Source organism: Pristiophorus japonicus, chromosome 11 (assembly GCF_044704955.1).
Source record: "Pristiophorus japonicus isolate sPriJap1 chromosome 11, sPriJap1.hap1, whole genome shotgun sequence".
NCBI lineage: Eukaryota > Metazoa > Chordata > Chondrichthyes > Pristiophoridae > Pristiophorus > Pristiophorus japonicus.
Genome location: NC_091987.1, coordinates 168,670,193 through 168,814,371, shown reverse-complemented (window position 1 = coordinate 168,814,371; position 144,179 = coordinate 168,670,193).

Here is a 144,179-nt window from a genome sequence, read left to right as displayed (position 1 = left end):
ATAGAACTACTGTACACAGGGAATGGAGTGATCAGATAGAACTACTGTACACACGGAATAGAGAGATCAGATAGAACTACTTTACAGAGAATGAAGAGATCAGATAGAACTACTGTACACAGGGGAATGGAGAGATATGATAGAACTACTGTACACAGGAAATGGAGAGATCAGATAGAACTACTGTACACAGGGAATGGACAGATCAGATAGAACTACTGTACATAGGGAATGGAAAGATCAGATACAACTACTGAACACAGGGAATGGACAGAACAGATAGAACAACTCTACACAGGAAATGGAATGATCAGATAGAACTAATTTACACAGAGAATGAAGAGATCAGATAGAACTAATGCACACAGGGGAATGGAGAGATATGATAGAACTACTGTACACAGGGAATGGACAGATCAGATAGAAATTAAGTACACAGGGAATGGAGAGATCAGATAGAACTACTGTACACAGGGGAATTGGAGGTCACATAGAACTACTGTACACAAGGAATGGAGAGATCAGATGGAACCAATGTACACAAGGAATGGACAGATCAGATAGAACTACTGCACACAGAGAATGGACTGATCAGATAGAAGTAATGTACACAGGGAATAGAGAGATCAGATAAAACTACTGCACACAGGGAATGGAGAGATCAGATTGAACGAATGTACATAGGGAATGGAAGAATAGATAGAACTACTGTACGCAGGGGAATGGACAGATCAGATAGAACTACTGTAAACAGAGAATGGAGAGATCAGATAGAACTACTCAACACAGGGGAATGGATAGATCAGATACAACTACTGTACACAGGGAATGGAGAGATCAGATAGAACTACTGTTCACACGGAATGGAGAGATCAGATAGAACTACTGTACACAGGGAATGGACAGATCAGAAAGAACTACTGTACACAGCGAAAAGACAGATCAGATAGAACTACTGTACACAGAGAATGGAGAGAGCAGATAAAACTACTGTACACACAGAATGGACAGATCAGATAGAACTACTGTACACAGAGAATGGACTGATCAGATAGAACTACTGCACACAGGGAATAGAGAGTTCAGATGAAACTACTGCACACAGGGAATGGAGAGATCAGATAGAACGAATGTACATAGGGAATGGAACAATAGATAGAACTACTGTACACAGGGGAATGGACAGATCAGATAGAACTACTGTAAACAGAGAATGGAGAGATCAGATAGAACTACTCAACACAGGGGAATGGATAGATCAGATAGAACTACTGTACACAGGGAATGGACAGATCAGATAGAACTACTGTACACAGCGAAAAGACAGATCAGATAGAACTACTGTACACAGAGAATGGAGAGAGCAGATAAAACTACTGTACACACAGAATGGAGAGATCAGATAGAACTACTGAACACAGGGGAATTGATAGATCAGATAGAACTACTGAACACAGGGAATGGAGACATCAGATCGAACTACTGCACACAGGGAATGGAGAGATCAGATAGAACTACTGTACACAGGGAATGGAAGAATAGATATAACTACTGTACACAGGCGAATTGACAGATCAGATAGAACTACTGGACACAGGGGAATGGAGAGATCAGATAGAACTACTGTACACAATGAATGGAGAGAACACATAGAACCACTGTACACAGGGAATGGACAGATCAGATAGAACGACTGTAAACAGGGGATTGGACAGATGAGATAGAACTACTGTACACAGGGAATGGAGAGATCAGATAGGACTACTGTGCACAGGGAATGGACAGATCAGATAGAACTACTGTACATAGGGAATGGAAAGATCAGATACAACTACTGAAACCAGGGAATGGACAGAACAGATAGAACAACTCCACACAGGAAATGGAATGATCAGATAGAACTACTGTAAACAGGGGAATGGACAGATGAGATAGAACTACTGGAGACAGGGAATGGAGAGATCAGATAGAACTACTGTACACAGGGAATGGAGAGATCAGATTGAACTACTGCACAAAGGGAATGGAGAGATCAGATAGAACTACTGTACAAATGGAATGGACAGATCAGATAGAACTACTGAACACAGGAAATGGACAGATCAGATACAACTACTGCATGCAGGGAATGGACAGATCAGATAGAACTACTGTACACAGAGGAATGGGAAGATCAGATAGAACTATTGTGCACAGAGAATGGACAGATCAGATAGAACTACTGTACACAAAGAATGGACAGATAATATAGAACTACATTACACAGGGAATGGAGAGATCAGATAGAACTACTGCATGCAGGGAATGGACAGATGAGATAGAACTACTGTACACAGGGAATGGAGAGATCAGATAGAACTACTGTACACAGGGAATGGACAGATCAGATAGAACTACTGTACACAGGGAATGGACAGATCAGATAGAACTAATGTAAACAGAGAATGGAGAGATCAGATAGAACTACTGAACACAGGGGAATGGATAGATCAGATAGAACTACTGAACACAGAGAATGGACAGATCAGATAGAACTACTGTACACAGGGGAACGGAGAGATCAGTTAGAACTAATGTACACAGGGAATGGACAGATCAGATACAACTACTGTACACAGGGAATGGAGAGATCAGATAGAACTACTGTTCACACGGAATGGAGAGATCAGATAGAACTACTGTACACAGGGAATGGACAGATCAGAAAGAACTACTGTACACAGCGAAAAGACAGATCAGATAGAACTACTGTACACAGAGAATGAAGAGATCAGATAGAACTACTGAACACAGGGGAATGGATAGATCAGATAGAACTACTGTACACAGGGAATGGAGAGATCAGATAGAACTAATGTAAACAGAGAATGGAGAGATCAGATAGAACTACTGAACACAGGGGAATGGATAGATCAGATAGAACTACTGAACACAGAGAATGGACAGATCAGATAGAACTACTGTACACAGGGGAATGGACAGATCAGATAGAACTACTGTAAACAGAGAATGGAGAGATCAGATAGAACTACTGTAAACAGAGAATGGAGAGATCAGATAGAACTACTGTACACAGGGAATGGACAGATCAGAAAGAACTACTGTACACAGCGAAAAGACAGATCAGATAGAACTACTGTACACAGAGAATGGAGAGAGCAGATAAAACTACTGTACACACAGAATGGACAGATCAGATAGAACTACTGTACACAGAGAATGGACTGATCAGATAGAACTACTGCACACAGGGAATAGAGAGTTCAGATGAAACTACTGCACACAGGGAATGGAGAGATCAGATAGAACGAATGTACATAGGGAATGGAACAATAGATAGAACTACTGTACACAGGGGAATGGACAGATCAGATAGAACTACTGTACACAGGGAATGGACAGATCAGATAGAACTACTGTACACAGCGAAAAGACAGATCAGATAGAACTACTGTACACAGAGAATGGAGAGAGCAGATAAAACTACTGTACACACAGAATGGAGAGATCAGATAGAACTACTGAACACAGGGGAATTGATAGATCAGATAGAACTACTGAACACAGGGAATGGAGACATCAGATCGAACTACTGCACACAGGGAATGGAGAGATCAGATAGAACTACTGTACACAGGGAATGGAAGAATAGATATAACTACTGTACACAGGCGAATTGACAGATCAGATAGAACTACTGGACACAGGGGAATGGAGAGATCAGATAGAACTACTGTACACAATGAATGGAGAGAACACATAGAACCACTGTACACAGGGAATGGACAGATCAGATAGAACGACTGTAAACAGGGGATTGGACAGATGAGATAGAACTACTGTACACAGGGAATGGAGAGATCAGATAGGACTACTGTGCACAGGGAATGGACAGATCAGATAGAACTACTGTACATAGGGAATGGAAAGATCAGATACAACTACTGAAACCAGGGAATGGACAGAACAGATAGAACAACTCCACACAGGAAATGGAATGATCAGATAGAACTACTGTAAACAGGGGAATGGACAGATGAGATAGAACTACTGGAGACAGGGAATGGAGAGATCAGATAGAACTACTGTACACAGGGAATGGAGAGATCAGATTGAACTACTGCACAAAGGGAATGGAGAGATCAGATAGAACTACTGTACAAATGGAATGGACAGATCAGATAGAACTACTGAACACAGGAAATGGACAGATCAGATACAACTACTGCATGCAGGGAATGGACAGATCAGATAGAACTACTGTACACAGAGGAATGGGAAGATCAGATAGAACTATTGTGCACAGAGAATGGACAGATCAGATAGAACTACTGTACACAAAGAATGGACAGATAATATAGAACTACATTACACAGGGAATGGAGAGATCAGATAGAACGACAGTACACAGAGAATGGAGAGATCAGACAGAACAACTGTACACAGGGGAATGGATATATCAGATAGAACTCCTGTACACAAGGAATGGAGAGCTCAGATAGAACTACTGTACACAGGGAATGGAGAGATCAGATAGAACTACTGTACACACGGAATGGAGAGATCAGATAGAACTACTGTATGCAGGGAATGGACAGATCAGGTAGAACTACTTTACACAGAGAATGAAGAGATCAGATAGAACTACTGTACACAGGGGAACGGAGAGATCAGTTAGAACTAATGTACACAGGGAATGGACAGATCAGATAGAACTAATGTACACAGGGAATGAAGAGATCAGATAGAACTACTGTACACAGGGGAATGGGCAGGTCAGATAGAAATACTGTACACAAGGAATGGAGAGATCAGATAGAACTACTGTACACAGGGAATGGACAGATCAGATAGAACTACTGTACACAGCGAAATGACAGATCAGATAGAACGACTGTACACAGCGAATGGAGAGAGCAGATAAAACTACTGTACACACAGAATGGAGACATCAGATAGAACTACTGCACACAGGGAATGGAGAGATCAGATTGAACTACTGCACAAAGGGAATGGAGAGATCAGATAGAACTACTGTACAAATGGAATGGACAGATCAGATAGAACTACTGAACACAGGAAATGGACAGATCAGATACAACTACTGCATGCAGGGAATGGACAGATCAGATAGAACTACTGTACACAGAGGAATGGGAAGATCAGATAGAACTATTGTGCACAGAGAATGGACAGATCAGATAGAACTACTGTACACAAAGAATGGACAGATAATATAGAACTACATTACACAGGGAATGGAGAGATCAGATAGAACGACAGTACACAGAGAATGGAGAGATCAGACAGAACAACTGTACACAGGGGAATGGATATATCAGATAGAACTCCTGTACACAAGGAATGGAGAGCTCAGATAGAACTACTGTACACAGGGAATGGAGAGATCAGATAGAACTACTGTACACACGGAATGGAGAGATCAGATAGAACTACTGTATGCAGGGAATGGACAGATCAGGTAGAACTACTTTACACAGAGAATGAAGAGATCAGATAGAACTACTGTACACAGGGGAACGGAGAGATCAGTTAGAACTAATGTACACAGGGAATGGACAGATCAGATAGAACTAATGTACACAGGGAATGAAGAGATCAGATAGAACTACTGTACACAGGGGAATGGGCAGGTCAGATAGAAATACTGTACACAAGGAATGGAGAGATCAGATAGAACTACTGTACACAGGGAATGGACAGATCAGATAGAACTACTGTACACAGCGAAATGACAGATCAGATAGAACGACTGTACACAGCGAATGGAGAGAGCAGATAAAACTACTGTACACACAGAATGGAGACATCAGATAGAACTACTGCACACAGGGAATGGAGAGATCAGATAGAACTACTGTACACAGGGAATGGAAGAATAGATATAACTACTGTACACAGGGGAATTGACAGATCAGATAGAACTACTGTACACAGGGGAATGGAGAGATCAAATAGAACTACTGTACACAGGGAATGGAGAGATCAGATAGGACTACTGTGCACAGGGAATGGACAGATCAGATAGAACTACTGTACATAGGGAATGGAAAGATCAGATACAACGACTGAACACAGGGAATGGACAGAACAGATAGAACAACTCTACACAGGAAATGGAATGATCAGATAGAACTACTGTAAACAGGGGAATGGACAGATGAGATAGAACTACTGTACACAGGGAATGGAGAGATCAGAGAGAACTACTGTACACAGGGAATGGAGAGATCAGATAGAACTACTGTACAAAGGGAATGGACAGATCAGATAGAACTATTGTACGGGGGGGATGGACAGATCAGCTAGAACTACTGTACATAAGGCAATGGAGAGAACAGATAGAAATATGGCACACAGGGAATGGACAGATCAGATAGAACTACTGTACACAGGAAATGGAGAGATCAGATAGAACTATTGTACACAGAGAATGGAGAAATCAGATAGAACTACTGTACACAGAGAATGGAGAGATCAGATAGAACTACTGTACACAGGAAATGGAGAGATCAGATAGAACTACTGTACACTGGGAATGGAGAGATCAGATAGAACTACTGTACACAGGGAATGGAGAGATCAGATAGAACTACTGTACACAGGGAATGGACAGATCAGATAGAACTACTGTACACAGGGAATGGACAGATTAGATAGAACTACTGTACACAGAGAATGAAGAGATCAGATAGAACTACTGAACACAGGGGAATGGATAGATCAGATAGAACTACTGTACACAGGGAATGGAGAGATCAGATAGAACTAATGTAAACAGAGAATGGAGAGATCAGATAGAACTACTGAACACAGGGGAATGGATAGATCAGATAGAACTACTGAACACAGAGAATGGACAGATCAGATAGAACTACTGTACACAGGGGAATGGACAGATCAGATAGAACTACTGTAAACAGAGAATGGAGAGATCAGATAGAACTACTCAACACAGGGGAATGGATAGATCAGATAGAACTACTGTACACAGGGAATGGACAGATCAGATAGAACTACTGTACACAGCGAAAAGACAGATCAGATAGAACTACTGTACACAGAGAATGGAGAGAGCAGATAAAACTACTGTACACACAGAATGGAGAGATCAGATAGAACTACTGAACACAGGGGAATTGATAGATCAGATAGAACTACTGAACACAGGGAATGGAGACATCAGATCGAACTACTGCACACAGGGAATGGAGAGATCAGATAGAACTACTGTACACAGGGAATGGAAGAATAGATATAACTACTGTACACAGGCGAATTGACAGATCAGATAGAACTACTGGACACAGGGGAATGGAGAGATCAGATAGAACTACTGTACACAATGAATGGAGAGAACACATAGAACCACTGTACACAGGGAATGGACAGATCAGATAGAACGACTGTAAACAGGGGATTGGACAGATGAGATAGAACTACTGTACACAGGGAATGGAGAGATCAGATAGGACTACTGTGCACAGGGAATGGACAGATCAGATAGAACTACTGTACATAGGGAATGGAAAGATCAGATACAACTACTGAAACCAGGGAATGGACAGAACAGATAGAACAACTCCACACAGGAAATGGAATGATCAGATAGAACTACTGTAAACAGGGGAATGGACAGATGAGATAGAACTACTGGAGACAGGGAATGGAGAGATCAGATAGAACTACTGTACACAGGGAATGGAGAGATCAGATTGAACTACTGCACAAAGGGAATGGAGAGATCAGATAGAACTACTGTACAAATGGAATGGACAGATCAGATAGAACTACTGAACACAGGAAATGGACAGATCAGATACAACTACTGCATGCAGGGAATGGACAGATCAGATAGAACTACTGTACACAGAGGAATGGGAAGATCAGATAGAACTATTGTGCACAGAGAATGGACAGATCAGATAGAACTACTGTACACAAAGAATGGACAGATAATATAGAACTACATTACACAGGGAATGGAGAGATCAGATAGAACTACTGCATGCAGGGAATGGACAGATGAGATAGAACTACTGTACACAGGGAATGGAGAGATCAGATAGAACTACTGTACACAGGGAATGGACAGATCAGATAGAACTACTGTACACAGGGAATGGACAGATCAGATAGAACTAATGTACACAGGGAATGGACAGATCAGATACAACTACTGAACACAGGCAATGGACAGAACCGATCGAACTACTCTACAAAGGAAATGGAATGATCAGATAGAACTACTGTAAACAGGGGAATGGGCAGATGAGATAGAACTACTGTACACAGAGAATGGAGAGTTCAGATAAAACTTCTTCACACAATGAATGGTGAGATCAGATAGAACTACTGTACACAGGGAATGGACAGATCAGATAGAACTACTGTACATCGAGAATGAAGAGATCAGACAGAACTACTGTACACAGAGGAATGGTGAGATCAGATAGAACTACTGTACACAAGGAATTGAGAGATCAGAAAGAACTACTGTACACAAGGAATTGAGAGATCAGAAAGAACTACTGTACACAGGGAATGGAGAGATCAGATAGAACGACTGTGCACAGGGAACTGACAGATCAGATAGAACTGTACACAGGGAATGGACAGATCAGATAGAACTAATGTACACAAAGAATGGACAGATCATATGGAACTACTTTGCACAGGGAATGGACAGATCTGATAGAACTACTGTACACAGGGATTGGAGAGAGCAGATAGAACCACTGTACACAGGGGAATGGATATATCAGATAGAACTACTGTACACAGGGAATGGACAGATGAGATAGAACTACTGTACACAGCTAATAGAGAGATCAGATAGAACTACTGTACACAGAGAATGGAGAGATCAGATATAACTACTGTACACAGGGAATGGAGAGATCAGATAGAACGACTGTACACAGAGAATGGAGAGATCAGATAAAACTACTGTACGCAGGAAATGGAGAGATCAGATAGAACTACTGTACACAGGAAATGGAGAGATCAGATATAACCACTGTACACAGGGAATGGCAGATCAGATAGAACTACTTTGAACAGAGAATGAAGAGATCAGATAGAACTACTGTGCACAAGGGAATGGAGAGATCAGATAGAACTACTGCACACAGGGAATGGACAGATCAGACAGAACTAATGTACAGAGGGAATGGAGAGATCAGATCGAACTACTGTACACAGCAGAATGGGCAGATCAGATAGAACTACTGTAAACAGAGAATGGAGAGATCAGATAGTACTACTGAACACAGGGGAATGGATAGATCAGATAGAACTACTGTACACAGGGAATGGACAGATCAGATAGAACTACTGTCCTCAGAGAATGGACAGATCAGATAGAACTACTGTACACAGAGAATGGAGAGAGCAGATAAAACTACTATACACACAGAATGGAGAGATCAGATAGAACTGCTGAACACAGGGAAATTGATAGATCAGATAGATCTACTGTACACAGGGAATGGACAGATCACATAGAACTACTGTACACAGGGAATGGTCAGATCAGATAGAACTACGGTACACAAAGAATGGACAGATCAGATAGATCTACTGTACACAGTGAATGGACAGGTCAGATAGAACTTCTGCACCCAGAGAATGGAGAGATCAGATAGATCTACTGTACACAGGGAATGGACATATCAAATAGAACTACTGTACACAGGGAATGGACAGATCAGATAGAACTACGGTACCCAGGGGAATGGACAGATCAGATGGAACTACAGTACACAGGGGAATGGACAGATCAGATTGAACTACTGCACACAGGGAATGAAGAGATCAGATTGAACTACTGTACACAGAGAATGAAGAGGTCAGATACAACTATTGTACACAGAGAATGGAGAGATAAGACAGAACTATTGTACACGGAGAATGGAGAGATCAGATAGAACAACTGTGCACAGGGGAATGGATATATCAGATAGAACTACTGTACAAAGGAAATGGAGAGATCAGATAGAACGACTGCACACAGAGAATGGAGAGATCAGATAGAGTGACTGTACACAGGGAATGGAGAGATCAGATAGAACTACTGTACACATGGAATGGAGAGATCAGATAGAACTATTGTACACAGGGAATGGACAGATCAGGTAGAACTACTTTGCACAGAGATTGCAGAGATCATGTAGAACTACTGTACACAGGGGAACGGAGAGATCAGATAGAACTACTGTACACAGGGAATGTACAGATCAGATAGAACTAATGTACACAGGGAATTCAGAGATCAGATAGAACTACTGTACACAGAGGAATGGGCATGTCATATAGAAATACTGTACACAAGAAATGGAGAGATCAGATAGAACTAATGTACACAAGGAATGGACAGATCAGATAGAACTACTGTACACAGAGAATGGAGAGACCAGATAGAACTACTGAACACAAGGGAATGGAGAGATCAGATAGAACGACTGAACACAGGGGAATGGATAGATCAGATAGAACTACTGTACACAGGGAATGGACACATCAGATAGAACTACAGCACACAGAGAATGGAGAGATCAGAGAGAACAACTGTACACAGGGGATCTGAGAGTTCAGATGGAAATACTGTACACAGAGAATGGAGAGTTCAGATAGAACTTCTGTACACAATGAATGGTGAGATCAGATAGAACTACTGTACACAAGGAATTGAGAGATCAGAAAGAACTACTGTACACAAGGAATTGAGAGATCAGAAAGAACTACTGTACACAGGGAATGGAGAGATCAGATAGAACCACTGTACACAGGGGAATGGAGAGGTCAGATAGAACGACTGTACACAGGGAACTGACAGATCAGATAGAACTGTACACAGGGAATGGACAGATCAGATAGAACTAATGTACACAAAGAATGGACAGATCATATGGAACTACTTTACACAGGGAATGGACAGATCTGATAGAACTACTGTACACAGGGATTGGACAGAGCAGATAGAACCACTGTACACAGGGGAATGGATATATCAGATAGAACTACTGTACACAGGGAATGGACAGATGAGATAGAACTACTGTACACAGCTAATAGAGAGCTCAGATAGAACTACTGTACACAGAGAATGAAGAGATCAGATAGAACTACTGTGCACAAGGGAATGGAGAGATCAGATAGAACAACTGTACACAGGGAATGGTCAGATCAGACAGAACTAATGTACAGAGGAAATGGAGAGATCAGATAGAACTACTGTACACAGGGGAATGGGCAGATCAGATAGAACTACTGTAAACAGAGAATGGAGAGATCAGATAGTACTACTGAACACAGGGGAATGGATAGATCAGATAGAATTACTGTACACAGGGAATGGACAGATCAGATAGAACTACTGTCCTCAGAGAATGGACAGATCAGATAGAACTACTGTACACAGAGAATGGAGAGAGCAGATAAAACTACTATACACACAGAATGGAGAGATCAGATAGAACTGCTGAACACAGTGAAATTGATAGAGCAGATAGAACTACTGTACACAGGGAATGGAGAGATCAGATAGAACTACTGTACACAGGGAATGGACAGATCAGATTGAACTACTGCACACAGGGAATGAAGAGATCAGATTGAACTACTGTACACAGAGAATGAAGAGGTCAGATACAACTATTGTACACAGAGAATGGAGAGATAAGACAGAACTATTGTACACGGAGAATGGAGAGATCAGATAGAACAACTGTGCACAGGGGAATGGATATATCAGATAGAACTACTGTACAAAGGAAATGGAGAGATCAGATAGAACTACTGCACACAGAGAATGGAGAGATCAGATAGAGCGACTGTACACAGGGAATGGAGAGATCAGATAGAACTACTGTACACATGGAATGGAGAGATCAGATAGAACTATTGTACACAGGGAATGGACAGATCAGGTAGAACTACTTTGCACAGAGATTGCAGAGATCATGTAGAACTACTGTACACAGGGGAACGGAGAGATCAGATAGAACTACTGTACACAGGGAATGTACAGATCAGATAGAACTAATGTACACAGGGAATTCAGAGATCAGATAGAACTACTGTACACAGAGGAATGGGCATGTCATATAGAAATACTGTACACAAGAAATGGAGAGATCAGATAGAACTAATGTACACAAGGAATGGACAGATCAGATAGAACTACTGTACACAGAGAATGGAGAGACCAGATAGAACTACTGAACACAAGGGAATGGAGAGATCAGATAGAACGACTGAACACAGGGGAATGGATAGATCAGATAGAACTACTGTACACAGGGAATGGACACATCAGATAGAACTACAGCACACAGAGAATGGAGAGATCAGAGAGAACAACTGTACACAGGGGAATGGAGAGTTCAGATGGAAATACTGTACACAGAGAATGGAGAGTTCAGATAGAACTTCTGTACACAATGAATGGTGAGATCAGATAGAACTACTGTACACAAGGAATTGAGAGATCAGAAAGAACTACTGTACACAAGGAATTGAGAGATCAGAAAGAACTACTGTACACAGGGAATGGAGAGATCAGATAGAACCACTGTACACAGGGGAATGGAGAGGTCAGATAGAACGACTGTACACAGGGAACTGACAGATCAGATAGAACTGTACACAGGGAATGGACAGATCAGATAGAACTAATGTACACAAAGAATGGACAGATCATATGGAACTACTTTACACAGGGAATGGACAGATCTGATAGAACTACTGTACACAGGGATTGGACAGAGCAGATAGAACCACTGTACACAGGGGAATGGATATATCAGATAGAACTACTGTACACAGGGAATGGACAGATGAGATAGAACTACTGTACACAGCTAATAGAGAGCTCAGATAGAACTACTGTACACAGAGAATGAAGAGATCAGATAGAACTACTGTGCACAAGGGAATGGAGAGATCAGATAGAACAACTGTACACAGGGAATGGTCAGATCAGACAGAACTAATGTACAGAGGAAATGGAGAGATCAGATAGAACTACTGTACACAGGGGAATGGGCAGATCAGATAGAACTACTGTAAACAGAGAATGGAGAGATCAGATAGTACTACTGAACACAGGGGAATGGATAGATCAGATAGAATTACTGTACACAGGGAATGGACAGATCAGATAGAACTACTGTCCTCAGAGAATGGACAGATCAGATAGAACTACTGTACACAGAGAATGGAGAGAGCAGATAAAACTACTATACACACAGAATGGAGAGATCAGATAGAACTGCTGAACACAGTGAAATTGATAGAGCAGATAGAACTACTGTACACAGGGAATGGACAGATCACATAGAACTACTGTACACAGGGAATGGTCAGATCAGATAGAACTACTGTACACAGGGATTGGACAGAGCAGATAGAACCACTGTACACAGAGAATGAAGAGGTCAGATCGAACTGCTGTACACAGAGAATGGAGAGATCAGATAGAACTACTGTACACAGAGAATGGAGAGATCAGATAGAACAACTGTACACAGGGAATGGACAGATCAGATAGAACTACGGTACCCAGGGGAATGGACAGATCAGATGGAACTACAGTACACAGGGGAATGGAGAAATTGATAGAGCAGATAGAACTACTGTACACAGGGAATGGACAGATCACATAGAACTACTGTACACAGGGAATGGTCAGATCAGATAGAACTACTGTACACAGGGAATGGACAGATCAGATAGCACTTCTGCAAACAGAGAATGGAGAGATCAGATAGATCTACTGTACACAGGGAATGGACATATCAAATAGAACTACTGTACACAGGGAATGGACAGATCAGATAGAACTACGGTACCCAGGGGAATGGACAGATCAGATGGAACTACAGTACACAGGGGAATGGACAGATCAGATTGAACTACTGTACACAGGGAATGAAGAGATCAGATTGAACTACTGTACACAGAGAATGAAGAGGTCAGATACAACTATTGTACACAGAGAATGGAGAGATCACACAGAACTATTGTACACGGAGAATGGAGAGATCAGATAGAACAACTGTGCACAGCGGAATGGATATATCAGATAGAACGACTGTACACAGGGAATGGAGAGATCAGATAGAACTACTGCACACAGAGAATGGAGAGATCAGATAGAGCGACTGTACACAGGAAATGGAGAGATCAGATAGAACTACTGTACGCAGGGAATGGAGAGCTCAGATAGAACTACTGAACACAGGGAATGGAGAGATCAGATAGAACTACTGTACACAGGGGAACGGAGAGATCAGATAGAACTACTGTACACAGGGGAATGGGCAGGTCAGATAGAAATACTGTACACAAGAAATGGAGAGATCAGATAGAACTAATGTACACAGGGAATGGACAGATCAGATAGAACTACTGTACACAGAGAATGGAGAGACCAGATAGAACTACTGAACACAGGGGAATGGATAGATCAGATAGAACTACTGCACACAGGGAATGGACAGATCAGATAGAACTACTGTAAACAGAGAATGGAGAGATCAGATAGAATGACTGAGCACAGGGGAATGGATAGATCAGATAGAACTACTGTACACAGGGAATGGACACATCAGATAGAACTACTGCACACAGAGAATGGAGAGATCAGAGAGAACAACTGTACACAGGGGAATGGATATATCAGATAGAACTACTGTACACAGGGAATGGACAGATCAGATAGAACTACTGGACACAGCGAATCGAGAGATCACATAGAACTACTGTCCACAGAGAATGGAGAGATCAGATAGAACTACTGTACACAGAGAATGGACAGATCAGATAGTACACAGTGAATAGAGAGATCACATAGAACTACTGTACACAGAGAATGGAGAGATCAGATAGAACTACTGTACACAGGAAATGGAGAGATCTTATAGAACTACTGTACACAGGGAATGGAGAGATCAGATAGAACTACTGTACCCAGAGAATGGAGAGATCAGATAGAGCTACTGTACACAGGAAATGGAGAGATCAGATAGAACTACTGTACACAGGGAATGGACAGATCAGATAGAACTACTGTACACAGCGAATGGAGAGATCAGATAGAACTACTGTACACACGGAATGGAGAGATCAGATAGAACTACTGTACACAGGGAATGGACAGATCAGATAGAACTACTTTACACAGGGAATGCAGAGATCAGATAGAACTACTGTACACAGGGGAATGGGCAGGTCAGATAGAAATACTGTACACAAGAAATGGAGAGATCAGATAGAACTAATGTACACAGGGAATGGACAGATCAGATAGAACTACTGTACACAGAGAATGGAGAGACCAGATAGAACTACTGAACACAGGGGAATGGATAGATCAGATAGAACTACTGCACACAGGGAATAGACAGATCAAATAGAACTAATGTAAACAGAGAATGGAGAGATCAGATAGAACGACTGAACACAGGGGAATGGATAGATCAGATAGAACTACTGTACACAGGAAATGGACACATCAGATAGAACTACTGCACACAGAGAATGGAGAGATCAGAGAGAACAACTGTACACAGGGGAATGGATATATCAGATAGAACTACTGTACACAGGGAATGGACAGATCAGATAGAACTACTGGACACAGCGAATCGAGAGATCACATAGATCTACTGTCCACAGAGAATGGAGAGATCAGATAGAACTACTGTACACAGGAAATGGAGAGATCAGATAGAACTACTGTACACACGGAATGGAGAGATCAGATAGAACTACTGTACACAGGGAATGGACAGATCAGATAGATCTACTTTACACAGAGAATGAAAAGATCAGATAGGACTACTGTACACAGGGAATGGAGAGATCAGATAGAACTACTGGACACAGCGAATTGAGAGATCACATAGATCTACTGTCCACAGAGAATGGAGAGATCAGATAGAACTACTGTACACAGGAAATGGAGAGATCTTATAGAACTACTGTACACAGGGAATGGAGAGATCAGATAGAACTACTGTACACAGAGAATGGAGAGATCAGATAGAGCTACTGTACACAGGAAATGGAGAGATCAGATAGAACTACTGTACACAGGGAATGGACAGATCAGATAGAACTACTGTACACAGGGAATGGAGAGATCAGATAGAACTACTGTACACAGGGAATGGACAGATCAGATAGAACTACTGTACACAGGGAATGGACAGATCAGATAGATCTACTTTACACAGAGAATGAAAAGATCAGATAGGACTACTGTACACAGGGAATGGACAGATCAGATAGAAATACTTTACGCAGGGAATGGACAGATCAGATCGAACGACGGTACACAGAGAATGGAGAGATCAGATAGAACTACTGGACACAGAGAATGGAGAGATCAGATAGAACTACTGTACACAGAGAATGGACAGATCAGATAGAACTACTGAACACAGGGGAATGGACAGATCAGATAGAACTACTGTACACAGGGAATGGACAGATCAGATAGAACTACTGTACACAGAGAATGGAGAGATCAGATAGAACTACTGTACACAGGGAATGAACAGATCAGATAGAAATACTTTACACAGGGAATGGAGAGATCAGATAGAACGACTGTAGACAGAGAATGGATAGATCAGATAGAACTACTGTACACAGGGAATGGACAGATCAGATAGAACTACTGTACACAGGGAATGGAGAGATCAGATAGAACTAATGTACACAGGGAATGGACAGATCAGATAGAAATACTGTACGCAGGGAATGGACAGATCAGATCGAACGACTGTATACAGAGAATGGAGAGATCAGATAGAACTACTGGACACAGAGAATGGAAAGATCAGATAGAACTACGGTACACAGTGGAATGGACAGATCAGAAAGAAGTCCTGTACACAGGGAATGGACAGATCAGATAGAACTAATGTACACAGGGAATGGACAGATCAGATAGAACTACTGTACACAGGGAATGGACAGGTCAGATAGAACTACTGTGCACAGGGAATGGACAGATCAGATAGAACTAGTGTGCTCTGGGAATGGAGAGATCAGATAGAACTACTGTACACAGGGGAATGGACAGATCAAATAGAACTACTGTACACAGGGAATGGAGAGATCAGATAGAACTACTGTACACAGAGAATGGACAGATCAGATAGAACCACTGTACACAGAGAATGGAGAGATCAGATAGAACTACTGAATATATGGAAATGAAGAGATCAGATAGAACTACTGTACACATGGAATGGACTGATCAGATAGAACTACTGTACACAGTGAATGGACAGATCAGATAGAACTACTGTAGACAGGGAATGGACAGATCAGATAGAACTATGATACACTGGGGAATGGACAGATCAGATAGAACTACTGTACACAGGGGAATGGACAGATCAAATAGAACTACTGTACACAGGGAATGGAGAGATCAGATAGAACTACTGTACACAGAAAATGGTGAGATCAGATAGAGCGACTGAACACAGGGAATGGAGAGATCAGATAGAACTACTGAACACAGGGGAGTGGACAGATCAGATAGAACTACTGTAAACAGGGAATGGACAGATCAGATACAACAACTACTTACACAGGGAATGGACAGATCAGATAGAACTACAGTACACAGAGTATGGCCAGATCAGATAGAACTACTGTACACAGGGAATGGACAGATCAGATAGAACTACTGTACTCAGAGAATGGAGAGATCAGATAGATGTACACTACGGAGGGAATGGACAGGTCAGATAGAACTACTTTACACAGGGAATGGAGAGATCAAATAGAACTACTGTAGACAGATAATGGAGTGATCAGATAGAACTACTGTACACAGGGAATGGAGAGATCAGATAGAACTACTGTACACAGGGAATGGAGAGATCAGATAGAACTAATGTACACAGGGAATGGACCGATCAGATAGAAATACTTTACGCAGGGAATGGACAGATCAGATAGAACTTCAGTACACAGTGGAATGGAAAGATCAGATAGAACTACTGTACACAGGGGAATGGACAGATCTAATAGAACTACTGTACACAGGGAATGGAGAGATCAGATAGAACTACTGTACACAGAGAATGGACAGATCAGATAGAACTACTGTACACAGAGAATGGAGAGATCAGATAGAACTACTGAATATATGGGAATGAAGAGATCATATAGAACTACTGTACACATGGAATGGACAGATCAGATAGAACTCTGCACACAGGGAATGGACAGATCAGATAGAACTACTGTAGACAGGGAATGGACAGGTCAGATAGAACTATGATACACTGGGGAATGGACAGATCAGATAGAACTACTGTACACAGGGGAATGGACAGATCAAATAGAACTACTGTACACAGGGAATGGAGAGATCAGATAGAACTACTGTGCACAGAAAATGGTGAGATCAGATAGAACGACTGAACACAGGGAATGGAGAGATCAGATAGAACTACTGAACACAGGGGAGTGGATAGATCAGATAGAACTACTGTACACAGCGAATGGACAGATCAGATACAACAACTACTTACACAGGGAATGGACAGATCAGATAGAACTACAGTACACAGAGTATGGCCAGATCAGATAGAACTACTGTACACAGGGAATGGACAGATCAGATAGAATTACTGTACACAGAGAATGGAGAGATCAGATAGAGCTATTGTACGGAGGGAATGGACAGGTCAGATAGAACGACTTTACACAGGGAATGGAGAGATCAGATAGAACTACTGTAGACAGAGAATGGAGAGATCAGATAGAACTACTGTGCACAGGGAATGGACAGATCAGATAGAACTACTGTACACAGGGAATGGAGTGATCAGATAGAACTACTGTGCACAGGGAATGGACAGATCAGATAGAACTACTGTACACAGAGAATGGAGAGATCAAATGGAACTACTGAATATATGGGAATGAAGAGATCAGATAGAACTACTGTACACATGGAATGGACAGATCAAATAGAACTACTGCACATAGGGAATGGAGAGATCAGATAGAACTACTGTACACAGAGAATGGACAGATCAGATAGAACTCCTGTACACAGAGAATGGAGAGATCAGTTAGAACTACTGAATATATGGGAATGAAGAGATCAGATAGAACTACTGTACACATGGAATGGACAGATCAGATAGAACTACTGTAAACAGGGAATGGACAGATCAGATAGAACTACTGTAGACAGGGAATGGACAGACCAGATAGAACTATGATACACTGGGGAATGAACAGATCAGATAGAACTACTGTACACAGGGGAATGGACAGATCAGATAGAACTACTGTACACAGAGAATGGACAGATCAGATAGAACTACTGTACACAGAGAATAGAGAGGTCAGATAGAACTACTGAATATATGGATATGAAGAGATCAGATAGAACTGTACACATGGAATGGACAGATCAGATAGAACTACTGTAAACAGAGAATGGAGAGATCAGATAGAACTACTGTAGACAGGGAATGGACAGATCAGATAGAACTAATGTACACAGGGAATGGACAGATCAGATAGAACTACTGTACACAGGGAACGGACAGGTCAGATAGAACGACTGTGCACAGGGAATGGACAGATCAGATAGAACTATTGTACACAGGGAATGGAGAGATCAGATAGAACGACTGTACATAGAGAATGGACAGATCAGATAGAACTACTGTACACAGAGAATGGAGAGATCAGATAGAACTACTGAATATATGGGAATGAAGAGATCAGATAGAACTACTGTACACATGGAATGGACAGATCAGATAGAACTACTGTACACAGGGAATGGACAAATTAGATAGAACTACTGTACACAGGGAATGGACAGATCAGATAGAACTATGATGCACTGGGGAATGGACAGATCAGATAGAACTACTGTACACAGGGGAATGGACAGATCAAATAGAACGACTGTACACAGGGAATGGAGAGATCAGATAGAACTACTGTACACAGGGAATGGACAAATCAGATAGAACTACTGTACACAGAGAATGGAGAGATCAGATAGAACTACCGAACATATGGGAATGAAGAGATCAGATAGAACTACTGTACACAGGGAATGGACAGATCAGATAGAACTACTGTACACAGGGGATTGGACAGATCAAATAGAACTACTGTACACAGGGAATGGACAGATCAGATAGAACTACTGTACACAGGGAATGGACAGATCAGATAGAACTATGGTACACTGGGGAATGGACAGATCAGGTAGAACTACGGTGCACAGGGAATGGACAGATCAGATGGAACTACTGTACACAGGGAATGGAGAGATCAGATAGAACTCCTGTACACAGGGAATGGACAGATTAGATAGAACTACTGTACACAGAGAATGGAGAGATCAGATAGAACTACTGAACATATGGGAATGAAGAGATCAGATTGAACTACTGTACACAGGGAATGGACAGATCAGATAGAACTACTGTACACAGGGAATGGAGAGATCAGATAGAACTACTGTACACAGACAATGGTGAGATCAGATAGAACGACTGAACACAGGGAATGGAGAGATCAGATAGAACTACTGAACACAGGGGAGTGGATAAATCAGATAGAACTACTGTACACAGGGAATGGACAGATCATATACAACAACTACTTGCACAGGGAATGGACAGATCAGATAGAACTACAGTACACAGAGTATGGCCAGATCAGATAGAACTACTGTACACAGGGAATGGACAGATCAGATAGAACTAATGTACACAGAGAATGGAGAGATCAGATAGAACTACTGTACGGAGGGAATGGACAGGTCAGATAGAACTACTTTACACAGGGAATCGAGAGATCAGATAGAACTACTGTAGACAGAGAATGGAGAGATCAGATAGAACTACTGTACACAGGGAATGGACAGACCAGATCGAACGACTGTACACAGAGAATGGAGAGATCAGATAGAACTACTGAACACAGGGGAATGGACAGATCAGATAGAACTGCTGTACACGGGGAATAGACAGATCAGATAGAACTACTGGACACAGGGAATGGAGAGATCAGATAGAACTACTGTACACAGGGAATGGAGAGATCAGATAGAACTAATGTACACAGGGAATGGACAGATCAGATAGAAATACTGTACGCAGGGAATGGACAGATCAGATCGAACGACTGTACACAGAGAATGGAGAGATCAGATAGAACTGCTGGACACAGAGAATGGAGAGATCAGATAGAACTACTGTACACAGGGAATGGACAGTTCAGATAGAACTACTTTACACAGTGAATGGACAGATCAGATAGAACTACGGTACACAGTGGAATGGACAGATCAGAAAGAACTACTGTACATAGGGAATGGACAGATCAGATAGAACTAATGTACACAGGGAATGGACAGATCAGATAGAACTACTGTACACAGGGAATGGACAGGTCAGATATAACTACTGTGCACAGGGAATGGACAGATCAGATAGAACTACTGTACACAGAGAATGGAGAGATCAGATAGAACTACTGAACATATGGGAATGAAGAGATCAGATAGAACTACTGTGCACATGGAATGGACAGATCAAATAGAACTACTGCACAAAGGGAATGGAGAGATCAGATAGAACTACTGTACACAGAGAATGGACAGATCAGATAGATATGGTGGAATTCTGCATTGGGATGGTGAATGAAACAGTTAATTCAGAGACCATGGTCCAGAACTTAAAGAAGGCTAACTTTGAAGGTATGAGGCGTGAATTGGCTGGGATGGATTGGCGAATGATACTTAAGGGGTTGACTGTGGATGGGCAATGGCAGACATTTAGAGACCGCATGGATGAACTACAACAATTGTACATTCCTGTCTGGCATAGAAATAAAAAAGGGAAGGTGGCTCAACCGTGGCTATCAAGGGAAATCAGGGATAGTATTAAAGCCAAGGAAGTGGCATACAAATTGGCCAGAAATAGCAGCGAACCTGGGGACTGGGAGAAATTTAGAACTCAGCAGAGGAGGACAAAGGGTTTGATTCGGGCAGGGAAAATGGAGTATGAGAAGAAGCTTGCAGGGAACATTCAGACGGATTGCAAAAGTTTCTATAGATATGTAAAGAGAAAAAGGTTAGTAAAGACAAACGTAGGTCCCCTGCAGTCAGAATCAGGGGAAGTCATAACGGGGAACAAAGAAATGGCGGACCAATTGAACAAGTACTTTGGTTCGGTATTCACGAAGGAGGACACGAACAACCTTCCGGTTATAAAAGAGGTCGGGGGGTCTAGTAAGGTGGAGGAACTGAGGGAAATCCTTATTAGCCGGGAAATTGTGTTGGGGAAATTGATGGGATTGAAGGCCGATAAATCCCCAGGGCCTGATGGACTGCATCCCAGAGTACTTAGGGAGGTGGCCTTGGAAATAGTGGATGCGTTGACAGTCATTTTCCAACATTCCATTGACTCTGGATCAGTTCCTATGGAGTGGAGGGTAGCCAATGTAACCCCACTTTTTAAAAAAGGAGGGAGAGAGAAAACAGGGAATTATAGACCGGTCAGCCTGACATCGGTAGTGGGTAAAATGATGGAATCAATTATTAAGGATGTCATAGCAGTGCATTTGGAAAGAGGTGACATGATAGGTCCAAGTCAGCATGGATTTGTGAAAGGGAAATCATGCTTGACAAATCTTCTGGAATTTTTTGAGGATGTTTGCAGTAGAGTGGACAAGGGAGAACCAGTTGATGTGGTATATTTGGACTTTCAGAAGGCGTTCGACAAGGTCCCACACAAGAGATTGATGTGCAAAGTTAGAGCACATGGGATTGGGGGTAGTGTACTGACATGGATTGAGAACTGGTTGTCAGACAGGAAGCAAAGAGTAGGAGTAAATGGGTACTTTTCAGAATGGCAGGCAGTGACTAGTGGGGTACCGCAAGGTTCTGTGCTAAGGCCCCAGCTGTTTACACTGTACATTAATGATTTAGATGAGGGGATTAAATGTAGTATCTCCAAATTTGCGGATGACACTAAGTTGGGTGGCAGTGTGAGCTTCGAGGAGGATGCTGTGAGGCTGCAGAGCGACTTGGATAGGTTAGGTGAGTGGCCAAATGCATGGCAGATGAAGTATAATGTGGATAAATGTGAGGTTATCCACTTTGGTGGTAAAAACAGAGAGACAGACTATTATCTGAATGGTGACCAATTAGGAAAAGGGGAGGTGCAAAGAGACCTGGGTGTCATGGTACATCAGTCATTGAAGGTTGGCATGCAGGTGCAGCAGGCGGTTAAGAAAGCAAATGGCATGTTGGCCTTCATAGCAAGGGGATTTGAGTACAGGGGCAGGGAGGTGTTGCTACAGTTGTACAGGGCATTGGTGAGGCCACACCTGGAGTATTGTGTACAGTTTTGGTCTCCTAACCTGAGGAAGGACATTCTTGCTATTGAGGGAGTGCAGCGAAGGTTCACCAGACTGATTCCCGGGATGGCAGGACTGACCTATCAAGAAAGACTGGATCAACTGGGCTTGTATTCACTGGAGTTCAGAAGAATGAGAGGGGACCTCATAGAAACATTTAAAATTCTGACGGGGTTAGACAGGTTAGATGCAGGAAGAATGTTCCCAATGTTGGGGAAGTCCAGAACCAGAGGTCACAGTCTAAGGATAAGGGGTAAGCCATTTAGGACCGAGATGCGGAGGAACTTCTTCACCCAGAGAGTGGTGAACCTGTGGAATTCTCTACCACAGAAAGTTGTTGAGGCCAATTCACTAAATATATTCAAAAAGGAGTTAGATGAGGTCCTTACTACTAGGGGGATCAAGGGGTATGGCAATAAAGCAGGAATGGGGTACTGAAGTTGAATGTTCAGCCATGAACTCATTGAATGGCGGTGCAGGCTAGAAGGGCCGAATGGCCTACTCCTGCACCTATTTTCTATGTTTCTATGTTTCTATGTTTCTAACTACTGTACACAGAAAATGGAGAGATCAGATAGAACTACTGAATATATGGGAATGAAGAGATCAGATAGAACTACTGTACACATGGAATGGACAGATCAGATAGAACTACTGTAAACAGGGAATGGACAGATCAGATAGAACTACTGGAGACAGAGAATGGACAGATCAGATAGAACTATGATACACTGGGGAATGGACAGATCAGATAGAACTACTGTACACAGGGGAATGGACAGATCAGATAGAACTACTGTGCACAGAGAATGGACAGATCAGATAGAACTACTGTACACAGAGAATGGAGAGATCAGATAGAACTACTGAATATATGGGAATGAAGAGATCAGATAGAACTACTGTACACATGGAATGGACAGATCAGATAGAACTACTGTAAACAGGGAATGGACAGATCAGATAGAACTACTGTAGACAGGGAATGGACAGATCAGATAGAACTAATGTACACAGGGAATGGACAGATCAGATAGAACTACTGTACACAGGGAACGGACAGGTCAGATAGAACGAGTGTGCACAGAGAATGGACAGATCAGATAGAACTATTGTACACAGGGAATGGAGAGATCAGATAGAACTACTGTACACAGGGGAATGGACAGATCAAATAGAACTACTGTACACAGGGAATGGAGAGATCAGATAGAACTACTGTACACAGAGAATGGACAGATCAGATAGAACTACTGTACACAGAGAATGGAGAGATCAGATAGAACTACTGAATATATGGGAATGAAGAGATCAGATAGAACTACTGTACACATGGAATGGACAGATCAGATAGAACTACTGTACACAGGGAATGGACAAATCAGATAGAACTATGGTACACAGGGGAATGGACAGATCAAATAGAACGACTGTACACAGGGAATGGAGAGATCAGATGGAACTACTGTACACAGGGAATGGACAGATCAGATAGAACTACTGTACACAGGGGAATGGACAGATCAAATAGAACGACTGTACACAGGGAATGGAGAGATCAGATAGAACTACTGTACACAGGGAATGGACAGATCAGATAGAACTACTGTACACAGAGAATGGAGAGATCAGATAGAACTACTGAATATATGGGAATGAAGAGATCAGCTAGAACTACTGTACACAGGGAATGGACTGATCAGATAGAACTACTGTACACAGGGGAATGGACAGATCAAATAGAACTACTGTACACAGGGAATGGACAGATCAGATAGAACTACTGTACACAGGGAATGGACAGATCAGATAGAACTATGGTACACTGGGGAATGGACAGATCAGGTAGAACTACTGTACACAGGGAATGGACAGATCAGATGGAACTACTGTACACAGGGAATGGAGAGATCAGATAGAACTACTGTATACAGGGAATGGACAGATTAGATTGAACTACTGTACACAGAGAATGGAGAGATCAGATAGAACTACTGAACATATGGGAATGAAGAGATCAGATTGAACGACTGTACACAGGGAATGGAGAGATCAGATGGAACTACTGTACACAGGGAATGGACAGATCAGATAGAACTACTGTACACAGGGGAATGGACAGATCAAATAGAACGACTGTACACAGGGAATGGAGAGATCAGATAGAACTACTGTACACAGGGAATGGACAGATCAGATAGAACTACTGTACACAGAGAATGGAGAGATCAGATAGAACTACTGAATATATGGGAATGAAGAGATCAGCTAGAACTACTGTACACAGGGAATGGACAGATCAGATAGAACTACTGTACACAGGGGAATGGACAGATCAAATAGAACTACTGTACACAGGGAATGGACAGTTCAGATAGAACTACTGTACACAGGGAATGGACAGATCAGATAGAACTATGGTACACTGGGGAATGGACAGATCAGGTAGAACTACTGTACACAGGGAATGGACAGATCAGATGGAACTACTGTACACAGGGAATGGAGAGATCAGATAGAACTACTGTATACAGGGAATGGACAGATTAGATTGAACTACTGTACACAGAGAATGGAGAGATCAGATAGAACTACTGAACATATGGGAATGAAGAGATCAGATTGAACTACTGTACACAGGGAATGGACAGATCAGATAGAACTACTGTACACAGGGAATTGACAGATCAGATAGAACTATGGTACACTGGGGAATGGACAGATCAGGTAGAACTATTGTAAACAGGGAATGGACAGATCAGATAGAACTACTGTGCACAGGGAATGTAGAGATCAGATAGAACAACTGTACACAGGGAATGGACAGATCAGATAGAGCAAACCGGACGATCTGCACCTGGGCAGGACCGGATCCAATGTCCTCGGAGGAGTGTTTGCTAGTGCTGTTGGGGAGGAGTTAAACTAATATGGCAGGGGAATGAGATCCAATGGAGGGAGACAGAGGGAAAAAAAAGGAGACAAAGCAAAAAACAGAAAGGAGATGAGAAAAAGTGGAGGGCAGAGAAAGGCAAGACAAAGAACAAAAAGGGCCACTGTACAACAAAATTCTAAAAGGACAAAGAGTGTTAAAACAAGCCTGAAGGCTTTGTGTCTTAATGCAAGGATTATCCGTAATAAGGTGGATGAATTAACTGTGCAAATAGATGTTAACAAATATGATGTGATTGGGATTACGGAGACGTGGCTCCAGAATGATCAGGGCTGGGAACTCAACATCCAGGAGTATTCAACATTCAGGAAGGATAAAATAAATGGAAAAGAAGGTGGGGTAGCATTGCTGGTTAAAGAGGAGATTAATACAATAGTTAGGAATTACATTAGCTTGAATGATGTGGAATCTATATGGGTAGAGCTGCAGAACACCAAAGGGCAAAAAACGTTAGTGGGAGTTGTGTACAGACCTCCAAACAGTAGTAGTGATGTTGGGGAGGGCATCAAACAAGAAATTATGGGTGCATGCAATAAGGGTGCAGCAGTTATAATGGGTGACTTTAATATGCACATAGATTGGGCTAACCAAACTGGAAGCAATACGGTGGAGGAGGATTTCCTGGTGTGCATAAGGGATGGTTTTCTAGTCCAATATGTTGAGGAACCAACTAGGGGAGAGGCCATCTTAGACTGGGTGTTGCGTAATGAGAGAGGATTAATTAGCAATCTCGTTGTGCGAGTCCGCTTGGGGAAGAGTGACCATAATATGGTGGAATTCTGCATTAGGATGGAGAATGAAACAGTAAATTCAGAGACCATGGTCCAGAACTTAAAGAAGGGTAACTTTGAAGGTATGAGGCGTGAATTGGCTAGGATTGATTGGCGAATGATACTTGAGGGATTGACTGTGGATGGGCAATGGCAGACATTTAGAGACCGCATGGATGAACTACAACAATTGTACATTCCTGTCTGGCATAAAAATTAAAAAGCGAAGGTGGGTCAACCGTGGCTATCAAGGGAAATCAGGGATAGTATTAAAGCCAAGGAAGTGGCATACAAATTGGCCAGAAATAGCAGCGAACCCGGAGACTGAGAGAAATTGAGAACTCAGCAGAGGAGGACAAACGGTTTGATTAGGGCAGGGAAAATGGAGTACGAGAAGAAGCTTGCAGGGAACATTAAGGCGGATTGCAAACGTTTCTATAGATATGTAAAGAGAAAAAGGTTAGTAAAGACAAATGTAGGTCCCCTGCAGTCAGAATCAAGGGAAGTCATAACGGGGAACAAAGAAATGGCGGACCAATTGAACAAGTACTTTGGTTCGGTATTCACTAAGGAGGACACGAACAACATTCCGGATATAAGATGGGTCAGAGGGTCTAGTAAGGAAGAGGAACTAAGGGAAATCCTTATTAGTCAGGAAATTGTGTTGGGGAAATTGATGGGATTGAAGGCCGATAAATCCCCAGGGCCTGATGGACTGCATCACAGAGTACTTAAGGAGGTGGCCTTGGAAATAGCGGATGCATTGACAGTCATATTCCAACATTCCATTGACTCTGGATCAGTTCCTATCGAATGGAGGGTAGCCAATGCAACCCCACTTTTTAAAAAAGGAGGGAGAGAGTAAACAGGGAATTATAGACCGGTCAGCCTGACATCGGTACTGGGTAAGATGATGGAATCAAATATTAAGGATGTCATCGCAGCGCATTTGGAAAGAGGTGACATGATAGGTCCAAGTCAGCATGCATTTTTGAAAGGGAAATCATGCTTGACAAATCTTCTGGAATTTTTTGAGGATGTTTCCAGTAGAGTGGAAAAGGGAGAACCATTTGATGTGGTATATTTAGACTTTCAGAAGGCTTTCGACAAAGTTCCACACAAGAGATTAATGTGCAAAGTTAAAGCACATGGGATTGGGGGTAGTGTGCTGACATGGATTGAGAACTGGTTGTCAGACAGGAAGCAAAGAGTAGGAGTAAATGGGTACTTTTGGCAGGCGGTGAGTCGTGAGGAATCGCAAGGTTCTGTGCTGGGGCTTCAGCTGTTTACACTGTATATTAATGATTTAGACAAGGGGATTAAATGTAGTATCTCCAAATTTGCGGATGACACTAAGTTCGGTGGCAGTGTGAGCTGCGAGGAGGATGCTATGAGGCTGCAGAGCGACTTGGATAGGTTAGGTGAGTGGGCAAATGCATGGCAGATGAAGTATAATGTGGATAAATGTGAGAGAACTACTGTACACAGAGGGCGGTGAACATGTGGAATGGATTGCATGGGCAAATTATAATATTTACATGATTATGTGATCTGCTTTTCAGATGTATCAATGTGCAACTTGAGGTAGAAATGCAAGTTTTCTACCAATTATTCCCTGATATTTACACGGTTCAGACATGATAAGAATGAGGGAAGTTCAGATAATAATATTATAAAACTTGTTGATGGCACCAAGCTGTGTGGCCAGTTAATGCGAGAAAAGAGAGATGTGTAACATCCAAAGGGTGAGGATGGGCTAAAGACTGAGATAGATTTGACTAGGAAGAACACTGAAGAGTCCATAGCTGAATGCTTGCACTCATTTTTCCAGGGCTTCTTATGTTGGAACCTGGGTGTCATGGTTCATCTGTCATTGAAAGTTGGCATACAGGTACAGGTACAGCAGGTGGTGAAGAAGGCAAATGGTATGTTGGCCTTCATAGCTAGGGGATTTGAGTATAGGAGCAGGGAGGTCTTACTGCAGTTGTACAGGGCATTAGTGAGGCCTCATCTGGAATATTGTGTTCAGTTTTGGTCTCCTAATCTGAGGAAGGACGTTCTTGTTATTGAGGGAGTGCAACGAAGGTTCACCAGACTGATTCCAGGGATGGCAGGACTGACATATGAGGAGAGACTGGATCGACTGGGCCTGTATTCACTGGAGTTTAGAAGGATGAGAGTGGATCTCATAGAAGCATATAAAATTCTGACGGGACGGGACAAGTTAGAGGCAGGAAGAATGTTCCCGATGTTGGGGAAGTCTAGAACCAGGTGATTCAATCTAAGGATAAGGAGTAAGCCATTTAGGACTGAGATGAGGAAAAATGTCTTCACTCAGAAAGTTGTTAACCTGTGGAATTCCCTACCGCAGGGAGTTATTGATGCCTGTTCATTGGATATATTCAAGAGGGAATTAGATATGGCCCTTGCGGCTAAAGGTATCAAGGGGTATGGAGCGAAAGCAGGAAAGGGGTACTGAGGTGAATGTTCAGCCATGATCTTATTGAATGGTGGTACGGGCTCGAAGGGCCGAATGGCCTACTCCTACACTTATTTTCTATATTTCTATGTTTCTATGGAAGAAAAAAAATGTCTATTTATATAGCACCTTTCATGACCTCAGGACATCCCAAATCATTTCACAGCCAATGAAGTATCTTTTGAAGTGCAGTCACAGTTTTAATGTAGGAAACATGGCAGCCAATTTGCAATTTGTGCATAGCAAGCTCCCACAAACAGCAATGAGATAAATGACCAGATAAACTGTTCTGGTGATGTTGGTTGAAGGATAAATATTGGCCAGGACACTGGGGACACAGGACAGTGCTCTTCTTCAAAATAGTGCCAAGGGACATTTTACATCCACCTGAGAGAGCAGATGTGCCCTCGACTTAATGTCAGTACTGCACTGGAAGTGTCAGCCAAGATTTTGTGCTCAGGTTTCAGGAGTGGGACTTGAACCCACGACCATTGGACTCAGAGGCAGGAGTGCTACCCACTGAGTCACAGCTGACACATGACAAAAGGTTGAACCCCATTTCATGACAGTAGGTCCATATTGACAGAGCTCCAATGTTCCCTTCGTTACAGAACCAGTACATACTCCTAAAGATGAAGGCTACATTTGCGAAGTTAAGCAACCATGGCCAATAAACAAGATAAGAGACAGTATCAAGCTAAATTATGCTCCTATTTCTTAACTTCTTATGTTTTAACAGATTGGATAGGCTGGGTAAGTTCTCCTTGGAACAGAGGAGGCTGAGGGGAGACCTCATTGAGGTGTATAAAATTTTGCGAGGCCTGCCTATATTGGTTAGCAAGCGCCTATTTCCCTTAGTGGAGGGGTCAATTACAAGGGGGCATAATTTTAAGGTGGTTGGTGGAAGGTTCAGAGGGGATTTGAGGGGAGGCTTCTTCATGCAGAGGGTTGTGGGGGTCTGGAACTCACTGCCTGGAAGGGTGGTGGATGCAGGAACCCTTACTACATTTAAAAGGTGCTTAGATGGGCACTTAAAGTGACGTAACCTTCAGGGATATGGACCTCGAGCTGGTAATTGGGATTAGACTTGATAACCTCTTGTTGGCTAGCGCAGATACGATAGTAAGTATTGCAGGGAATCGAATAAGGCCAAGGTGATCACCTGGACTAGTTTCGATCGCCTGGATGGGTCGGTGAGTAATTTTCACAGATTTTTTTTCCCCCCAATTGGCCTGGTTTTTTAATCTGGTTTTTGCCTCTCCCTTCGGTTTCGGTTGGGGTGGAGTGTAAAATGTTTCGGTGCAAGGGGTGTCGCAGTTATGTGGGGCGGACTGGTTGGGCAGGATGCTCTTTACCTGGCTGCCATTATTCATTGTTCATAGGTTTATATGTAACCTTCAGGGCTGCAGACCGAGGGCCGTGTGGCTCTTTGTCGGCCGGCGCGGACACGATGGACCGAAATGGCCTCTTTCTGCGCTGTAAATTTCTATGTTTCTATGTTTCTAAAAGTGGATGTGGTGTATTTGGACTTCCAGAAGGCATTTGACAAGGTGCCACATAAAAGGTTACTGCACAAGATAAAAGTTCACGGGGTTGGGGCTAACATATTAGCATGGATAGAGAATTGGCTAACTAGTAGAAAACAGAGAGTCGGGATAAATGGTTCATTCTCTGGTTGGCAAACAGTAACTAGTGGGGTGCTACAGGGATCAGTGCTGGGACAATGTATATTAACGACTTGGAAGAAGGGACTGTGTAATATAGCCTAGTTTGCTGATGATACAAAGATGAGAGAAAAAGCAATATGTGAGAAAAAATCTGCAAAAGGACACAGACAGGCTAAGTGAATGGGCAAAAATTTGATAGATGGAGTATAATGTTGGAAAGTGTGAGGTCATTCACTTTGGCAGAAAAAATCAAAGAGCAAGTTATTATTTAAATGGAGAAAGATTGCAAAGTGCCGCAGTACAGCGGAACCTGGGGGTACTTGTGCATGAAACACAAAAGGATAGTATGCAGGTACAGTAAGTGATCAGGAAGTCCAATGGAATCTTGGCTTTTATTGCAAAGGGGATGGAGTATAAAAGCAGGGAAGTCCTTGCTACAGCTATACAGGGTATTGGTGAGGTCACACCTGGAATACTGCGTGCAGTTTTGATTTCCATATTTACGAAAGGATATACTTGCTTTGGAGGCAGTTCAGAGAAGGTTCACTAGGTTGTTTCCGGAGATGAGGGAGTTGACTTATGAGGAAAGGGTGAGTAGATTGGGCCTCTACTCATTGGCATTCAGACAAATGAGAGGTAATCTTATTGAAACGAAATGATTATGAGGGGGCTTGACAAGGTGGATGCAGAGAGGGTGTTTCCACTGATGGGGGAGACTAGAACTAGAGGGCATGATCTTCGAATAAGGGGCCGCCCATTTAAAACTGAGATGAGGAGAAATTTCTTCTCTCAGAGGGTTGTAAATCTGTGGAATTTGCTGCCTCAGAGAGCTGTGGAAGCTGGGACATTGAATACATTTAAGACAGAGATAGACAGTTTCTTAAACGATAAGGGGTTGTAGGGAGTGAGCAGGGAAGTGGAGCTGAGTCCATGATCGGATCAGCCATGATTTTATTGAATGGCGGAGCAGGCTCGAGGGGCTGTATGGCCTACTCCTGTTCCTATTTCTTATGTTCTTATGTTCTTATGAAAGTGGAGAACCAGTGGACTGAGAGATTTATTAAAACCAACAAAGGGATACGAAGAAGTCACAGAAAAAAAATTGCAAGGGATTTCAAAGCTAACAGAAGAAGGTTTATATAAATATATTAAGTTAAAGAAAGGGGTAAAAGGGAATGCGGGCCCATTACAGATGGATGCAGAGACTATGATGGCCATCAATCAAATACAGACTTGTTAAATGAGTATTTTATATCTGTTTTCACAGCGGAGGAACAGAAAAATAACAGCAGTATAAGGGAATCTAAAAATAAGTCAAAAGATGGAACTTAGTGGATTTAATATAAGAGAGCAAATGGTAATGGAGAAAATAATGGAACTTAAAATAAACAAACCTCTGGAACCTGATGGTTTCCCCCAGGGTACAAAAATAAAGGGGAAGAATTGCACATGCGTTAGCCATAATTTTCCAAAACTCTGTAGATTCAGGAATTGTGCCTCTGGAAAATTGCAAATGCCGATCCATTCTTTAAGAAAGCAGGAAGATAGAAACCAGAAAACTACAGACCTGTCAGTTTAGCAACAACTGTGGGGAAGTTACTGAAAGCTATCGTCAGGGAGAGAGCGACTGAGCACCTGGACAGGTATGATCTGATCAAAGAGCTAGCAAGAATTTGTATGAGCATGGTGAAGGCATTTGATAATGTTGCACTCAAGAGATTATTAACAAAGATGAATCACCTGGAATTAGCAATAACCTGGTGAGAGACAGAGTAGGGATAAAGGGAACGTCCACTGATTGGCACGATGTAACAGGGATCTATATTGAGCGCTCAGCTTAAATGACTTGGATGAAGGAATAGAGAGTTGTATATTCAAATCTGCAGATGACACTAAGGGCCCAATTTTCCCCAACCCTTTTTTCGGCGCACTTAACTTAACTGCGGCGACTTTGCACGCTGAAAATGGCGCTGAAAAAAAGTGGCCCCATCCCCCACTCTGTCGAGTCTCCGGTGTTCCACTGTGGCATACATAGTGCAGTGGGGGGCGGAGCAACAGCCCAGCGCAGAAAACACTTCCGGCAGCTGCGCGCATATGCAGTGGAGTCTGCGTGCATGCTCCTTGCCCTTCCAGCATGTCCTGCGGGCTGTGAGCAGGACCCGATGCTCGCAGCCTCTATCCCCGGCCGAGTGACCTCCCGCACCGGCCAGCCGGCCCGCTGACTTCCCGCGCCAAGGTAGGAATTGAGTTTTATTTTTTATTTATTGATGATTGTGCTTTGTTTAGTGAGGAGAGTTTTGATTGGGTGGGAAGAGGAGGAGAGTTTTGATGGGGGGGTGGCAGGGTGGGGGGGAGACTTTAAAAAAAACTTGTTTCTGGAATAAAGGTAGGACATGTATTTTTTATTTGTTATTGATTGATTGTTTATTACTTTTTGTATTAGCTCTTTGTAAGTCTTGGTGCAGGTCCTCTCAGCTTCCTTGTATTTTTTATTTGTTATTGAATGCTTATTTTTGTGCTTTGTTTAGTGTTTTGGTCTTTGGTGCTTTAAATGTACTAACCTGCGCCAAATTCTTAACTGCCTGCAATGTTTTTCAGAGCTGGCCACATACGTTGACCCAAGTCGATTTGGAGTAAGTTTTAACTGGCCAAAGTGGCATAAATGGCCAAAACTGGCGTAAGTGTCTGGGAACGCTCCCTTTTGAAAAAAAAACTCAACTAAAAACAATCGTACCTAACTGAGTTTTACTCTGGAGCAAGTTTATTGGAGAAAATGCCGTTTTTTAACTTACGCCAGAAAAACCAATTTACTCCAAAAAAATTGGAGCAAGTCATGGCCAAAATTGGGCCCAAAGTAAGGAGGCCCAATCAGATGTGTAGACAGAAGCAGGAAGTTAGAAAAGGAAGTAGACAGGTTAAGTGAGTGGGAAAAGCTATAGCAGATGGAGTTCAATGTTGGGAAGTATGAGGTTAGCCACTTTGGATCCAAGAAAGACAGATGGAATATTTCCTTATTGAGGAGAGACGAGGAGCGGTGGAGTAGCAAAGCGATTTAGGTGGCCATGTGATAGAGAATTCAAACAGGCTTCATTTAGACAGGCTGAGAAAACACAGACTCCAATGACTATGTGCAGTTCAACATGTTGCATGAAGTCATCAATCAACTTGACATTTTAGGACCTTGGGTAGCGAGCCAATTAAAAGGTTAAAAGACTATTAATTGAGCCAATAAGGTCAAAGAAGGCGAGTTCTTTTCTGTAAATTGATCCAGGTATAAGTACAGCCATTTTGACCATGTGGTCTCAGAAGGACAAAGACAAGAGCTTGTTACTGCTGTCTGCCAAAATAAAGAAATTAAAACTACAATCGGAGTTCGTATTTCATTGGAAATTAAGAGATCTATCAATTTTGGCGTCACGAACAGGATCGCTGAGGAAAGAAACTGAATTTTGGACATCGGACCTACTACATACTGAGGTAAGGACACGTCTTTATTAAAAAGTCCTCGGTCAAAAGTCTAAATTCGCCTCTCCTTCTACGCGATTCCGAAAGCCTCCGGTTTGCGAACCCTCCGGTTGGTAGTCGGCTCGAGGTCCCATAGACGTCTAAACTTCGGCGGTGTGTTACTTAATTAATCACCGACCTATTGATCGGCTGGAAAGCCTACGACTCGAGACCCCAGGAAAGAAATCAGTATTATGGCAGCAGGAGATAAGAGCAAAGAATTGGCTACAACTGTTAAAGGTGGGCAGGCACCACCTGAAGTTTCACTAGATTTAATTCTCGAACAGTTGAAATAATACATAGAGCAACAATTCAATTTATCTAAAACCTATATAAAGATCAAACAAAAGTACGGAACCTCCAAAGGACAATGGTCATGGGACGAGATTAAAAAGGTCTGGGGAAAAACGACCCGTATGAAAAATAAAGAGCAAACTAGATGGTCCCTAGCAGTTATGGGAAAGATCCGAAACCAGAATGAAATTATAATGCGTTCCCAACATGATCGAGAACTGACCAGTACAAAGGATCAATTGCAAGCTGTTTGTGCACAGCTGCAACAGAAAAAACTTGAACTTGAAAAGCTGGAAGCGGAAGTTAAAGATCTTAAAGGTGAAATTAAAGAATGGAAAAAATCATTAGGTCAAGAGACAGTAATAGGAAAAGGAAAATGTATCAGTCAATTCCCAGGGTACCCATGTTTGGATAAATTAACAGTGCAAACCTGAAGACACGACCGAGGAATAGATACGAATTCTGAATCCTCCGACGATACAGGGTCGGAGGATGAAGAATTAGGGGTGCGCTTTGCCCCATTTAAAAAAAGACGAGTTGTAGTCAAATCAGAAGAGACTGCGGATGAGGGCGGAACCAAAAAAAACAAAGAAAAGGGTGTATGCAGAATACTTATTTCATGATCCGGCAGACCCAGAGAAAATTGACAAATGGTCCAAGGAATTGCCCAATCCAAAGAAAGGGGGAGTAAAAACATGGGACCAATTGGACCGCTTAAGAAATATATATCAACTTCATCCCTGGGACGGAGTGCAAATTTTGACCATAATGGTGCCAAAAACACAGGGAAGAAAATTGCACGACAAGGTAGATGAAGCTTTGGGGCAGGATGAGCAAGATTTAGATGCAGGATGGGAGGCGATTAAACACTGGCTGTAAGCCTTCAGTCCAGCTAAGACAGACTGGGGAAAAATTGCAGCCTGCCAATAGAAAGGAACAGAGGAGGTCCTGGAGTATGACGAGCGGTTTAGATGCACGAGGCTAGAACATTCGGGTATGAATAATACGGATGAGGAAATGGATGAACAAGTGTTTGGACCCCTGAAAGCAGCTTTCGTGGCAGGTCTAAAGCCAGAACTGTCCAAAATGCTTAAGGTAGTGTTACCGGACTGGGAAGGTAGAGGAACGACCTTTGCAGCATTGGTGGATCGATGTAACCAATTAGATCGGGATATGGGAGCTAAAGTCCGAGCTGTACAGGCTATGGGATGGAAATCCCAAGATTCAGATAAACAGTCATTTGGAAAATTACCCAGAAAATGTCATTATTGTGGGAAAGAAGGTCACTGGGCCAAGACGTGCAGGGCAAAACAGCAAGGTCGCGGCCGGGGAAGAGGACGCAGCCAGGGATACAATTCAGCCAACAAACCAGACTTGTCACAAGATAACAAACTCATAGAAGCATTTAAGCGACTGACAATACAACAACAGAAGGAGTTACTTGGGATAGCAAAAAACGGTTAGAGCCCACCCTGGCCCCACTCCTCGCACTAATACAACAAAGGGGAGATGGGCTATATATAACTGTGAGGGTGGGTGATAAGGATGTGGACTGTCTTTTAGACACAGTGGCGGAATTAACATGCTTACCCCTACAATATGGAGACTTTTTGCCATTGGATGCTAGGGCACGTACAGCCTATGGAGTTGGGGGCCATAAAATGGAAATTAAAAGGACAACACCAGTACTTATAGGGCTGGGTTCACATGAACTAATCACGCTGGTCTGGATAGGCCCAGTAGATCAACCCGTTTTGGGAATGGACGTTCTAATCCAAATAGATTCATCATTACATTTCGAGGATGGTCGGGTGACATGGTCAATTAGAACTTTAAAGAAAGAAGAATTGAAGGAACACCCGATATGGGCTAAAGATAAGAACAATTGTGGCCTACTCCAGATGGAGCCTGCGTCATTTACTGGGACCAAGCCTCCATGCACTAAACAGTATCCCATCAGTCCAACTGCCATCGTGGGAATCTTGCCGGTTATTCATCAATTGGAGAAACAAGGGGTGCTTATTAAAACGCATAGCTCCTCCAATAGCCTCGTGTGGCCGGTGCAGAAATCTAATGAGATTTGGCGTTTGATTGTCGATTATAGGAAAGCTAACCAGTGTATTGATCATAAAGCTCCTTTGGTCGCAGACCCCTCCACCATTTTTAATGCCCTCAAACCGGAACATAAATATTTCTCGGTTATAGATATGGCCAACGGATTTTGGTCGGTGCCTCTGGCACCGGAGGTTCAACAGTGGTTTGCTTTCATGGTCCAAGGACAACAGTATACTTGGACCCGGTTACCGCAGGGTTTCCACAACAGCCCTACGGTATTCCACATGGCTTTACAAAGCCATTTGCGAGAATTACCTCCCCTGTCATCCACAGTCATCCAATATGTAGACGATATCCTGCTAGCTTCAAACACGGAAGAACAGCATGAAAAAGATTTACGAGCTTTGCTGGATCACATTTGGCTGAAAGGACATGTTGTAGGAGGTAGGCACCTTTAGAATATACCAGAATACTAGGCATTAGGCACCTGCTAGATATATCTAAATGCATATAAGTTTAAAGTGGACACACACATAAAATGGCTGCCCAGGCATGATGGGAAATCAGGTAGTCAAGCTGTGAACTGTTGAACGTTCAATGACCAAGCAATAACCCTGTGAGGCCCACTGTAGGAATGCCTGGGATGCGGGAAGACAGAGATAAGAAGGAAACCATCTCCTGTGAACAAGGTCATAAACCAATTAATTCCCCAGGAAGAAAGATAAGAGGGTAACCATCTCCTGTAAACAAGGTTATAAACCAATTATTTCTCCCAGATGAAAGAACTAGGGAGAGAACCTATAAAGTCATCGATCAGCCCAAGCTGACAATAACCGAACATATGGTTCCCTGGATACTAGGGGAATTCTATTGGGTTAAAAGAATCTATATGTAATCTATAATCATTGTGATTGGCTTGTGTCCAGCCGTGATGGGCTGTGTAGCTGTAGTAAACTGTTTTGTAACTGTTGTGAAACATATAAAGGTGCATGTAACCCTTTGTTCGGTGGAGAGAAACCTGGATACGGTCCTGAGTTTTTCCTCCCCGCTGAGCGTAATAAAAGCCGCATCAGCATTGGAACCGACTCTGAGTGTTGAGTGATTCTTCTGAGAAAACACTAACGCTAACAATGGCGTAGTCGACGGGATTTCCCGGAGTCGCTGGACGCCCTTGGAAAAAACCCGGGTGAGTATAAAAAACAATTTTTAAGTATAAAGGGTGCGGAAGGTGGAAGCTGGTTGATTGACATGAAGAGATGGTCTAATATCTCAAACCCCTAGCCTGAGCCTGAATTAAGAGGACTTTTGTCCCACGTTTTGTCCCACGTGACGGCCAGGAACCAAGTAGGCGTAGGGAACACATTTAGACCGTGGGATCGTGATACCGAGAGACATCTTCCGGACCCAGTAGTGTAATTTGAAATACCCCGGGGTAGAACCAAGCGGTGTACAGCGGCTAACGGAATCCAAACCTGTGAACAGGGTCGGACCAACGGGCTGAGCGGTGGTAGGTAGTCGTTAAGGATACGTAGAGCACTGCGGGAATTGCTTAAACGCGTTTTTAAGAATTGTATAAGTTTGTGTAACAGCAGAACTTGTGACCTGACAGTAGCCAAGAGACAGTTTACTACAAGTCGCGCTAGAAAGAAAGCGGACCTCTGAGAGTAGATTCCTAACGGTACTAGTCCTACCCAGGAATGGCCATGAAAACAAGTAAACTCGAGTGGGGACCAGAAGGGTCGCTTACCCGCCACCTGGCGGAAAAACAAAAGAAGGTAATTGAAAAAATGATTAAAGCAGGGTGGAATCCTCAGGAACTAGTTATGGATAAAACTACGAATTCCCTGAAAGGTCATGGATCCAAAAATAGAGCCGGCCAAAACAAGAAGAGAGACTGTTGTAAATGTCTGATCGTTGAGTGAGAAGTGTCTGTGTGATTTTTGACTGCAGAATGAATTTTTTTATGTTTTCATGTTCCGAAAGCCTGGTTGGAAGAGGAATGCAAGTGTCTGTTTATTTTAGAAACAGAGTGAAAGTCTTTTTTTAACCCTTTGTAATGTTGTCCTGTATGTGGGAAGTTTTAAGACATTTAAGTTAGAAACGCAGGTGTGGATTTATTCGGATGATAAGTTACGGAGCTAGGAAAATAAACAAATAAAGGATAGGTTTGTTGAGCAAAATATTTATTTGACACGCTCACTTACTTGCCGAAAGAAAACATGCAATGATTGATTGGGTTGAAAGACATAAATTTAGTCTCGGAATGAGATAAAGAATGCTTTAAAAAAAAAAAAAATCTAAAAAAAAAAGTTTTAAATAAAGATTGAAATTACAAAGTTTGAATTAGGATTTTGAGATATTCAGAGAAGGCACAGGAAATACTGAGGTGGATTTAAAAAAAAAGAAAAAGATTAAATTAAATCTGATCAGGTCAAACTCCTGGGCAAGTGGCGAGCTATCTGCGAAGGTGTAAAAGGAACTTTTGGAAAATGTTAAAAAACAGCAAGCTTTAGTAACGACTTTGAAACTGGAGCATTTTGAGATAACGAAAGGCAGCACTCAAACTCTCAAAGCTGGACTCCATTCCAGTTATGAAAAAAAAGAAAAAGATAAAGACGCCACTTTGAAAGTAAACAAATGATTTTAAATTAACAACTTTATGGAGTTACGAACCCTCCGTGTAAAATACAAAACCTAATTTGAAGAAAGAAAAAAAAGATGTAACGGACTAAATGGAAAAAGACATAACTTACTAAATACTAGTTGATGTTTGCTGTGAAAAAGATATTGGTTTAATTAGAAGGAAAAAAAAAAATTGGAATAAGTAAAAAACACTCTACATGGATTCGAATTTTCAATTATGAAAAAGTTTCAATGCAGTTTGAAAAGATTTCCAAAATGGACAGTGTTTATCAAAAATGTCCCGAACAGTCTAAACAAGCAGGAGGGTTTTGAAGATAACGAGGAGAAAGAGAGAAATAAAAAAAAAACAGAATTGAATTTCAGTAAACAAAATTGCTATTGTATGTGTGGTCTTGTTTTAAAACAATTTAAAAAAAAAAATTCTTTGGCAATACTTGAATTAGAAGTTAAGAAAACATTGGAGTTTACTCTAATGATTTATGCTGTTTTTAACGGATTCCTAATTTCGAAGCCAGTTTTGAAGGCACAAAGACTTTTTTTTCAGATGATTACGTGAAGTCACGTAATCACATCAGGTCTTCTTACAAACCTGGAAAGGAGTTAACCCTTTCCATTGACAGCCGTTTTATACTGAACATTATTAATTTGGATTTCTTAATAGGAAAAAAAAGACTCACCTAACAGAGGAAACAAAAATAAAAACAGAACTAGCTTATGTAATAATACTTGCCTGATACAATAAAGAAATAGATATTCAATAAAACAAATTGAAGAGTTAAAAGCTAAGATAAACAGGCTGGAAGAAATAACGGGACTAGACGGATAGTGCAGTGCGCAGCCATAGCACCATCACCTCTGGCAATAGAGCCAATGTACCCCACGGTGGGTAGGTGTAGTCCACAAACCCAACCTAACGGTAAAGCAGACAGCGATGTTTGGAGGAATAGCTTTGGCCTTGGTCATAGGAGTTTGGGTAATATTTAAGTGGGTAAAGACACGGGCGCACACCCTACAGATTCAGCTCGAAATGGTTCGATTATAACATTGTGCTTCTGATTTTGCAGGGTGACAGGGACACTCGTAGAGCAAAAAACTTAACCCCTGGTGACGACCAGGACGTCTGTTTAAAATTACAGTTAATACTTACCGGAATGGGAATACGAAAGGCGCTGCTCGTAATATGGATAGCCCTACGACATGCACGTACCCTGGGCAACACCGACGGACAGCAGAGCACGCTGGAAATAAACAACTACGTGAACTATGGAGTCTTGTTTAACTTAACGGACGGAATGTGCATCCCAGCAGCCAAGGACTGGAGCAAGGACAGGACTTATTTTAATGTATGGTTACAAGTGAATCCTAATAAGAATCCTAATAAGAATAAGAGTATGTGTACAGTGCTCCACGGGTATAAGGAGCAGATGCATTAAACGGAGGGATGTCAAAGGGCCTGATGAATGTACTTTCGTCATAATTTGCGCGCCTCCGGAACAATCCCAGCAATCAGTCATCCGCAAGAAGGGAATGGGGCTGTGTGAGTATTACGAGGAGGCGGGGGCGGCTGCAATATCATTGTATGTATGTTTCTCACCCCCTCCGACACCGCGCCCCATAAGAATCACTACATTGCCCGAGGAACTGCCTTGCCCCATAACTACGAAGGGACCAGAGAATGGGATTGTAATGTACAACGAGGGGGAACTGTTGTATGATAATGTTAAACATGAAATTGTGCCTGTTCTGATCAATATTTCAGGCATCCAGATGCCGGAATACTGTACAGAACAGTCAAGGAAGATGTACAATGTATTAAGTAAAGTTGTAATGCAGCAGGCTGCCGATGCAATGGGTGCCAGTAGGTTCCGGGGACAGAGGTTAGCCCCCAGGATGAAGAGGGAAATAGTTAATGATGTTGCTACCATTTTCAATACAGGGACCTCCGTAGTGAACTCGATAGACATACAAGGATTAAATGAGAGGGTGGAACAGCTTAGAGGGGTGATGAAGGGATTATTGGAGAGGGTGGAGCAAAACCAGGAAGACCAAGCCAACCTAGGAAAGGAGGGTGCCAAAATCCAGCTGGATGGCATCTCAGTCCTGGAAGCTCACGCCAGAACCATCAATCACCTCATTGATAGAGAACAGGAAGATACAGGGAAAGCAAAGACAGGGGCAACTCTGTCTCGCTTATGGTCTGTGGATGGTGGGACAGATCCACCACAATCTCGACCAGATCCAACGCGGGGAAATACCCGATTGGATAGACAGTTCACATTTAGCTCAGTTGGCTAACCAAAGGGGGACACTGGATAATTGTACTCTGAAGGGACTGACCAGAGTATACCCAGCAATTCCAGATTGCCAGATGGGTAGGACTACCGGGATAGGGATAGTCCTGATGATCCCTATAGCCACGCCGGACTCAGGGCCGTGCCCCCTATACCAACGAGAGAATATCGGAATAATACGGGAAAATGTCTCCATACGCTACTACCTGACCACCACCTCTGCCGTTCGTCGAAACAACATACTTACCGGGATTTTCCTAGCAGATTGCAAGCAAAAGGGGGAAATCACAGTATGCCCTCACCCGGTGGGCAGAGGGGAGCGAGACGAGTGCGGGTTTAACCGAACCGACGGGTGTGTACTTGAAATAGTGCCCGCACACATGCACTTCGCGAGGGCAGGCTACGGAGGGAAGGGAAGATACTGCGTCTCTACTACTGAGCGTTCATTCCAGTATAATGACCTGCAGTGCCCTATACCATAGCCAAACTTTTGCTTTACACCACTACGACCTGTCGCGATCGGGCAAGCGCATATCACCCAGGTTAGGCGCCGGAAGTCCGAAGTTATTGAGGTAACCGATCAGCTCCATGATCATTTACAGGCTTATGATGAACCAGATCAGGTCCTTATCCCACATCTAACCGAAGTATTACGAGAGTTGAGGCTCAGAGTGGGTCAATCCGTAAAGCTCTACCACCAACTACAAACTAAAATCAAAGTACTGGAAGAAGATACCGAGGTAGACTTACAAAGTCAGAGTTAGTGGAGAAAGGTCTGGGACTGGGGAATAAATGTGAACATCCACCCATGGATTCGAATAATTTCACATATACTGGTCGGGATACAATTGATCTTAGCAATAACATGGGGCGTAATGGCCTGCCAGGCATGCAGACACCACGCACAACGAAGACGGACAAATCACCGTTCCCCGGATACTAAACAAGCCTGTTTTATAAGGGGGCAGGAGGATTTGGCCTTTGTCAATTCGATTTAAGCAACCGGGACTCCTGAAACCGCGTGACTGGCCAGCACGTTGAGGCAGGGAGTACCGGGCCGTGCACAAAATCTAATAAAGGTCGAATGGTCGGTTAAAAGGGGACTAGGACTAGTCCCTTTACCGAAAGGGGGAGTTGTTGTAGGAGGTAGGCACCTTTAGAATATACCAGAATACTAGGCATTAGGCACCTGCTAGATATATCTAAACGCATATAAGTTTAAAGTGGACACACACATAAAATGGCTGCCCAGGCATGATGGGAAATCAGGTAGTCAAGCTGTGAACTGTTGAACGTTCAATGACCAAGCAATAACCCTGTGAGGCCCACTGTAGGAATGCCTGGGATGCGGGAAGACAGAGATAAGAAGGAAACCATCTCCTGTGAACAAGGTCATAAACCAATTAATTCCCCAGGAAGAAAGATAAGAGGGAAACCATCTCCTGTAAACAAGGTTATAAACCAATTATTTCTCCCAGATGAAAGAACTAGGGAGAGAACCTATAAAGTCATCGATCAGCCCAAGCTGACAATAACCGAACATATGGTTCCCTGGATACTAGGGGAATTCTATTGGGTTAAAAGAATCTATATGTAATCTATAATCGTTATGATTGGCTTGTGTCCAGCCGTGATGGGCTGTGTAGCTGTAGTAAACTGTTTTGTAACTGTTGTGAAACATATAAAGGTGCATGTAACCCTTTGTTCGGTGGAGAGAAACCTGGATACGGTCCTGAGTTTTTCCTCCCCGCTGAGCGTAATAAAAGCCGCATCAGCATTGGAACCGACTCTGAGTGTTGAGTGATTCTTCTGAGAAAACACTAACGCTAACAGGACATAAAGCCAGCATCGACAAAGCACAAATATCCCAAGAAGAGGTTGTATACCTGGGATAAAAGATTTTACAAGGAAAGAGAGAACTTACCCAGAATAGAACTGCAGCCATTCGGGCTGCTAAAAAACACACCACTATTCAGGAACTAAGATCTTTTTGGGGATTGTGTAACTTTAACAGAAATTAGATTGACTCCTTCACACAGCTTGCTCAGCCTTTGAATGATATTTTAAAGGGGAAACGTGCCTCTAAAGAAGCCATCACGCTCACGAAGGAACAGCAAGAGTCCTTCCTGAGTTTGAAAAAGGCTTTGTGTTCGGCACCGGCTCTGGGAATCCCCGACAGTGGTAAGCCATTTACCCTGTTTGTCCATGAGAAAGAAGGATATATGACAGCTATACTGACACAAGAACATGGGGATCGGCAAAGACCTATTGGCTATTATTCGGCAAAACTGGATGCGGTAGCCCTTGGATGGGGAAGTTGCCTAAGGGCTATGGAAGCTACATGTCGAGCGGTAATGATCACTGCGGGTCTAGTCCTTGATCAAAAGCTGATTGTCAAGTGTCCCCACACCGTACACGCTTTGCTGTCTATGAATAGAATGTCTCAGGTGACGGCAGCTTAATGGACCCGCTGGACAGCAGTTTTAGAAGCTCCTAATCTCCATATCGTCCGGGCCAGCCTGGTTAATCCCACAACTATGCTCCCGATGTCAGAATCGAGGGAGCAAGAGCGGGGAGAATGTGAAGAGCATGACTGCGTGGAGATTTTAAAAGAACCAGAAGAAGCAGCCTTAGCAGCAGAGGAGCCTCTACACAACCCAGACCTCATCCTGTTTACAGATGGTTCCTCCTTTGTTGACAATGGTACCAGAAAAGTAGGATGGGCAGTTGCAACCTTATATGAGGTAGTGGCAAAAGGATGTTTACCCTCAGGAACGTCAGCACAACAGGCCGAATTACGGGCCCTGTCAGAAGCATGTCGAATAGCAGAAGGACACACAGCCAATCACACTGCAAAGGTCTTGTGTAAGGATTACATTCCCCGATGGGGAGTCCCGAGTAGCATTGACTCAGATCAGGGAACATACTTCACAGGTGCTATCTGCCAAGAAGTTTGTAGGTTACTGAAAATTACGTGGGATTTACACTGTCCTTATCATCCACAATCATCAGGACAAGTAGAGCGAATGAATCGAACTCTGAAACAACGGCTTGCCAAATATCACCAAGAAGGAACACCATGGCCCCAGGCACTACCAATAGTGTGATGTAGCATTAGGGCAACCCCGAACAGAACTACAGGTCTAAGCCCATTTGAAATTATAACAGGAAGATCCATGTCGCTGCCAGGAATTATCGATTTACGGAAAGCTGATGTTCACTTAATGGGCCCAAGTTTCCACAAGAAAAAAAACGGGCGCACCTCCGAGCTGGGCGCCTGTTTTTCGCGCCTAAAACGGCGCCTAAAAAAATCCTCGGTATTCTCCACCGACTTACAGGTCTTGTGGCACTCGGCGCAGCCAGCACGAGCTGTTGGGGGGGCGGAGCCAGGTCCCTGCACTGAAAACAGTGCCGGGACCTCTGCACATGCGCGCTACAGTCGGCACGCAAGTGGGAGGGGCCCGAAGCACGCAGCCCCTAGCCCTGGCCCAATGGGGCTCCTCCCACGGCCAGCTCCTGCTCCCCGCCCGACCAGAGCCGACACTCGCTCCCCACCCCCCGCCGACCAGACCCGACCCGACACCCGCTCCCCCCCACTGCCCCGACCCGACACCCACTCTCCCCCCCCCACCCGAGACCCGCTCCCCCCCCCAGACCCGACCCCCGACACCCGCTCCCCCCCCCGCCCGCCCCGACCCGAGACCCGCTCCCCCCCCCCACCCGACACCCGCTCCTGTTCCCCGACCCTCTCTCCCTCCCTCTCTCGCTCAGCGGCACGGATAGCTGCAGAATTCTCCCTGGCTGAAGCACTTTCACACAGGTAGGAAGATGGTTTATTTAATCTTTTCTTGGCTTATAAATGTTTATTCAGGTTGGATTTATTTGTATAATATTTGTGGAAGTATAAATAAGGATTTATTGTCGAATTTAATGAGTTCCCTTCCCCCCCCCCCCTCCCACCTCGTTCTGGACGCCTAATTTGTAACCTGCGCCTGATTTTTTAATGTGTAGAACAGGTTTTTTCAGTTCTACAAAAATCTTCACTGGCGCCATTCTACTTTAGTTTGGAGTACGTTTTCACTGTGGAAACTTTTAAATCAGGCGTCAGTGGCCGGACACGCCCCCTTTTGAAGAAAAAATTCTGTTCTAAACTAGAACTGTTCTACCTGACTAGAACTGCAGAAAAAAAAATGTGGAGAATTGCGATTTCTAAAATAGTCCGTTCTCCACCAGTTGCTCCTAAAAATCAGGCGCGAATCATGTGGAAACTTGGGCCCAATGAGTGACACTTTGTTATCATACTGTCAGAACCTAACCAATGCTATTAGTTCTGTTTCCCGACAGGTATCGGCAGCTTGGGGTAATCCACCCAAAGGAGGACACGACATCATCCCGGGACTCTGGGTGTATGTGAAAAAGTTGCATAAAGAACTTTTGGGTGCCAAGTGGGAGGGACCTTATCAAGTGTTATTGACCACCCAGGCAGTTGTTAAAGTCCAAGGAAAGAAAGCCTGGATCCACGCTTCACACGTTAAACGAGCACCCGTAACTGAAGCTGAAATCTGATAAGGACAATTACTTTTTGCGAAAATGTATAAATTTACTGTATTATTGATTGTAGGTATTCTAGGCATAGGCCTACTTCTTACTAGCCGACCCTCTGCACCAAAGGGAAATAGTAGAGTAGCAAGGGAATTACATGTAAATACCTTTTTATATATGTCACACATTTATGCCAAACAAGGTAACATTTCTAGTTGTTGGGTGTGTGCGCATATTCCTATTCACTCAAAGGGAGGGAGTCCCTTGAGGCCACTTCCCTTGAATATCTCGGAAATGGCTGAGTGGATAATTAATCAAAACAAAACAGGCAATGCGTTTCAGAATATGGAAAACTGGGCGCGTAAATGGAAGTCAGCACGTTACAATCTGACTAGCTTTGAAGGGGGATACCAACCGTGCTATAATAATTCCAAACCACCCCCATTTTTTGTGATCACTAATACAACGGGGAAATCGATCTGTCTGATTAGAAACATCAAAGGAGGCCAAAATATGGGGTATAGTAACTGCTCCCGGAATTATAATATAATCAAGCCACGGAACCGTCCAAACTGGGCCGATGTGGGAATTTTTAACGTAACGGGGATTCTGAATAAAACAGGTGGAAAAGCCTGGACAGGCCCCGGAGTGTTGCTGACAAAGAAACAGCTAACATTCATTGCATATAATGGCACCTATTGGGTGTGTGGCCACAAGGCCTACCCTTGGCTGCCCCAGAATTGGACGGGATCCTGCTATTTAGCCTACATTGTGCCTTATATGTATCATATAAAGTCACTGTCGGAACATTTACACCGTCCTAAGAGAGCTATCACAGAAACAGAGAGTTTCTTTGCCATTCTGATCCCCAGGTATGGGACCGCCAGACTGGCAAGGGAATCCATTAACATGGCATCAATTGTGGAACGGGTAGCCAATGATACCTCAGAGGCCCTAGTTAAAATCAATGCAGAAATGGTAGCAATCCGCACAGTAGCCCTACAGAATAGACTGGCCCTTGATTACATCCTGGCTGAAAAGGGAGGTACTTGCACCCTACTCGGAACTGAGTGTTGCACATATATCCCAGATAGCTCCGAAGAAATTACCCACTTAATGGAACATATCTAAAAGGATGTAGAAAAACTTAAGCAAGCCCCATCATTTGTGGAGTGGAGCCACTGAATGGCTAGGTTCAATAGGAACTTCATTGGTGGAAGGTTTAATTCTAGTCGTTGTAATTATTTTACTTTTATATTGTTTGTTTATGTTGATTAAATGTTGTTGCGACCAGGCAGCTGGAGCTGCTGTCCCGCAGGTGAGACACCTTGCAGGTCCCAGCAGACCGTCTGTATATGGCACAGGGGTATGTTATGCTTAAGGGAAGGTTGTTTATGGTTGAATTAAGATATTGATTTGGATTAAATTGGAATAGGTTAATTAACCTACTAAAAACCAGACTTCCATTGTGGCCACAATGGAACTCGGGTTGGTGTAAATTTGTGTGGAAGCTACTAGTCCGGACATGTGGCGAAACACATCAACAAATTTTAGAAGGAAACTCTCTTAACATGTATGAAATTATTTTGTAGAATGTTTAACCAGTGATACCTGATGTTTTATGATTCAGTTTGTGAAAGAATCAAAGGAGGGATTGATAGAGAATTCAAACAGGCTGCATTTAGACAGGTTGAGAAAACACAGACTCCAATGACTACGTGCAGTTCAGCATGTTGCATTAAGTCATCAATCAACTTGACATTTTAGGACCTTGAGTAGCGAGCCAATTAAAAGGTTAAAAGACTATTAATTGAGCCAATAAGGTCAAAGAAGGCGAGTTCTTTTCTGTAAATTGATCCAGGTATAAGTACAGCCATTTTGACCATGTGGTCTCAGAAGGACAAAGACCTGGATTAAAGCCAAGAGCTTGTTACTGCTGTCTGCCAAAATAAAGAAATTAAAACTACAATTGGAGTTCGTATCTCATTGGAAATTAAGAGATATATCACCATGTAGCGGCATCACTAAATGCCAGTACACAGGAACGGAAAGCAATCAAAAAGACTAATGGAATGTTGGTCTTTATCTCAAGGGGGCTGGAATACAAACGTCAGGAACTGATGCTTCAGTTGTACAGAGGTTTGGTCAGACTCCATCGGGAGCACTGAATACAGTTTTGGGCACCACACCGCAGGAAAGATAGATTAGCCTTGGAGAGGGTGCAGAGGAGATTCACCAGAATGATAGTGGAAATCTGTAACTGTCGCCAAAAGGCTGTAAATGATGGGTCAATTGAAATTTTCAAGACTGAAATCAATAGATTTTTGTCAGGTCAGGTTGTCAAAGGGATTATGGAGCAAAGGCAGTCTTTCAAATGGAACTGAGGTATAGATCAACCATGAACCAATAGAATTGTGGAACTGCTCGAGGGGCTGAATGACCGACTCCCATTGCTACGTGCCTATGAGTCTAGGTTCCGAGGTTCCCCTGCAATGGGCAATTGGTGTAGTGTGAATTTCGAGAACAATCTAGCTGGACTCAAAGTGTGTAAAAAGCTGTATGATCAGAGTAACAGAGGCATGTAGTGTTGAGTGAAGATTAAAAACTAAATCATGATGCTCAGCTTTTCGAGGTCACCTTTACAGTGAGCATAACCTGGGCAGCAATCCAAACGTTTAAAGCACTGTGTGCTTGCTAATATAATTAGCAAGTTGCATTTTAAACAAGGAAATTCTCAATTTTTCCATGAACTTCTCAATGAAGGGCAATTCCAAAACAGTGCGGCTTGTTGGCTCGAGTTGCTCCCCCGGACATTCCATTTCCCAGCAGCCTGCTTGTATTTTTATTGTTTTATTTTTGCTGTAGGCTGGGCAATAAATGTCCCTGGGATACACCACCCAAGTACATCTCCGCAGCCCCACTCCTCTCTCCGAGCTGATATGCCCTGCTTCCACACCTTCAGCCAATTCGTTATCCATCTCCAAATCTGACCTTGGATAAGTCCTTAAGACTTGTGCAGCAGTCTTTCATATGGAACTTCAACAAAGGTTTTCTGGAAGTCTAACTACAGTAAGGCTGAAAATCATCAGTGCAAATGTGGAAGAACCTTGCTGGTCAGGACAGCATCTGATTTGAATTGTATCGGTGGGCAACTATACCATTGAGGGCACATCTTGAGTGTCTGTTGCAGGGGAGGGGGTGGGAAAGGTAGTGCGAGCTAGACGCTCTTTAGCCAGGCTGAAAATAAATTATATTAGTGTCTCTGCTGGAGGGGCAGATAATCAGGCTGCTTGGATTTTGATTGGAGGTCCAGATTTGCCATTTAAAGGATCTGTACACTGAGTCCAACCTAGTATCCCACTCGCTGGGTGTTAGAGAGGATCTGGGCCAAGGAAACTCCTGGCATGGAAATCCTTTACCCTTGACACCATCCCTCTCACCCCAGGGACCATGTTTAGGGCAGACAAAAGTCCCCGTGGGCAGGAAATTGAGTGGAGGCCAGGTATCCCCTATCTTGCTGGAATTCCTGCCTCCATTAGGCCTCCTGCACCAAAATTAAGGAGTAAGGGATTTCAGCACCACAATATCATCAGGTGTTCCTTTGTCATTTGTCATGTCAGGATCTGCCTCTTCCGAAACTGTGCTAGCAATTATTGGGTTAATTTTATTTTATTCAGATTGATCGAGTCCATTATTTTGCCAGTTACCGATATAAGACTAATGAGTCCGCAATTATCAAGATAGTTTGAGAGACTTTAGCCTTTTCAATTCAAGCTTTGTTCGAATATTGTACCAACAACCTATTCAGGCTTGTACACGCTGGTACTTCAACCTCTGTGTAATGTATTTACTTCATGGGTTCTTTGCTTAAGAATCCATAGCAACACATTGCTATTAAGAACTAGTTGGTTTATTAACAAAGGTTTAACAATCACGCTCCTCATTACCAGTTTATCCACCAGGCTCACAACTGCATACCTTAATGTGGATGACCTAGACCCAACTGGCCGGGGTCTTATTGAGTCTTGTGAACATCACGTGACTGGCTAAGCCACTCACAATGCAATAGCTTTACAACTATTTTTATTGTATCTGTAAACAAGTGCTCCCTGGTTAAAGGGGGAGGGGAGGGGTCACACTCCAAAAGCTTTCAATCAAGTGCCCCCTTGTTTTTTTTTTGGGGGGGTTGTTTTTTTTCTGAAGGCACCAAAAACACAAATTATACAAGTATCCCTGGCTAAAAGGTGGGGGGGAGGGGGGGCACTAAAACCGACAAACTTAAACAAATGAAACTTTAGATATTGTGGTTCAAATTAAAATTTGGTTGCCGGGGGTGATGATGCACTCCAGTCCCTCTGGTGCCCACCTCTCATGGAAGGCCGCGAGTGTACCGGTGGACACCGCGTGCTCCATCTCCAAGGACACTCTGGCTTGGATGTAACCGCGGAAGAGAGGCAGGCAGTCGGGCTGAATGACCCCCTCGACTGCCCGCTGCCTGGACCGGCTGATGGCCCCCTTGGCCATGCCCAGGAGCAGTCCTAAGAGGAGGCCTCCGCACAGGTTGCCCAAAGATCAGGAGTGTGGGACTGAAGTGCAACCAGAATTTGAGGAGCAGCCCCTTCGGATATTGGAAGAGGGGCTGCAACCTCACACACTCAACATACACGTGGAACACGGACTCTTCCAGACCGCAGAAATTACACACCTCTACAACTCTTTTTGTTACGAGAACTAAATTAACCAGTTAAATTAAGTGCCCCCTGATCTGGGGGACACTCCAAACACTTCTCAAGGCCCTTTTTTGTTTTTTTGGGGGGATTTTTTGTTCTTTTTTTGTGGCTTTTTTTGGGTACTAAAATCATAAATTTTACAAGTACCCTCTATAAAAGGGGAGGGGGTCACTAAAACTGGCAATAAAACAAATTAAACTTTAAAACATATAAAATCAAATTAAAATTTGGTTGCCGGGGGTGATGATGCACTCCAGTCCCTCCGATGCCCACCTCTCGCGGAAGACACACCTCTACAAACCTATGAGTATACACACAGGTGCATACATTACACTCTGGCCATTTCTCCACATCCCTTGATAAATGATAGAATTTCAGTCTTGAAAGTTTAATTTGACCCAAATTCCACAGCCTTTTGGGGCACAAGGCCTTAAAGCCAGCAAACAGTACAGCTCCTATAGTCCCATTGGTCTCTGGTCTCTGTTACAGCCTCTCAGGCTGCAGCAGTGATTGCATTTCCAGTTGTAGGGCCATGTCAAGAGCTGGCTTGCACCTGGGTACGTTGGGCCTAGGGTGATGATCTGACCCTGCAGATATGGTTAGAAGCATCGACCTAACTGGCAGCCAGCACAGGGAGGTGGAGAGGAAAATCATTGCTTATAGATACTGTGGATATAAACTGTTCTCTGTCACTAAACCATTGTAATTTGTTTTAACATTATTTATACAGTTAGCACTGTGATGCAGAGTAACTCTCCACTTCTCCGTCAGTTCCTGGAGGTATTTTTCTTCTAACTCCACTTCCTCCCTCGACTCCTCTCCCTCCTCCATTCAGTTCATGAGGCCATTTTTGCCCCCCCTCCCCCCCCCCGCAGTCCATGTTGACACTCCTCACCCTTTCCTCAGTCTCTGAGATGTCTGTTCTCCTCTAATTCTGCCCTCTTGAGCATCCGTGATTATAATCGCTCAACCATTGGTGGCCGAGTCTTCTTTAAATTAAACGTGCAAATGGTTAACATATTCATCTATATTTCCTTTGCCTTGTATTTTATGGAGGCCTGTATAAGCACTCATATGATAATAGTCACACCGCATAATTTCACAGTTAACTGAGTAACTTCACCAGGTGGGTCCAACAGAATCCCCAAGGAGCTGAGTGAAGGATTACATGAAACTCTAGTCATCACTTTTTAGGAACTCAGAACCGGAGGGCTAGAGGAGGTTCTTGTAATCACATACTCCGAAATGGAATGAACCATGAATCTTTTAATTATAAAACAACAGTAGGGAGAGTGTGTTGAGATGTGCGGAATATGCACCTAAGAAGAACTGATCTTCAAAGTCAGAAGAGTTCTTCAGGAGAGTAATAGATGTGAGTGGCATAATCTAATTGGGTTTTTGGAAGAGATTTGATAATGTTTGGCTGGAAATTCAGTACAAACCGGTTTGAGACGGTGACACCGCCTGGTCGCTAACCTTACCGCTGGGCGATGTTTACCGCCTCCAACGGGACATTCAGTTTTAACGCCCCAAGAGGAGAGCAGAGTGCTAAGGGAAGTGTTAGGGTGCTAACCCCGATTCTTGGGGCGGTATCGCGGTATCGCAACTGAAGTGTTGGCGCTAGGAAACCAGCATCCCAGCACTTAAGGGGAGGTCCAATGGATAACCTGGAGACTGGGGAATAATGGACCGCAGCTCCTTTGAAGATTGTTGCCCACCGATCAAGATGAAATAAGTGCACAATAACTGAATGGGAATTCAAAAATTGCAACTTATGGACACCCACCTGCTTGGCTATCTCCTCATCGCCCCGGGAGGTTGGGGAACACCCACTTTCCCTGTCGCGATCAGAGCCGGCGCTAAGGCAGGCGAACCCGACGAAGTTTGCAACCACGGTGCTAACGAGAGTTGCTCACGCATTGTCATCAACAAGTGGGTGGCGCGAGAGTGCGCATTGCTAACTGTTAGTGCCACCGGTGAAGCTCCCGGGAGGCACTGCCAGTGCGGCGCTCGGTCGGTAGGACTTTAGTGGCCTGTTAGCGTCCTCCTCGGGCGACTGAATTCCGGCCCCACTTTTAACCATAAAAGCTGGCAAATGAGCTCATTAGATTGAAAATTGGCTTGACAATAGACAGCAGGACATGATGAGGAATGTGCAAGGCCCTGTCCGAGGGAGGAGCCTGCTATGGGTTCCCTGCACTTCACATTATTTATAAGTGATATGAAGGTTCCTTCTTCTGGTAACACAATCATATTTGCAGCTGGCTCAACAGTACACCTTATATTTCTATAACACTTCTCACATACACAGCAACAACTCAGAATACTTTCCGCTGTGAATGAAAATTAATGCCAAGCAGAAAGGAAGTGAGAGATGGAGTCACTGTGAGATGAACTGGCGGCAAGATTAATGCTGAAGGTTTTTAAACGACTTTGAACAGAAGGGAATAGGGGCCTAGTGATTGATAAGGCAGCCATTGAGGGTGGAGTGGATGGACCGGGAACAAGGAGTGACTCAAAGGAGCAGAGGGTGTGTGTGAGATGAGTGACTGGAGAAGATGACTCCGATAGGCCCTGCATTGATTTGAAAGTAAAGCCTACATGCTGGGAAATGGGGAGCCCATGAAGCCTGGACAGGAGGGGCCTGGAGGTTGCAGGGCCTAGTACAAATGCTCCTGTGATTTGGGCAAAACGGACACAGCAGCAATTGTTGTCCGTCCCTTGTTGCCCTGAGGGCATTAAGCATCAACCACATAGGGCTGGATTTTACCAACCGCAGCGAGTCCAGGGTGTGTGATGTCCGTGGCAGGTCCCGACCTTGCAGCTGTCTCCATCCCGGCCTCCGACATGATTTTATGATGATGGGGCTTGTTAAGCCCACCTTGCGAGGTTCCCAGCCAATTAAAAGGAAGCGGGTCTGATGACATCATCTGATGATGCGTCATCAGCCAGTTTCCTTAAAGTGACCCTGCCCACATTTATTTTAACAGTTGTGCTGTCAGTGTTTTGCAGCATTGAGGTGTTGCAAACAATGCACAAAGGTGCATGGTTGCACCCCGGCTCTCCCATCATTCCCTCCATATGCTTATGGAGGGAGTCACAGCGCGCAGGAAGGTTCTCTTCCCTTCCAATGGGAAGAAGAGACCTCCTCAGGAGTTCAATGCAGCCTGGTTGCACATTGCACAGGAGGGTACAAGCAGGGATGTGGTCAGGAGGACCTGGTTGCAGTGGCACAAACCTTTTAGTGATCTCAGTGGATTACAAAACATTACTGCAAAACCACACTCAACTCACACTGTGCCACTCATCACATCCCCATCACACTGCCTTCCCTACCCTACTTCTGCACATCCTTACTCACACCAACTCAGCTTGCACCTCCACCCATCCCTCTCTATCTACATGATCACGCCCCTATTTCACTAGCCACCCCTCACACTCACTGTTGTGTATGGAGAAAGAGTCAGACTGAACACTGTGAGCTCAAATAAAGTATGACCTTAGTCTTTTATTACAGGTCTCCAGAGTGCCTCTCCAACCTGCGAAGCCTCCTTAAATACCTGTGCTCCCAAAGGATTATGGGAACCCTTGGGACTCCAGGAGATGAGCCCTCTGGTGGCTGTACAGAGTAAATACGTCCAAATATATAACAACATCCCCCCCACCCGCCCCCCGCCAAAGTCAATAGTGTAGCTATTTACAATGTGAGTCGATCTGGGGCCCTTCTTGCCCTGGTTGATCGTCTCAGTGTGAAAGCTGGTGTTGTTGAATAATTTGTTGGGCCCTCTCTTGGCTGCTGTGCAGCTGGCCTTGCTGGGCTGCCTGGTGTGTTGGGCCCTACAGAGCTGCTGTGGATGATGGGTTCTGCTTCGTGGTCAACCGTGATGCTGGTTGCCACTGGTGTGTATGTTGGGGGATCAAAAAAGGTAGGGTCCAAGGTGGGTTGCTCAGGATAGTCCGTGAATCATAGTTTGATTTGGTCCAAGTGTTTCCGGTGAATGAGTCCATTTGAAAGTTTGACCCGAAACACCCTGCTTCCCTCTTTGGCCATGACAGTGCCGGGATGCCACTTGGGACCTTGTCCATAATTTAATACAAATACAGGATCATTGATTTCAATCTCGCGTGACACATTTGCGCTATCATGGTATGCACTTTGTTGAAGCCGCCTGCTCTCTACCTGTTCATGTAGATCAGGGTGAACTAACAAGAGCCTTGTCTTAAGTGCTCTATTCATGAGCAGCTCAGCAGGTTGGCTCCCAGTGAGTGAGTGAGGTCTCATGCGGTAGCTAAGCAGGACTTGGGATAGGCGAGTCTTCAGTGAGCCTTCAGATACCCTCTTCAAGCCTTGCTTGATGGTTTGCACTGCTTTCTCTGCCTGACCATTGGACGCTGGTTTAAATGGGGCAGATGTGACATGTTTGATCCCGTTACAGGTCATGAATTCTTTGAACTCAGCACTGGTAAAACATGGCCCGTTGTCGCTCACCAGGACATTGGGTAGGCCAAGTGTGGCAAACATGGCCTGCAGGCTTTTAGTAGTGGCAGTAGACGTGCTAGTCGACATTATCTCACATTCAATCCACTTGGAGTACGCGTCTACAACCAGGAGGAACATTTTACCTCGTGGCCTGCATAGTCGACATGTACCCTCGACCACGGTTTGGAGGACCAAGACCATAAACTTAGCGTTGCCTCCCTGGGTACATTGCTTAACTGCGAGCATGTATTACATCTGTGAACGCAGGACTCTAAGTCTGCATCGATACCAGGCGTGGGATTTGCCGATCGCTTTCATCATTACGATGCCTGGGTGGGTACTGTGGAGGTCATTGATGAAGGTGTCTCTGCCCTTCTTGGGGATCACTACTCGATTGCCCCACAGAAGGCGGTCTGCCTGTATAGACATTTCATCTTTGCGCCGCTGGAACAGCTTTATCTCTTCCTGCATTTCCACTGGGACACTGGATCAGCTCCCGTGAAGCACACAGCTTTTGCCTAGAGATAATAAGGGGTCCTGACTTGTGCAGGTTTTGAGCTGCCAGGCAGTGACAGGTGATTGCTCACTCTCAAATGCTTCCATAACCGTGGCTAGATCTGTGGGCTGCACCATTTCCACCCCCGTGGTGGGCAGTGGCAGCCTACTGAGAGCATCGGCGCAGTTTTCTGTGTCTGGACTATGGCGGATGGCGTAGTTGTATGCGGACAACGTGAGCACCCATTTCTGGAGTGTTGCTATTTATCCCTTTACTCTCGGAGAATAGGGATATAAGTGGCTTATGGTCAGTTTCCAATTCGAATTTTAGCCCAAACAGGTATTGATGCATCTTCTTTATCCCATAAACACACGCTAAAGCTTCTTTTTCAATCATGCTGTCGGCTCTCTCAGCCTTAGACAGACTCCTGGATGCATAGGCAACCAGTTGCAGTTTCCCAAAATCATTAGATTGTTGCAATACACACCCGACGCCATATGACGACGCATCACATGCTAGTACCAAACGCTTACATGGATCATACAACACAAGCAATTTGTTTGAGCATAACAATTTTCTCGCTTTTACAAAGGCATTTTCTTGGCTTTTGCCCCAAACCCATTCATCCCCTTTCCATAGTAAGACATGTAGTGGTTCTAAAAGTGTGCTGAGACCCGGTAAGAAGTTACCAAAATAGTTCAGGAGTCCCAGAAACGACCGCATTTCCGTCACGTTCTGTGGCCTCTGTGCGTTCTTGATTGCCTCCGTCTTCACGTTGGTGGGCCTGATGCCATCCACTGCAATCCTCCTTCCCAGGAACTCCACTTCAGGTGCCAGGAAAATGCACTTCGAGCATTTTAACCTGAGCCCCACGCGGTTGAATCGACTAAGAACCCCCTCCAGGTTCTGCAGATGCTCGACAGTGTTCCGACCTGTGCCCAAGATGTCGTCCTGGAAGACCACGGTGTGCGGGACCGACTTCAGTAAGCTTTCCATGGTTCTCTGGAATATCGCCACCGCCGATCGGATTCCAAACGGGCATCTGTTATAAACAAAAAGACCTTTGTGCGTGTTGATACAGGTGAGGACCTTCGATGATTCCTCCAGTTCCTGCGTCATGTAGGCTGAAGTCAGATCCAGCTTCGTGAATGTCTTTCCTCCCGCCAGTGTTGCAAAGAGGTAGTCAGCCTTTGGTAGTAGGTATTGGTCCTGCAGGGAGAAACGATTGATAGTTACTTTGTAATCGCCACAGATTCTGACGGTGCTGTCTCCCTTGAGGACTGGGGCGCTAGGACTTGCCCACTCGCTGAACTCAATCGGGGAAATTATGCCCTCTCTTTGCAGCCGGTCTGGCTCGATCTCTACCCTTTCTCTCATCATGTACGGTACTGCTCTCGCCTTGTGATGGATGGGTCGCGCCCCCGGAATTAGGTGGAATTTCCCGATGCATGGTTCGAACAGCGAAGGAAATTTGATTAAGACCTGGGCACACGAAGTGTCGTCAGCGGGCGATAGCGCTCGGATGTCGTCCCAGTTCCAGCGTATCTTTCCCAGCCAACTCCTGCCGAGCAGCGTGGGACCATCGCCTGGTACCACCCAGAGTGGTAGCTTGTGCACCACTCCATCGTAGGAGACCTTTGCGGTAGCACTGCCGATTACAGGAATCAATTCTTTCATGTAAGTTCTTAGTTTCATGCGAACTGAAGTTAAGACTGGCCTTGAGGCCTTGTTGCACCACAACCTTTCGAAAGTCTTTTTGCCCATGATGGACTGGCTCATGCCCGTGTCCAGCTCCATTGACATCGGGAGTCCATTTAATTCAACATTCAGCATTATTGGGGGACAATTCGTGGTGAACGTGTGCACCCCATGTACCTCTGCCTCCTCGATCTGAGGCTCTGGTTCGTCGTAATCCTCCGTGGATCTGTCCTCCTCTGCAACATGGTGGGTTGCAGGTTTAACAGGCTTTGCAGCTCGCCTACATACTCATTGTTCCACAGCCCTTGCAAATGCACTCTTTGAATCGCATGAATGGAAATGATGATCACCCCCGCAGCGCCAACAAGGTGTTAAATGGCCTTGCATTCATCACCCTTGATGGTTGACTCTGAGACATCTGCGGACGTGTAGCTGCAGGTATGTGTGACCTGCCCTGTACGTTACGATTCGAAAACAACATCACTTTGTTCACAGTACTTGTAGCAGCACTTGTGTGCTGAGAGATTTGCTTCATATTGTCACTGGTGGCAATGAACGCCTGGACCTTACTCAATGTTGGAGTCTCTCCAGTCAAAAGTTTGCGAAGTATGGTTTCCTGGCCAATGCCAAGTATGAAAAAGTCTCTGAACATGTGCTCCAAATGTCCTTCACATTTGCAATGTCCTGCAAGGCATCTTAGCTCAGCGACATAACTCACCACTTCCTGGCCTTCAGACCTTTTGTTGGTGTAGAACCAATACCTCGCCATCAGAACGCTTTCCTTCGGGTTCAAATGCTCTCGGACCAGTGTGCACAAATCATCGTACGATCTCTTCGCTGGAGAGAGCAGGTTCTTCTTGAGGCCATACGTTGGTGCCCCACAGACAGTGAGGAGGATCGCTCTCCGTTTGGAGCGCTCTCTTCCCCATCTAGCTCGTTGGCCACAAAGTATTGGTCGAGTCGCCGCACAAAAGTTTCCCAATCATCCCCCTCCGAGAATTTCTCGAGGATGTCCACTGTTCCCTGCATTTTTAGGTTCACTATCTATATCTCGTCGCCAGTTGTTATGTATGGAGAAAGAGTCAGACTGAACACTGAGCTCAAAGTAAAGCGTGGCCTTAGTCTTTTATTGCAGGTCTCCAGAGTGCCTCTCCAACCTGTGAAGCCTCCTTAAATAACTGTGCTCCCAAAGGATAATGGGATCCCTTGGGACTCCAGGGGATGAGCCCTCTGGTGGCTGAACAGAATAAATACAAGTTTACATATATAACACTCATACTCATCCTTATCTAAGTATACCAACTAACAACATACAAGGGTGTCTTATGCAATGTTCATGTAAAGTTTCTATTCATGTATTGTACAGCACTGAAATCTTTATTTTCAATACTTTTCCTCCTTGGACAGATTTGTGTGCACCTTTGGAAGTGGCTTAGTGAGTAGCAATGAATGGTGACACAGCACCCTGTGCGATGGTGATGAGTGTGAAACTATATAAGAACATAAGAAATAGGAGCAGGAGTAGGCCACACGGCCCTCGAGCCTGCTCCGCCATTCAATAATATCATGGCTGATCTGATCATGGACTCAGCTCCACTTCCCCGTCCGCTCCTCATAGAAACATAGAAACATAGAAAATAGGTGCAGGAGCAGGCCATTCAGCCCTTCTAGCCTGCACCGCCATTCAACGAGTTCATGGCTGAACATGAAACTTCAGTACCCACTTCCTGCTTTCACGCCATACCCCTTGATCCCCCGAGTAGTAAGGACTTCATCTAACTCCCTTTTGAATATATTTAGTGAATTGGCCTCAACTACTTCCTGTGGTAGAGAATTCCACAGGTTCACCACTCTCTGGGTGAAGAAGTTTCTCCTTATCTCGGTCCTAAATGGCTTACCCCTTATCCTTAGACTGTGACCCCTGGTTCTGGACTTCCCCAACATTGGGAACATTCTTCCTGCATCCAACCTGTCCAAACCCGTCAGAATTTTAAACGTTTCTATGAGGTCCCCTCTCACTCTTCTGAACTCCAGTGAATACAAGCCCAGTTGATCCAGTCTTTCTTGATAGGTCAGTCCCACCATCCCGGGAATCAGTCTGGTGAATCTTCGCTGCACTCCCTCAATAGCAAGTATGTCCTTCCTCAAGTTAGGAGACCAAAACTGTACACAATACTCCAGGTGTGGCCTCACCAAGGCCCTGTACAACTGTAGCAACACCTCCCTGCCCCTGTACTCAAATCCCCTCGCTATGAAGGCCAACATGCCATTTGCTTTCTTAACCGCCTGCTGTACCTGCATGCCAACCTTCAATGACTGATGTACCATGACACCCAGGTCTCGTTGCACCTTCCCTTTTCCTAATCTGTCACCATTCAGATAATAGTCTGTCTCTCTGTTTTTACCACCAAAGTGGATAACCTCACATTTATCCACATTATACTTCATCTGCCACGCATTTGCCCACTCACCTAACCTATCCAAGTCACTCTGTAGCCTCATAGCATCCTCCTCGCAGCTCACACTGCCACCCAACTTAGTGTCATCCGCAAATTTGGAGATACTACATTTAATCCCCTCGTCTAAATCATTAATGTACAATGTAAACAGCTGGGGCCCCAGCACAGAACCCTGCGGTACCCCACTAGTCACTGGCTGCCATTCCGAAAAGTACCCATTTACTCCTACTCTTTGCTTCCTGTCTGACAACCAGTTCTCAATCCACGTCAGCACACTACCCCCAATCCCATGTGCTTTAACTTTGCACATTAATCTCCTGTGTGGGACCTTGTCGAAAGCCTTCTGAAAGTCCAAATATACCACATCAACTGGTACTCCTTTGTCCACTTTATTGGAAACATCCTCAAAAAATTCCAGAAGATTTGTCAAGCATGATCTCCCTTTCACAAATCCATGCTGACTTGGACCTATCATGTCACCATTTTCCAAATGCGCTGCTATGACATCCTTAATAATTGATTCCATCATTTTACCCACTACTGAGGTCAGGCTGACCGGTCTATAATTCCCTGCTTTCTCTCTCCCTCCTTTTTTAAAAAGTGGGGTTACATTGGCTACCCTCCACTCGATAGGAACTGATCCAGAGTCAATGGAATGTTGGAAAATGACTGTCAATGCATCCGCTATTTCCAAGGCCACCTCCTTAAGTACTCTGGGATGCAGTCCATCAGGCCCTGGGGATTTATCGGCCTTCAATCTCATCAATTTCCCCAACACAATTTCCCGACTAATAAAGATTTCCCTCAGTTCCTCCTCCTTAATAGACCCTCTGACCACTTTTATATCCGGAAGGTTGTTTGTGTCCTCCTTAGTGAATACTGAACCAAAGTACTTGTTCAATTGGTCTGCCATTTCTTTGTTCCCCGTTATGACTTCCCCTGGTTCTGACTGCAGGGGACCTACGTTTGTCTTTACTAACCTCTTTCTCTTTACATACCTATAGAAACTTTTGCAATCCGCCTTAATGTTCCCTGCAAGCTTCTTCTCGTACTCCATTTTCCCTGCCCTAATCAAACCCTTTGTCCTCCTCTGCTGAGTTCTAAATTTCTCCCAGTCCCCAGGTTCGCTGCTATTTCTGGCCAATTTGTATGCCACTTCCTTGGCTTTAATACTATCCCTGATTTCCCTAGATAGCCACGGTTGAGCCACCTTCCCTTTTTTATTTTTACGCCAGACAGGAATGTACAATTGTTGTAATTCATCCATGCGTTCTCTAAATGTCTGCCATTGCCCATCCACAGTCAACCCCTTAAGTATCATTAGCCAATCTATCTTAGCCAATTCATGCCTCATACCTTCAAAGTTACCCTTCTTTAAGTTCTGGACCATGGTCTCTGAATTAACTGTTTCATTCTCAATCCTAATGCAGAATTCCACCATATTATGGTCACTCTTCCCCAAGGGGCCTCGCACAATGAGATTGCTAATTAATCCTCTCTCATTACACAACACCCAGTCTAAGATGGCCTCCCCCCTAGTTGGTTCCTCGACATATTGGTCTAGAAAACCCTTATCATTTAAGAAACTGTCTACTTCTGTCTTAAATTTATTGAATGTCCCGGCTTCCATAGCTTTCTGAGGCAGCGAATTCCACAAATTTACAACCTTCTGAGAGAAGAAATTCCTTCTCATCTGTTTTAAATGGGCGGCCGATTATTCTAAGATCATGCCCTCTAGTTCGAGTCTCCCCCATCATCGGAAACATCCTCTCTGCATCCACCCTATCAAACCCCCTCATAATCTTATATGTTTCGATAAGATCACCTCTCATTCTTCTGAACTCCAATGAGTAGAGGCCCAACCTACTCAACCTTTCCTCATAAGTCAACCCCCTCATCTCCGGAATCAACTTAGTGAACCTTCTGTGAACTGCCTCCAAAGCAAGTATATCCTTTCTATTGGCCTTCCTGATCAATTGCTGAACCTGCATACTATCCTTTTGTGTTTCATGCACAAGTACCCCCAGGTCCCGCTGTACTGCGGCACTTTGCAATCTTTCTCCATTTAAATAATAACTTGCTCTTTGATTTTTTTCTGCAAAAGTGCAAGACCTCACACTTTCCAACATTTTTCTCCATCTGCCAAATTTTTGCCCACTCACTTAGCCTGTCCATGTCCTTTTGCAGATTTTTTGTTTCCTCCTCATACATTGCTTTTCCTCCCATCTTTGTATCATCAGCAAACTTGGCTACATTACACTCGGTCCCTTCTTCCAAGTCGTTAATATAGATTGTAAATAGTTGGGGTCCCAGCACTGATCCCTGCGGCACCCCACTAGTTACTGGTTGCCAAGCAGAGAATGAACCATTTATCTTGACTCCCTGTTTTCTGTTAGATAGCCAATCCTCTATCCATGCTATTATATTACCCCCAACCCCGTGAACTTTTATCTTGTGCAGTAACCTTTTATGTGGCACCTTATCAAATGCCTTCTGGAAGTCCAAATACACCACATCCACTGGTTCCCCTTTATTCACCCTGTTCGTTACATCCTAAAAGAACTCCAGCAAATTTGTCAAACATGACTTCCCCTTCATAAATCCACGTTGTCTCTGCCTGTCTGAATTTTGCTTTTCCAAATGTCCTGCTACTGCTTCTTTAATAATGGACACCAACATTTTCCCATCCACAGATGTTAGGCTAATTAGTCTATAGTTTCCTGCTTTTTGTCTTCCTCCTTTTTTAAATAGGGTCGTTACATTTGCAGTTTTCCAATCTGCTGGGATCTCCCCATGACTTGGACATTTTGGGATGCTTTATGGTGTTGGTGTGGGGTGGTGCCAACCTGGTGCATCATGTGGCAGCCAGGGTGTACAGCATCAAGTGAAGTAAATGTGGGCATGGTGAGGCCATCCCTGGCGTCCCGGGCAGCAATGTGGTCAGCTGCTGATGCCCTGTGTCCTGTACAGCATCAGGTGCTTGCGGAGAAGGTTGGTGTTGCTGCTGGTGATGCTGGTGTGTTTAATGATGTTGATGTTGGGGCTGATCGTGGTGAGATTTTGAGGACCAAGGTGAGATTTCTTCAAGGGAACCGATGCTGTTGGCATAGATGGTAGGTGAGGTTGAGATGACAGAAGTGATCTGTCAATGGCGAGAGAGGTTGCTCTAAGGAGGTGACAGTGGATAGAGAGTTCACTGCAAATACTTCCAAACGGCATACAGCTCAAAAGTCTCTTCCAAATCCTGAAGGCTTCAGCTTCTGACATTGGAAAGTGAACAGCTGTGAAATGGCAGCTTTTATACCACTTCTGCAACTGTCAACCAGCCAAAGCAATGGAGAGTCACTGAGAACCCCACACACTGACCTGCCGTGAAACCCGAGGGTCGGCAAACTTGTTGAAAACTTGGTAATATGATAAGTGCCTGGGTAAAATCCTTTCAAATACCTTTGAATTACCTCTAAAGCATCTTAATTGACTGGCTTGCCAATTGCTGTCGGGTCTGTGATCAGCAGTCAGACACGACAGTTGAGAAACTGACACGGAGGCGGGTTCACAGCGAGCGTCCACCCCGCTGTCAATCACGGCCATTGTGACAGCGGGCCTGCCACCAAACCCACACTCGCAGGGCTGGGAAGTGCAGAGCAGGACCCCATGAACTACAAACTGTCCAGCCTTCGGCCCTCCATTCACCATGACATTCCTGCAGCTACCGATCTGCTCAATCGCACCCTCACCTCCACCTTTGATGCCCTAGTCCCTATTAAAACAATTAAGGAGAGAAATTGACATCTGCCCCCTTTCGAGCAGCTGATTTGAATGATTACCGCCCGGCGGGAGTCTGAGAGAAGAGGCGGAAAATCGTCTCTTTAACTGTGACACCGCCCCCCAGCACTTTGGGGCACTGTTTGAGGTGGTGTAGGGGCAGTTGGGGTCGGGAGCGGGGCGGTGCCTATCACCGCGGGCTCAGCACGTCAACATGGCACTGATGACATCAGCGCGATGGGGATGTGCCGGGTCACGTTGACGCGTAGCAATGTCCCACCACTTCAGTTAAAGGGGAGGGACAGTGCAAGGCCGAGTGAGGCCTCCGCGGCACCCACTGGATCACCAGAGAAGGCTTCGGCCAGGCCAGTGACCCACGAGGGGGTGCCAGACTGCCTATTGGCAGCCCAGCCAAACCTGCAGCTGCCATTGTCGGGTCGACTGCAGAGTCCGCCAACAATTAAAAGAAAATGGTGGCTGCGACGGTGCGCTCTCCATCGGCCAGCCTCTGGCAGCTTCCTGCCGCGCGAAGCTGTCTGTGGCAATGACCGTCAGCGCCCGCGCTCCTTCAGGGCAGAAAAAGGGGTCGGCGCGCGGCCAACAAGCAGTCAGAACGGGGCAGGGCGGAAAGTCAGGCCATGGCAGAAACCCGTGTCCACCATCCCCAGCTCGGAGGCGATTGTGGAGGGACACCCTCCGCCTGCCCCCGGTCCAAGTGGCGCAGACTGGAACGGATGTGGCGGACAACTGATTTGGCCATTCACCGCCAGATCGGGCTGGAACACATAAAGCATTATCGGTTTCTGCTCTCGTCTGCCAAAATCACTCACTAATCCAGAATCATTCTGGAATGCAAAGATAAATCCCGGCTTCTATTCTCCACTGCTCACCATCTTCTTAAACCTCTCTCTTCAGTCTCCACCCTCACCTCTGACAATAAGTGCGAGGAGCTCATGGACTTCTTTGTCTCTAAGATTGAGACCATCCTTCAGCTGCCTCTGCCTCTTCCCTTCCTTCCCCTAGCTCACTGGGCCAAACTTCTTCCACGGAGCCCCCTTGGCCTAGTCCTGACCTCACAACTTTCTCCAGTTTCTCTCCGATCTCCCCTCATCACTTCTCCACACTCATCGTATCCATGAGACCCAGTTCCTGATCCCTTGACCCTATTCTCATCAAACTGCTGACGAACCAACTTTCTTTTCTGGCTCCCATGTTAGTTGACAGTGTTAACGGTTCTCTCTGCTCAGGTACTGTCCCCCTCTCCTTCAATTCTGCCGTCATCAACCCTCTCCTCAAAAACAGCCACCCTCGACCCCTCCTGTTCCCCCCTGCCATAGCTGTCCCCCCTATACCTGTCCCCACTGTACTAGTCCCCGGTCTGCCTGTCCCACCATCCTTGCAAACTACCGTCCCATCTCCAACCTCCCTTTCCTCTCCAAACGTGAACGTGTTGTCGTCTCCCAAATCTTTGCCCATCTTTCTCACAACTTCAAGTTCGAATCCCTCCAATCAGAATTCTGTCCCTGTCACAGTACTGAAACAGCTCTCATCAAAGTCACAAATGACATCCTTTGTGAATGTGACAAAGACAAACAATCCCTCCTCGGCCTTCTTGACCTGTCTACAGCATTTGATACGGTTGACCACTCCAACAACTCTCCACCAGATTTGGCTGGGTGGGACTGCACTCACCTGGTTCTATTCTTAGCTATCTAATCATAGCCAGAAAATCTCCTGCAATGGCTTCTCGTCCCACTCACGCATCGTTACCTCTGGTCTTCCCCAAGGATCTGTCCTTGGCCCCTTCCTATTTCTCATCTATATACTGCCCCTTGGCAACATCATCCGAAAACACAGCATACATGTACGCTGATGACATCCAGCTCTACCTCATTGCCACTTCTCTCGACCCTTCCATAGTCTCTAAATTGTCAGACTGCTTGTCCGACATCCAGTTCTGAATGAGAAGAAATTTTCTCCAATTAAATATTGGGAAGACCGAAGCCATTGTTTTCAGTACCCACCACAAACTCCGTTCCCTAGCCACTGACTACATCTCTCTATCCAGCCTGTTCGCAACCTTGGTGTCATATTTGAACCTGAAATGAGGTTTCGACCACATATCCGCAACACAACTAAGACCGCCTATTTCCACCTCCGTAACATCAGCTGCCCCGTGTCCTAACTCGCACCAAGTCCCGCTCACCCATTACCCCTGTGCTCACTGACCTACATTGGCCCCCGCTTAAGCAAAGTCTCGATTTCAAAATTCTCATCTTTGTTTTCATATCCCTCCATGGCCTCGCCCCTCCCTATCTCTGTAATCTCCTCCAGCCCCACAACCCCCTGAGATGTCTGCGCTCCTCTAATTCTGCCCTCGTGAGCATCCCTGATTATAATCGCTCAACCATTGGTGGCCGTGCCTTCTGTTGCCTAGGCTCCAAGCTCTGAAATTTCCTGCCTAAACCTCACCACCTCGCTACCTCACTTTCCTCCTTTAAGAACCACCTTTGACCAAGATTTTGGTCACCTGCCCTAATTTCTCCTTATGCAGCCAGGTGTCAAATATTTTATCTAATAATCCTCCTGTGCAGCACCTTGGTACGTTTGTTAAAGACACTATATAAATACAAGTTGTTTTGTTGGGAATGCACACTTAAAACACTGGGTGTAACTCTGAGTCCTCCACTAACAGGAGCACAGACTCCTGAAATTACACATTAAAACTCTCACTGTGGAAGGTTGAGAATTAAAATGCTGATAGATATGAATAAAGACTATGTAAATAGGGTTGCAAATGACACCAAGGATAACAATGTTATTTCTGTGCCAATGTAATTGCCTTCCTGTATATCTGTCCCCCCGATGTACCTGTCCCCCCTGTACCTGTCCCCCCTGAATACCTGGTCCCCCCTGTATACCTGGTCCCCCCTGTATACCTGTCCCCCCCGAATACCTGTTCCCCCCTGTATACCTGTCCCCCCCGTATACCTGTCCCCCCTGTATACCTGGTCCCCCTTGTACACCTGGTCCCCCCTGTATACCTGTCCCCCCCGAATACCTGTTCCCCCCTGTATACCTGTCCCCCCCGAATACCTGTTCCCCCTGTATACCTGGTCTCCCCTGTATGCCTGGCCCCCCCGAATACCTGTTCCCCCCTGTATACCTGTTCCCCCCGTATACCTGTTCCCCCTGTATACCTGTTCCCCCTGTATACCTGTTCCCCCCTGTATACCTGGTCCCCCCTGTATACCTGGTTCCCCCTGTATACCTGTTCCCCCCTGGAGACCTGTCCCCCCGCAACACCCCCCCCTCCCCGCCCCCCGCCCCATACCTCGCCTCCCTGTGTATCAATCAACCTACTAAGCAGCAATGTGTCAATATGCCCAAATTAAAGATCTTACACATTTCAGGATATGTTATATTCAGAGAAGCTTTTCCGGCTTGTATTGATTTAAAAATGCTGCCAGTAACTAAATCACTGAGCAGTCGGTACTAACAAAACAAGATTCAAAAGCAAATTGAATTTGTAACGGTGAGACATGTGTTTAGCTGCCCTTTCCTGTCAAGGAGCAAGTTTCTACTGCAGCACAGAACAACAGGCCGAAGGCCTCTTCTGACCTGCTGAAAGGGAGATTGATCAGTCTTAAACCAGTTCCTCCTGAATCCACACAGCACAGATGGCACCAAGCAGAGATAACCAGTAGGGGGCGCTCGGTTGTGACTGAGGGGGCGCAGCACCAGACACAGGTCTGGGAGTGAAGCCCACTGTGGCCATGAGGGTGCAGCAGTACAGATGAAGACTAGTGAATCAGAGCACCAGGAGAATAGTGAACCAGTGCACAAGTAAACTGAAACAACCCCAGACCCCCAGACCCTCAGACCCCGAAATCCCGAGACACCGAGACTCCCAGACCCCGAAATCCCCAGACCCCCAGACCCCGAATTCCTGAGAACCCCAGACCTTCAGACGCGGAGACCCCCAGACCCCAAGACCCCGAAATCCCCAGATCCTCAGCCCCAAAGACACTAAGACCCCCGATCCCGAAATCCCCAGACCCACAGACCCTCAGACCCCGAGACACCGAGACCTCCAGACCCCGAAATCCCCAGACCCCCAGACCCCGAAATCCCGAGACACCGTGACCCCCAGACCCTCAGACCCGGAGACCCTCAAGACCCCGAAATGCCCAGACCCCCAGACCCAGACCCTGAGACATGAGATCCCGATCCCAAGACCCCAACCCCGAGACATTGAGACCCCCAGACCTCCAGACCCCGAGACCAAGACCCCCAGACCCGAGACCCCCAGGCCCCCAGAATTAAAGACATTTGTGGGCTAGGAGCCAATGTGACTCAGGGTCTTAGTGAGGAAATGGTGATGTGTGAGCAGGACAGGACGGGTTAGGATGTGGGCAGCAGAGTGGTGGATGAGTTTAAGATTTTAGAGGGAAGAAGATGAGAAGCCTGCCAGGAAAGCATTGGAACGAACAGACAGACAGTACGAGCCCACTGAGCCTGCCTTTCACCAGAACCATTGCTTGTTCCTCCTCACCCATGTGCAGTCCCCACCACTTATACCACCCAGGCAGCTGTTTATAATGGACAATTAATGTTAGCCATTTGTCAGTGACAGAGATGTCAGGAACAAAAGGTCCCACTAACAGTGCAATAAACGCCCCAGCTTATTTCAGATCTGAATATTCAATCAGCTCCTCCCACCTTGTTAAACTGCGATTGCTGACCTTCACTGTTTGAGGATCGGCTGCTGGGTGTGAATGGTCAATACTGAGGTGTAGCTTCGATTCAAATGTGACTTTTGCTCACCTCATGCAAGGGAGTTTCCAGTTACCCTTTTTACCGCCCAGCACCTATCACAGGCAAACTGCGGTAATGCCACCACACCAGATATAAACGTAACCAACCCCCCCCAAGAACAGGTTATCGGGTCCTTATCTCAGTGCTGTTTGTGGGATCTTGCTGTGTGGTGTAGCTTGACGGCTGCATTTGCCAGCATTACAGCAGCGACTACACTTCAAAACAAGCTCATTGCCTAGTGTCTGCTTTGGAACGTCCTGTTGATGTGAAAGGCACTCGATGGACAAAAGCCCTTTCCTGTCACTTCACAACTCGCCCTCGATAATTAGCAAAAGTTAACCAATAGATTTAGAAAAGCGGATTAGAAACCCATGGCCCATGAAAAAAAATGCCACGCAAGCTTTGTAACTTTACCTGTAGCTATACCTAGAATGCCAACAATATCAATACCAATATCTGCCCAGAGTGTGGCATTTGGGCCAGGTCCAGCTATACTAGGTCCACAGTACATTTTTTTAGTATTCATTCTCAGAATGTGGGCATTACTGGTGAGGCCGTCACTTATTGCCCACCCCGAGTTAGCCTGAGAAGGTGATGGTGAGCCGCCTTCTTGAACTGCTGATAGGGGCTAGCTCGGCAACTTGAGAGGGCAGTTTGTCAAACACGTTGGCGTGAGATTGGAGACACATACAGGCTAGATCGGGTAGGTTTCCTTCCCTAAAGGACATTGGCAAACAATTTTAACGACAATCCAACAAGCTTATGGTCACTTTTGCTGATCCCAAACTTTCATTTCTACTGAAGTCAAATTCTCAAACGGTCTTGATGGGTTTGGAACACATGTTGTGTTATGGGTCAAGTAAAATCCCTCCCCACACCTGAGGTGGGCACCTGATTAGTGTTGTACACTGTACGGGTGCCCACCACGATATATACATGTCCCAGACCTTGGGATATGGGACAGAGTCTGTGCCCCATCCATGGGATGGGAGGAAACCCCATCCTGCCCCAGGTTGGCCCCCAGAAGGCCTCTGCAGGAATATCGGTGCAACACTCCTTCATTTATATGGGGAGGGATTCAACTATGAAAAGCTGAAGGGGAGATCCAAAGGTTGAGCTGTCATGTATCTTACATTATTATATATAACTGTATCCTAACATGCTATACATGACTGTAATAAGATATGACCTGTAACCACCAGCATACCTTACCACCAGGGGTGCACTTGCAAGAGACAGATATATAAGGACAGGTCTCAGGCAAGTGCAGCATTCCAGAGCTGTGAAATAAAGGTGCAGGTCCAGAGTGACCTTGACTTCACTACATGCCTCGTGTGAATCTGTACTGAGGGGACAGGACTTTACAGTGGCGACGAGTTACGGGATTACAGAATGCACAGAATGGCGAACGACGGATCAGATGAAAAGTACAATGCGGGAGACAATTGGGAGGACTTTATAGAAAGGCTCCAGCAAAGCTTTGTAACCAAAGACTAGTTAGGCGACGATAAGGCAGACAAGAGAAGAGCCCATCTCTTGACCAGCTGTGGCTCGAAAACATACGCTTTAATGAAGGATCTGTTGGCACCCGAGAAACCAGCAAGCAAGTCATTTGAAGAATTGAGCACACTGGTAAGAGACCACCTGAAGCCAGCGAGCAGCCTACACATGGCCAGACACAGGTTCTACAACTACAGAGGCTGTGTGGGCCAGAGCATACCCGACTTCGTGGCAGAACTTCGGAGGTTGGCTAGTTTATGTGAGTTCTCCGATGAAGTGAGGAGAGAAATGCTGAGAGACTTTTTCATTGAAGGAATAGGCCATGCAGGCATATTCCAAAAGCTCATAGAGACCAAGAACCTGACCTTAGAGGCAGCAGCACTGGTTGCACAGACATTCTTGGTAGGGGAAGAAGAAACGAGGTTAATTTACAATGCAGGTACGACAACTAACGAAATATTGGAACAAGAAGTTCACAGCACTAAACAAGCTGCTACCCCCACACACAGACAAAACCTGGAGAACAGGTTCTCGACAGCAGGCAGAAGCCATCAAGGGCCACAGGAACGGCCGTTCACACCTCATCAACCCACAATGCGAGCAATCAACTACAAACTGAGAGAAGCTCAAGAGAGATCAGCCAGACGCAGCTCATTCTTTGAGAACTCTTTGAACAATGGAACAGGTCTGTGCTGGAGGTGTGGGGGTGGGCACTCGTCAAGGGGATGTCGATTTCAGCAGGCTGTTTGCAGAAATTGTGAATATACAGGGCATTTGGCCCGCATGTGGAAAAAAACGGCAGCTCGGCTGGTATACGAATCGGATGGTTCGGAAAGCGGACCAGAAGATGGTGGGGACAGTACCCGGGACACCGGTGTACAGCGGGTCAACACGATCCATAGCCGCTGCTCCTACAACAGGATGCCTCCTATAATGATGAGGGTCCTACTCAACGGGATATCTATCAACATGGAGCTGGATACGGGAGCGAGTCAATCTCTCATGGGGGCTCAACAATTTGAACAACTGTTGCCGCATAAAAGAGACAGACCAAAACTCACAAGGGTCGACACCAAACTAAGGACCTATACCAAAGAAATCGTACCAGTCCTCGGCAGCGCCATGCTCTCTGTCACACACAAGGGGACAGTGAACCGACTTCCCCTGTGGATTGTCCCCGGAGACCCCCCAGGACTGCTGGGGAGAAGCTGGCTGGCAAAACTAAACTGGAAATGGGATGATGTCCATGCCATGTCATTAGAGGAACGGACCTCCTGCTCAACAATTATAAAGCGATTTGAACATCTCTTTCAGCCAGGTGTGGGCACTTTCAAAGGGGCCAAAGTCAAAATCTACATTACACAGGATGCTAGACCGGTCCATCACAAGGCCAGAGCTGTACTCTCTGTGATGAGGGAAAAGATTGAATACGAACTAGACAGGCTTCTGCGGGAAGGCATTATACCACCTGTGGAATTTCGTGACTGGGCAAGTCCCATCATCTCAGTCATGAAGCCTGATGGATCCGTACGAATCTGTGGGGACTACAAATCTACCATAAACAGAGTCACCCTACAGGACCAGTAGCCACTGCCCAGAGCGGAGGACTTATTTTCCACATTGGCTGGAGGTAAACTTTTCTCAAAACTAGACTTCACATCTGCGTATATGACGCAAGAATTGACCGAGGGATCCAAGCTACTCGCCACCATCAACACACATCGAGGCCTTTTCATGTACAATCGATGCCCATTCGGCATCAGGTCGGCAGCTGCCATATTCCAGCGCAACATGGAGAGTCTGCTCAAGTCCATCCCGGGGACAGTTGTATTTCAAGACGACATACTTATCACGGGCAGGGACACCAACTCCCATCTCCGTAATTTGGAGGAAGTACTAAAGCGGTTGGATAAGGTAGGCCTCTGAGTCAAGAAATCCAAGTGCCTGTTTCTCGCACCTGAGGTTGAATTTTTGGGCAGAAGGATTGCCACTGATGGAATCCGCCCAACAGCGTCCAAAACAGAAGCAATTCGCCTGGCACCCAGGCCCCGGAATGTCTCAGAACTGCGCGCCTTTCTCGGACTACTCAATTATTTTGGGAACTTTATGCAGAACTTAAGCACACTGCTGGAGCCTCTCCACATGCTACTCAGGAAGGGGTGCGATTGGTTTTGGGGGACGCCCAGGAACGCGCCTTCAATAAGGCACGCAACCTTCTGTGTTCCAACAATGTTTTGACTTTTTTTGACCCAGGTAAAAAGCTAGTTCTCACATGCGATGCGTCAGCGTATGGGGTCGGGTGCGTTTTGCAACATGTCAATAGTGCAGGCCAATTACAACCCAAAGTGTTTGTACTCAACTATGGCAGGGGTCCCAAATGGCTTGCAGGGACAGTAACGGGCAAGGAAGGAAACAGGCTACTGGTAGTACAAATGGACAATGGCAAAACCTGCCGGAGGCATGTAGACCAAATCAAAAGCAGATTTACCAACAACACTGCGGAACCAGAGGCAGACTACAATGTGGAACTCGCACCACATCTGGTGGACAGACAGAGGGAACAACCTGAGGAAAGGGCAATCCCAACATACAGCCCAGGCGAGTCAACAACAATCACACCAATCGAAACAGACAGCCCAGGCGAGCTACCAGCAACCACACCCAAAGAAAAACAGACACCAAGGCAAACAACTGAACCACAACTCAGATGCTCCAAGCGAGAGTGTAGACCACCTGAGAGACTGAACCTATAAAGACAATAAGACCTTGGGGGAGGGTGATGTCATGTATCTTACATTATTATATATAACTGTATCCTAACATGCTATACATGACTGTAATAAGATATGACCTGTAACCACCAGCATACCTTACCACCAGGGGTGCACTTGCAAGAGACAGGAATATAAGGACAGGTCTCAGGCAAGTGCAGCATTCCAGAGCTGTGAAATAAAGGTGCAGGTCCAGAGTGACCTTGACTTCACTACATGCCTCGTGTGAATCTGTACTGAGGGGACAGGACTTTACATGAGCCACAAACCTGGTGGAGAACATCAAGGGTCCTGGCACCATGACTCCCTGGATAAGTTAAATGGTTCCATTTAGAGTGAGGCATTCTGCTTCATTCTAAACACTTTTGTATTGAATTAATATATTTTTTTCAACTTTAAAAAAAGGAAAAACAAAGTAAAATTTGGATTTTCAACAGAACAATCAAACCATTACTTTTCCAAAAGTTACCTCAGCAGTACTTCCCACATCCAACCTCTCCTCCAATTCACAGATACACTGTACCCCATACAGCTGGCCACTTCTTCACTCTCATCTTCCAACCCTGCCAATTCACATGAACCCTCTTCACCCTCCCCCTGCCCCCCAGCCATCTTGTTGAATCTGATGTTCTCCTTCCATTCCCCACTGTAAGCCTGCACTCACCACACCTCCATCTCCTGTTAATGCAAACATTCTGTGTCATTCTGCACCTGAAAGCTTCTGTCCCCAGTCCTCCTCCCCTTCATTGTCCCCCGTCCTCCCCCCCTGCACAGTCTCTCATCTGTCATTGAGCTCCACCTAGTATACTACTGATGTAATGCAACTACTGATCTAAATACAATAAAAGGTCATGTGGCAATTTATGTGACACAGTCTGGTTAAGGAGCTATCTTGTGAAGTGTGTGCTTGTGTTACAGATGCATAAAAGATATCATATATTGACCACGAGGCTACGGTCTTTGGATTCCCTAGCTGAAATTTTTATTGGTGGCTTATCCTGCCAAACGACAGAGAGTCTTTGAGGGGCTCTTTGTTTTGCAGAACTGCTAAATATCCACGGTAAATTTCAAGCACACTTGGCTAAACTGTCGACGTTGCCAGAATCCAGATTGCCGCGCCTATGACAATAATAAGGCACTTAGGTGAGATTCATCATGACCAACAGACTTTCATAGCATATGTGGAATGGCTAGAAATGTTCTTCACCGCAAATAGTGTCGTTTGAAGTCCCCAATGATGAAAACCATAACCGGGAGGTTTTAGAAAGAAAACGGGTTATTTTCTTGACTGAAGCAGGTCCCAAGGTGTATGAAACCCTGAAAAATGTGCTTGTTCCCATCAAGCCAAAGGACACGCCACTGATGGAAACAGCACTATACTCCTCAGCTCCTGGAAATTGCTGAAAGTTATCATTTTGGAACACAAAATCAATTACATGATGAGGGTATCAGTGAATATATTGCACCTTTAAAAAAGCTATACATTAACTGTCATTTCAGAAACTTTCAGGACCAGCATTGCGTGATTGCTTTGTTTGTGGGATGAAAAATGAAGCAATCAAAAGGAAGTTGTTGACAAACCTTAACTTGACTTTTGCTTTAGCTTGTCAATGGACATTGCTCCCGAGAATTTTGCACCATTTCCAGTCGTCAGACAACTGAGATGAATCATCTGCAGGTTAAAAGTAAAAGGCAGTTGAGCCCAAGGCCTCAGCAACTGGCCAAGATAACAGAGCATTGAAGTCGAGCTATCGGTGCCTGGGACAACACATTGCTCAAAGCTGTCCATACGTGAAGGCAGAGTGTTTCTGCTGCAAGAATACTGGACATCTTGCGTAGGCATGACAACTGAAGAGTAAACCAACTTTCAATGCTAGAAGTAGAAATCGTCAAACACTACATAGCATTGAAGAGAAGCAACAGGACGAGGAGGTTCTGGAGATACACATCATCAGGAGCACGAGGGTATTTAACAGTGATTCGCGATGTACCGTCATCCAAGCAGAAATTGCAGGAACCAGGGTACCCATGGAAATCGACACTGGTGCATCTGTGAGCGCAGTACCGGAAGCGCTATATCTCGACAAGTTGTATGATTTTCGACTGGAGAAATTGAAGGTAGAGCTGAGAGGCTACTCAGGAGAGCAAATTCCTGTGGTAGGACGTATCACCATGCCGGTGAAATACAAGGATCAGTTTCAGAGCTTCCCTCTTTTAGTAGTGGCAGGAGAAAAGCTAGCCTTGATAGATAGAAATTGGTTGGGATCGCTGAAGCTGGATTGGAATGAGATTTTCTGTGTGGAAACAAAATTTTCAGCAAAAGATCATGTCATCAAGCAGTATCCAAAGTTGTTCCATGAAACAAACAGTCTGATCGAAGACTTCAAGGTGAGTGTCATATTGCAGAAGGACGCTAGACCAATTTACTGCAAGCCACATCCTGTACCATACACATACAAGGAGAAAGTTGAGCAAGAACTTAAAAGACTAGAAACTGAGAACATTATCTCTAAGTTAGAAGTGTTCTATTTCTCATACATTGATGAGCTGCCAGTCACAGCTGAAGAGATTGGTAGAGCAACCAAATGTGACCCAGTTATGTCAAAGGTGTATGATTACACAGCAAATGGATGGCTAAACCAGGTATCTGAGGAAGATATCCATCCACACCTCATTCGTAGGAATGAATTATCCGTGGATAAAGATTGTATTATGTGGGGTACAAGAGTAGTTATCCCAAATAAGTTCAGGTCCAAATTGTTAGGAGATCTTCATGACCAGCACCTGAGAATGTGCTTGATCAAGAGTTTTGCAAGCAGTTACTTATGGTGGCCACATTTACATAAAGATATAGAGTACCTTGTCAGTCAGTGTACAACATGTCAATCAGTAAGCAAGAAACATCATCAGTATCATTACAGCCATGGAAATGGTCTCCCAGGGTGTGGCAAAGGTTACATGTAGATTTTTCTGAGCTAGAACAGCAATTGTTCATAGTGATAGATAGTCATTCGAAATGGGTAGAGTTGTTTCCGATGCGGAAAATAACAACAAGTAAAAGACTAAACAATTTGTGAAGATTGTTTTCTTCATATAACCTCCCAGAAGAAATTATATCTGATAATAGGCCGCAATTTTGTTCAGAAGAATTTGCACAGTTCATGAGCAGAAATGGTGTGAAACATAACAAAGTTCCACCATACCATCCTGCTTCAAATGGTGCAGCAGAGTGCACAGTACAAATTGTAAAACATGCCCTCATCAAACCAATGTTGGTTTGAAATCCAAAGAAATGTCAGTTGTCATTGGGTTACAAATTGCAAAATTTTCTGATTACTTATTGTAATCCTCCTCATACAACTAGATAGAACACCAGCAGAGTTGTTTTTCCAAAACACAGGTTCTCACTGCTGAAGCCAAACTTGGCACAGTCAATAGAAGAAAAACAATAGAAAGAGTCATACTAGAGGTAGAGTAAGAGAGAGAAGTGTGAAATTGAATCAGAAGGTTAGAGTGAAGAACCATCACCATAAATGGTTGAAGTGGTTACCAGGAAGAGTAGTGAAGATATGTGGCTCTTGCACATATTTGATCAAGATGTTTGATCATGGACAGGTTAGGTTTGTTTACATTGATCATATTTTACCTACAGATGTGGAAGGAGTTGAATCTTGGAATGATTCAATTATTTCTGATGAGTCCAATAGTCTTGTTACAAGTAGAGTACCAGTAGCAAATCCTACATCAGATGTACTAGAAACAAGTCTGAGTAAGTCAGAATTTCAATGTGAGGCTGAGTCAGGCAGACAAACAGTCTGAAGTTGTAGAGAGACAAAATGTAGATCAAGGTCAGCCCTTGAAGGAAAACTCTCCTCAGGCTCAGCCTAGAATGAGTCTAAGTCCTAAAACAAGATTGGAAAGTTCTGTTCAAGAAAGAAGGTACCCTCTTTGAAACAGAAAATCACATGGTTAAGTTTGATTTGTAAATATAGAAAAATAAGTTCATATCTTTTGTTGTGTATAACCATGCAAGTTATGCATAATGATTATTTTGTTATGAGTACCTCTTCAATAAGGATGGAGAAATGTCATCGACCTCCACCTAGTGGACTATAGATGTAATGCAACTGCTGATGTAAATACAATAAAAGGTCATGAGGAAAGTCATGTGACACAGTCTGATTAAGGAAACATCTTGTGTAGTGTGTGCTTGTGTTAGTGATGTATAAAATATATCACATCTCCCTCCTCCCCTTCACTGTGCCCAGTCCTTCTCCACTTCACTGTCCCCATTGCTCCTCCTCTTCACTGTCCCCATTCCTCCTCCCCTTCACTGTCCCCATTCCTTCTCCCTTTCGCTGTCTCCCTTTCTTCTCCCCTTCACTGTCCCTATTCCTTCTCCCTTGTGCTGTCTCCCTTTCTTCTCCCCAGTCCCAGTCCGACTGAAGTCTGACTGCCAATAGAAGTCAGGCTGCTCCTCTACTTCAGTTCCACATCTAAAGGAGTCCTCCTGCTAATAGTCCTCTCTACCTTCAATTCTACTCATAACCGAGTCTAGTTGTTAAAGACTAGATCAGGCCCTCCTCCCCTTAATACTACACCTACCATAATGGCAGTGATTTCAGTGTCTGCAGAGAGGAATTTATGCCATGGTAGCACTGCATGGGTTAACCTTCCGCACAAATTTATTTACAGGAAATGAGGGTACATTCGATGTCATGTCTACATGTGACAGGTACGTGTTATTGCAACTGTCTTTACTCCGACCTTAGTTGGTGTCTTGGCATCAGCCATCGTCATCCTCCCACCTCACCAGGTCCCCAGGTTCTTGAGATTACCATCAACCTGTCTGCTATTTGTTCCAAGCTTATTGCATCAGGAGTTTCTGGGAAGGGTACCCATTATTTCCGCACAGTATTTCTCCCTAGTCACTTCTTCAATCAGCATTCCTAGCGTCTGCTGGAGTTTGGTGTTTGAAACCTGCTCACCCTGCAAGAGAGCCATTAATAGCTGCCAGACCTCCTTGCTGCTCCATTGTTTAGCTCTCTGTTTGTTGTGGTACATGATTTATTCCTACTTCAAAGATCAGTAAAATCAGGGGTTAACAAGCACCTTTCATCTCACTTAGAAACCTTTGAAGCCCAACAGCACACCAGCACCAACTCCTGGGGCCAAGTACTAGAAGACACATCATTTGCAGGAAGCTGGTTCGAGGTGGTCTGGATAAATGAGAGTAGAGAGTTAGATCAGGCTGTGCAGTATGAATCACTAACCCCTACATTATGTCCATAACCTAATTGATTCAGCCACCTCCCATGACCTGCCTCCCAGGTTTGCCTTCATTACATCCTGAAAAGAAACACTATAATCTGCACTTCCACCTGGCATAGAATGGCATCAGGGGCCTCACAGTACATGAGCAGCCCCATCATACATGGATTACACTCTGGGTCGTTGAAGAGTGGGACATTGTCTGTAATTGAAGTTACTTTTAGAGGGGGAATTTGCGTACCGCCTCGGCTGGGGACGGTAACAGCTGTGAGGTGGGATTTCCTGCGCCCCGGCACAGAAGTCCCGCCCCGGCAGCTAAATTGGGCTTACCACCCCCAAGAGGAAGTGGAGCGCAAAGTCTCGTGCTCCACCACCTCTCGGGAGCGGGCCCAGGGTGCTAACATCTGGGAACTCTCCAGCGCTGCGCTGGAGGGGAGGTCACACTGCAGACTCTGCATTAGGGAAAAGGGGCTACTAGGGAGCGGGGTACCAGGACTTCCTGCGTCCGGCACAGAAGCGGAGTGCCAGGCTGCAACATCGCAGCATGGACCCCGCAATTTGAAGGTGGCAAGGGCGCGTGCGGTAAGTCGACGAATTTCGCGGAGTCGGTCATGGTGTCGGTCAGGAGGCACAAAGCCCCCGAATTTCTCCCCCTTAATCTCACAGCAGCTTGGATAACATTGCCGGGGTATGTTACATAAGGTGTGTGTTTTATATACGTACATACATATATCCTCTTCTTAGGAAGTCCCTCGGAGTCAAGGATGACTTCCTTCCACACTAAAAATGAGTTCTCAGGTGACTAATGAGACCAATGCGGGACCCACAGTCTCTGTCACAGGTGGGGCAGACGGTGGTTGGAGGGACGGGTGGGTGGGGTGCTTGGGTTGTTGTACACTCCTTCCGCTGTTTGCGCTTGACCTCCGTGTACTCCCGGCGAAGAGACTCGAGGTGTTCGCCGTCTTCCCAGATGCTTTTCCTCCACTTTGAGCGGTCTTGAGCTTGGAATTCCCAGGTAGATATGGGCACGACTGCTGCCAACGAACCAGAAGTCGTTGCCCATGCGCAGTTCCAGCAGCTCTTCTTGTTTGTTGTCGCTGGACTTCCCAAAATGAATAAACGGATTTGGAGAATTCTGTTCGAAACGTTAATTTTAAATAAAATTCGAACTGTGAGTTTATTTTTAATATTGTTGTTTGTCCTTCGAGACAGCGGTTGTTAAACTGTCAAAATCACCAGTAACATTAACCCAACCTAGTAACATTAATCAAACTATAGAAACATTAATGAAACAAAGTTAAATTAATCCAAACACAGTAACATTAATGAAACTTTATCAGTGATGTGCTTCAGCAGTTCTCAGATCCTCCGTCTGTTGTGGTGAACACATTACTTTTAAAATTTGGGACCTGACAGTTATGCTTCTACGCAGCTTCCAGTAGGTTCCGCTTCGTTGGCAGAAGTCACTCCGTGTATATATATACATTTACAAAGTCTGTGTGGTGAGCACGGAGACTTGGCCACCAGCAGAGCACCTCAGCAATGTGAGAACTCACTAGCCATGATTTTCCAACCAATTAAAATTGTGGACAGTGCGTCTCCAATTTCCTGGTTTGCGCTGCCAATACTGGTACAATCAGCCCCTAACGCGATCGGGAAGACACAAGGGAAAACATAAAACAAACAGAGTGAGGAACAGAGATCCATAGGGAACGGAAAGAACTTAACATTATCAAGAAACAAGATGTTAGAATGAAGTAGTAAATGAGAGGTGATCGGCAGAATAAAGTCAATTTTATTCAAAACGTCCAAAATTGCAGCCCAGAAAAAAATTGACAATTGTCATAGCTTAATTATGTGGAATAAGTATTAGGTCTGGAATTATAGAAATATTGGTACAAATTATTAAGCTTAGAAAATTCTGCATTAATAAAATTATTGATAACAAGTTCGCAGCTGAAGTATAAATTTAGCATTATATCCCATAGGAACAGGAGGAAGCCATTGAGCTCCTCGAGCCTGTACCGACATTCAATGAGATCAGGACTGATCTGCGGCCTAACTCCATATACCCGCCTTTGCCCCATATCCATCAATACCTTTGGTGAACAAAATGCTATCAATCTCAGATTTAAAATTAACAGTTGATCTAGCATCAATTGTCATTTGTGAAAGAGAGTTCCAAACTCCGACCACCCTTTGGGTGTAGAGTGTTTACTAACTTCACTTCCAAAATATCTGGCTCTAAGTTGGCCCACTAGTCCTGGACTCCCCAACCAGCAGGAATAGTTTCCCTCTATCTACCCTATCTGTTCCCCTTAATATCCTGAAAACTTCCATCACATCACCCCTCAACCGTCTAAATTCTGGGGAATACAACCCTAATATGTGTAATCTCTCCTCGTAATTTAACCCTTGGAGTCCGGGTATCATTCTAGTAAACCTACGCTGCACTCCCTCCAAGGCCAATATATCCTCCCTAAGGTGTGGTGCCCAGAACTGCTCACAGTCCTACAGGTGGGGTCTAACCAGGGTTTATTATAGCTGTAGCATAACTTCTGCCCCCTTGTATTCTAGTCATCTTGATATAAAGGCCAGCTTCCCATTAGCCTTTTTGATTATTTTCTGTACCTGTTCATGACAGTTTAATGATCTATGTACCTGGGCCAAGTCTCTTTAGACCTCCACTGTTTTTAGCCTTTCACCATTTAGAAAGTACCCTGTTCGATCCTTTTTAGGTCCAAAGTGGATGACCTCACATTTGCTGACATTGAAATCTATTTACCACACTTTTGCCTATTTACTTAATCTATCGATATCCCTGTGTAATGTTATGCTTTCATCTACACTGCCTACAATGCTGCCTATCTTTGTGTCATTGGAAAATTTGGATATATGGCTTTCTATGCCATCATCTATTTAATGTGTGTATGTAAACCTCACCAATATGTAAGATTTGCCACTAGGGGCACACCTGTGGGAGACCTAAGGGTAAGCAGGTATAAAAGGTGATTCACCATGCTGCTTCTCCACCCTGGAGTCTGAATAAAAAGACTAAGGTCACAACAGTTTGAGCTTGAAATACAGTCCTGTGGATTTATTCTGAATATATCAATCTATATTGTTAAGAAATACTGTGAATAGTTCAGGCCCCAACACAGATCCCTGCAGGACACCACTCGTCACATCCTGCCAATAGAGCACCTGCCCATTATCCCTGTCTCCTGCTGCTCAGCCAATTTCCTAACCGGGTCAATAATTTGCTTTCAATTCCATGGGCTTCTAACTTAGTTAACAAGCTCTTATGTAGGACGTTATCAAATGCCTTCTGAAGTCCATATAAATAACATCCATAGACATTCCCCTGTCCAATACTTTAGTCACCTCCTCAAAATATTCAATCAGGTTTGTCAGGCATGACCTGCCTTTCACCAATCCATGCTGGCTCTCTCTGATCAACTCAAAATTTTCGAGATGTTCAGTCACCCTATCCTTAATTATAGACTCGAGTAATTTCCCGACCACAGAAGTTAGGCTAACTGGTCTATAATTCTCTGGTTCCCTCTCTCGCCATTCTTAAATAGCACAGTGACGTGCGCACGTTTCCAATCTAAACAGTTGCTGAATCGAGAGAATTTGGAAGATTATAGTTCAGGCATCGACAATGTGTTCACCTACTTCCTTTAAACCCTGGGATAGAAACCATCTGGTTCTGGGGATTTGTTACCCTTTAGTGCCATTATTTTCTTCATTATTGTTATTTTGCTTACATTAATTTTATTGAGTCACTGAACCTGATTCAATATTAGTTTCTTTGGGATGTCCAGCATGTTATCCTCTTCCTCTACTGTAAATACTGATGCCAATAATTATTCAACATGTCCACCATTTCCCCATTGTCATTGACAATATCGCCATTTTCAGTTTTTATGGGGCAAACATCACCCTCTTTTTCCAAATACAATTATAAAAATTATTTGTGTTGATTTTGATATCACTTGCAAGTTTCTTTTCATACTCCTTTATTGTATCGCTTACTATCTGTTTTGTGACACTTTGCTGTTCTTTGTATCTTTCCCATTTGCCAGGATCTGTGCTATTTTTTTGCTGTCATATAGACAGTTCCATTGACTGTATAACTCATTATAGAACTGTGAGGTGAATTAACAAACTGTGGTGAAGGGGTCAAAACCTGGGGGACACAGGTTCAGGTTAGCATTAGGAATAAGAAGGGTTGGAGGGTGGATTTTTCCATCCAAAGTGTGATTCATTTTTCGCATGTTACCAGGAACGGACCTTGAAGTGGAGAGTGCGCAAGGGAGCAAGAAACAGTTGGAGGTGTTTGTGGAGCATGAGGGATGGAGAGATCGGAACCTGCAGTTCACTGTTGGTGACAGTTTCAGACAAATATGTAAAGTTTCCCGGTGAAATAAGGAAAGGCGAATGCTTCCTGAGCACATTTGTTAATGAGTATCGGCAATAGCGATGCTGGGATGTTGAGTGAGGGCAGATAGGTGGAGCTGATCAATTATAAAGAGCTGGTGCTACTAGATAACCTGTCACAGTGCAGCTACTATCGGTGCTTGGCTTTAGAACATAAGAATTAGGAACAGGAGTAGGCCATCTCGCCCCTCGAGCCTGCTCCGCAATAATACAGCACCATCAGCCCAGATCACGCCCTCAAGCTTTCAACTTCTGACTCCGAGGCAAGGCTGCTACCAACTGAGCTAAGCTGACAGGACACCTCTCTCAGTCCTTGAAGGAAGAGGACGAAGAGAAATTTCTGTCTTTCGGATGAGACATTAAACCGAGGTCCCGTCTGCTCTCTCAGGCGAACGTAAAAGATCCTACGGCCACTATTGGAAGAAGAGCAGGGGGAGTTATCCCCGGTGTCCTGGCCAATATTTGTCCCTCAACGAAAATTATGAAAAAACAGATTATCCGCTCATTATCACATTGCTGTGTGTGGGAGCTTGCTGTGTGTAAATTGGCTGCCGCATTTCCCACATTACAACAGTGACTACACTCCAAAAGTACTTCCTTGGCTGTAAAGCACTTTGGGAAGTCCTGGGGTTGTGAAAGGCGCTATATAAATGCAAGTTCTTTCTTTTTTTATTCACAATATCAGAACTGGTCCAGTAAAGAAAGCTGCAAGTCCTCTCTGTTTATTTACAGCTCATTATTGTGTGAAGGCAATGACGAGGCCTGTTGTTCATGAATACAATAAATTCATATATCCAAACATCCACTTGCTAATATGTCATTCATTAATGTTGCTGGTTTTTGCCTGACGACGCTGGTACATGCTGGGTACACTCTTGTGGTGCTGCCAATGCCCTGACACCTCACCGTGTGACTTCTTCATGTATGCACCAGGCTGTTGCCATGATATTGATCATAGGGGAGGGGGGTGCTTCACAGCCTGGCCCAACAGTGTGGCACCTGGACAATAACATTTCCCAGCAGGAGACACTGGATAATAAGACGCTTTTATCGACACTAACACCTTGGCTGCCCATGCTTGCAAACATCGCACCCCCACACCTACACCGCGAATATGCAGTCTCCAGAGAATACAACCGCTACACCAGCAAAAACAGGTCAATCCAGGCCGACTTGAACAACCTACCTCCAACCCGTCTCAAATCTAGCCGGCCATTTTGGACCGTCACCGAAGCCCTTCAGCGATTTCCCTTCAGCCTCGATGACCGAGGGCAGAATGCTTGGAAGAACTGCCACATAGGGAATGGATTCCTTATAGCGGACCCCACAGTACAACCTGAAGGATCAAACCTTCCTCGCAAATAGTGGACAACCATCAACCACCTCAGAACCGGTCACGGTCGATGCTGCCACCTTCTCCATGGGTGGAAGATTAAAGCCTCCCCATCACATGACTGTGGAGCTAATGATCGGACCCTGGAGCACATCATCGAGCATTGCCCTCAGAGGGAATTCGCCTACAAGATATCCACACTGTTACACCAGGAGCTTTGGCCTGGATATCCAACATAGATATTAATGTTTGATTTGCTTTGTGACTACCGTACGAAAGAAGAAGACTGGCTAAACCTCACGACCTAAGCTCCCACTGGACAGGGCCTTGTGTCAGAAAATCACATCCTGTGAAATTGAGCCTTATACAGCACTCTTAGAAATTGCCACGCATGCCCAGGGGGTAATTTGCTTGTTACAGGCTCTCACGGAGGGGCGGGGGTGTTTCTCTGCCTCTGTTTTCCCCACAGGGCGGCTCGCTGGTCATGAGTGCAGACTGAAATTCAGCTGCACTCAAAATGGTCGGAAAATCACAGGCAGCATAAACGCAGATTTCCCACGTGCAATGTGACGGGCTGTGGAGGCATAATAAGGAGTCACACCGGCTGAGTGACAATCACAACCTGAAAGATCATCTCCCATAAACCTCCATGCCTGATTCAAGTCTTCCTAGTTTTGTACAGATGCCATTTTTCAGCAGCGGAATGAGAAGTAGCTAAGCCTGAGTTGACTCTGCGTTGCTATGCCAGCGACTGTGAATAGTATTACATACATCTGGTGCTGTGTGCCAATTGGTACATGTACAGCAGCAGCAGACCCTGGCTTGGTAACGCTGTGTTCCCTTCATGTAAAGCAACCTCTGAAACATATCACTGGGGGAGATTGCGGGGGCAGGGGGGGGGGGGGCGGCGGGGTGTCACAGACACACCAGCGGAGAGAGGGAGGTGATTCTTGGATAACAGGCTAGTTTTTCTAAGAGTATTTGGGAGAAAAGGAACTGGAGAACAGCCAGAACCCAACTTAGAGTTATGTGTAGTCAGTGGCTCAGACTCGATTCACAATTATGCTGACCTCACGGCCGTCAGTCCACCTCCCCCCCCGCCCACCCCCAACCTCACCCACTCTCAGCCCCCACAGCCCAAAAGCACCAGGTGTTAAACCCAGATCGAGATATAACAGTAGAGAGTGGGCACTGGGGATGCAGGCTATCCCGCTCCAGTATGAGTGAGACGTGAATCTCTCTGCGTAAAACATAGTCTTTGCAGGTGTTTTATTCAAATCATTCAGGGAGCTGATTAATTAAGTGCGGGAGACTCCTATCTTGGCACTCCTTGAAAAGAATTGCGTTGACACTCGTTTCTGAATCTCATGCTCACCTGCTGTCATAAATAATTGTGTAAATCACCCACAAAGTTTGTTTCATCTGTATTAATTGTATTGGCTTTGATCCTTGTTATCAAAATAAAATACCAATCAAATATTCAAACTTATTTTTCTACTTACCAGCAATCCGTTCTCGTTGATAAAACATTTCTTACCTTTTTAAAATAAAAGAAATGAGGAGTCTGATGCCAACAGTCAGAGGGCACCTTCGGGTGCTGCTTCTCCACTCAAATGCCTTTGGTGCTGGGTTGCTAGAAACACCCAGAATGAGTCCCAAGCCTTCGCCTTATATACAACTGGGGTTGGTCACAACTGGCTAGCTCCAAACTTATATGCAAATAAATCAAAAGCCATTTGAAAGCAATGCCATTAAATGAACGTCAAGAATTTGTACATTACCATCGTATTCATCTTTTTAACTGCACCAATATCTCCTTATCAAAGTTATGCGGTACACTTTAAGCGGTACCTGTTATGAAAGTAAAGATTTTTCCACAGATTTGCTCCTGAACCAGTGCCAAAATTGGCTGCGGTTTACACTGCACCATCAGGGGTGAAGGTTAACAGGATTTAATTTAATTTGATTGCTGTATTTGCTACCAGAACGTGTGGAGCCGTGAGTAGGAAGTGTTCAAAGCCACACTTCATTCCCACAATGATGGTATTTGCATTTTGAAGAGTGTAAATACTTTCGCAATAACTCGGTCCCTGTTGCCTGGCCCAAGGACATTCTGGTATATTAAACAGCTCCAAACCCAGTGTCCAATGTGACGGATCTGAGGTCCAATTAAGGTCAGCGCAGCTTTTGTAAGCTTGGTGAGAAAGAAAGAAAGACTTGCATTTATATAGCGCCTTTCACAAACACCGGACGTCTCAAAGCGCTTTCCAGCCAATGAAGTACTTTTTGAGTGTAGTCACTGTTGTAATGTGGGAAATTCAGCAGCCAATTTGCACACAGTAAGCTCCCACAAACAGCAATGTGATAATGACCAGATAATCTTTTTTTATTATGTTGATTGAGGGATAAATATTGACCAGGACACTGGGGATAACTCTCCTGCTCTTCTTCGAAATAATGCCATGGGATCTTTTACATCCACCTGAGAGAGCAGACAGGGCCTCGGTTTAATGTCTCATCCAAAAAATAGCACCTCCGACAGTGCAGCACTCCCTCAGTACGGCACTGGGCGTCAGCCTAGATTTATGTGCTCAAGTCCCTGGAGTGGGACTTGAACCCACAACCTGCTGACTCAGAGGCGAGAGTGCTGCCCTCTGAGCCACAGCTGACAGCTATTTGAGCTATTTGAGGGGGAATTTGACAGCTATTTGAGAGGGAAATAAAGTACACACAGAAGGACATGTGTCAGAACAGATGGAGCGATACCGGGACCAAAATTCAGGGTCCCGATAAGGCCCGATACCGCCGGAATGTGGCGGCCAGATGGCGGAATCAAATAGCGGCCAATTTGTGGTCGAATGGCCGCCAGCCAAATTCAGCACGGGGGCAGGGGGGGTAGTTTCTGACGGTCCCCACTCCCGCCCCGCCGCGGCCGAGCGGCCGTGAGTGTGTCATCAGTGCGTGCACCGCCGGGACCCCCAACCTCCAGAAACCTTCAGGCCCAAAAATCTAATGCCCGCCGAGCGGTGTCCCCGACAGCTTTGTCTGGCGGTGCACCTTGTATTCCCTCTGTCAGCCCTGGCTGCGCGGTGGCCATTAAAGGCGAGGGCCCACTGCCGCGCCCGCCATTTTATTTTTTTTGCCGACCGACTTCCATGTCGGCCAGACTATTATGCCCCGGATTCGGCTGGGCCGCCAACAGGCAGCCTGGTACCCCCTCTTGTGTGCCAGGCCGCTAGCCCAGCCGAAACCCTCTCTGGTGGCCCAGTGGGCTGATCCTAAACAATCGCTGCTTCTCTCCTCTTTAATGGAGGGAAAATACGAGGTGATGCAGACACACTCACCACCGCTCCACTGCTGACTGACAGCAGCGGAGAATCTGTCCCGGCCCAACTTATGCCCCTCACCAGCACTTACCGTCTCACTTCCAACCCCTTTATGACCAATTTTCTGGCCGTTTAAAAAAAAAGGGACAAAGAGCTGAATATTGATCAAGAGTCCACCTCCACATTTGTCACTAATTAGGCATTATATTTCAGAAATGTATATTCTTCTCTAACCGCCATTCTAAGCTCTTGCGTTTCTTTTGAAGAAAGTGCACAAATGGATTTTGAAACTAACTTGGACATGGAGCTGAATGACAGTGCAGAATGCTGCTTCCTCATTGGGCAGCATTCGATCCAATCAGGCGCCGAAACGCTGAGCAAAACTGACATCAATGGGACTCAAGTGAAAAACTCTCCAGTGGCTGGAGTCATAAGTGATACCCAGAAAGATGGCCACGATGATGGGAGGCCAATCGTTGCATCTCAGGACTTTGCTCTGAGCTCCACAGACCAGTATCATTGGAACAAGCACCTTCAGCTCTTTCATCAATTGCCTTGCCTGTGTCATAGGCCCACGGAGTAGTTTTGTTCACCAACAGCACCACAGTATTTAGTTCCACTTGCAACGCCTCTAACAACGGAGTAGCTCATACCAGCTGACGGAAGGACCTGGAGAACATCCAGGCTCAGGCTGACAAGCCGCAGGTGGCGGTCATGCCACATAAGTACCAGGTAATAATCATCCGAGACAAGAAAAGACCCAGTCACCTCCCACTGACCTTCAACAGCACCACCATCACTGGATCACTATTGGACAGAAGCCTAACTGGACAAACCATGTGAACACCATGGCTACAAGAACCGGGCAGAAGCTTGGCACTCTGTGACATTGTTGATCTCAGTATCCCTCAAAGCCTCTTTGCATCAACATGGTTTTGTGTACAAAATTATGAGGGGCCTGGATAGAGTGGATAGGATGGACCTGTTTCCCTTAGCAGAGGGGTCAACAACCAGGGGCATAGATTTAAAGTAATTGGCAGAAGGCTTAGAGGGAATTTGATTGGAAATGTCTTCATGCAGAGGGTGGTGGGGGTCTGGAACTCACTGCCTGAGAGGGTGGTAGAGGCAGAAACTCTCACCACATTTAAAAATACTTGGATGTGCACTTGAAGTGCCGTGACCTACAGGGCTACGGACCTAGAACTGGAAAGTGGAATTAGGCTGGAAAGCGCTTTGTTGGCCGGCGCGGACACGATGGGCCGAAATGGCCTTCTTCCGTGCTGTAAACTTCTATGAGTCTATGATGCAGGAGAAAATACCCACCACTTGCTTGGATTGGTGCAGCCAAAAACAATTTGTATTTGTATAGTGCCTTTAGTGCAGTAAAATAGTAAGGCGTTTCGCAGGAGCATTATCACACAAAATTTGACACCGAGCCACATAAGTAAATTTTCGGGTAGGTGACCAAAAGTGCGGTCAAAGAGGTAGATTTTAAAGAGCAACTTAAAGGAGGAGATAGAGGTAGAGAGGCAGAGATTTCGGGAGGGAGATCCAGAACTGACACAGCTGAAGGTACAGCCGCCAATGGTGGGGCGAAGGAAATTGGACATGCACAAGAGACCTGAACTGGAGCAACACAGAGATCTTGGGGTGTTGTAGGACTGGCGGAGGTTACAGAGATAGGGAGGGGCGAGGCCATGGAGGGATTTGAACCCGACGATGAGAATTTTTAAATTGAGGCGTTGCTGGACTAGGAGCCAATGTAGGTCATCGACCACAGGGGTGATGGTGAACGGGACCTCAGCGAGTTAGGATACGGGCAGTGGAATCTTAGATCAGCTGAAGTTTATGGAGAGTGACAGCAGATTGAAAAGGAGGGGACAGCACCTGAGGAGAGGGAACTGGTAACGATATCAGCTAATATGGGGACTAGGAAGGAAAGTTGAGTGGCAGCAGGTCAGTGGGAATAGAGACAAGGGAACAGGAGCTGGGTCTCATGGACAGGATGAGCTCGCTGACGTCATGGTAGAAGGTAGGAGAGAACAATGCGAGTTCAGGGCTAGGGCAGGTGGAACCGCGGGGGAAGTTTGGGCTAGGGGAAGGGAGGGGATCAGCAGAGTCAGCTGAATGGATGGAGGAATTTGGCAGAAGAGAGCAGGACCCGATAGTGCTTTATGTGGTTCAGCCAGATCTGACGATGAATGGCTGAACCACATGTCTTCCATCAGCCTCCAAGCCTGCGTCCCTTGGACTTAAGGGAGCAGAGATAGGGGCTGTACCAGGGGGACGACCAGGGTGGGAGAGAGTAATGGTTTTACTGGCAGCAAGGGCATCAAAGGTAGAGGTCAAGGTGTGAATAAACAGACCGGTAGCTGCACAAACGTCGTGGAGAATGGAGGGCCGAAAGGCTAGACTACTGGGAAATTGAAAGTGCCATTGTAAATAACTTTAGAGAGGGATTTTCCAAAGGTGAATGCAGTAGGAAATGGGGTTGGGAGGGCGAAAGGGGATCTGGGCGGAGAGCAATACAAGAAAGTGATTCAAGATAGCCTTGAATATCATTGAGACAATGGGAGTGGAGAGGTCACGTGAGAAGGCAAGGTCAAGGGGGCGTTTGTCAATATGGGTGAGTTTGCATGGAGGGAGGGGTTAAGGGATGATGGGAGGGCAGTGAACTCAGAAGAGATGGAGTAAGGTGAGTTGAGATGCAGGTTGGAATCATTGAGGATGAAAAGACGCTCGGTGCAGAGGCTGATGGAGGAAAGCAGTAAAGATATCTCGGTGAGAAACTTGACATGGTACCTGGGTCGGGATAGAGAACGAGCATATTAAAGGAGAGGCGAGAGGGGTGGAACAAGGTGAGATGCTGAAAAGAGGAGAAGTGTCAGTGGAGGAGAGGAACAGACCAAGGTGTGATTTGGTGATAAGTGGCACACTGCAACAGTTTGGGTGGGCCAAGCGTTGGAAGGTGTAATGTATTTGCTTCATGGGTTCTTTGCTTAAGAATTCATAGCAACACATTACTATTAAGAACTAATTGGTTTATTAGCAAAAGGTTTAGCAATCACACTACACATCACTAGTACACATTACTGGCTCACAACCACCTGCCTCATCGTGGATCCCTCGAATCCAAGTGGCTGGGGTTTTATTGAGTCTTGTGAACGTCACGTGACTGGCTAAGCCACTTCCATCTCAACAGCTTTACAACTCTTTTGGGGGACAAAATTAACAGTTAGATCAAGTGCCCCCCGATCTGGGGGACACTCCAAACATTTTTCAACTGCCCCTTTTTAAATTTTTTTTTGTTTTTTGTGGGGTTTTTTGTGATTTTTTGGGCATTAAAATAATATATTTTACAAGTGCCCCCTATAAAAGAGGAGGGGGACACTAAAAACCCAGCAATTAAAACAAATTAAACTTTAAAACATATAAAATCAAATTAAAATTCGGTTGTGCTCCAGTCCCTCCGGCGCCCACCTCTCGCGGAAGGCCGCGAGCATATCGGTGGACACCGCGTGCACCATCTCGAGGGACACCCTGGCCCGGATGTAGGCGCAGAAGAGAGGCAGGCAGTCAGGCTGAACGACCCCCTCGACCGCCCACTGCCTGGACCGGCTGATGGCACCTTTGGCCGTGCCCAGGAGCAGTTCTACGAGGAAGCCCTCGTACCTACCCGCTCCCCTCCGGACAGGGTGTCCAAAGATCAGGAGTGTGGGACTGAAGTGCAGCCAGAAATTGAGGAGCAGCCCCTTTAAATAATGGAACAGGGGCTGCAACATCGCACATTCAATAAAAACGTGGAACACGGACTCTTCCAGACCGCAGAAATTGCAGGCGGCCTAGGAGCCCGTGAACCGGCTTAAAGATTTATTGCGCGGGACTGCTCCGTGCACCACCCTCCAGGCCAAGTCCCCGATAAATAGTGGGAGGACCCCCGCGTAGAGTGTACTCCATCGGGGACCCCCGCCTCCTCCGGACGGCAAGATGGTACGCCATGGCGTGTCCGGTCAGCAGGTGAGGATGGCAAGGTTGAGAGTGTGCAGGAGCAGCCCGTACAGGAAACCCCTCCGCGCAAAACTGAAAGGCACGGAGGGGATTTTCCCGAGGCGGCTCAAGTTGTGAGGCGTCGGCTCCCGAGGGAGGTGCCGGGGTTTGGCGCCGATGAGGAATTCCGTCCGGACAGGGGTCAGTTCGGACGGGATCTCCCCACGTGCTTGAGCCTCCTCGACACACCTAACAGAGTCAGGGCCCAGAGCTGTTTTTAGCAACTCGATGGCATCAGCCGCACAGCGGATGTCGGACGAATTTAGGCACTGTGCCAGCATGTCTGGCGCAACAGCTCTACAAATCTGTGAGCATTCTCACAGGTGCTTACATTACAGAAGGTATAGCCAGGTGGGGAGGCTTCATTAAGGGTGAAGATGTCATCACCGTCAGACAAGTTTCAATCAAGGCCATGATGTCGATGTAATCATCCACAATAAGTTCATGAATGTCAGGGGCCTGGTTCACAAGTGAATGGACATTCTGGAGGGAGATGCGTAGAGGGGCGGTAATAGCTGATCCATTGCCAGAGTCGACAGACTCAAGGCTGGTAATTGAAGGAGGTTGGATGTTATGCTGGGTGAGGTGAATGTTGAGATAGATCTGTTCAAAACTCGAAGATTGAGCTTCATGGTCAAAGGGCCTTTTCACTATGCAGTTTCAGTTAAATAGCAAAGTTCAGAAATTGCACTGTGTATTTACTTGGGCTGAATGGGCTCTCAGTCTGAATCAGTAAGGGAAACTGAGTGTTACATATAAAATAGAATTTAAGTTCCGCACCTGATAGAAGCCCCTCTTGTGCTGTTGGGATCTTTACTATAAACACGACTTGTTTCCAATCCTGTGCTGAGTTCAGTGCATGTGGTGCTGTCAGGTTTGGAGCAGGAACTGTGCACCAGCTCAAAGTTATCGGAGAAATAAATAATTGTTTATCTAATGATGCAAGACTACCTCAATGATAATCGAGGGCCTATTGATGAAGAAAGACTGTACCTGATAGATCATCGAGCACAGAGAGTGTTGGCGAGTTATGACACAACAATATAGTAATCAGCAACCCGGCTGATTGCAGTGTGGGCAGGTACAGCAGGAGCAGCGAGGTTGGAGTGAAGGAGCGGCGAGAGATTATAGAGGGATGTGATCGGGACCCAGGAGAGGCGTGAGTTCGGGGCCCAGGGGCAGCCCATACTGCGATATGTGTGCGCACTCGGTCTGTGCAGCAGAGCTGGTCTCCAGTCGTCCTGGTTAACCCTTACCACTGGACCAAGACCTAGCTCTGTCAAACCTGTGTGGTGGCCACCACACATTAAAAAAATCCACGCACAGGCATCTTCCACCCTTCAAGGTGTAATTCGGGATCTGGTTCTTCATTGAAACACCTGTGAATTCATCCCTTTTTGGCGTGGAAGCAAGTCATCCTCGCTTCAAGGGACCGCCTATGATGATAGTAATCACGAATGGTGGAAATGGACAGCAGATCGGGCTCCTCATCAAACCCCTTCATCAAGTGTCTCACTCCAACTATTAACCCGTTCTTCTCTTTCAGTTTATGTGTGACATCGTATGTAATTCCAGCATGTTCTGTTTCATTGGTTGAAGTTGCTGATTTGAGGGTGGTTTGATATTTGGTAAACATTGGCTGATCTGCCGCAGTATTGCCCACGGGTAGGCCGGGACCTGTAGCATGGCCATGGCGTTTAGATGCTGAGATGGAGCTGTGTTGAAGCTGGACTGTCTTTGTAGGGCCACTCACTACACAGGCACTTCCTAGGAGAAAGTGGTGGAAATAGGAGAATCCAGAGGTCAGCTAGAGACTAATTGCTGCAGGAAGTCTCTATAGATTGGCAACTGCTTATAAATCTAATGAGGAGAAGCCTGGTTATCAGATACAGACTTTTATATGCCGATTGATAGCTAACGCACCCTGCGTTATTTATTTTATGATCCATCATTGATCGAAGCGAGAGGCACAGCTCAGAATCCTTACTGGAATAACAAAGGTGGACGGCAAAAGGAATATTTTCACACAGAGGGTTATTACAGCATGGGTTGCTTTACCACAAGGGGAAATTGATGCAAAGATTATAATATCATCTAAAAAGGAAATTTGGGAATTGGAAAAAGGATCACTTTGAAGAGGAATAATATAAAAGAATATGGGGAAAAGGGCAGCAAAATGGGATTAGTGTAGTTGAGTCCAACAAGCAGGTAGGCGGGATCCGTGTTGGAATGTGTCTGCTGTGATTCGCCGTCACTGACCCCTGACCCCCAACAGAGTGTGGAGGATCAGGAGAGGTTCCCCGATTTAACCATAGCCAATGTGCAGGCGCACCACGACAGGTACATCTCAGGAGTGCGCCAAAAGAAGCGGGCAAGAAATGCATTGATGGTAAACCCTCCATGGGTCTTCCAGCACCCACGGCTCAGAGTGCAGGTGGAGCTCCAATCTAGGCCAGTATGCATCTTCTCAGCTGGCAGAATGCTCTGTCAGTGGGGGTCCAATCGGAATGTCCCTGGTGTGGGAACAGTAAGCAGAGGGGCACACATTGTTGCACATGTCTGCCACTGCTCAAACATCACATTTTGCTGCTCAATATATATGCACAGCAAGCTCCCACCAGCGAGGTGAGCTCCTTGTGTGAACTGTAATAGAGAAACATTATTGCAGCTGTTTAAAGGGCTGAAGAAGACTGGAAGATGATTGCACTCACAGGCACTATTGTAAAACTCACAGCAAAATAAAAGTTACGCAGCGCCCCATTTGGGGGCAGTAACAGCCGCAAGGTAGGATTTCCTGCACTAGGCACGACCTAAATTCGGGTTACCGCCCACGAGAGTAGGTGGAGCTCAAAGTAACGCATTCCCCTTGCTCTGTGGGGCGCGAGCGGGGCGGAAGGACTCCAAGCGGGACACGTGCCACTGCCGCGTAGAAACGGCCCTCCCCCTCCCTAAAGGGGAGGGCCAGGCTACCGACTGTGCGGGTCCCTCCCTGGACCATCGGGGAGCAGGGTGCCGTGCCACCAGCCTGGCACTCAGAGCGCGGCACGGACCCCGCAATCCACACTGCAACGGGCCACGACCGGAAAGTCGGATGATTAATTTTTACCGCCTCGGCACAGCTTCCCGGGATGATCCCGAATTTTTGCTCCGGGGAAAAAATAGGTCGCTGCGCACTGTGATGACATTGCCATCGCAGGCACAGCGGTGCAGGATGTTATGGGTTACGGCCGCCGCTAAACGTACGCAGAATTTAGCGGGCGTCCTTAACAGCGCTGCGCCCCAGCATCATTTGCGCCCCATTAGCGTCTCGGGGGTCGCTAGAGGGAGGCACAAACAACCCAAATTTCTCCCCCATAACTCCTCTGGAATTCTCTCCTTAACCATCCCTCTACCATCTTGTTGCATCTTTCCTTCTAAAGTATAATGTATATCATGACTCGAAAAAGCTCTCTCAGGTGCAAACCTGGTTCAACTTTATATGCGCCCAAAGTGCGCACATGACATGGTACTCGCTCTTATATACCAGGGCCCGCGCACACGTGCTTACAGCCCAATGACCTCCGACAGTGGCCCCCCCTTTGTATCAGTCTCTTTACAAATTAAGACGGTCTGGGACTTTCCGCTCACGAGTTGATCGTCTCAGTTCAACTCCAGTTCTGGGTGAGCGTTCTGAGTCAGCTATGACCGGAGGCTGAGTAACCGATCTAATGGGAGTGGTAATGACCTTATCAGAGAATGAAAGTCCAGATTCAGTAATGACAGCAGAGTCTTCTGATGGATGTATGAACATTGGTTGTTTGGTCACTGACTGCATCTTGCTCAACCGGTTCCAGTTCATCTGTGTGCCACAGTTTTATCTGATCAACATGTTTCCTGCATGTTTGCCCATTCTTGAGCCCAACAGTAAACACTCTGCTACCCTCCTTGGCTGTAAAATTACCGGCGATCCACTTTGGACCTTGACCATAGTTCAGTACATAAACCGGATCGTTGACAGAGATGTCATGTGACACAGCAGCACAGTCATGATACCATTGCTGATTTAGATGACTGTTTTCAACATGATCTTTCAAATCAAGAGAAAGCTTGGTCTTGAGACTTCTCTTCATCAGTAGTTCAGCAGGGGAGACCCCGGTAAGCATGTGGGGTCTTGTACTGTAACTGAGCAATATACATGACAAACGAGTCTGTAGTGAACCCTGAGTCATACGTTTCATGCTTTGCTTGATCATTTGAACCGCACGCTCTGCTTGACCATTAGATGCAGATTTGAATGGAGCAGAACTTACATGTCTGATACCATTGAGTTTCATGAACTCCTGAAACTCAAGACTTGTGAAGCAAGATCTGTTATCGCTCACAACAATGTCAGGCAGACCATGAGTAGCAAACATGACACAAAGGCTCACTATAGTAGCTGTGGACATACTGGATGACATAATAATGCACTCTATCCACTTTGAATATGCATCCACCACAACAAAAAACATCTTTCCCTTGAAAGGGCCCACAAAATCAATTTGTATCCTCGAAAATGGTTTGGATGGCCACGACCAAAGACTCAGCAGAGATTCCACTGGTACTTTACTTAGCTGCATGCAAGTATTGCACTGATGCGCACATGATTCCAGATCAGGGTTAATTCCAGGCCACCAAACATGTGCCCTGGCAATGGCTTTCATCATGACGATATCAGGATGAGTGCTATGTAGTTCATGTACAAATTTCTCTCTGCCTTTCTTAGGCATCACAACACGATTGCCCCACAGTAAACAATCTGACTGAATGGACAGTTCATCTTTGCGACGGTTGTAAGGTTTGGTCTCATCACACATTTCCATAGGTATTGCAGACCAATCACCACTGAGGACACAATGTTTCACAACCGATAAAATAGTGTGCAGATCCTCACTTGTTGAGCAGTGACAGGAGTTACGTCACTCTCAAAAGCATCCATTAATAACAGTAGATCTGCAGGTTGAGGCCTCTCCACTTCAGGTGTGGGAACGGCAGACGACTCAGTGCATCAGCACAATTCTCAGTACCAGGTCTATGATGAATAACATAATCATAGGCAGACAATGTCAACGCCCACCTCTGGATACGGGACGATGCATTGGTATTAATACCTTTGTTTTCAGAAAACAATGAAATGAGTGGCTTCTGATCCGTTTCGAGTTCGAGAAGACCAAACAGGTCCTGATGCATCTTTTTGACCACATACACACAGGCCAAAGCTTCTTTTTCTACCATGCTATAAGCTCTTACCACCTTTGACAAACTTTTCACGGCATACGCAACAGGTTGTAGCTTACCAGACTCATTTGCTTGTTAGAATACACAGCCAACCCCATATGATGAAGCACACAGGCCAATACAAGACACTTACATGGATCACAGTTGTGATATATTCACAGAACACAGCACACACAGCTTCCGAACATGGCAGGCAGCTCTCTCGGAAGTCTCCGGAAATCTGCCGGTGCTGTTTATTATTAACCCTGCACTTGCAGTACACAATACGTCCACATCCACAGTGTGGAGCTACAAACATTACAAGCTTACAGACATTACACTTCTCCCTCCTTAATGAAGAAGCCATCATAACAAACATCATAACTTTCATGTTTATACATAACACAGGATATAATCTTTTTTTTTTTATATTTACAAATTTAACTTTACCACTTGTTTTCTGTTTCAAAGAGGATACCTTCGCTTCAAACAGAACCTTCCAAACCTGGTTTTGATTTCACACTCATTTGAGGCTCATCCTGAGAAACGTTTTCCTCCACGGAATTTCCTTGATTTTCATTTGAACTCACTCTAAATTCAGGCTCTTTGTTTTCATGACTCGGACTCAGACTTTCATTCTGACTCTCTCCTGTATTTGTTTCCAGTACATTGGATTTAGGATTTGCTACTGGTGTATCAAAACTATCTGATGTGTCAGAAATAATTGAATCATTCCCACCTTCAACTCCTTCCATGTCTGTAGGTAAAATATGATCAATATGAACAAACCTAACCTGTCCATTATCAAACATCTTTATCAAATATGTGCAAGAACCACATTTCTTCACCACTCTTCCTGGTAAACACTTTAACCATTTATGGTGATGGTTCTTCACTCTCACCTTCTGGTTTAATTTCACACTTCTCTCTTTTATTCTACCTTTAACATGATTCTCTTTCTGTCTTAATTGTGTCTTTTCTATGGACTGTGCCAAATTTGGGTTTAACAACGAGAATCTGGTTCATGGCTGTCATTTGAGAAACAACTCTGCTGGTGTTATACCAGCAGTTGTATGAGGAGTATTTCGATATGCAATCAAAAAATTAGCCAATTTGTGATCCAATGTCAACTGTCGTTTCCTTGGCTTTGGATCTAACCTTTGTTTTATGAGGGCATGTTTTACAATTTGTCCAGTGCACTCTGCTGCACCATTCGAAGCAGGATGGTATGGTGGAACCTTGGTATGTTTCACACCATTTTTGCTCGTGAATTGAGCAAATTCTTCTGAACGAAATTGTGGTCCATTATCCAAAACAATTTCTTCAGGGAGGCCAAATGAAAAAATGAAAATTTAATTTTCGTAAAATGTCCAATATTGTTATTTTCCACATTGGAAACACCTCAACCCACTTCAAATGGCTATCAATCACAATGAACAATTGTTGTCCTTCTAACTCAGCAAAATCAATATGTAGTCTTTGCCACACCCTGGAAGGCCATTTCCATGGTTGTAATGGTACTGGTGGTGGTTGCTTGCTTACCGATTGACATGTCGTACACTGACTCACGATGTACTCTATCTCTTTATCAAGACCTGGCCACCATAAATAACTGCGTGCAAAACTCTTGGTCAAGTACATTCCCAGGTGCTGGTCATGGAGGTTTCCGAATAATTTGGACCTGAATTTATTTGGCATAACCACTCTTGCACCCCACATGATACAATCTTTATCGACTGATAATTCATTTCTACGAATGAAGAATGGATGTGTATCTTTGTCTGTTACCTGGTTTGGCCATTCATTTGCAATATACTCATACACCTTTGACATCACTGGGTCACGTTTGGTTGCTCTACCAACCTCTTCAGCTGTGACTGGCAGTTCATCAATGTAAGAAAAATAAAACACTTCTTCCCTATCGGGTGTAACTTGTGATGGGGAAGGCAATCTAGACATTGCATCAGCATTACTGTGATCAGCTGATTGTCTGTATTTAATATCATATGTATATGCTGACAAAATCAAAGCCCATCTCTGCATTCAGGCTGCAGCTAATGTTGGAACTGGGGACTTTGGATGGTGGATTTCTGATAGGGGCTTACGGTCTGTAACGATGGTAAACCTCTGACCATACAAGTATTTGTGAAACTTCTTGACCCCCAAAATTAATGCCAAAGCTTCCCTTTCAATTTGCGCATAATTACTCTCACTGGCACTGAGAGTGCGTGAAGCAAAAGCAATTGGTCTCTCCTCCCTACTACTTAATACATGAGAGGTCACTGCTCCAACTCCATATGGAGAGGCATCACATGCTAGCTTAATCTCCTTAGATATGTCATAGTGAACTAACATGCTGCTCTCTACCAATTTGCTTTTATACTCCTTGAATGCTGTATCGCATTCTTTTGACCACTTCTAATGGACCTGTTTTTTCAAAAGTTCATTCAGTGGATGTAATACTGTAGCCAAATTTGGTAGGAACTTCCCATAATAGTTCAAAAGACCCAAGAATGAACGAAGTTCAGTGACATTCCTGGGAGTGGGTGCATTTCTAATTGCATCCAATTTTTCCATAGTTGATGTAAACCATCTTTGTCTACTCTGTACGCTAAGTACTCCACTGAGTTTTTAAATAACTCACACTTACGAGCAGACACTCGTACTCTGTGCTTCTCTAGCTGTTTGAGGACTTCATTCAATATGTTTTTATGAATTTGCCTATCTGGTGTTGAAATTAGTATGTCATCCAAATAACATACTACCCCTTCAATACCTTGCAAAATCTGGTTCATCACCCCTTGGAATATGGCCGGGGCGGAAGACACTTCAAACGGTAGCCTATTAAATTAATATAGGCCTAGATGAGTATTTATAGTCAAACATGACTTGGACTCCTCATCAAGTTCAAGCTGTAAGTAGGCATTCGTAAGATCCAGTTTTGAGAAGATCTGACCACCTGTCAGTGTTGTGAACAAATTTTCTATATTCGGCAATGTATTGGGGATATTACCCTCTAGAACATGGTTTACGGTTACTTTATAACCACCACACAATCTTACCTTACCATCGGACTTAGGTACAACAACAATGGGTGTAGCCCAATTACATCGATCTATCTTACAAATAATATTCTCAGTCTCTAATCTTTTGAGTTCGTGCTCAACTTTCTCCTTGAGTGTATATGGTACGGAACGTGGCTTGTAGTAAATCGATCTAGCATCCTTCTGTACCCTGACACTCGCCTTGAAGCCTTGGATCGGACTGCCCGTTTTACAGAACACCTTCGGATACTTCTTGATAACCTCATCCATTGATGAAAATCTCGCTTCCACACAGAAAATCTTACTCCAATCCAGCTTCAGTGAGCTCAATCAATTTCTTCGTAGTAAGGCCAGCTTGTCTCTTTTCACTACTATTAGAGGCAGGTTCTGAAATTGATCTTTATATTTCACCAGTACGGTGATACAACCTATCACAGGAATTTTCTCTCCCGAGTAGCCTCGCAGCTCTATCTTGGATTTCTCCAGTTGAAAATCACGCAATTTGTCGCGGTATAGTGACCCCGGTACTACACTCATGGATGCACCCGTGTCAATTTCCATTGGTATCTTGAATCCCGCAATATCTATGTGGATTTTGATGCTTTCCGAATCGCTGTCCGTTAATCTCGTGCTCCTGATGACGTGTAACTCTAACATCTTCTCATCCTGTTGTTGTTCTTCCATGCTATATAGTCTCTTGCGATTTCTAATCATAGCTTTGAATGCTGGACTCATAGCTTTAAAAGCTGGTTTACCCTTCAGTCGGCATGTCTTCGCAAGATGCCCAGTCTTTCTGCAGAAGAAACATTCTGCCTTCACGTATGGACAACTTTGAGCAACGTGTTGTCCCAGGCACCTAGAGCACGACTTCGACGCTCTGTTCGAATTTCCAGTTTCTGAGACTTTGAGCCCCCATCATCTTTTATTTTGAAACTGCAGGTGATTTACCTCGGTTGACTGACGACCGTAATCATTATTTAGTTCTCGGGAATATTGTTCGGCCATGCCCATCGACCTCGCTGTCTGACAAGCAATCTCAAAAGTCAAGTCATCCGTCGTTAATAACTTCCTTTTGATCCCATCATTTTTCACCCCACAAACAAAACGATCCCGTAATGCTCGGTTTTGAAAGTTTCCAAAATTACAGTGCATCAATTCCTTTTTTATTGCCACGATGTAATCACTGATACCTTCATTTGTCTTTTGATTCTGAATCCTGAAACGATAGCTTTCAGCAATTTCTAATGGTTTGGGGTTATAGTGCTGCTCCAGCTTTGTTAAAATCTCTTTAAGCGTTGTGTCCTTTGGCTCGTCAGGCACAAGCAGATTTACAAGGGTTTCGTATAATGTCGGACCCGCCTCCAATAAGAAAATCGCTTTCTTACGTTCCAACACAGCCCGGTTCTGGACTGCATTGTCTGGAACTTCAATTATGTTATTTACAATGAAATACATTTCTAGCCGATCCACATATGCTTTAAAACGTTCCCGGTCGTGTCTATATTCTCCCAAATGTCCCAATACACCTGCCATTTTAATCTCTAGCTGTTCACACCATGTGCTGTATGCTTCCTCGGATTTTGTAGCTTTATTCCAATGACAGAAACTTCCAAAGTCTCTCTGTCGGCTGGCTGAATCCTTCACCAACAAAAGTCAAGCTTTAAATCATCCGAAAAATCCCATCTTCCATCGCCAAATGTGATATATTCACAGAGCACAGCACACACAGCTTCCTAACATGGCAGGCAGCTCTCTCGGAAGTCTCCGGAAATCTGCCGGTTCTGTTTATTATTAACCCTGCATTTGCAGTATACAATACGTCCACATCCACAGTGTGGCGCTATAAACATTACAAGCTTACAGACATTACAACAGTGAATAAGTAGCTTGTTCGAACAGAGCTTTTGTTTCTCAAAAGCTCTATCTTGAGATACACCCCAGACCCAGTTGTCACCTTTTCTGAACAGCATGTGCAGTGGCTCTAATAAAGTGCTCAATCTGGGTAAGAAATTACCAAAGTAGTTGAGTAGCCGAAGGAATGAATGCAGCTCCGTCACATTCTGAGGTCTGGGTGCATTTTTGATGGTCTTGGTTTTCAAATCAGTAGGCCTGATGTGATCAGCAGCAATCTTCCGCCCCAGGAATTCAACTTCAGGTGCCATGAAGACACACTTCGAACATTTCAGCCTGAGTCCCACTTTGTCCAGACGATGTAGGACTTCTTCAAGATTGCTCAGTTATTCAGCAGTGTCGTGACCTGTGGCCAGAATGTCATCTTGGAACATGACGGTTCTAGGAGCGGACTTCAGTAGAATCTCCATGTTCCTCTGAAATATGGCTGCAACCGAACGGATTCCAAAAGAACACTTGTTGTAGACAAACAGTCCTTTATGGGTGTTGATGCAAATGAGTTTCTTCGAAGTGTCAACAAGCTCCTGTGTCATTATAGGTTGACGTCAGATCTAGTTTAGTGATCGACTTTCCACCAGCTAGCATGGCGAACAGGTCATCAGTCTTCGGTAGCGGATACTGACCCTGTTTCGAAAAACGGTTAATCGTAACCTTGTAGTCTCCACAGATCCTGATAGTGCCATCACTCTTTAACACAGGAACGATAGGACTGGCCCATTCATTAAATTCGACCGATGATATGACCCCTTCATGTTGGAGTCTGTCAAGCACAATTTCGACCTTCATCATGTACGGAACAGACCGAACTTTATGATGGACAGGTCTTGCATCAGAATCCAGGTGAATCTGCACCTTGGCTCCAGTAAAATTGCCAATGCTGGGTTCAATCAAAGAAGGAAACTTCTTCAGCACTTGAGCACACAAAGTGTCATCCACCAAGAACAACGCTTTGATATAATTCCAGTTCAACTTGATTTTCTCGAGCCAATTCCTGCCAAACAGCATTGGACCATGCCTGGGACAATCCATAATGGTAAACCGTGAACCACACCATCACACAATACCTTGACGACTGCACTGCCATTCACCAGTATGAGTTCCTTCGTGTAAGTATGCAACTTGGCAGTGACTGGACTCAGCCTAGGCTTCACAGCCTCAGTGTCCCACAGCCTGTCGAATGTCCTTTGGCTCATTATCGACTGATTCTCACCCGTGTCCAATTCCATTGATACAGGCACATCATTCAGCTTCACATTAACCATTATCGGTTGGCTCTTTGTCAGGAACGAATACACTTCCTCCTCGGGTATCTTGGGTTGCATATCCGGGCCAGCACTGGACTGGTCATCATCATCAATGTGATGAGCAGCAGCACGCTTGCTCAGTTGTGGGCCCATTTGCTGAAGATGCTCCACTTTTGAACAGCCTTCATAGATGTACTATTTAAACTGACACTGGTGAGGCCGATGATTGCCCCCACATGCCAACAGGGTGAAATTGGATTCGTACCAGTTGGTGGTCTTTGAGTAGCTACAGGTTTCACATAAGCAGTCGAGTAGGCCCTGCCATAAGCAGCTCTGCCAGACGATGACACAATCTTTTTTACACTACTTGCCGTGGATTTCCGACTCTTCGATGATATCTGCCTTAAATTATCATCATCGCCATGCATGCCTGGGCAGTCGCGATGGCCTCGCTCAAATCCAGCGTCTCCGCAGCCAATAACTTCTGGAGGATCACCTCGTGGTTGATGCCTATAAAGAAGAAATCTCGCAGCATGTCTTCCAACACGTTTCCGAACTTACACGGCTCAGCCGGACGTCTTAGATCGGCGACAAATCCCGACACATCCTGGCCTTCAGCACAAACATGTAGAAGCGATAGTGTGAGATGATGATCCGCTCTTTTGGCTTGAGATGTTCACGCACCAGAGCACACAAATCTCCGTAGTCTTTGTCCATTGGATGTGCAGGCGAGAGAAGATTCTTTATGAGGCCATAAATTTTTGGAACACAAACGGTGAGGAACACCGCCCTGCGCCTAACTGCGTCACCAGCTTCCTCCATTTTGTTGGCCACGAAATACTGATCCAGGCGTTCGATAAAATCCGCCCAATCCTCACCATCCACGATTCTCTCCAGAATTCCAATGGTGCCCATTGTGCATGCAAACATTCTTAAGTTACCTCGTCGCCAAATATAATGTATATAATGACTCGAAAGACTTGTCACTGTGAGTTCATTCAGGTGCAAATCTGGTTCAACTTTATTCATGCCCAAAGTGCGCACATGACATGATACTCGCTCTTATATACCAGGGCCCGCGCACACACGCGTACAGCCCGATGACCTCGGACAGTGGTGCCCCCTGGTGTCTAGTGACCCCAAGCATCAATACATAACATAAAGCTTCTTCAAAATCTACATGTAATAAAAACAGAACCTGATGGAAACACACAGCAGGTCAGGCAGCATCTGTGGACTGAAACAGAGATAACATTTCAGGTCACAAAGGATCACCGACCTGAAACCGAACTCTGTTTCTCTCGACACAGATGCTGCCCGACCTGTTGAGTGCTTCCAGCATTTTCTGTTTTCATTTCAGATTTGCTTTTGCTCAAAGTCTACCTCTTTGTTTGGGCCCTCAGCCACCTGAGAACTTACCTGCCACTCCAGGCTTCATCGCCCCAATGCCCTGTAAACTGCACATTTATCCTGTGCAGTGGAATGGATGTATTTACCAAAGTTGCTCTCTAAATATCTTTATGATTGCTTAACTGTGACCTAAATAATTACACAGTACAGTTCCTTCCTCTTTATCTGATCTTGGAACATATTTGATTGTCATTGATTTACTGAGCAAATCTTGTGCCTCTGAAGATTGGCAATCGGCAGCTCGCCTGGCTATAAGAGCAGCGGGACTTCAAGAGCATGCTCCAATCTTTCAGTCCCAGATGACTCTCTCAGTCTCGACTTTGACTAACGCCATTAAGAACCTTCGTGCTTTCGGTAGTCACATGCCTTTCATGATTCCGAAAGCCGTACTTGGTGACTTTTCTTGCGGAAGCTGGTACAGGAAGTCAAACATAGCGCAACCTTGTGCTTTCTTTTTTTTTAGACAGTCCCCCGGAGTCGAAGATGACTTGCTTCCACACTGACATGAGTTCTAAGGTGACTGACGAGTCCAATGCGGGACCTACAGTCTCTGTCACAGGTGGGGCAGACGGTGGTTGGAGGGACGGGTGGGTGGGGTGCTTGATTTGTCGTGCGCTCCTTCCGCTGTTTGTACTTGGCTTCCGCGTGCTCCCGGCAGAGACTCGAAGTGTTTGGCGCCTTCCCGAATGCTTTTTCTCCACATTGAGGAGGGATTCCCTAGAGTCAGTGGGGAAGTTAGCTTGTGCAATAGTGAGCACTTTCCAGAGATTGAGGTGAAGCACGGGAAGTTTTATTCTGTTATTGGCTTTGCTATGCCTGGCCTGAGAATCCTTAATGCTGAGACTGTGTGTATGTTGGGCAGTCTGGATTATAGCATCCTAGTACCAGCACTGACCCATGACCCCTTCAAGCACGGCCTGCCCGCTGGGTGTTCGGAACCATGGGATTTACTCTACCAAGATATTTCTAGTCTTAGGTAGGGTTTGCTTTCCTGGCTCTTGGCAACAAATCTGGTGAATTGCTTGGGTGAGTCCTTACAGAGATGAAAAGTTTGGGTTATGCTAATTGAATGCACATCTTCTTTTAAACAACAATGCTTGGGTCCCCTAGTGTGTTTCTCATCTTCATGAGTCACCTGGTAGGTGTCATTCAAATTCATGTTCCGGTGATAGCAATCTCTAGGGAGTTTTCAGTTCGTCATCTGAAAGATAAACAGACCTGAATGGGGGCACATGGATAGTTTACAGAGGTATCGACCCCGATATTATCTGCGAGAGTGAAGTTATGGACGGAAAACCCGGAACTATGGATTCCCAGAATATCCTCCAGTTTTTAACTGCAGAAACTGTAGGTTTCCCGGCCAACAGTGAGCCTGATTTGTAGGCTGGCTGCCTGTTGCATGGCAAAGCCTGCAGCACAAGGCCATAGAGGAGCAGCAGGGATCGAGGGATCGCTGTGAGGAGTCGAGTGGGGGCGTTGGGAGAGATTGTGCGGGAAGTGGGGGGTGTGGAGGATCGGGGAGGGGGGGGCTCCGATCATTCAGCGTGGGCAGATAGTTGTCGGGGGATAGATGGTGGTCGGGTGGGGTGTGGGGGGGAGGTAGGGAGCAGACAGACCTCGGGTGGGGATTTACAAGGTTAGCTTCTTGGGCCCAGAGGGAACACTCCTGCCCCCCCTGTCCCACAAGCAGTAGGACCATTGTATCACAGAAGGCATTCAGCGAATCCTAGTCACAGTGACTTAGTCTGACCTGCCACAGGATGGCTCTGACAATAAGTGTTCCTGGCCTGTGGGTGTACAAGATCCTACAGCACTATTCGAAGAGCAGGGGAGTTCTCCCAGGGTCCTGGCCAATATTTAACCCTCTACGAACACCTAAAATAGATGGTCTGGTCATTTATTTCATTGCTGTTAGTGGAAGCTTGCTGTGCGCAAATTGCCATGTTTCCTACTTTACAACAGTGACTGCACATCAAAAATATCTCATTGTTTGTAAAGAGATTTGGGCTGCCATGAGATGGTAAAAGATGCTATATAAATGCAAGTCTTTCTTACTTTCTTTCTTCCTTCCTTCCTTCCTTCTTGCTTTCTTGCTTGCTTGCTTTTTAAATTTCTGTCTTACCCTGCTCGATTTGAACGACCGGGACTTATTTAGATACCACCGTTTCACTTCCTGCCCGGAACAGCGGCAACTGGCCGGTGAAACTCGAGAACTGAGGGCCAGCTGCTGGCGAGCGGATAAGTGGGTGGGAAGGTGTTTCGGGAAGGATGTCATAAGACAGAAGGGGATGGAGGCTAGGAGGCTGCAGCTTTCTGTGTGGGGCCCGGACTGAGATGAAAGGCTTCTTCTCCCTTCAGACCAGCTGTAGACCAGCCTGGAGGGGAAGGTTAAACCTTCACCCTGGCCCTGCTAAACCAATAAGATTTGCATAAAAACATTTTCTTTTCATTTATTCTCGGGATGTGGGCGTCGCTGGCAAGGCCAGCATTTATTGCCCATCCCTAATTGCCCCTTGAGAAGGTGGTGGTGAGCCACCTTCTTGAACCACTGCAGTCCGTGTGGTGAAGGTGCTCCCACAGTGCTGTTAGAGAGGGAGTTCCAGGATTTTGACTCAGCGATGATGAAGGAGCGGCGATATATTTCCAAGTCATAGAATCATAGAATCATAGAAATTTACGGCACAGAAGGAGGCCATTCAGCCCATCGTGTCCGTGTAGGTCAAAAAAGAGCTACCCAGCCTAATCCCACTTTCCAGCTCTCGGTCCGTAGCCCTGTAGGTTACGGCACTTCAAGTGCACATCCAAGTACTTTTTAAATGTGATGAGGGTGGGTGTCTGCCTCTACCACTCTTTCAGGCAGTAAGTTCCAGACCCCCACCACCCTCTGGGTGAATTTTTTTTCTTCATCTCCCCTCTCATCCTTCTACCAACTACTTTAAATCTATGCTCCCTGGTTATTGACCCCTCAGCTAAGGGAAACAAGTCCTTCCTATCCACTCAATCCAAGCTCCACATAATTTTACACACCTCAATTAAATCTCCCCTCAGCCTCCCCTGTTCCAGAGAAAACAACCCCAGCCTATCCAATCTTTTCTCATAGTTAAAATTTTCCAGTGCAGGCAACACCCTCGTAAATCTTATCTGTACCCTCTCTCGTGCAATCACATCTTTCCTGTAATGTGGTGACCAGAACAGCACACAGTACTCTAGCTGTGGCCGAACTAGTGTTGTATACAGTGCAACTTCCCTGCTTTTATATTTTGTGCCTCAGCTAATAAAGGAAAGCATTTTTAACTAATTTATCGACCTGTCCTGCTACCTTTAAGGATCTGTGGACATACACTCCAAGGTCACTCTGTTCCTGCACACCTCTCCGTATCCTCCCATTTATTGTGCATTTTCCTTGCCTTGTTGCCTCTCCCCAAATGCATTACCTCACACTTTTCCGGATTAAATTCCATTTTCCACTTTTCTGTCGAACTGACCAGTCCATCGATATCTTCCTGCAGTCTAAAGCTTTTCTACTCACTGTCAACCACACAGCCAATTTGGTATCATCTACATATTTCTTTATCATGCCCCCTATATTGAAGTCTAAATCATTGATATGTACTACAAAAAGCAAGGGACCCAGTACTGAGCCCTGCAGAACCCCACTGGAAGCATCCTTCCAGTCACAAAAACATCCATCAACCATTACCCTTTGCTTCCTGTCACTGAGCCAATTTTGGATCCAATATGCCACTCTCCTTTAAACCCCATGGGCTTTTACTTTTTTGATCAGCCTGCCATGTGGGACCTTGTCAAAAGCCTTGCTAAAATCCATGAACGGCATCAAATGCACTACCCTCCTTGTTACTTCCTCAAAAACTCAATCAAGTTAGTCAGACACGACCTTCCCTTAGCAAATCCATGCTGATTGTCCCTGATTAATCCGTGTCTTTCGAAATGAAGGTTTATCCTGTCCCTCAGAATTGATTCCAGTAATTTGCCCACTACCGAGGTTAAACTAACCGGCCTATAATTGTTTGGTTTATCCCTTCCTCCCTTTTTAAACAATGGTACAACATTAGCAGTTCTCTAATCCTCTGGCACCACTCCTGTAGCCAGGGATGATTGGAAAATGATGGTCAGAGCCTCCACAATATCCTCCCTTGCTTCTTTTAATAGCCTCGGATATATTTCATCCAGGCCTGCCGATTTATCTACTTTCAAAGATGCTAAACCCATTAATATATCTTACGAAGTTTATCTCATCCAATATTTTACTCTCTTCCTCCTGAATTTCAACGTCGGCATCTTCCCCCTCTTTTGTGAAGACAGTTGCAAAGTATTCATTTAGTAACTTACCCACATCCTCCGCCTCCACACATAGATCACCATTTTGCTCCCTAATTGGTCCTACTCCCCTTCCTTAGTTATCCTCTTGTGTAATTATAAAACATCTTTGGGTTTTCTTTGATTCTACTTGCCAGTATTTTTTCATGCCCTCTCTGCTTTCCTAATTTCTTTCTTAATTTTACCCCTGCACCTTCTGTAATCTTCCAGGCTTTCTGCAATATTGAGCTCTCAGTATCTGATATAAGCTTCCTTTTTTTTCCCTTCTCTTACCCTGTGTGCACCTTGTCATCCAGGTGGCTCTACATTTGGCAGTTCTATCCTTTTTCTTTGTGGAACTCCATGTACCTCCCTCTTGAATGACTCCCACAGCTCTGACACTGATTTACCTTCAAATAGCTGTTTCCAGTCCACTTTGGCTAAATCACTTTTTAGCTTAGTAAAATTGGCCTTTCCCCAATTTAGAACGGTTACTCCTGTTCTATCTTTCTCCTTATCCAGGATGGTGTGTGACTTGGAGGGGAACGTGGAGGTGGTGATGTTCCCATGAGCCTGCTGCCCTTGTCCTTCGAGGTGGTAGAGGTTGCATGTTAGTGAGGTGCTGTCGAAGAAGCCTTGGCGAGTTGCTGCAATGAATCTTGTAGATGGTACATACTGCAGTTACGGTGTGCCGGCGGTGGAGGGAGTGAATGTTTACTTATGTCGCTTCCGTTAGCTTTAAGTGACCACTTCATCAGTCTGTAAAACCCTACAGATTAAAATCGGAATGAGCACGTAAGTAACCTTCTCATTTTTACGTGCCGACTCACCCGGTTTCCCAGGACGGGTAGGTTTCAAATCAAACACAATATGTTAATTAGAGACCCATCTTCCTGCTGACAGCAAGGATTCTGGCCTATCGGGCTGTGTGATGTTACTAAGAAATGCACTGTATGACTTTTTCTGTCTGTACCTAAATGAAAGTGTTAAGCCATCTACTGTAAGCAGAGTGATTAGATGCAGGCATTTTTTTTTTATTCATTCAAGGGATTGGCAAGGCGAGCATTTATTGCCCATCCCTAATTGCCCCTTGAGAAGGTGGTGGTGAGCCACCTTCTTGAACCGTTGCAGTCCGTGCAGTGAAGGTGCTCCCGCAGTGCTGTTGGGGGGGAATTCCAGGATTTTGACCCAGCGACGATGAAAGAATGGCGATATACTTCCAAGTCAGGATACGGTGAGCCGGTGGTGGAGAGAGTGATTGTTTAAGATGGTGGATGGGGTGCCAATCAAGCGGGCTGCTTTGTCCTGGATGGTGTTGAACTTCTTGACTGATGTTGGAGCTACACTCATCCAGGCAAGTAGAAAGTATTCCATCACACTCCTAACTTGTGCCTTGTAGATGGTGGAAAGGCTTTGGGGAGTCAGGAGGTGAGACACTCGCCGCAGTATACCCAGCCTCTGACCTGCTCTTGTAGCCACAGTATTTATGTGGCTGGTCCAGTTAAGTTTCTGGTCAATGGTAACCCCCAGGATGTTGATGGTGGGGGATTCGGCGATAGTAATGCCATTGAATGTCAAGGGGTGGTGGTTAGACTCTCGCTTGTTGGAGATAGTCATTGCCTGGCACTTGTGTGGCACGAATGTTACTTGCCACTTATCAGCCTGTAATCTATGCACCTGTGAATATTCTCACAGGTTTGTAAAGCTGTTCGGGGGCCATGGAAAAGTTTTTGGAGTGTGCCTCACCCCTCCCCCCACCCTTTAATCAGAGGGCACTTGATGATTTGTTTCCACAAAAATAGTTGCAAAGCTGTTGTATTGTGAGTGGCTTAGCCAGTCATGTGATATTTGTGATATATCCTTTATGACATCCCAACACACACATACACAAGATGGCTTTACTCCATCATGTGACTTTTATTGTATTTACAGCAGTTGCATTACCACAGTAGTCCACTGGCTGGAACTCTATATTACAATGTTCCCAAGACTCAATAAAACCCCAGCCAGTTGGGTCTCGATCATCCACGATGAGGTATGCAGTTGTGAGCCTAGTGGATGAACTGGTAATGTGTAGTGGGATTGTTAAACCTTTGTTAATAAACCAACTTGTTCTTAATAGAAATGTGTGGCTTTAAATTCTTAAGCAAAGAACCCGTAAGGCAAATACTTTACATAGGCCAAACCTGCGTGGGCATAGACTGTTTCTTTATCTGAGGAGATATGCTAACCTGTTTATTGGTGATATCACACAGCTCGATCTAAACCCCTGCCAGCACACCAGTCTGTGAAGATACAATTTCATCAATAAAAATGTTTCAGCTCAATACTTGGCCAAGAACCAAGTGCTAAGGCGCAGAGAGAAAGGTCATTGCCCAGTCTGGGGAGATGATATCACACTGAGAGTATGGACTTTTCAGCTTATTTTTACATTCCTACCCCTTTAGTACAAGATCAGGACAGGCTTGGTTACCTCTCTGCTGTGTCTGGATATTTTTAAGGTCAAGAGGAAAATGGCCGGAATTTTCCCCGATTAAAAAAAACATTGGGTTTGGAGCATGAGGGGAATTAAATAGTTAGAAATGGGATTCCCGATCTGATCCCGCCTCCAACCCATCCACTTCCAGTTTTAACAAAGGTGGGATGGTGGGGGGGGGGGGGGGGGGGGGGTGGGATGAGGGGCGAAAAGACAATTTAAATATTATAATGGGACCAGAAGCCTCGATTATAACCTCCATTTTATTTAAACTGCACGTGGACGGGTTCCACACAATTCGTGAAACCCAGCAGTTACAGTGAACCAGGGAGCAGCGAGCTGGACCCAGAGGTAAGTGGCTTTATACCTACCTCCTGGATCCAGTGTCCCGACCATATCCACCCCCACCCAAATCGGAGACCCTCCTTGAGCCCTCTGATCGCCTCTCCAACCCTCCGATCCCCACCATGAGACCATAAGCCCCCAGTGGTCGGCCCCAATCCTCTCTACCCTCCTGCTGATCCTCAGCTGCCCACCCCACCACCCCCATCGATACCCACTATCCCCAACCACCCCCTCTCCCAATCCCCACCTCCTGACAATCCTCCGATCCCCTCCCAATCCCCGCCTCCTGCCGATCCTACAATCCCCTCCCGAACCCCGGTCGACTTTCCCCAGCGACGTCCGAGATCACCCCTTCCAATTCCTGATATTGCCATGCCAACCCCGTGATCCTCCCCCACTGATCCCCTCCCCCCACTATTCCCCCCCACCCCACTGATCCCCTCCCCCCACTGATCCCCTGCCCCGGACCAAGCCCTGAGGCCCACCCACCTTCAGCCAACCTCTCAATATGGCTGGCTGCGGGCAGGAATCTGAGGCCTCACATTCAAACCAGGCCCCTGCCCCCAACCCGCCTCCCTCGAGAAAGGTCCGGCCATTGAGTCACTGGTTTAAATTGCAGCAACCTATGCATCCAGAATTGAGCATCGTAATGGAAATCAGGAGCAAAATGTGAGCACCTCAGGTAATTGGGTAAGGGCACGGGCAGAGGGCACGGGGAGGGGGAGAGGGCACGGGGAGAGGGAACGGGGAGAGGGGCGAGGGCACGGGGAGAGGGCATGGGGAGAGAGCACGGGGAGAGGGGCGATGGCACGGGGTGAGGGCATGGGGAGAGGGCACAGGGTGAGGATCACAGCCGAGGTGGAAACAGAGCCCTGCACACCAGATAACATCACAAGCAAGAGAGTGAGGCGATAAGTGTTAGCACCAGCACAAAACCGCCAGGGAAATTCACAGGCGTTGATGAATTTGCCGTGCCTGGTCGGTAACCCTTCAGCGCCCCGTTACTGCAGGCACTAATGGGAGGTGCAAATCAGGCGAGTTCCCCCCACTTTATTATTATTATTTTTAATTTACTAAGGGGGAGAAAATGGGCTTCTTTGTGCTTCCTGTTAGTGCCTCAGGAGCTGATAATGGGGCTCAACCGTGTTTGGGACGAGGCGCGGCGAGAATTCGGAGGGTGTTTGCAGCAGCGTTACGGCGTTGCTTCCCGATCTCCTTCGTCCGGAGATCGTGACGTCATCGGCAGATGCATTGACACGTCAGCGTCCTTGACCCAAACTTGCGTTCCACCCCCTGCAGCATCGCCGGGCGAAAAGATCGAGAGCTGCAGGAGGCGTCCATCGGGCGGCCGGGCGTTTTGGGGGCGACGGTTAAAGGCGAGGCGGCCCAGGTCAGTAAAAATAAAATATTCAATCTCTGTTTCGAATTTGCTGCCTGGTTTCCTGCCCGCGGTCAGTCAGTCAGCCCGGCGCCCTGCTGCAGTGCATCAGGCTGATCGCGTGGGATCGCGGCTGCCGTCACGGTCCGGGTAAGTTGTTTTCCTGGACAGAGCCTGCAGCGATGGCCCTTCCTGTTAAGGGAGGGAAGGAGCCTTCCAACGCGACAGCGCTGCACGGCCCAGTGTGCAACACCGCTAACTCACTGCCCTGCCCACTGCCCATCGTGCTCCTGGAAGATGTGGAACGCCTGATTTAGTGCCCTACTTCCTTCCTGGAGTGCAAACGCTGAACCTTTAAAAAGTTGGTAAACATTAGCGCCTGACGCTAATTTTTCAAACTATTAAAAGTGAGTGCCCCAAATAGGGCTCCCCAATCTCTCCCTGAGAACCGACTAGAGTACAACAGTGAAACGATGCTGTGTAATATTTTTAAGTCATTTTCAGTTATTTAAAATCAAGTTAAATTCAGTTATTAAAAACGCTTCTTTTTTGTGATAAACCCATTTTCAGCTGTATTAATAAAACTGCATCAGGTTACCTCGCTTAAATATATCAAGAATACATTTTAACGCAGGGAAAAAATTAAACAATTATGTTCCAAAAGATGACAAAATAGGTACAGGCATTTACAGTCTGACTTCTCCGTATGAATGAATGGAAATGATTATCAAGAGTAACTTTGGGATTATCTGTCCAATAACAATGTAGTGAAAAAAGTCACGGATTCAGAACAAGCCTTTCAACCGCTTTGAGGATGTGTCACCCAGAGAGTGGTGAACCTGTGGAATTCTCTACCACAGAAAGTTGTTGAGGCCAATTCACTAAATATATTCAAAAAGGAGTTAGATGTAGTCCTTACTACTAGGGGGATCAAGGGGTATGGCGAGAAAGCAGGAATGGGGTACTGAAGTTGCATGTTCAGCCATGAACTCATTGAATGGTGGTGCAGGCTCGAAGGGCCGAATGGCCTACTCCTGCATCTATTTTCTATTTTTCTATGTTTCTATAAGCCTGACGATCAATGTTCCAGTTCAGCTGCGGGGCCAGGTAGAGCCTTGGAGTTGCCGCACAGTCAGTGAGACTGCTTCTAAATAGAAAAACAGTGCAGGGGCGGAATATTGAAGGGGCCACACAGCTCTTTAAAGGGGCCACGCCGCCCAAAAGAAAATGACAGGGAACATTACCTATGATGTTACTCACCTTGCTTCCAAAGGGCATTCAACTTAGTTCCACATGAGAGGCTTAAACTCAAAGGTGTGGCCATTCAGGGTAAACTGTGGAAATGAAGAAGAAACTGGCTAAAGCATTGGAAATAACAAGTAGGGGGCGAAATTTCCCCGTGCCCCGATTGGGAGGGGTAACCTTCCAGGGCTGCGACTTTTAGCGCTGGAAGACCCACCCCGATGCTAAATTGAAGGGAGCAGAATGCTGGTCCCGGTGCTCCACTTCCTTTGAGGGAAGGTCCCAGATAGTAATGCGGCATTGAGTGCAACGCTGTGTGGATGCTCCGTGCAGCGCTAACACGCTACAATCCCCCTCCCTTGCATTAAAGGGGAGGGCCACTGCATACTTGAAAGGATGCAAAATTCACAGAACTCCCCGCCTGTGTTTGGGCTCATTCGAAAGGAAATTTAATTTGGACTATCTACCGAAAAGTTTGAAATCCTAAAGTGCTTATGGAAGAAACTACGAACTTTAATCGAATTTTGGATTTTAAAAGACAAATTCAAGGCTGTGGGCAGGCCTAAAGAACTAACAGGAGACAACTTGATTATTGGGATTGTCTGGGTGTTGGGACTAAGTTAACTTGTATGGAGCAATGGGTATTCGAGAATCCTTCTCCACAAGAGACATTAACATTACAACAAATAACCCAGAGATAGCTAACCATCAACCTGAATCTGGAAAATCATTTCAGCATATACATCACAAAGAGGCCCAATCCAGCCTTTATACGATAAACTAAGCACAAAAGGACATTGCGAATACCAAGCTAATATTTCCATCAGGAAACAGTTTTCGAAAATCAACCCACCCAAAACATATTAACTTTTGACGAGCCCACCAAAATATTGCAAAGAAGAGTCAAGCCCGCCAAATTTAAACAAAGAATTCTGAACTGATTTGGCGCCAAGATTAGAACCACTCAAACTGTATAACTGGCCCCCTGTTTTCAACCGAGACCAAGCTGATGTCATCAAGCCAAGGAGAGAAACCAACACGACAGTTGTAAACTAACTTCTCCAGCCTCGAAGTCCTGAAGTCCTGAAGGAAGGAAGAACATTATCATCGCGGCAGCAACTGGCCACAGCCAACGTGGTCTCAAAGAAAAACCACCGCGATCGACCAAACTCCAAACAAAACTCCAACGGGAAGAAACCGAAGAATCGAAAAGTTTCCACTCTACAATCTAAGGCCTGACTACCAACAGGTGAAAACATTACCTAACAAGACTTCGAATCTATTTCTAACGAAGAAAACCAGGCACTTGCCCCATAGATCCAAAACGTGCCTTACCGCATCAGCGGACTCAACCCGACTGAAGATTACGCAGCTAGAATTCTTCTCCGACGTTCGGGGTACGGCAAGCAGAACCTACAGAATTCAACGAACCCCGAAATTGCGAACTACCGCTAACTTACCATAAAGGATTGGTAAGCATTGTCCCTGCCTGCCCTGAAGTCTAAACCGAGCTAGGATTAGGTATTGGGAGATGGGAGGTGTAATTTTACTGTACCCCCCTTTGAATGTGTAATGTATTGTTCTTTATTAGAGTAATTATAAGTTTTGACATTGTATTTCCTTGTCTTTAATAAAATCAAAGTTCTTTTGCACCAAACCAGTTGTCCTTTGCACTTTGTCACATCCCCCAAATAAATCCAGAGTCTAGAACCCAAGGGAATGGGAGCGATTCGAACCACTCAAGTAGGTCAGAGGTGCACCCCAGGACCACCCCCTTACAAAATGGCAACCACAGCAGGACTCTGGTACAAGGGGTGTGATGTGGAGAGTGCTGGTTTGGGGCAAAGAACTAAGATGGAAGAGAGGATTTCCTCCTATGTGTATAAGAAGGTCAATGTCACTAAGGAATGGCTGCTTAGTCTATTGTGCGCTGAGCGTCCAGCTGATTTGGTTGGTCTGTCTACAGCAACAGGTCTAACTCTGAGACAAAACCCAATGAGACACTACAGGCAGAGTTATGGGAATTCGCAGAGCACTATCAGGAAAGGGTTATGTCTGAAGAAAGATTATGGGAAGAACTCCGTAAGCTAAAACAGGAAAGACCCAGATAATGGAAAGGTTTAAAAACAGTCAGGACTATTTTCAATGTCAGGTTACCGAGGCCAAAAGTAATGAAAAGTCACTGAGGGAGGAAAGCACTCGCCTCACCCTATAAGCACGAAGAAAATATCGCGGCAAAACAGAAACTCCACGGCAAGTACTGTGTACAAAATTGTATCGATGGCCGGCAGAGATGCACATGGCAAGGCCTACTCGACGGCGCATGCGAGAACGGGAGCTGCTCAAAGAGCCAACCGATAATGATGGAGGTAAAATTAAACGGCGTGCCGGTATCTATGGAATTAGACACGGGTGCGAGTCAATCGATAATGAGCCAGAGGACTTTTGAAAAACTGTGAGAGACCAAGGCAGAGAGGCCCAAGCTGAGTCTGATAAATGCAAAGTTGCGTACCTACACCAAAGAGCTCATACCAGTGATCGATAGTGCAGCAGTAAGTGTGTCGTACAAGGGAGCGGTTCATGACTTACCGTTATGGATTATCCTGGGCAATGGCCCGTTGTTTTTCGGCAGGAGTTGGCTCGAGAAAATAAAATGGAAATGATATGATTTGTCAAAGCTTTGTCATCAGTGGATGATGATTTGTGTGCTCAAGTGTTGAGCAAATTTCCCTCACTGTTTGAACCAGGAATTGGCAACTTCAAGGGAGCCAAGGTGCAGATTCGCATAGGCCCAGACGCAAGAACCATCCATAGAAATATAGGGGTCAAGTTTCGGCCTGAGTTGCTCCTATTTTTTTGGAGCAACTAGTTTAGAATGGAGTATCTTAGAAATTGCAATTCTCGGCCTTTAGTTTGCTCCAGTTCTAGTGAGTTAGAACAGTTGCATTTTAGAACAGATTTTTTTTTCAGAAGGGGGCATGCCCGGCCACTTACACCCGTTTTGCAAGTTTAGGCAGCGAAAACTTACTCCAAACTAACTTAGAATGGAGTAAGTGTAGTTTTTTGTACGTTCAGAAAAACCTTGCCTACAGGCGTAGGGAACGAGAGATGGGGGGTGTGGGGGAGGGGGGTTTACAAACATTAAACACTTCACTTTTACAAATAAAGAGTCATCATCAATAATAAATGATAAATAAATCAATAAATAGACCAATAAATCAATCCAAAAAAATTAAAAAATTAAAAATTAAAATAAAATTAAAAATCACTCAATAAATAAAAAATAATTTCTACTCACCTACTGCAGCACCGGGGAGAAGAGAGGGGTGGGGGGAAGAGAGGAAAATGGAGGGGAAGAGAGAAGAAGATGGGGGGGAAGAGAGAAGAAGATGAAGAAGAAGCCCCGCATGCAGTCGATGCCGGGCTGTCGATTTCTCTTCGGATGGAGCCCGCCCCAACGAGATGCAGGGCAGGCGGGCCCCGTTGACATCGAAGAAGCCGGGCCCCGCCAAGGACTTCGGGCAGGGCCCGCATGCAGCCGATGCCGGGCTGCTGACGTCTCTTCTGGCGGGACCCGGCCCAGCGAGAGGCCGGGTAGGCGGGCCCTGCCGCCAAGTTAAGATGCGCAGGCCACTCGGCCGGGGATAGGTGCGACGTCCCTTCGGCCTGGGATAGGGTCGTCGCCCCGAGACAGGATGCTGGCAGCTACTACGCACGCGCGCAGCTGCCGGCACTGTTTTTGGCGCAGGGCTGTAGCTCCACTCCCAGCAGCTCCTGCTGCACAGCGCCGAGGTGGAAATGAGCCTACAGCTATCGGAGAATCGTGAGGGAAGTATTTTTGTTCGATAAATTAGGCGGGCCTCTCCCATGTGCGCCGTTCTAGTGGGCGGCTGAAACTTGACCCAATAGAAACATAGAAAATAGGTGCAGGAGTAGGCCATTCGGCTCTTCGAGCCTGCACCACCATTCAATTAGGTCATGGCTGATCATACAACTTCCGTACCCCATTCCTGCTTTCTCTCCATACCCCTTGATCCCATTCACCATAAGGGCCACATCTAACTCCCTTTTGAATATATCTAATGAACCATCACAAAGCCAGGGCAGTCTCGCACATGATGAGAGAAAAGGTCGAGCTCGAATTGGACAGGTTACAACGCGAAGGGGTCATCTCACTGGTCGAATTTAATGATGGGTCAGTCCTATTGTTCCGGTGTTAAAGAGCGACGGCATGGTCAGGATTTGTGGAGACTACAAGGTCACAATCAACCAAGTTTCAAAACAAGATCAGTACCTGCTACCGAAAGCTGATGACCTGTTTGCAACGCTAGCCGGGGGAAAATAGGTCACCAAATTGAATCTAACGTCGGCCTACATGACACAGGAACTGGTTGAATCATCAAAGAAACTTACGTGCATCAACACGCACAAAGGATTGTTACAACAGGTGCCCTTTTGTTCAGCGACAGCCATATTTCAGAGAAACATGGAGAGTCTATTGAAATCCGTCCCCAGGACCGTGGTATTCCAAGACAACATCCTAGTCACAGGTCGTGACACCGCCGAGCACCTGCACAATCTGGAAGAGGTACTGCGTCGTCTGGACAAAGTGGGACTTAGGCTGAAACGTTCAAAATGCGTTTTCATGGCACCAGAGGTCGAATTCCTTGGACGAAAGATTGCTGCAGACAGAATCAGGCCTACAGACGCGAAAACAGAGGCCATCAAAAATGCGCTCAGGTCCCAGAATGTGACGGAGCTACATTCGTTCCTGGGTCTTCTCAACTACTTCGGTAACTTCTTACCCAAATTGAGCACAGTATTAGAGCCTTTGCACAAGCTGCTCAGGAAAGGAGATGACTGGGTGTGGGGTGAACTTCAAGACAGAGCCTTTGAGAAGGCTAGAAATCTGTTGTGTTCCCATAAGCTACTGGTACTGTATGACCCATGCAAGTGTCTAGTTTTGACCTGTGATGCGTCGTCCTATGGGATCAGCTGCTTACTCCAGCAAGCCAATGAGTCAGGCAAACTACAACCAGTTGCATACGTGTCTCGAAGCCTGTCCAAGGCAGAAAGAACCTACGGCATGGTAGAGAAAGAGGCTTTAGCATGTGTTTATGGGGTAAAAAAAATGCACCAGTACCTGTTTTGACTTCGCTTTGAGCTGAAAACCGATCACAAGCCACTTACATCGTTGTTCTCGGAACATAAAGGTATCAATACCAACGCATCGTCCCACATCCAGAGGTGGGCGCTGACATTATCTGCCTATGATTATGTCATTTGCCATTGACCAGGCACCGACAACTGCGCTGATGCATTGAGCCGGTTACCGTTGCCCACACCGGAGGGAATAAACATTTGAAAATTAGAAAGGGGAGTCACATGGAACATGCTCACTCATCCAGGGGCTACTGGAATTGTGGAATTAGCTACCAGAAAGGACCTTGAAAGTGGAAAATACACATGGGTTCAAGAGCCAACAAGATGTGTTTCCAGGGAGAGAAGTTCAACCAGTGGGAACTGGACAATCATAAGTCACCAGCCTATAACCTGACCAACGCCATTTTCTACTTTGTGTTTCCCCCCTGTTATGTATGCCCCTGTGAATATGCCCACTGGTTGGTAGAGCTGTTGAGTTGGGACTGGATTAGCCAGTCATGTTATTGTGTTCCTAACACAAATGAGGCTAACACAGGGAGGTTAAAGTAACAGTGACTTCAGTCTTTAATAAGACACTCCAGAGTGAGGAAAAGGCATTAAGGGCCGGCTTATATACAGTGCTCCCAAAGGATGCTGGGATCCCTTGGGACTTCAGGGGATGAGCTCTCTGGTGGCGGAACATGGTAGTGCATGCTTTACAGATACACAACATCACTCGCCCGACCAAAGTCAAACTGAAAACTATTTACAAGGTGAGGCGATCGGGAGCCTTTCGTGCCCTGGTGGACCGCCTCGGTACAAATGTCTGTTCTGGTGTGTTGGCTATGCCTTCGCTGGGCTGGCGTGTTGTTGACCCTGCAGGGCTGCTAGGTGAGCCTGGCCTTGCTGGGTTGTTGGGCGTGATGGGTTCGATTTCCTGGTCCGGCGTGGTGTCGTTGATCCTTTGGGTGTGTGTTATGGCCTCGGAAAAGGCGGTGTCTGCTGTGGGTTGTTCAGGGCAGTCTGTGAACCACAGCCTCGTTTGGTCCAGGTGCTTTCTGCAAATTTGGCCATTACCCAGTTTGACTACAAACACCCTATTCCCTTCTTTAGCTTTCACCGTGCTCGCGATCCACTTGGGACCATGTCCATAGTTTAGCACATGCACAGGGTCATTCAGATCAATTTCCCGTGACACAGTGGCGCAACCATCGTTTACATTTTGTTGCTGTCGCCTGCTCTCTACCTGATCATGCAGGTTGGGATGAACCAGCGAGAGTCTGGTTTTAAGTGTCCTTTTCATGAGTCGCTCACCCGGGGTCACCCCTGTGAGCGAGTGGGGTCTCGTGCGGTAGCTGAGCAGTACTCGGGACAGGCGGGTTTGGAGTGAGCCTTCTGTGACTCGTTTAAGGCTCTGTTTGATTCTTTGTACTGCCCGCTCTGCCTACCCATTGGAGGCTGGTTTAAACGGGGCCAAGGTGACATGTTTGATCCCATTGCGGGTCATGAATTCTTTAAATTCGGCACTGGTGAAACATGGCCCGTTGTCACTGACCAGTATGTCAGGCAGGCCGTGGGTGGCAAACATGGCCCTCAGGCTTTCAATGGTAGCGTTGCTTCCTGACATTATTTCACATTCAATCCATTTTGAAAAAGCATCCACCACCACCAGGAACATTTTACCGAGAAACGGGTCCGCATAATCGACATGGATCCTCGACCATGGTCTGGAGGGCCAGGACCACAAACTTAGTGGTGCCTCTCTGGGCGCGTTGCTCAACTAAGCACATACGCTGCATTGCCATACACAGGACTCTAAGTCAGAGTCAATACCAGGCCATCACACGTGGGAGCTGGCTATCGCTTTCATCATTACTATACCCGGGTGTGTGCTGTGGAGATGAATGTCTCCCTGCCCATTTTTGGTAGCACTACGCGGTTGCCCCACAACAGGCAGTCTGCTTGAATGGACAGCTCGTCCTTTCGCCGCTGGAACGGCTTGCGGCTTGATTGGCTCTTGCATTTCAACGGCCCAGCTCCCAGGCAGCACACAGTTTTTTTACTAGGGATAGCAGAGGATCTTGGCTGGTCCAAGTCCTAATCTGGCGGGCCGTGACAGGTGATTTATCATTTTCAAATGCTTCCATGACCATCAACAAGTCTGCGGGCTGCGCCACCATCAACAAGTTTGCAGGCTGCAACATTTCCACCCCGTGGTGGGCAATAGTAGCCGGCTGAGAGCATCCGCACAGTTCTCGGTGCCTGGCCTGTGGTGTATGGTATAGTTATACGCTGATAGCGCGAGTGCCCACCTTTGCATGCAGGCTGAGGCATTAGCATTTATCCCCTTGTTTTCAGCGAACAGGGATATGAGGGGCTTGTGATCGGTTTCCAGCTCAAATTTGAGGCCAAACAGGTACTGATGCATTTTTTTTTTACCCCGAACACACACACTAATGCCTCTTTCTCAATCAGGCTGTTGGCCCTCTCGGCCTTAGACAAGCTCCTGGAAGCATAGGCGATAGGTTGCAACTTCCCCGCAACATTAGCTTGTAATACACACCCGACTTCGTACGACGATGCGTCACATGCTAGCACAAGTCTTTTACACGGGTTATATACAAGCAGCTTGTTGGAGCATAAAATGTTTCTGGCTTTCTCAAAAGCAATTATTGGTTCTTTTTCCCCATACCCAGTTCTCACCTTTGCGCAATAGCACATGTAGGGGCTCTAAAAGGGTGCTTAACCCCGGTAGGAAGTTACCAAAATAGTTGAGGAGTCCCAGGAACGACCGCAGCTCCGTGATGTTCTGTGGCCTGGGTGCGTCTCTGATAGCCTCTGTCTTGGCGTCTGTGGGCCGAATGCCGTCTGCCGCAACCTTTCTCCCCAACAACTCCACTTCTGTTGCCATGAAGACGCATTTCAACCTCTTCAGCCGCAGCCCTACGTGATCCAGTCGCTGGAGGACCTCCTCCAGGTTTTGTAGGTGCTCAGCGGTGTCCCAGCCTGTAACCAATATGTCGTCCTGAAACACCACCGTGTGTGGTACCGACTTGAGAAGGCTCTCCATGTTTCTCTGGAAGATTGCTACAGCCGACCGAATTCCAAACAGGCATCTGTTGTAGATGAACAGTCCCTTGTGCATGTTGATTCAGGTGAGGCCCTTCGAAGACTCCTCCAGCTCCTGCTTCATGTAGGCCAAAGTCAGGTCAAGCTTGGTGAACGTCTTGCCTCCTGCCAGCGTCGCAAATAGGTCGTCTGCCTTAGGTAGCAGGTATTGGTCCTGTAGCGAGAAACGATTAATAGTTACTTTATAATCGCTGCAAATCCTGACCATGCCATCACTTTTGAGTACTGGAACAATCGGGCTGGTCCACTCACTGAATTCCACTGGGGAGATGATGCCCTCGTGTTGCAGCCTGTCCAGCTCGATTTCCACTCTCTCCCTCATCATGTGAGGTACCGCTCGTGCCTTATGGTGAATGGGTCGTGCCTCTGGGACCAAATGGATCCGCACCTTCGCCCCGGAAAAGTTTCCAATGCCTGGCTCAAAAAGAGAAGGAAATTTGTTGAGAACCTGGGTACATGAGGCCTCATCGACACATGATAACGCTCGGATGTCATCCCAGTTCCAGCAGATTTTGCCCAGCCAGCTCCTTCCAAGAAGTGTGGGGCCATCACCCAGGACAATCCAGAGTAGCAGTTCATGCACTGTGCCCTCATAGGTGACCTTGACCAAGGCACTGCCCAGGACAGTGATAGCCCTTTGGTGTACGTTCTCAGTTTCGTGTGGATGGGGCTCAGGGCTGGTCTGAATGCCTTGTTGCACCACAGTCTGTCAAACATCTTTTTACTCATGATGGATTGGCTAGCGCCAGTGTCCAGTTCCATGGCTACGGGTAAGCCATTCAATTTTAAGTTCAGCATTATAGGTGGACATTTTGTCAAAAATGTGTGCACCCCATGTACTTCAGCATCTGCCTCCTCTCTCTGAGGCTCAAAATTGCTTTGATCCACCACGGACCGATCTTCCTCTGCCACGTGGTGGTTAGCAGGTTTTGCAGAGCTTGCAGCTCATTTGTAAGCTCGTTGGAGGTGCCCCATTGTTCCACAGCTCTTGCAAACATATGCTTTGAAGCAGCATGAATAGGCTGAATGGAAGTCTCCACAACACCAACAAGGTGTGAATTGCCTTGCATTCATCCTTTGTTGGGGACTCTGAGTCATCTGGGTCACCTGAGGCCTGCTGGAAGTTACAAACTCATGGGTTTTGCCCTGTACATTTCTGCTTGCAAACACAGTTCTAGTTAATTTATGAACATTGCTAACACTTGTGTGCTGAGAGATTTGTTTGGTGTTATCACTGGTGGACATAAACGCCTGTGCTATCGCAATGGCCTTACTGAGGATCGGTGTCTCTACAGTCAAAAGTTTTTGTAGGATGGTCTCATGGCCAATGCCCAGTACAAAAAAGTCTCTGAGCATTTGTTCCAGGTAGCCATCAAACTCACATTGTCCTGCAAGTCACCTTAGCTCAGCGACGTAGCTCGCCACTTCCTGACCTTCAGATCGCTGGCATATGTAGAACCGATACCTCGCCATCAGCACACTCTCCCTCAGGTTAAGATGCTCCCGAACCAGTGTACACAACTCCTCATACGACTTATCTGTGGGTTTCACCGGAGCCAGAAGATTCTTCATGAGGCTGTAGGTCGGTGCCACACAGGCGGTGAGGAGGACCGCTCTCCTTTTTGCAGTGCTTCCTTCTCCGTCCAGCTCGTTGGCTACAAAGTACTGGTCTAGCCGTTCGACATAGGCTTCCCAGTCCTCACCCTCCAAGAACTTCTCCAGGATGCCCACAGTTTGCTGCATCTTTGCGTTGGATTCGTATACTCGTCGCCAGTTATTGTGTTCCTAACTCAGATGAGACTGCACACAGGGAGGTTAAAGTAACAGTGACCTCAGTCTTCATTAAGACACTCCAGAGTGAGGAACAGGCCTTCGGGGCCGGCTTATATACAGTGCTCCCAAGGGATGCTGGGATCCCTTGGGACTTCAGGGGATGAGCTCCCTGGTGGCGGAACATGGAAGTGCATACTTTACAGATACACAACACATGTGATGTTCACAAGACTCAATAAAACCCCAGCCAGTTGGGTTCGGGGGATCCACAACGAGGCAGGTGGTCGTGTGCCTGGTGGAGGAAAAGGTAATATGTAGTAAGATTGTTAAACCTTTTGCTAATAAACCAACTAGTTCTTAATAGCCATGTGTGGCTATGAATTCTTAAGCAAAGAACCCTTGACACAAATACATTACACCCCCCAATAGTAACAGTTCTCAGATGTATAGTCCACATAAATGACATCGCTACACAGCCCAGCATTCTCAGAGATTTGCACCAGCAGTTCCATTTATTGAAGGCCAACAATATTATTACATGTAGGGGCAGCTGTTTGTGCCTCCGCCTGACTGTGTGCACAAGCAATTCATGAATAGCTTCCGAAGAAATGCCCATGTTCTTTCAGGTGAGAAATGATGTGAATCTTTAAGCATCTCTGCTTCAACCCATGGAATGTTAGCCGTAGCTCTGGTAGCACGCATACCTCTGAGTCACAGGGTTAGGGGTTCACACACCCACTCCAGAAACTTGAATGCAGAATCTAGGTTGACACTCCAGTTCAGTACTGAGGGAACGCTGAGTCAAAGGTGACATCTTTTGCATGAGACGTTAAACCCAGGCCCCATCTGGCCTCTCAGGCATATGTAAAAGGTCCCATGGCGCTATTGAAAAGCAGACGGTGGGAAAGCAAATTGTGAGGAGAACCCAAAGAATCTGCAAAGCGATATAGATAGTGGGCATAAATTTGGCAGATGGAGTATAAAGTGGAAAAATGTGAAGTTATCCACTTTGGTCACAAAAATAAAAAAGCTACTTATTATTCAATTGGGGAGAGATTAAAAAATGCTGCGCTACAGATGGATCTGGGGTTCCTTTTGCATGACACATAAAAAGTTAGCATTCAGGTACAGCAAGTAATTAGGAAAACAACAGGAATGTTGGCCTTTATTGCAAGGGGGATGGAGTGTAAAATCAGAGAAGTCCTGTTATAACTGTACAAGGCCTTGATGAGATCACACCTGGAATACTGCGTACAGTATTGATCTCCTACTTTAAGGAGGGATATATTTGCGTTGGGGGCAGTTCAGAGAAGGTTCATGAGGTTGATTCCTGAGATGAAGGGGTATTCATATGAAGAAAGGTTGAGCAGGTTGGGCCTATACTCATTGGAGTTTAGAAGACTGAGAGGTGATCTTATTGAAACGTATAAGATTCTGAGGGGTTGGATAGCAGAGAGGATGTTTCCTCTCATGGGGAATCTAGAACTAGAGAGCATAGGCTCAGAATAAGGGGTCTCCCATTTAAAAAAGAAATGAGGAAGAATTTCTTCTCTCAGAGGGTCGTGAATCTTTTGAATTCTCCACCCCAGAGAGCTGTGGAGGCTGGGTCATTGAATATATTTAAGGTGGAGATAGATAGATTTATGAAGGATAAGGGAGTGAATGGTTATGGGGAGCGGGCAGGGAAGTGGAATTGAGGCCAAGATCAGATCAGCCATGATCTTATTAAATGGTGGAGCAGGCTCGAGGGGCCAACTGGCCTACTCCTGCTCCTATTTCTTAAATTCTTATGTTCTTATGTAAGAATTGGGGAGTTCTCTCTGATGTTCTGGCCAATATTCAGCCCTCAACCATCATCACTAAAAACAATTATATGCTCATTTATCTTATTGTTGCCTGTGAGGCCTTCCTGTTTATGAATTGGCAGTTGCATTTCACCATATTATAACTGTGACTGCACTTCTATTGTATTTCATTGGCTGCCAAGCGCTATGGGACATGCTGAGACTGTGAAAGATGTTTTATATATATGTACATTGTCAGCCTGAAAATGGTGGCCTTACTGCCCACAGCCACTGGCTGCCGCTGAGTTTTTTCTCTCCTCGGTGATAGATTCCTCCAGGTCTGCCACTGGTGGGAGGGGAGAACCGCCGGAAACTGCCCGCTGGTGGCAGCTGGCAGCCAAGTCGGGTAAGTGACCTACCGCCCGCCAGCTGGCATATTGGTGCGGATGGGAGTTGGCGGGAGTCAGCAGCAGCAGGGGGAAGGACCGCTGTGCGGAGGCAGGTCTAACCCCGACGGTAGGTACGAAGACCTGCAAAAAAAGGTTCGTGAAAATCTTTTCCTTTTAAATGTTCAAGCAATTCCTCTGTATGGGGTCCCATGAAGGTGTTCCAATGGTTTTTTTTCTTAGAATGTTTATTTTTCATTGTTTCCCCGACTCAATCCTCGGCGGCACTTTGGCAAGGATGGCATTTGCCGTCGAGATTGGGAGCCCCCGCCCGCTGCCGCCCAGATTGACAGTGTAAGCCATTATTTTGCCGTCGGGTGGTGCTACCATCTCTTTCAGAGGAATCTTCCAAGCGAAGTACCGCCCGGTCTCTCGGTGGCCATTGGAAGTCCTTTGGACAGCACTTGGGCGGGCCTTGGCTTTGATCAAGTTCGGACCCGATGGGCTAAACTTTCCTTTTATTTTCAGCGGGCTCTCGCCGATTTTCTTGGTGTTACAGCTGTTTTTCCGCCCGGTGAAAGTTTCCCCTTAGTTTTTTAATGGTATCGCTTAAATCTGAAAATGCTCACCAGGATCAAACAGCTGACGTGCACCGCTGAGAAAATCGCCAGGGCGTAAGTTTTGTCTCAACGGAAGCCCGTCCAGATCGCTGAGGGAACCGCTCTGTAAAAGCTGCTTAAACAGGGCGGTAGGTGAGTACTCTGCAAAGAAAGGTACATTAAAGGTTCTTTATTTTTTAATTTAAAATGGCGAATAGGTATAAAAGTGTCTTGGGAATGTTTTCTAACTTTTGTTTTGTGAAATTTTTCTTTTTAAGTTTCACCCGCTCCCTAGGCCCAACCGCAGCCTCGGACTAAATTTTTATAAAAAACGCCCGTTTTACTTAGTTTCCCCTTAACCGCTGAGAAAACCACCAAGAATAATGGTGTAAGACCTATTTCCTCGCCGGGAAATTAGTTTTAATTAGTTTTAATTTAAAAGTGTCAATTTTCGCCAGCGTTACTTAGCAAACGTTAGCGTTTTTTCTGGGCGGGAAATCAGATTGAGGGGATCTCAGGAAAGTCTTCCTTGGTATGAAATGGCAGCTTAATTAAGAGGAAGGGTTGACTTGAATTTATAAATATTTCTTTATTTCTCACTTTTATTAATCAATGTAATGTACTTGTCAGTCATGAGCGCAAAACATGATTGAGACTTTCTCTGCAGTTTGTGATTCATCGATTTTCCAACTTATTGAAGAATTCTCTTGTGAGGTTATTCATTTTGGCAGAAAAAATAGAAAAGCAAATTATAATTTAAATGGAGAAAAATTGCAAAATGCTGCAGTACAGAGGGACCTGGGGTCTTTGTGCATGAAACACAAAAGGTTAGTATGTAGGTACAGCAAGTAATGAGGAAAGCAAATGGAATGTTGGCCTTTATTGCAATGGTTATGGAGTATAAAAGCAGAGAAGTCCTGCTACAACTGTGCAGAGTATTGGTGAGACCAATTTGGCCTCCGTATTTAAGGAAGGACATACTTGCATTGGAGGCTATTCACTAGGTTGACTCCTGAGATGAGGGGGTTGACTTATAGAAACATAGAAACATAGAAAATAGGTGCAGGAGTAGGCCATCCGGCCCTTCGAGCCTGCACCACCATTCAATATGATCATAGCTGATCATTCAACTTGAGTATCCCATTCCTGCTTTCTCTCCATACCCCTTGATCCATTTAGCCGTAAGGGCCACGTCTAACTCACTTTTGAATATATCTAACGAACTGGCCTCAACAACTTCCTGTGGTAGAGAATTCCACAGCTTCACAATTCTCTGAGTGAAGAAGTTTCTCCTCATTCGGTCCTAAATGACTTATCTCTTATCGTTAGTTGTGACCTCTGGTTCTGGACTTCCCCAACATCGGGAACATTCTTCCTACATCTAACCTGTCCAATCCCGTCAGAATTTTAGATGTTTCTATGAGATCTCCTCTCAGTCTTCTAAATTCCAGTGAATATAAGCCTAGTCAATCCAGTCGTTCTTCATATGCCAGTCCTGCCATCCCGGGAATCAGTCTGGTGAACCTTCGCTGCACTCTCTCAATAGCAAGAATATCCTTCCTCAGATTAGGAGACCAAAACTGCACACAATACTCATGGTGTGGTCTCACCAAGTCCCTGTACAACTGCAGCAAGACCTTCCTGCTCCTATACTCAAATCCCCTCGCTATGAAGGCCAGCATGCCATTTGCTTTCTTTACCGCCTGCTGTACCTGCATGCCTACCTTCAATGACTGATATACCATGACACCCAGGTCTCGTTGCACCTCCCCTTTTGCTAATCTGTCACCATTCAAATAATAATCTGCCTTCCTGTTTTTGCCACCAAAGAGGATAACCTCACACTTATCCACATTATATTGCATCTGCCATGTATTTGCCCATTCACCTAACCTGTTCAAGTCCCCTGCAGCCTCCAAGCATCCTCCTCATAGCTCACACCGCCACCCAACTTAGTGTCATCTGCAAACTTGGAGATATTACACTCAATTCCTTCGTCTAAATCATTAATGTATATTGTAAATAGCTAGGGTCCCAGCACTGAACCCTGCGGCACCCCACTAGCCACTGCCTGCCATTCTGAAAAGGACCTGTTTATTCCCACTCTTTCCTTCCTGTCTGCCAACCAGTTCTCTATTCATGTCAATACATTACCTCCAATACCATGTGCCTTAATTTTGCACATTAATCTCCTGTGTGGCACCTTGTCAGAAGACTTTTGAAAGTCTAAATACACCACATCCACTGGTTCTCCCTTATCCACTCTACTAGTTACATCCTCAAAAAATTCTAGGAAATTTGTCAAGCATGATTTCCCTTTCATAAATCCATGCTGACTTGGACCGATCATGTCACTGCTGTCCAAATGCGCTGCTATTAATCTTTAATAATTGATTCTAGCATTTTCCCCACCATCGATGTCAGGCTAACCAGTCTATAATTCCCTGTTTTTTCTCTCCCTCCTTTTTTAAAAAGTGGGGTTACATTAGCTACCCTCCAATCTATAGGAACTAAACCAGCATCTATGGAATGTTGGAAAATGACCACCAATGCATCTACTATTTCTAGGGCCACTTCCTTAAGTACTCTGGGATGCAGGCCCTGGGGATTTATCGGCCTTCAATCCCTTCAATTTCCCTAACACCATTTCCTGACTAATAAGGATTTCCCTCAGTTCCCCCTTCTCGCTTGACCCTCGGTCCCTTAGTAATTTCGGGAAGTTATTCGTGTCTTCCTTAGTGAAGACAGAACCAAAGTATTTGTTCAATTGGTCTGCCATTTCCTTGTTCCCCATTATGAATTCAACTGATTCTGACTGCAAGGGACCTACATTAGTCTTCACTAATCTTTTTCTCTTCACATATCTATAAAAGCTTTTGCAGTCAGTTTTTATGTTCCCTGCAAGCTTACTCTCATACTCTATTTTCCCCCTCCTAATTAAATCCTTAGTCCTCCTCTGCTGAATTCTAAATTTCTCCCAGTCCTCAGGCTTGCTGCTTTTTCTGGCCAATTTATCTGCCTCTTCCTTGGGCTTAACACTTTCCCTAATTTCCCTTGTTAGCCACGGTTAAGCCACTTTCCCTTTTTTATTCTTACGCCACATAGGGATGTACAATTGTTGTAGTTCATCCATGTGATATTTAAATATCTGCCATTGCCTATCCACCATCAACCCTTTAAGAATCATTCTCCAGTCTATCCTAGCCAATTCACGTCTCATACCGTCAAAGTTTCCTTTCTTTAAGTTCTGGACCCTAGTCTCTGAATTAACTGTGTCACTCTCCATCTTAATGAAGAATTCTTTCGACCATATTATGGTCACTCCTCCCCAAGGGGCCCAGCACGACTAGATTACTAATTAATCCTCTCTCGTAACACAAGACTCAGTCTAGAATGGCCTGCTCTCTAGTTGGTTCCTCGACATATTGGTCTAGAAAACCCTCCCTTATACACTCCAGGAAATCCTCCTCCACAGTATTGCTACCAGTTTGGTTAGCCAATCAATATGTAGATTAAAGTCACCCATGATAACTGCTGTGGATATGAAGATAGGTTGAGCATTGGAGTTCAGAAGAATGAGAGGTTGTGGATGCAGAGAGGATATTTCCACTCATAGGGGAAACTAAAACTAGGGGGGATAGTCTCAGAATAAGAGGCTGCCTATTTAAAACTGAGATGAGGAGGAATTCCTTCTCCCAGAGGGTTGTAACTCTGTGGAATTCTCTGCCCCAGAGAGCTGTGGCGGCTGGGTCATTGAATATATTTAAGGCAGAGATAGACAGCGTTTTGAGCGATAAGGGAGTAAAGGGTTATGGGGAGCAGGCAGGGAAGTGGAACTGAGTCCATGATCAGATCAGCCATGATCTTATTGAATGGCGGAGCAGGCTCGAGGGGCCAAATGGCCGACTCCTGCTCCTATTTCTTATGTTGTTATGTTCTTCTTGCTGGCCAACAAATTTCATCTAAACAGATTCCGCTTCTCAGTACGAATTGCAAAGCCGGTGATTTCCAGCTCCAAGTGCAAGATGAGCACGCATCATCATTACAATACAGCCCGCTTTCGTTTACTGTGTTCACACAGCTGCGATCTGTTACTCTCCGATGTAGGTGAAACGTACTTTCACTCCCTTTGTCACTCTTTTCCCTAGTGTACGATGTGCCAACTATTGTAAGGGGAGCTTGGGGTGTGGGTTCGAATCCATACTCCCCTTGGGCTCTGTACGTGCGATTTATGAGGATGGGTGAGTAATGAGGCACCAGACACAGTGGGTAAGAGTACAAAATGGCTAATGTTGTTTATTTAGAATAGCAAACACAAAGATAGAGGGCATAGGAAGAGGTCATAAAATAGCAGTAATGGCATAATCTCATTCAACCACCCGAAAAATATCATAACAGGGAAGGGGAAAACAAGAGGTTAAAACATCCCACTCACACACAACCCCACCCCCCACTTCCACCCTTCTACCAATTCCGATCCTAAATTGAGTCTGTGAGGGGGTTTGGGCTCGACTCACAATCCTATCAGCTCCGGGTTTCTGGGGGAACTTATTTCAGCTCGGGGTCCCTCTGGGGTGGGTTTTACATTGTTGTTCGGTTTTCCTCCTCGATGTTGTGTCGGTTTCTTCTATCTGCTTCTCGGTTATCGTCAGACTACAGCTGTGAATCCAGGTTATTGAACCAGGTGTCCAGGTCTGCACAGCTCTGTGTGCCCCGGCCTGATGCTTCGGCTATTCTCACCCTGTCCAGTGTGTTCAGGGCTGACAGCAGCACCTGCTGCCACTTACTAACCAGGAGGTTGGCTCGTGGGTTTTTAGTCTCAACCAAAATCAAAGTTTGCTAAAAAAATTAGTCAGCTCCTTTCCCCTGAGCACCCAGCAGCCCTTTCAAGAACTGACCCCAAATTGTTTTTCCTACTGCTCCAGCTGCATTCCCCCTCCAGCAGCCAGCAGCCTTTTCTCCACACAATTTTTCCAACCTCTGTTCTCCCAGATTTTCACCACCCACTTCTGTAAGTTTTCCTCTCCACACCTTTCCTCCCCTGTGAACTCTACCCACAACTCTTTTTTGATGTTACTGTGTCCTTTTTTGTATTCAATTCAGTTCTGGTCTTGTTGCGCTCAAATCCAGTGGGTCATCCATTGTGTAAATTTGGGTGGGGAGATAGCTTTGAATATTTAATTGGAAGATGTCACAGGTACACGCAGGTGTCAGGACAAGGGTATTGTTATGGGGCACATTGGTGCCTGAAAGTCTGTAGGTCCTTTGTTATAGTCCTGGGAGTCAGTGGGCCATTCCTGCAGTGATTCATAGTTTTGATTCAGGGCTATTGTCCATTGTCCATTTTAATTAAGTAGAACTCAGCAGAGGAGGAAAAAGCGTTTGATTAAGGCAGGGAAAATAAAGTACGAGACGAAGCTTGCAGGGAACATTAAAATAGACTGCAAAAGCTTCTATAGATATGTAAAGAGAAAAAGGTTAGTAAAGTCTAACGTAGGTCCCCTGCAGCCAGAATCAGGGGAAGTCATAACTGGGAACAAAGAAATGGCAGACCAATTGAACAAGTGCTTTGGTTTGGTATTCACTAAGGAGGCCACAAACAACCTTCCGGATATAAAAGGGGTCAGAGGGTCTAGTAAGAAGGAGGAACTGAGGGAAATCCTTATTAGTCGGGAAATTGTGTTGGGGAAATTGATGGGATTGAAGGCCGATAAATCCCCAGGGCCTGATGGTCTGCATCCCAGAGTACTTAAGAAGATGGCCTTGGAAATAGTGGATGCATTAACAGTCATGTTCCAACATTCCATAGACTCTGGATCAGTTCCTATGGAGTGGAGGGTAGCTAATGTAACCCCACTTTTTAAAAAAGGAGGGAGAGAGAAAACAGGGAATTATAGACCGGTCAGCCTGACATTGGTAGTGGGTAAAATGATGGAATCAATTATTAAGGATGTCATAGCAGCACATTTGGAAAGAGGTGACATGATAGGTCCAAGTCAGCATGGATTTGTGAAAGGGAAATCATGCTTGACAAATCTTCTGGAATTTTTTGAGGATGTTTCCAGTAGAGTGGACAAAGGAGAACCAGTTGATGTGGTGTATTTGGACTTTCAGAAGGCTTTCGACAAGGTCCCACACAAGAGTTAATGTGCAAAGTTAAAGCACATGGTATTGGGGGTAGTGTGCTGACGTGGATTGAGAACTGGTTAGCAGACAGGAAGCAAAGAGTAGGAGTAAATGGGTACTTTTCAGAATGGCAGGCAGTGACTAGTGAGTGGGGTACCGCAAGGTTCTGTGCTGGGGCCCCAGCTGTTTACACTGTATATTAATGATTTAGATGAGGGGATTAAATGTAGTATCTCCAAATTTGCGGATGACACTAAGTTGGGTAGCAGTGTGAGCTGCAAGGAGGATTCTATGAGGTTGCAGAGTGACTTGGATAGGTTAGGTGAGTGGACAAATGCATGGCAGATGAAGTATAATGTGGATAAATGTGAGGTTATCCACTTTGGTGGTTAAAAACAGAGAGACAGACTATTATCTGATTGATGACAGATTAGGAAAAGGGGAGGTGCAACGAGACCTGGGTGTCATGGTACATCAGTCATTGAAGGTTAGCATGCAGGTACAGCAGGCGGTTAAGAAAGCAAATGGCATGTTGGCCTTCATAGCGAGGGTATTTGAGTACAGGGGCAGGGAGGTGTTGCTACAGTTGTACAGGGCCTTGGTGAGGCCACACCTGGAGTATTGTGTACAGTTTTGGTCTCCTAACTTGAGGAAGGACATTCTTGCTTTTGAGGGAGTGCAACGAAGGTTCACCAGACTGATTCCCGGGATGGCAAGAAAGACTGGATCAACTGGGCTTGTATTCACTGGAGGTCAGATGAATGAGAGGGGATCTCATAGAAACGTTTAAAATTCTGACGGGTTTAGACAGATTAGATGCAGGAAGAATGTTCCCAATGTTGGGGAAGTCCAGAACCAGGGGTCACAATCTAAGGATAAGGGGTAAGCCATTTAGGACCGAGATGAGGAGAAACTTCTTCACCCAGAGAGTGGTGAACCTGTGGAATTCTCTACAACAGAATGTTGTTGAGGCCAATTCACTAAATATATTCAAAAGGGAGTTAGATGTAGTCCTTACTACTAGGGGGATCAAGGGGTATGGCGAGAAAGCAGGAATGGGGTACTGAAGTTGCATGTTCAGCCATGAACTCATTGAATGGCGGTACAGGCTCGAATGGCCTATTCCTGCACCTATTTTCTATGTTTCTATGTTTCTATTACCCACATTCATAGTTTGATTTGGGGGGGAAGTCATTTTCAAACTGGGCCGGGGATTCCTTATTGCTTGAAGATTTCCCCGCTTCAGGCCCGACTCGATCCCTGATTGGCCTGCTAGAATACACTTTTCCCCCATTGGCCAGTGCCTCTGTCTCACTTGTGAGCCAGGCTCCACAATGTCTGTATCCGCCCACACGTTTTCCCAGCCTTCTTTTACTTGGCCCAAAAATGTTCATTTAGTGTATAGAACGATCCCATGTTAGTTTTCTTGTCCTAAGGATGTTTCAAATGCGGCCGTGGATTTTCGACCCTCACACTATAAATTGGAATTTATCACTAATTACACAATGTAATCTGTGAATGCAGTGCAGCAGGCAAATCAAAAACACATTCTGCACTTTTCTGCTGCCGCGCTATAATTGCTGCAGCAGTGCATGACATCCATTGCCCTGTGTGAACTGCCTGATGTTCAGGGAGTGGTTTGCTTTGCACGTCTCATGAGCCCTGAGCTTGGATGTTCAGGTAGGAATAGCCATGCACAAGTAGTTGGAAGCGTGTCCAACTGCACACCACTCCTGCCCATATTGGTAAACATACCCATTCATAATATTTTTATGTTGTGGAGAGGGGAGGTAATGATAAACTGCTGTCCAGAATTTATGACATGAAGGGCTCCCATTTACACTGTGCTGCTCAGCTTAATTAATTTAGATACTGTTTCCAAATTCTTCATGGGACTTCTCTGTGGTGCAACATACAAGTGTTCACATTCCCACCCAATCCAGAGTGACACCCAATCCAGAGTCCCACCCAATCCAGAGTATCACCTATTCCAGAGTGACACCCAATCCAGAGTATCACCTATTCCAGAGTGACACCCAATCCAGAGTATCACCTATTCCAGAGTGACACCCAATCCAGAGTATCACCTGTTCCAGAGTGACACCCAATCCAGAGTACCTATTCCAGAGTGACACCCAATCCAGAGTATCACCTATTCCAGAGTATCACCTATTCCAGAGTGACACCCAATCCAGAGTATCACCTGTTCCAGAGTGACACCCAATCCAGAGTATCACCTATTCCAGAGTGACACCCAATCCAGAGTATCACCTGTTCCAGAGTGACACCCAATCCAGAGTACCTATTCCAGAGTGACACCCAATCCAGAGTATCACCTATTCCAGAGTATCACCTATTCCAGAGTGACACCCAATCCAGAGTATCACCTGTTCCAGAGTGACACCCAATCCAGAGTATCACCTATTCCAGAGTGACACCCAATCCAGAGTATCACCTATTCCAGAGTGACACCCAATCCAGAGTATCATCGAATCCAGAGTATCATTGAATCCAGAGTATCACCTATTCCAGAGTGACACCCAATCCAGAGTATCACCTATTCCAGAGTGGCACCCAATCCAGAGTATCATCAAATCCAGAGTGACACCCAATCCAGAGTGACACCGAATCCAGAGTGACACCCAATCCAGAGTGACACCCAATCCAGAGTATCATCGAGTCCCCAGTGACACCCAGTGCAGAGTATTATCGAATCCAGAGTCCCACCCAATCCAGAGTGACACCTAGAACTACATATAAACAAATCTTTCAGCCCAGCATTTATGTTTCACAAGAGCCTCTGTGCACCTTACTTCATCTCACCCAATCAACATACCCTTCTATTCCTTTATCTCTCATGTGCTTATCCAGCTTCCCCTTCAATGCAGCTATGCTATTCACCTCAGCCTCTCCAAATGGTAGCGAGTTCCACATTCTCACCACTCTCTGAGTAAAGATTTAGGAGCACCTCCTGTTCGTGCCTTAGGAGGGCGATAACGGGACACAAATGGTTTTGCGACCGGGCGCAGCAAGATCAGCGACTCCCATCATATCTGCGGGAGTTCTGTAGTGACGGTACGCATTGCGCCCCAATCTCCTTCACCCAGAAGTCGTGATGTCATCGCCATGCGCATCACCCCGGTAGCTCCCCGGACCCGAAATTGCATTCTGCCCCTGCAGCATCGCCGGGCGAAAATACTGTAAGCTGCAGGAGGCGCCCATCGAGAGGCCGGGCACTTCTTGGGTGACGATTAAAGGCCAGGTGGCCAAGGTAAGTAAAAAAAAAGTTACCTTCTCTCTTGCAAGTTTTTTCACGGGTTCCTATCCGCGATCGATCAACCTGTCATTCTGCTTAAGTGCTGGACTTATCGCGCGGGATCACAGCTGCCATCGTGGAGAAGGTAAGTTGTTTTCCTTTACAGAGCCTGCAGTGATGGCCTGTCCCTTTAACGGAGGGAAGGAGCCTTTCAATACGGCAGCGATACACGGCCCAGTGTGCAACACCGCTCACTCACCGCCCCACCTGCTGCCCATCGCGCTCCAGGAAGGAAGTGAAACGCCTGATTTAGCATCCCACTTCCTTCCTGGGGCACAAACGGCAATTTTTTTTTAAGTTTGAAAAGTTTTTCAACTTTTAAAAGTTAGTGTCGCGTCCCCACCCACCTCCCCGAATTTCGCCGCCCCACCTCCCCCTACCCCCCCAGTATCTTTAGTCTTTCCTGATAGCTTGTTTCCATTTCAGTTCTGACAACATTGTTATAAATCTTATTTGCACTTCATCCAGTGCCCCGATATCCTTTTTGTAATATGGAGAGCAGAATTGTGCACAGTGAGGTCTAACCAAAGTTCGATATAAGTTTAACATAACTTCTCTGCTTTTGAATTCTACTCTGCGAAAATCCCAGTGCTTTGTTTGCACTTTTTATGATCTAATTAACCTGCATCGCTACTGTGAATGATTTGTGAATCTGTACCCCGAGATCTCTTTGCCTCTCTACCCCATTTAGATTCTTATTTCCCAAGGAGTGGGCGGCCTCCTTATTCCTCCTACGAAAATGCACCACCTCACACTTATCGATCATGAAATTCATTTGCCATTTACCCACACATTCTGCAAGTTTGTTGTCATCTTCTTGTCCTTTGTCACGGTCTAGCTCAGTATTATCTATACCAGAGATTCTCAACCTTTTTGTGTTCGCGGCATACTTTCGAATACTAGAATTTTTGGCGGCACACTTGAAGGGATTAAAAGGTGAATACAGGTTTAAAAAAAAAAGCAAGTTTCAGAAAATTTAAAAAACATTTTTATTAATCACAGTATATGAAGATATACGACATTGTACACATGTTTGTTATTAATTATTTTTTATTCTGAAAGTAACAATAAACTAATAAATTCTAATAATAATTCCTTAGTTTAATTATAGATTAATTAGTATTTTAATGTGATACTTGAGCCTGATGTTTTTAGTTATGTCACTAATATTAGCGCGTATAACCAATAAGGCGACTCTCACTTCATGTTCAAATTCGCTAAGTTTTTCACGTTTTTTGCATTTGATGTTCGTAAGAGTTGAGAATCCTAATTCACAGAGATATGATGTTGAAAACTGCATCAGAATTATCAAGGCTTTTTTTTGATATTGCAGGATATTCTTCTTTAATAGAAATCCAGAATGCATCAAGAGACATATCTGAATGTTTCATTTTAAGACCGCGGTCTGTAGAAATAGAAGTCAATTCTTCTTCTTTTTGCAATGTAAAATCAAAATCTGATGGACTAATTAGAGAAAATGGATTTCTTACCCAATCATACTTCTCGACATCCAAAGATGGAAAATATTTTTTGATGTTGTCTTCCAGTGATCCCAAATGCTCTATCACGATAGGAGCAATCTTTTTAATTCTGTGATTTGGTATCAAAGGGAACATTTCAAGATTTTTTCTGTTGCTCTCTTTTTCCAGATAGAATTTTTTTTCTGAAAAGCTAATAGCTTGTCTGTAGAGGTGAGAATGTTTTGATTTTGCCCTTTCATACTGTATTAATGTTGTAAGGACAATTAAATATACCTGCCAAATATGTTAACTTAGCACACCACATTTCACTCTTAAGGTACTTGCAAAAGGTATTGTTTCCTTCTCTTTCAAAAAATACTGACAATTCTTCTTTAAGTTCAAATACACGACATAAGACTTTTCCCCTTGAAAGCCATCTTACCTCTGTATGCAAAAGTAAACATTTGTGCTGTGAACCATAGCTTTGCAGAGCTGTTTAAACAAGTGAGTTTTTAAAGGTCTTGATTTTATATAATTTACAATATTAACAACTTGATGTAACACAGATTTTAATTCTAGCGGTAATATCTTTGCAAGAAGTGCTTCTCTATGCAAAGAGCAATGGGTGAATAATATATTTGGATTATGTTTTTTTGCGAGCGTAATGAATCCTTTGACACACTCCACCATAGATGGAGCACCGTCCGTGCAGATTCCAACACATGAGTCCCATGAAATTTTTAAGTCTTCTAAATATGAATTCACAGAATCAAATATGTCTTGACCTCTAGTATTCTCTGGAAGTTCTCTACAGCACAGAAATTGGTTCAATATCTTGTTTTCATGAATGAAGCGAACAAATGCTAATAATTGTGCTTTACCACTAATGTCGTGGACTCGTCGATTTGCAAAGCAAAATTCGAGTTTGTAAGTTTCTCGGCTACATTTTCTTCAAGGTTAGATGACATTATCATTTATCCTTCTCTGAATTGTATCGTCAGACAGCGGAATTTATGCAATTTCTTGTTCCGCTTCATCACCAAGCATTATTTTGACAATTTTACGACATGCTGGCAAAATAAGTAACTCAGCGATAGTATGAGGCTTCATTTTCTGTATTAATTCAGCAACTTCATAAACAGCAATTTAAACCTTATCTGACACCTTAACATTTTTTTCAAAATATTTCACTTGTTTTGATTGTGTTGCCATCAATCTCCTAAAATAACTCTGATCTTTTGTTGCAAGATGTGCATGTTTCGTAGTAAAACGATGTTTGACAGTTTCTCGCCGCATACTACACACAGTGGAATGGGGCATTCTTCTTCTCCTGTCCATGAAAAACCGAACCTCAAATAATCCTCCATATATTAACGATGAATTTTGGATTTTTAGGATTTGGTTTGGCGCCGCTTGTACTGGAGTTGGTTGTAGGCCTACTACCGCCACTTGTAGTGACACTGTCATTGATAGCTCCTTGCTCATTTTTACGTTTTCTTATGATGAATTTGTCCATTGCGGGGGGACAAGCTTTATTCGTCTGAGTGATCCAAACTCCAGACAGACACGAACTGAGTCTTCCAATTTCCAAACTCCAGAGGGTCCAGACAGAAACAAACCTAGAGTTGAACAAGAAGTTTTGTTTTTGACTATGTTCAAAATATGCGAAAAGCCAACTCTCAAAAATCAAAGGAACCGGTAGGGCGGCTAGGCCAGGTCAAATTGGATGCCGCATACATCAAAGGAGCCGCTAAATGGCGTTATATCAGGTCAAAGTGTCAAAGATGCTGCCAGTCCCGGCCACACATCAAGCTGCAGATCAATAAACTAAAATAACAAAATATAAATAAGAATGTGGTTAAATGTAATTAAATAGTTTTTGATATTTTATTATAAATCTACACTTTTTACTGCATATGTGTTAGGCTCCTCTTTCATTTCTTTCATCCAAATTAATAATCAAATTTTAAGCTTTTCACATGAACAATTTAATGCTAATATTTCGGATTGGGGTGGCCATGGCCCAAGTGCCCCCCCAGCTACGCCCTTGGTACAGACACACATACACACACACACACGTAAATATACATACACATGCTTGTACACACACACACACACACACACACACAGTCTCATTCGATGGTAGGCACTTGCATTTCTCTATCAGTAATGGGAGGGAGTAAGGGAGTGGGAGAGGAGGGGGGGTGTCGAGTACTCAAAGGAAACAAATTTTGCCAAAGAATTTTGTTCTGAGTATGGACATTTAAATTGTTTGTGTGTGTTGTCTCTTGTCATTATTACTTGTACAACTCTAGAACATAGTTTTTTTGATAATAATAGAGATAAATAGATAGTTATTTGTCAATATTGGCAATGTTTACTACAGCAGTGGCATCATACATATAGGTAGATGACATATGTGTCTGTCTGTTTCTCTCTCTCCCCTTCCCCTTCTGTTTTAGAATTAAATGGTTTGTGTTTCATTGAGAAATCAGCTAAAGTCCACCATAGTCTTACACAATTTGGCAGCACACCTGTGAAGGGTTCACGGCACACCAATGTGCCGTGGAACACGGGTTGAAAACCACTGATCTATACTCCTAATCTAGTGTCGGCCGAAAATTTTGATATAGTACTTCCGATTCCCGAAACCAAATTATTAATGTGAATTATGAACAACAGGGATCCCAGCTCCAATCCCTGTTGGACACCATTTCCCACCTTCTGCAAATCTGAGCAATTACGCTTAACCCCCTACTCTCTGTTTTCTGTTTTGTAGGCCGTTTGCTGTAGATTCTGTATCCAAGTGAACCTTTGAGCTACCAGGGCATCCCGGACATCCCGAACAGTTATGTGATCAGCTGGTCTGGCATTGGGCACTCCTTCTTCCTCGTCCTCCTCAGGACTGGAATACTCATCAGATGAGGAGTGCTGAGCGGCTTGTTCCTCCCGCACCTCTCGTCTTCGCTGCTACGCTATGTTGTGCAGACCACGATGATCCTGGAGACCGTGACTGGTGAGTTCTGAAGGGCATCTCCAGACCTGCCCAGGCTCCTGAAGCACAACTTGAGCATGCTGACGGCTTGTTCGATGACACATTTGGTAGTTACATGGCTTGTGTGGTAGCGTTCTTGGGGTTCATTGGTGGGGTTCCAGGTTTGAAGGAGGGATCCCTTGTCACCATGCAGTCTGCTGGGAGATCCTGGACATGCCTCCGGAAGAGCCCAGGAAGGAACTCGACGTCAGAAAGTTGAGGGCGTTGGTCACTTTCACAGCCAATGGCAATTGTGGCCACCAGGTCCAGGAGGCAGCAGGTCTGCTTCAAGGAGGCTGTAGATATCCGCCACCACCCGACATGACAATCTCAGCCTCCGGACACACTGCTCTTCCGAGAGGAAGAAGGAAGCTGAGCCTCTCTCTGTCGACCCTGTTAGTGCCTCGTGCAATCTCGATCCTCTCTGTTATCCACCTGCCGCTCCCTCTGCAGAACGGCCTTATTGCTGACGATCCTCATTCTCACCCTCCTCCTCAGTCCAATTGAGAGCAGCCAAGATGCCACCCATCATGGGTATCACAGTGTGAACGGAGTACTTTCACTCCACCCACCCCACCCAAGCCTCTCCCACCGGGGAGTAATATTGACGCCAACATTTCAGTTTCAGGAATGTTCAGGCACAAGTTGTATTCTCTTATCCTGTGAGTCCGCCTAACATTATCATAGTCATCTTGAGACGAGCTTTATTGCGACAATTTTCAAACCATCCAATCCAAATAATGCCGTCATAAGCCATGCTGGAGAAATATATCACATTACCCGCTACTGTATGTATTTCAGCGCGATATACACACTCAGATACCAGTGTGATATGCACACTCAGATACCAGTGTGATATACACACTCAGATACTAGTGATATATACTTTCAGATACCAGTGATATACACACTCAGATACCAGTGTGATATACACACGCAGATACCAGTGTGATATACACACTCAGATACTAGTGATATGCACACTCAGATACCAGTGTGATATACATACTCAGATATCAGTAATATACACACTCAGATACCAATGATATACACACTCAGATATCAGTAATATACACAGTCAGACAAAAGGCAAAAGAGCTGAATTCCAGAGGTGAGGTGAGAGTGACTGCCTAAGGCAGCATTTGACCGAGTGTGACATCAAGGAGCCCTCGTAAAACAGAAGTCAATGGAATACAAAAGCAAAATACTGCGGATCTTGGAATCTGAAATAAAACTAGGAAATGCCGGAAATCTCAGTGGATCGGGCAGTGTCTATGGAGAGAGAAACAGAGTTAACATTTCGGGTCGACGACCCTTCGTCAGAATTGCCGAATATTCGAAATGTGCAAATTCTTCAGCATTGAAACAGGGAAGAGAAGAAAGAACAAAAGGGAAGGTCTGTGATAGGGTGGAAGACAGGAGAGATTAGAGAGACAAAAGGGGTGATGGGCCGAATTGAAATGGTAATGACAGAAGTTCGAACAAGATAAATCTGGATGGGGTGTGCATTGCGGAATAATAACCAGCTGCCATTAGAGAAAAAGAGAAAAAAAAGAGGGAGAAAAAACATAAGAATGGGGGGAGGTGGGGGGGAGCCAAACATGGGCAGCGGTTATGCTCTGAAATTGTTGAACTTGATGTTGAGTCCAGAAGGCTGTAAAGTGCCTAAACGAAAGATGAGGTGTTGTTCCTCGAGCTTGCATTGAGCTTCATTGGAACAGTGCAGGAGGCTGAGGACGGAGAGGTCAGAGTGGGAATGGAGCGGAGAATTAAAGTGACTGGGTCACACTTACGGATGAACGGAGGTGTTCTGTGGGGACAGATATTTGGTTAGCAGCAGGGAAGGGGGCAGAGGGGGCAGGGTGACATGAGTACACGGGCCACACAGTACAGGCTCTTTTCAAAAGACCATGATGCCAACTCAGACTGTGCAATTTGCAGGGCTTACCCTCTGTCAGTAACCTGGGCCCAGTGTCTACATTGGTGGTTGATCTTCTCCTGTGAGATTTAATCATATCAGCGATTCTCTGTTCCATGCCTGTTAGTTGCAGCCGACTTGGCGCACCTCCTCCAGTTTTTGACCTTTCTCGGTTGATCTGTGACATATTCCTCTGCAAAGATGAAAATAGAACTTTTTAAGAGAGGGTCCTTCTGCTGTGGTGGCCTCACACACACACACACACACACACACACACACACATATTGGTCACATTTACAAATGTAATTGCAGTGCATAAATAAAAATATTACTTGGTCAAGGACTTGCGTGTCGCTTCTCAGGGTAAAGGCCACTGCATTGAACTCGTCAGCAACTTGGTCCCAAAGTTTGCTGGTAGAGAGGGTTTCAGTTTATTTTGTCCCATTCTCCCTTTGCTCTCAAGCACATCTCAACAGAATTGTGAACTTGTGGAATTCTCTACCACAGAAAGTTGCTCGGGCCAGTTTGTTAGATATATTCAAAAGAGAGTGGCCCTTATGGCTAAAGGGATCAAGGGGTATGGAGAGAAAGCAGGAATGGGGTACTGAAATGCATGATCAGCCATGATCTTATTGAATGGTGGTGCAGGCTCGAATGGCCCACTCCTGCACCGACTTTCTATGTTTCTATCCCATCTCCTCTTAATGATGTCCACCAGGGGCTCAATTTCTTCTGCTTGAAATCTATTGGCCCTTTCCCCTTCTCCTTCTCCTTCCCCTTCCCTTGGATCCAGCTTTTGCAGCTAAAATTTAAATATCCAGATCCTGCTCCGATCCCAGTGTGTTCTCACAAGCTGCTGATCCAGACCAGGAAGTTCACTGTGGATGCACGGGCACACTCGTCATGTGAAAAAAGTGATTTTTTTTTTCCGGTGCATGCTCAGAGACATATTTTGCGCACACGTGAAGCTCCACCCCCAGACCTAACTTTGGGTAGCGCAGCACCAAAATTATATTTTACTTTGGCGAAAGTTGGATCTTTTTTTTGGCACAATCGAGCACTAAAAGAAATCGGGCACTTATCCTCCTGCGCGCCAAAAATCGGCAAAGAGAAAAAGTGAGCCC